The sequence below is a fragment of the Polyodon spathula genome, chromosome 13 (genome assembly GCF_017654505.1).
Source record: "Polyodon spathula isolate WHYD16114869_AA chromosome 13, ASM1765450v1, whole genome shotgun sequence".
In the NCBI taxonomy this organism is placed as follows: Eukaryota; Metazoa; Chordata; class Actinopteri; order Acipenseriformes; family Polyodontidae; genus Polyodon; species Polyodon spathula.
The window spans coordinates 11,302,490-11,446,668 of record NC_054546.1 but is presented as its reverse complement, the minus strand read 5'-3'; the positions used below and the strand labels follow the sequence as shown (position 1 = coordinate 11,446,668).

Sequence of the window (144,179 nt, the reverse complement as noted above, 5' to 3'; positions counted from 1 at the left end):
TCTTCCAAACCCTTCGTGCTGTGTACAAAGAAAATAAACATTACAGAATTGTTTAATTCTGGATGCTCCAATTATAACACCACATCTCACTTTGACAATTTTATAGGTAAGGGAATGAATGCTGGTCAAATGAGTGAATTGATTAGTATAACTACTCAACACTAGAATTGCAGCGGGATTAACAAGATTTAAAATGTAAATTAATCTACATAGTGTCAATGCAATGCGGTTGTCCATTTAAAAAAAAAGCAACAACAAAAAAAAGAAAAAAAGAAAAGGACAACTGAATTGCATTTACAGACCAGATTTATTTACATTTTAAATCCAAACACGTTAAAATGACTACCGTGGCGGTTCTAGTGTTACTATTTGGTCTGAATTCAATAATAAAGTGTTCTGGTTTCCAATTCTTTACTGTCAACCCTTGGACACTTAGATTTACAAATGGGTGCCACACAACAGAGTTTTGTTCATTCCTAGTTACACCCTTAAAATTACGCTACTTAAAATTAGAAATATATGGCCACTCAGGTTGTGAATTTGAAAATAAAAGATTTGTCTTTCAAAGCAATTTTTCAGAATGTTATGGCATTTACCTGGGGATACATAGTACATAACTAATGTTTATAGAACAAATGTTCAGAGCGCTAGCATTGAAAATCTTGTATGCATAGCTACAGAGAAAAAAAATAGTTTTACTGGATCTCAATTTGGAATGCACTTTGCTTGATATAAGGAAAAGGGTTAAATAAAAAAATTTAAAAAAAAAACATGCATTATTTCAGATCATCATCAATACAGTATACTTATTGCCTAATGAAGAGAAGAAAATGCTATGATGGCAATCCTTGTTTGGCTGACAGTTTTTAGTCAGGACTATAAACTTTGTGTGAAGCTTAATCCATCTGTTAGATTATCACATATGCACGTTTTAATCACAGTTTTACTGTATTTCTGTCCAATTCCCCTCAGTTACTTTATGGTCTCCTTTCACGTTAAAAGAAAACTAAATTAGCAATACATAACTTTGCATTTAGATGTATTAGTAAATAAATGACAGCTAAAAGCAATATTCTTACCCTGTGCGTGTCCACCAAGATCAAACGTGGTGAAAGTCATTCCAGCAATTGTCAACTCCTCTGACGCTGCCAAACAGAAAGTTTAAAAGCGTACAATTTAGACCACCTTCACCTGGGTAATCAAGTTTTTTTTTTTTTTTTTTTTTTTTTTTAATTGGAGCTGTGTTATTAGATTGGTATAATAAATAAATAGAAAGCTTTAACATTGTAATCTATTGCAGCCAACAGCACATAATACTGTAAGATTCAACTGAATTTTCATTATGCTCAGACAAACTTGTATTTGATCTACTTGTATTTAGGTTAGTATCAATTCCAATGGAGAAACAAATGAGATAAACAGCTGAATTGTTAATTCTAAGTCTTTTTAACACGCTGTTCAGCTATATGACCAGTGAAACACTGCAATTCTGCTAGGTGTAAAAAGGTCAAATATCCCTGCTTCTCATTTTTCTTATTTGGAAGTAACTGCTGATACATGTAGTGTTGTTTTCTCCTACAAAAGACAATTTAATTAACCCAATGAGACTGGGTGGCTTAGCCCTCTAGGGCACTTTGAATTAAGAATGTGTTGAGTTTCTGGATCTCAATCAAAATTGGTTGGAAAGGCTCACTAATGTGGTGGTCTTTTATTTATTTATTTTTAAACACAAAGTAGGAAGTTGTACTATAGAAAATCAAGTTACTTACTCGGATGTAGTGTGGGAACATGTTGCCCCAATCTGTCATCTTTTAGCATATGTAGCAACGTTGTCTTGCCAGCATTATCTAAACCAAGGAAAACTAATTTTCCAGATTTCTTGTACAAACCTGCAAGACCCAAGAACATTCTGTTAATTAGGCTAAGAAAATTCTTTAATACAAAAAGGATCCATTCAATTAATGTCATTGTTGAAAATGCATTGCAATTCAAAGACTGGGCTGAAAGTCATTGTCATGAACAATGAAGACTACCATATTACAATAGCACATGCTTAATAGGGCAGACAGATTCATTTCTCAGAAAAAGTGAACAAAAGACAAAGCATTCCATAAACAGTACAAAAGTACAGTTTCTTACCATTTTTCAAGATTGTATATTGCCATCATTAATATTTTAACCATTTTACATGAAGCAGGGTAGCAAGTAGGTTGTGCTAGATTCCTTGTGTAAGACTTTGTTTGTTTGTGTGGTTTTTAATGACATTACCTAAAAGTTGGAGCACACTGCTGAAACCTTTATAGATCCAGTCAAATATAAAAGACATTGCTGTCACTTGGTTACCTTAAACAAAAGCATAAGACATTATCAAGGTTAAGACAAGTATACATTTACATATTACATCATAATGGCATGTGTCCAAAAAACCCCCCAAAAAACACATTAGCACATTCTACGAAGGACTAAAAAAAAAAAGAAACAAAAGCATACGTCTTTCAATAAGTAATATTTCCGTGTTTAATAAGTTATACAAATACACATTATTCCACTAGCATATATAGCTAGAATTGTTGTAAAGTAACCTTTAACAGTTCTGCAAAAAAATATTCCTATTGGATTACATATCTATTGTTTTAGACTTAGTATTACCACAAAATATGGTAATAAAAACACGATACACTATATATCATTACACCAGTTGGCAAAAACATGCCTGTATAGAGGTTTTAAAAAACCGGCACTACTTCTAATGGTACCGAGAATGTGGTTCTCTTTTTGCCGGCTTCAATCTTGAGTGTTATTTTCAGTTTGTCCTATTCTATCCAAAACCTAAAACTACATACTCGGATTTTTAAATACTGTAAGCGCCAAGAAAATATATGTGAAATAAATTACACACATTTAGATGTAACTTCCATTAGTAAAAAGAACTATTTACCTCGTCAAAAATAACACTCTACACTTGCCCCTTGACACTTACAGTGATTAAGTACTGACACGTATAGTATGGTTTCACAGTGACATTATTTTAGGTTACACCTGTTTAAATTAAGCCTTGCCCAAACTCAGGAGTGCGTGTCGCAAGGACAGCTGGTTAGCCCTATGTGAAAACACTTATAATACGAAGTTGTGCCCTAGCTAAGCACGGACCTCCTTGTGTCCCCTTCTATTTTGAGACTTAATGGGTCAGACCCTTCGTATTGGACCCGAACTGGTTTGCTCTGCTGTGATTATAGGCCTACCGGCTGGGCACAGTGTCAGGAGAGACGTACGTGTCATTTAAGAACTCAGGTTTAACAATCAACCAACCAAAACTCGTGATGCTCACCTCACCCTGCCGTTTCTTTGAACCAGTCACCGTCCAAAACCGAATCGCTTCTCTCTCACCCTCTGGTCCGAAACTCTCAATCTCTGACACAACACCGGAACCGCGTCGCAACTCAATATGTTTCTGGTCCAAATAAACGAAAGTTGACTTCCGGTCCTTAACAAGGATCACGTGACGGGGGATAAAATACTTCACGTGTTCTGTGAATGGTGTCCGCACAGCAAAGACAACTGATCTCAGAAATATAATGCCTGACTTTTTTTTTTTTTTTTTTTTAAATATTAAGACAATTGTTTCATATATTTCTTGATCCATATTTTAGTTGGCGCCCTGTGTTTAACTTGTATTTTTAGTTAACTAATTTTAATAGAACAGTCTGAATGATACTGTCGCAGCTTATACAAATCCGGCCATATGCAGTTCATAGTACCGATTGTTACATTTGAAATGGTTATATATTTCCTGTTAGAAAAATCTGGCCTAGCTTCCCAGGTAAGTATGTTCCTTGTGCATGGATAGAAACTAGATCTCCCAGGTCCCAGGATCTCCTTAAACACAGGATTTTACACTAAGCAGATGAAAGGGAACAGCAAAGGATTTATGCTGTTGTATAAATTGCTCCCCAGCAGCTAATGTTTATATAAAAAAAAAAAAAAAAAAAAAAAAAAAAAAACATTTAGCAAGGTAAGAATTAACACACTGAAGAGTTGCTTTCTATAATTTATATATATATATATATATATATATATATATATATATATATATATATATATATATATATATATATATATATATACACACACACACACACACACACACACACACACACACACAGAAGCACTCCTACAAAGTGATGTCTATTATAAGCATACAGTATTAAGCGACAGTCTAGTCCAGGGGTGTCCAATCCTGGTCCTGGTGGCTGTCCCTCCGGGACCAAGATTGGACACCCCTGCTCTAGTCTCTAGGTCCTAGTTTAACAGTGCAAAAAGGCCATCAGAGTTGGAGCATACCCACCAAATAACCACTAGAGGTCACTAAAAGACTGCACTCTGTTAAATAGGTGGTAGGCGTACCATACAGTGTCATTAATTACTATTAAAAAATCCTAAAACTATGGACTGTTCATTTGTGCTTATTTGCATTTAAAATGCATTCTTCCTCTCATATTTTACAACGGCCCGTTTATCACATCACACCGGTTTTACTTTTTGGCATTGAACCCAGCTATTCCCTTGTGTATGGGCTGAAAGATTGTATGCCAAATAACTAGAAAACAGAAAATGAAATGTATAACTTTCAGATAACTATCTGCCCAATCTTTTTGTTAAGAGCAATGGTCTCTTAAACAGCCTGAAAAGTATTGATTTACACACACACACATTATAATATATATATATAATATATATATATATATATATATATATATAGACACACACACACACACACACTCGTCCATAAAACCAAATCATTTTGAATGTTTGTTCTCCTTGCAATCGCCTTTGATGTTATGTAAGAAAGCAACAATATATGACAGGGTGTTTTAATGTCCAATATCCACACGCCTAGGGGTGCTTCGCCTTGTGATGGTAAACAGCCTAGGCATGCGGATTCAGGACCATATTTGAACAACCTGAAGTGTATTATTGCGTTTATGAAAACGGCACTCCCACCCCTCCCAAACTGGACTGGTTTTAAATGGTGCATACTGTTGGCACTGGCATTGTAAACAAAGGTTATAAATGCAGGTTCAAAGCATCTAACAGTAACAGACATATAAATAAACGGAGTCCCTGGCCTGGGGAACATTGCGTTTTCAGGTGCCAAGGTCATTATACCATTGGGATATCCATCTTAAAATTACCATTTATTTTCATCTAAAACATAGGAAAATGCATTTGGTTCAATTCACTTACAAGATCATACCCACACCATTCTTACAATTTATAAAGCTATACATTTCCAGTTTTTTTTTTTTTTTTTTAAAATACTTCACAGTACAGTAATTTAAGAACAAAATGTTGTAAAACATAATGCCACTTTTCATATCTATGTAATCAATATAGGGATATGACAAATAAGAGAAACTAGATTTACAGAGAAAATGTTTTATTAAAGCAAGTTTTTCATACAAAGCCAACTCGGTACAACTTTGTCTACATGAGCAGCTTGTTTGTTTATTAATAATACCTGAGTTTTATTTAAGTTTAATTGGCGGTCAATTTGTGTAACGATACAGCACTATGTTTAATTTAAAGCGTTGATAGTAAATAAATTAACTATTCTTACTGATCCTGTTATTCCCATACTTGGATTTCACAGGGATGTATACATGCTTTGTTCTGTACCACTTCCTTTAGAACGGTTTTAAAAAATAACATTTTAGTTACACAGTTTTCAAGTACACTTCCTAGGTTGATGAATGTGGGTCCTTTTAGCAATTATCCTCTTGTTTTATTTCCTCTAATAATAGTATATTTTGTCCACTGTAGAAGAAAGAAAAAAAAATTAGGAGGGTCTCTAATGTTTGCTACCCATCTAATATTAGTGTACAGAATAGTCAGCATAAGGTCAAATATAATCTTGATTATTTAAAATATATATATTATATTATCTATATATATATATATATCGCTCTAATCTCGTTCGCAATGCAATCATGTTGTCTTTATAATATATCTATATGTAGGTTAGCAATTAGACATAGTGTAGAAAACTACTTTAATATGTATGTTCGTTTTACAACCAGAAACTGTTGGAATTTGAGTGAATTCACATTTTTCACGTTAACAAGAACTTTTTACAAAGATGTAATCTAAGGTTTGCTATTGTGTAAAGCGTTAATTTTGGTAAGAATTCAATTAAAAAAACAGCGTTTCTAATAAGATTTAAAAAAAAAAAAACACAACAGTACAGTATACTGTATGGGTGGTTTAAAGAGAATATTAAAAATAGCAGAAACTACAAAAGCAAAAGGTAAGATGCATACCATCTGTTGGAACCGGATCTGCATTTCCACATGGCAATGTCTGCAACACAGTCAAATTGGGGGCAACATTGAGATGTTTGGTTAAAACACATTATTGTATACAATATAACCATCAGCCTAAAGAGAGGTAGCATTTTTGTAATACACAGAGACAGAGGACAATATTACAATAAAAGTAATTTAATATATATTAAAGAATTATTCAAAACTAACATCTATGCTCTGTATTGAGTATTATTTTGGTCTGTAGGTTCAGTCCAACTTTCCTTCCATTGCTTCTTACAGTAAAATTGGATGAAACTTGAATTTGTGAAATGACTAAAATGCAAAGTTAGGTACTATAATTAGTGCTTTTAGTTTTCAGGTTTTATTTTTGATCAGGGAGAGAGATGGAAAATAAAAAAAAAAAAAAAACTAAAACTAGAAGCCCTAATTAGTGTACTTGGATGTCAGACTAACACATTCCAAAACATTCCTAAAAATTAAGTGAATTAAATAGATTTTACATATTTGAAAATCATTAGGATGATTTAGGTCCCAGAAGCTTTACAGCACTAGACACTGTTTAAATCATACCATTATTCCTGTATCAAATAACAATTTTTATCATACCATTATTCCAGATCAAAGTTAATCGAAACAAAATAGTGAAACTTGTAATTAAATGAAACATACAGTACATAAACCAAAATGTTAGTGTCCATATATCGGAATTACATTCAATAGAAGAATACCAGTCAAGAAAAATGATTTAAAAAACAAAACTTGATAGACCTACCGCATCAACAACTGCTTGTGCAGCTTCTTTAGTGCACAAGAAAGGACTGTGAGAGACACACGTGTTTGTGCTGCACAAAAACAAAACAGGAATTTTACAGATTGGCTTTGGCTGTCAAACAGTATTATATTGTTAATTTAAAAAAGGATTACTTTCCTTTGCTGAAATGTTCTTCACCAACAGCACCACAAGACATATTCACATGATCACATTTTTCACAGATTTACAGTAGGTTTTCCTCATTTGTCTCAATAAGTCAAACACCTGTAGAAGATTATCCTCAGCACAGCTATTTTCTGCTCCCAATATCCCCTAAAGGGCACCTTAGAGATCCATGGGTTATAATCTAATAACCACAGCAGATACTTTAATGGTATTAATTTGGATAATGTCAACACTTAGTTCCACCAGCAGTCTTAATTCTTCACAATTTTTTTTAACTTTTCTGCTAATCTGTGCAGGTAAGAAAGGTTTTGGTGGTTTTGAATTAACACTCCATATAAATGAACATGAGGTATTTTTTGCAAACCAATGTAATATTACTCCTGTTGTAAACCATGCCATGCAAACAATGCTGCTACTCACCAGTTGAGTTCCCCTCCACTATTCTTAGACACAAGAGCCTTCCAATAATCATTGGTGCTCTTTATAATACTGATGGCGAAGTCCTGCAAAAAAAGAGTAAAACATTTCCATTGTTAAATACTTACACATAAGTAAATGTCAGTTTCAAATTGTCTAAATCATAGCCATGCAGGAGAATTCTGTGGTACTGTGATATTCATAATGCAGCTACAAAATCATCTAGAATGACTAGCAGCAATCAGCCATGTTTTCTGAGGGAATCCTCTTAATTCAGATTTTCTGGTGGATTTACAAAATACCTTTTAGGATTGCATGAACAGTACCTCTAATTAAGCAGCTATGCCCCAGTTACAGTATAATCGAGGAGCATTTAAGTATCGATTGTACTTACCCTGAACACCCTAATCACACAAAATCTGAGAAATTGTAATGTTAAAAACATTGTTTTTACTTCATCGGAAATTGTATTTTACTATGGGTACTGCAAAAGAGATATTTTCTTTTTATGAAGCTGCATACCTTATCTTTAAACTCTCCGTTGAATGCAAACTTGTTTTCCGGTTTACCATCTGGTACCTTGTACCTTCGGAACCAGTCTACTGTAGCTTCCAGGTAACCTGGCTTCAGCCGTCTAACATCGTCAATATCTGAAAGTAAAATGCAGTGTTACATAAAAAGGCACTAGTTACAAGAACTATTCTATTTTTTTTCTTTAAAGGGGAAACTTAAATGAGCTGCCAGATTACCATCCTAGGATAAATGTTTTGAAATCTTTATCTGGAGTATCAGTGAGAAATCTAAATGAGATCAGCATCAGTATCCTGCCTTACACAGGTTCTGATTAGCAAAACACTAGATGCTGTTGGCAATGCCCTTTAGCGAAAAAAAAAAAAATCTTAACTGAATCCCAACTTCTGAAATTCAATTTAAACTTACTGTTAAAAGCATTTGCCTCTGGATCTTCAACATTGATTGCAATGACTTTCCAATCAGTTTCTCCTTCATCAATCATAGCCAGAGTACCTAAAATCTTAACTTTAATGACCTCTCCTGTGGAGCAAACCTTAAACACAAGGAAGGAAAAAAAAAAAAAATCTTTCAATCTCCCCCACCAGCAAATTAGTCTTTTGACTGCACCTGAATTCCAGTTTTTGTACAAATTGATTGTTTTTCTGACTTCTGTAACTATTTACAAAATGTACTTTTACAACCAAGGGCATTGTTTCTGGGGGAAAAAAAAGAGGCAGGGACAGAAACCAGCTTTAAAGAAGAGACTATGATGACTTAAGAGTCTTTTCAGAAATGGAGAGAGGGGTTGGTTTTTTTTTTTTCTGGAATAGCAAGTAGTGACGTGCAGGATCAGAACTAGGTGCTGTTGGTCAAAAAATATTAGTTTTGGGACCATCCATCTATGGATCCTGCACACCTGTATTAGTATTCCTGGTAAATAATGGTTGCAAACAAGAATGCTGAATGCCACATAAAATAAAAAATTAAACAGGTTAGGCCAAATATAAAAAATGTGACAAAAAATAGGGTAGGTAGGTTTTTCTTCCCCCCTGAATAAGCAGTGTGAGCATGGTAAAAGTGGCAAATGATAGTTTAGTTTACACTGTCATCTTGCTTCATTCTTCCCTATTTATGCTATAGGATACAAACAAGTCGCAATCTGTTAAAATTTGGTTTGCTGTTTTCAGTAACTTAGTTAGGGGTTTGATACATACACACATGCATACATATGCATGAGGTTTAATTACGATTAAATAACATATCCAGGATAACCACATTTTATGTGTTGGCATTTACTATAAAGGTAGTGTATTTAAATAACATTGCCAGCACACACTCACATAAGCCTCTTGGCATTGGGTATTCAGTGGCCCAGCACTATCAGCAGCAGTGCCGATGTTACAGACCAATTCTCACCCCAGGCGAGTTCCGTCCTAGGCTAATCCTCACTCTGTCAGGCCAATTCTCACCCCATTACTCTTCCGGGAGGGTGAATATTAGCCCGGGCCAATTCTCACCCCAGTACTGTGTACATAGCATAATCGTTTTCGTTGCACGACAACTAATCTAAGCTAATCAGCAGTAGGACATATTTGTGAATGTACTGTAAAAGATACAGGAAAAAACAAAAACTGCTGTTTATTGAACAATAATAGTGAGAACAATAGAGCAAAAATGTTTCATTAACTAGATTGTTAGGGAACTTTGAAATAAATTACCGACCTGCTTAACTTTTTTCATGGAACAGTATTTGAAAGGTATTGGCTGTAAAGTTTGATGTTCAAGTTTTCGTTTACGGTTCACACACAAGTACATTTAAGAGCTTTCAATCCAGGAAAATTATCTATGGCAACCGTGAAGAAGTTATTCAGCTGATCTGAACATTTTGTTAATTTTGGCAATCCATAATTTTCTGGTTTGCGGTCGCATTTTTCAAACATCTATTTTGAAAAACTACCAGCACTTGGCAATACTCGGACGCCGGCAATTGATATCATACTGAAGATCTTGTTTGCGAGAGGTTTCTGGAAAATCGCATTAGCAAAAACGAGGCAGCACACAGTGATCAATTTTTCAAATTGATATTGAAAAATATAACCAGTTATAGGAAAAAAGATATTTAGGGTCTGGTAACCGGAACCAAACATTTTTATTTGGCCTTAGAATGGCAATATTTTGGTAATGGTGTAAAGAATTATTTTAACTCAACATAAAATGAATAAATAAAATTACCTTGTTGCCGATTTCACACACATCAATTGGATCGTTGTCACCACAACAACCAGTGTCTGTATCTTTGTGTCCTGGGTCTTCCCATGTCTAGGGTAGAATTAATTGGATTAAAAGCATTCCTTGATTGTGCAGTGTTCTCATTCAAAAAATTAAGTAATTTATTTATAACAGTGTAACCTTTTCGCATGACTTCACTATTCCATCCACTTTTATTGTCGTGTGCTATTATTTTTTGGAAAATAGCTAAGAAACCTTAATAAAAAGTGCTACCATTTTAAGGCAGCATCTACAGCTATAGTCACTATTATGGCTTCCAGCAGACACTTGCGATATCATTTTGTAGTTTCTTTGATTAAATGATGTTAAATAAAACATCTAAATTATGTGTTTTTTTTGTTTGTTTTTTAATTCCTCAAACCTAAAATTCTAGGTGATGCAAAACATTTGGACATAACTACATTATGAAATTTGCAATTAAAGGGACTTTTGTGGATTATTCTGCCTCAAACCAACCAAAGTGCAGTGATCATACAGAAACATAACATTTAGATCAGCAATATCCAAGATTATTGCACTGGACAAGTATATTAATGGAGTTCAAGTATGCCAAAATTGTCAGGTCACACCGCTTTGCACACAAAATCAAGTTTTGGAATACCTGCAGTTTGTTGTTTGTAAAAGTGAAGAGAAATAGAAAGCATATAATTAAACTAAGCTTGTATCAAACTGTGCTATATCATGTGGAAAACTCAAACATCTTATTACAAATATGGCTGCTATATTGTAACGGACACCTTTATCATGCAGATGTTTACATAACTTTACAAATATGAAGTCAGTGATATAAATATGATAAATGTACCCATATGCTAGCTTGACCATACTGTTGTGTCCTAAATGTGAAGCGTTTCATCTACATCATCCAGAAACCAAAAAGACACATGACATCAAGATGGCAGCTATATTAGATCATTAAGGTTATAAATTAAGGTTGGGAGTTGGCAAGGAGGGGGTTAAATTCCTCCCTGCCAGAAAACACATGGGAATGTGGCTGGGGCTATAACTGAATCATTAACGGTTAATAAGGCTCCAGCCACGGGTGTGTAAAAAGGGTAATCACGGATGTTCGTAGAATTAATGTTGGTGAAGGTGTGTTTTGCTGTGCTGTTTGAAAAAACTTTTGTTTTGGCCCCTGTGCCTATTTGTTTTGTTTGTTGGTATTTTGTTTGTCTAGTTTTTGTAATGAAACGTGCGCAAAAGAGTTTAACCTGCAGCTTCTCGTGTCTGAGTCTCTCTCCCTGACGGGACAGCCTTGCCAGTGATGCTATCCTATCACACAACTCCATAAACAATTAACTGTTTTGGTCAGAGACGATTGCATGCATTTAGTAGAGAAAAATACATACTGGAGAATAGTAATGTTGTAAAGAAACCTACAGGCAGCAGATAAAATTCAAACAATGTGTAATGTATTAAAAGGCCCTGCAATATTGTATTATGCATTTCATAGCCTCCCGTCACTTATGCTAGGATTACAGGTATAGTCACGCTTTAAAACTTTGTCCTCCTTAAAATCAAAGGCAAGATTACTTTTGTGAAAAGCAGCTGGCCATTAAACCTCCTACTGGGGAATGGCAGCTTTTGACCTATTCACAGACTGTCACCAGTTTCTCAAAATAACAGATGGTTCTGCAATTGGGAAAAAAAAGGACGTCTATCTGATGCAAGCAAAACGTGCCTGTGGGATTGCTCCATAGTTCCAGATATAGCCTTTGTGAGGAAACACATTAGCAACATATCGCAGTTTGCCTTTCTTAACATCTTGTTTTATCGGGTTTAGCACATCCTTGGTGGCAATCTGAAAAAGAAAGGTGTACAGTAAGTAGAAACCATTTCAGAGTTATCCAGATTTTTAGGTCAATTTAATAGGCCCATTTCCTGTTTTGAAATACAGCCATATTTAATAGAAATATTTTTATTCACCATCATTTTAAAAACAGACTCAAAGACATTCAAGTTGAAACCAATAGGGATGCGACTGCAACGTGACATCCTGGGATTCCATACCATCTGGGCTATGGCAAAATAGTAAAAAGATTCAATAGCTCAGAAGTTCTGTGAAACATAACACATAAAAAATAGTTTTATACTGACGCTATCTAACTATTCATCCTCTTATTGACTTTACCACTATTAATAATATAAACTATGGCACACTAGTAGGAAAATCATTCAAAATCTTGGGGGTAATAGTTTTTCCAGAGACAATACTGCAACTGTGTAGCAATATGCCCTCCAATAATAAAACTAAATTTTGTAAGCCAGAACATTTATAATCCCGTAAACCAGAACATTTATAATCCCCTCTACAAAGAAATTAAAACGTCAGGTGTATTTGAAATCCAACTTACGACAAAATCTGTCAAAATACAGCCTCTTCAAACATGTGCTAGAGGGCACCTTTGACAGTGAGGTGTATGCTTTTTTTTCTTTTTTTAGGTGTTTGTATTTAAAGATATTCATGCTTAGCAGACTTGCACCTACTGTCACACCAGCTTTGAGCTATTGTAAGTCTGAATACGAAAAGTGTATGAAGTACGGGTGTTCATCTTGATATTTTCTATTGAGCAATTGATCATCCAATCTACACAGTCGTAATCACATCTGTTTGCTAGTGATATTAAATTATATTAAAAGACACGCAATACAAAGTATTTCCATAATGCCATTTACTGCACATATTTAATAATGCCATCTAATTTTTAATATACATATTTATTTACTTACATGCAATTTGAGAGTTTGAAAATATTTGCTTGCATGTAATTGAAAGTTAAACAAAGTGAGTAATTTCAAACATGGACTTGTTTTTAATTGCTGTTTTTAGTACACCGTAAAAGGTAGCAAAGGTAACTTGCTGAATGCTATTTTATTTAGGTTAGCTGAAGAAAAACTACAATACAGCTGTTCATTTTTCATACCAATTGAAAGGAAATTAGTTTTTGATATGCTATATATATAGATATATATATATATAAATTATATATATATATATATATATATATCTATATATATATATATTATATATATATTATATAATAAATGGGGTAATTAAACGCTAGTACCAAACCTTATTGATCTGTTTGTAAAGATCTACACAACAAAATGGCATATGGCCATGAAAAAACACATGCTTACGTTAAATTAATCAATGTTCAGGTAACTAATTTAAATTGCAGCTACTAAACAATCTCCTTTCATTTAATCAGTAAGCTGTACAAAGTTTAAAAAAAAAAATTAATAATTACCTCCATTTTGGCATTTGTCCATCTTGGTACCTCAACAACCATGTTGAAGATATTCTGAAAGATAAAAAGGCAGACATTAGCTTGAGCCTTAATTTTTTTGGTCAAGTTCAAGTTCACATTTAAAACCCAAACAAAATGTACTGTTACAGAAGAACAGATTTATTTGTGAGAAAACTGAATCCTGCATTTATTTTCTTGCTGGTAGGATGTACAGTAAAGCCACATTTAATTGTATAAAATATTTACAGTATCCATTTAACATTAAAGTATTTGAATTGATGAAAATATAAATGTATAACTGACTTAAGAAAAACAAAAAAATGTAACCTTAATGTCACAGATGTGGGATTTTTATTTTACTTTGCAAAAGATTTTGAAACACTGTATTCCTTGCTCTGACCATTGTGTACCAGACTTGTAACAAAATGTTGCAACTTCTGATGCTACTAATGTGCTATTTTGTAAGCAACTCCAACTGTCACAACTTCAGCAATAGTTTGCTGGGTGTTGATTAATAACAGTCCTTTCCACATTAGCGGAAGGGACAGTCATAGAACTTTTCTTAATCCTTATTCCAATTATATTTATTAAATCTCTTCTATGTATAGGCCTGAACTGTTAATTTCACTAAATACGACAAACAGAAACACAAACTTACTGAAGTCCAATTTCTTTTATTATCTAGGATGCATGTCATACAACATATCACTTCAGAATTTAACAGCTAGAGAACCACTTATTTAATTGTCATGAAACTTGAAAAGGATCATTCAACATCAAATGGACCAAGGGTCCCCACCTCATGGTCTCAGATTATTTTGATATTGCATATGGATGTACCTGGAGGGGTTTTAGAAAGAACCCCAAAACATTAGTCCTCAGCTCATTATTGTTTAAGGTATGGGCCTATAATAAGTGGATACCCATACCAAATAATAAAAAGCACTGAAAAAAGGGTGATGTTTGAGACGTCAGATCTTTCAGTATTCAAAATACCTTTTATGCTCACTGCACACACAGAACATCTCTTCTAGTTTAATACTGCCTCAACATATTACCTATTTATTGGTGGCCATGGGTGTTAATGTGAGTGTCCCAATAAACATGCAATATTGTACGTGTGAAGACTCCTACACCACTGTAGTTATCGTCATCACTATAATTTCTCCAGGTTACCATAGGGACAAGTCTCTGTGGCAAAGTGGTATATTGTGTACAGATGCAGAGGTGACGCAGTGCAGGAATAAACAGACAGATATTATACTCCGGTATGGAAAAGTGATCCCTTTATTTTTATAATCCAGGTCTGGTGACCAAAACAATGATCCCAGGGGTAAATAATAATGGGTTTGCAGTCTCAAACAATAAACACAGGTATCTCTCCCACAACACACAAACACATTCACCAGTCCTGGGTACGTGCTGTAGTGCTCATGGTGGGCGATACAGTTTAATGCGCGACAAGAGTGTAGTGCTGTTCTGGGTTTTATACTGGCCCTTAGCGACAGTTCCGGAAAGCGTTCGTTGTCTATGAAAACACAAATAACAATTATAGACAAGACAAACAAACACTCACAATACCTCACAATTACTGCACAGTCCCTCTGGGTTACATTTCATAACCAAAGTGAAGGAACAGATTACGATTCTCCATTCCCTTTACATGCTGTCACACATGACCCCTCGGTCAACAAACGCAACTGCCTTTACAATCTGCGGCTGCTACATCGTTTCCCTTCCTGGTCAATACGTTCTTGCAATATATAGAGGGGTGCGTGTGGGGGTGGGTGTGGTTTCCTATAAAACCTCAATGACATTTATTCAAATAAAAAAATTTTTAAAAAAATTAGCGTTTTAAGTAATTAATACAAACTGCTGTCAGGAGCAAAATACAGCACAATGCTCAATTAGGCCTAATCTAAGACAGATTCCTCAGTACTTCATTTCACATTTACTGTGTATTTTAAGAAGAATCCAATTTCTAACCAAACAAACTCATTGCCAAGGATAAAAAAAATAAATTGTTTTGATTTTATTCTTGATAGGATTGATAAAGCTTCTGTTTTAGCAGCCAGTTACTATGTACACAAATATATAACAAAACGAGATGATAAAAGTGCAGAATCACAAAACTAAAAGTCAGAATATAATTATATTTGTTAGCCAGGAAAGAAAATACATTTAATAGTGGGGGGTGGGGGGAGCAGGGCTGGTAGGCGACGTAATCACATACAAAGACAATGCACGAGTTTAAGATGCATCTCATTTACATTTAGAAGAACACAAAACAATTTCTACACAAACAAATTAGAATTTGTTTCTCACTTCTGGACTCCTAAATACTACAACAATAATGACTTCCTCAGGCTAGATATTGCGAGTCATATTCATGCATTGAAGCCCTACTGTATGCCTTTACTGAAAACGGCCCCATAGGGCCTATATGATGCACAAAGCGACTTGGTTATTCCAAGTCAGATATACCCAATTTAAGGAAATTAAATTAAAACTGTTACAGAACACATACTAAGCGGATTAGGCAAAGCATACTGTACAGTACTGATGTATAACGCTTTGAACAGGACAGGCACAAAAATCCTTTCATTTCCCACGCTCTGCTCATTTAAACTGAAAGTAAAACTACTCTCACTCACTGTCATTACAGCCTGCCACTTATCATTAGGTGCCCGGTATGATTCTATTTAAAAGCGGCTTGTATTGTTTACTCAAAAGATGGTCGTTAGTATAAAAGACTACATAAGAGGGAAAAAAAGAACACGTTTCTTAGATAAAGCAGGTTAAAGACAACAGACCTACTCATAGCTGCATGTCGTATTGGCTTTTATTTGAAAGTAATACGTGTACAAGACCAACATTGTATTACTTTACCTGTGCCTCGTCTGCATACATTGGTATATCATGAAATGGAGAAATGTACACTCCTTCAGAGTTTTCTAGAAGAAATAAAATAAATAAATAAATAAATAAAAGAAAGCAATTTAAATACACAAAACATACAGTGAAATACAATACACCTTAAACCTGTCCGAAAGATTTCTCATTTTCATATTGTGAAACTATACACGTGTCAGATAATTGCAGCTAGGAGAGTAATAATTATGTTTTATTAGCACAAGCTCTACGGCTTTGACGTAATTTGGTTCTAATAATCACAAAATACAGATACACAGGATTATTTTTCTTTGCTTGTAAGAATGACAACGAGTATTTTAAAAAGCAATATTAAAATATTGCGTCTCCTTTTAACTTGTGCGAGAAGCGCCGGCCGGCCGGCCTGCTACCTTAAAGAACGCTATCTTACTTTATTTCATCAGCTATGGCGCCGATAGCACGCACGCTTCGGCTTTTAATACTGAACCCGTACTCACTGAAAAACACCCTGTAACTCAGAGTGTTGGGGTTTCCTCTTTCTTCGGTAGTGTAGCTCATTTTCATGTGCCTTACTGCGTTCCGTAGCTTTGCAAAACCAGGCGCTGTGTTGGCCAAGCACTGACTGAACACAATCTGCGAGTCTGTGCTATATTGTCTGAGTGCTCTGAATGGAAATCAGACATGCGCAATAGAGACCAGTTACAACCAATGACCTCGCCACGTACATTTTCTTTTTATTTGCGATTACTGCAACACAGTTGCAGCATTGCCAATGAATATGTACACCCCCTGCACACACCCATTACTTGTCATTGCACAATTACAAAGTAAAACTAATGTAACATGTGTATTGTTTTTAACACAACCATGCGTTATTGCAATAATAATACAGTTAAATACTGGAAACTGCAAGGATGATACAGAATAAGGAAGAATTGTTTACAATGATTTACCATTTGCATCCAGAACTCAAAGCACCAAATCAAAAGATATTTAGTATAACTAAAAAATAAAGTTAGGTACCATAACTTAGTTTCATTTAGTTTAATTTTCTTTCATCATTTCCTAGTTTGCAGTTCTTTATAAATGTGTAATCCGTTGTAAAACATTGCATTACATCATCTGTTTCTCTACCAGAGCGAATAAAAGAAAATTACTTTAACTTTGTAGCAGCTTATTATAGAAATGCCAGTAATTGGCATCTGGTTAACAAGACTGATAAAACCTGAGAACACCTGATGCCCATTTATTTTCTCCTCTGCTTTAAATAGACCAGATTAGTTAAAGCTGCAGTTTCCCCCAGTCGTGTTCAATTGAAGACTAAAATGAGATTTGCTGGTGGGTGTTGTTGGTAGTCAAGTAGTTTTAACTGCAGGTACACACGCTTCCTCCCTTGAGACTTGTGCCACTCCTGACCCTATAAATATGTAAGAAGGATGTCTGAGGAGTGTTATCTGTGATCTGCACCATAGCAACGCAAAGGTGTGTTTGTGTAGTTGTTTTGTTATTCTGATAGTAAAATGTACTTATTTTAAAATAATATGGGACACTACACATTTTATCCTTGTACATTAACATAGTACATGGTCTCACATACTTTAAAAAATTCGGATTGCTACAAAGAGAGCTTTGCCTGTTCTACAGTGGAGACCAAGGGGCTGCAAGCTGGCAATAGTTGTGTATCCTCCTGAATATATGAGATAGATCAAAAGTATAAATCAATACCGTACAGAACAAAAATAAACAGTTTGATTTGGTATAAAAATAGGTTAACATAGTCCATTGTGTAGACTAATACATGTATATAAGTCAAGTTTAATTGAAACTGTCATGGTCTCATTTGGGTTTGTCATTACCAGGTGCTAACATCTTTTTGCTCTTTTTTTTTTACCGTGTTCATTCTCTTACAGAAGTTTACGTTGGACAAAGCTCAGGGATTTGCCTGATGCTTAGCATCAAAACTCTAGCCACGGATTTTAGGCTAAAACAGATGGGAGTGCCTTGAGTTAGCTATAACCCAATTAACCAGGATTAGATGTCATCCACTCACCCTGACTTTTTGCTATGGATTTTCACCATCTCTAGGGGATTGATTATTTTTTCTTTTAGGCAAATCAGGAGTGTCAGGCAGAAAGTTTTATAACACAAATACATTGAAATTAACAACATTATTTTTACCTTGAGTGTTTAGAGTAGTACAATGTAAAATAATTTAAAAGGGTGCTGGGATTTTCATTCATAAATCTTGCATGATATATTTAGGAAGTTGTAACTTAATTGGATTATGGTTCCTAACACCAACAAAGCTATCCTGCACAATATAATAAGACATACATTAAAATGGATACAGAAACTGAAGGCATATAGACAACTCTAAGGTATCTAATAAGTAGGGCTGTATTAGGAGAAATCAGTGTATAAAAAATATGTAATTTTCTAAACAAAAGAAGCATTACAAAGAAGAAAATAGACTTAACTCAATAATATAAAGTGTATCAGCTACTGTAAAGACATTTATTTTGAAGTGTGCACTGTACAGAATCTAACACGTAACAGGTGTACAATAAAATCACATTCATTTGACATCAATAACCTTTTGCAATAGGAATATTATATTGATAGTACTCTTAGTCATATGACTAAGCAATGGCTCACTGGTTGTCTCATACCAAAATAAATAAATAAATAACATTAGAAATCTAAAGCCATATTCAGAGATATTTTACATGACCTACACTTTTGTAAAAACATATTTCTCACCTGTTTCATACCCTATTGTGTGGTCTGTATGATGGATAAAATGGTTCTGAAAAGATTCCTCATTGTGGAAGGCATATCAATGTTACACAGGCTCCAGAGCAGGATGTCTAATATTTGTGTATCAGTGCACAGCACAATGCTAATGTTCTTTACCATTTCAATTCTAATATACGTAAATAACATTAAGAAATTGCACATAAGCATTTGTAATTGCAGTGTTGATGCAGATCTGGCAGATGTGCAAGCATTCACCTGCTTCAACAGACTTTATTCTCATTATTCTCATTGCTGTGTTCCCAGTTCACCAGCAGTCACTGGGAGTTTGAACAGGATGTACATTATTCAGAGGAACCCATTGTTAAAACATTCTTACACAACATTTCCATGTTATTTTATAATATTTAAAAATATATTTACAACGTAATTTAGCAGTTTAATATATATTTTACCATGCTTTACTATATTTTGATTATCTGTGCTTTTTTTTCTTATCTTTATTATACTTATTTTTGTGAAACTTAATTTACCTTTCCAATGATTGCTACCGGCAGGAAAACTGAAACTGAATCAGACAATCCTTGGATGAGTCCACTCGTTTTACACATGATGTTACTAAAAGACCAACCTATAAAAACATAATGAAGGAAGCCAGTAAAATAGCATACTTTCCTGAGGAGTCTTGAATTTGTTAAATTCTTCAATAATTCTGTCACTCCACTAGCAAAAAAACATTTATACTAATAGCTTTTTTTTTCCTTCAGATTCAACATGAACTTCGATAAGCAGCTCTTGCATTGTTTCCTTATTGGTTGGTTAAAACAAACACAACCTGAAAGCAGCCCAATTACTAAACAATCTTCCTTAAACTACTTTTTTTTTTTTTTTTTTTTTTTTTTTTTTTTTAAGGGGGACATTTTCTAAATATAACAAAGCAGTTGATAAAACTGGACATAAGCTAATAAATTGTTAAAGGGGAAAATTACTCATTCCTACAAACTTTCAAAGAATCACAGAATACAGCTGTGTACCAAATCAATATCTCAAAGCTCTCGGTCTGTATCAAACAGAAAGGAAAAAGTAATACAGGCAGCCATCTTAGGTTAAAATGAAAAGTGTCATTAGATTTTAGGTGAGGACTTTCCATAACCCTAAAATTCTGAAGCTGTAAGCAAACTGCATGAGATATTAACAGTTGTAGGTGCATTGGGTTACTACTTCATAGAAAGTTCCATTAAGGGTAACCTTAATTATAATGTTGTCATTTGAGACAACATGTTCTGTTATCTTGCTATTTATTATTGACAAAGTTGAAATGCACCGTTTATAACCAAATATAGCACTAAGGAATTCAAAATGCCAATTGTGACATTCATAGAAAAGGAATGCATTTGAATAATGTTATTTGGTAATGAACCATTAGATAGTTTTGATTAATGTTTGGAACATTTTGTTTTGTTTAGCAGAGGGACATTGACAGGCAAGGGACATTACTTTTTTCTAGTGAGGTAATTAAGCTTTTATGCCAGACATATACAGCTAATAAGAATTGGCACTGGCATTTCAGAAAATCAGTCATTTGGATGCCTGAATGTGTTACTAGTTAATTCATATTTTTCACTTTCTCTAGATAATGGTTAAGTGCTAAAAATACACCCTCGGCCAAAAGTACTTATTGCAGCTGTTTTCAGAAGAGACAATAAGCAACAGAACAGTTACATAACTCATAAGCTTTTCATAGAAAACACTCTAACAAGAAAAGCAGTATGTACACCGCATACACAGCTTGTGTACATAATAGTAAAGAAACAGTTTAGGACAGTAATTTATTTAAGAAGCTGGGCTGGATTCAATTGCTGCTGTTGGCCCTTGAAATTGTGTTCAGAATTATAAATGGGCTGCGGAACACATGAGTGCTGCAATCCAAGCTTACCTGTAATCAAGTTGTTCATGAGGTTCGTCGGCATGCGGACAATCCTCACGAGCAGGTCACTGATCGCCAGGTTCAGGATGAACATGTTCATGACAGTCGTCATTTGTTTGTTCTTCAGCACGATGAATCATGCACAGCAAGAATATGAATATGTAATTAAAGATGAATATATCTGCCATTGGGAGAGTGCTGGTAGCGTGAGGAGAAGTTGTAATTGTCCCATTTGCTCAGAGATTCGTTGTCGGGGAAAGGGCTGCTATTGACATATTGGAAACAGTGAATCCTAAAAGGCTACAGTATCTTATAATATGTAACAGAACCTGTCATATCTGTTTCTGTAAGATACGATACCCTCTAGGAACCGGTGGACCTGCTACCAACTGAACGATACTGATGGAAACTGATCAATTTATTATGGGTCTAAATCAGTAAAATCAGCTCTTAGCAAGACAGAATGGATTGCGTTGCAGGTATATAAAAAAAAAAAAAAAATTAAAAAAAGATGGTGCGTTTGGGAATTCAGTTTTTTACATGCTGTCACTTCATGTAACTGCCCAGTAAACTATGTTTAATAAAAGAAAACAAGGGCTTAATGTAATCACTGTACTATTAAAAAGCCACTTTGTGTGTTGTGGAATGTTGTTTTTTAAATGGCCAATTATTGTATTATAGTACTTTGTTTTGCAATCATGTTCACTCGTTTTCTTTGTATAGTATACATGCAGTACCATACTTTAGTGTTTTAGACACACGTATATCCTGACTTTGTTCATTTATAATGCCCTGATCTTAATAAAGGAACTATAGTGTAGTCTAACAACCCCCTCTGAGATAGGATATTTTACATATCCAATGGGCACCTGGAACAAATTAAACTGGATACGACAAATTCTACTGTTCTATAATATATGAGATAAACAGAAGTGCTTTTAGATTTGACAACGCTAGGGTTGTTTGACCAAGGCTCTTCCAACAGATCTCTTTCAATTGCTTATACTTAAAAAGCAAGTATCTTTCACGGTTGTCTTTTTCCTTTCCCTTCCCTTTTCCTAGTTTTCATCAGACCTGTATCACAGTTTTGACTGTTTTGAAAGGCCCAGCAATTTAAGAAAGCTGCCTGACTTCTAATTTCTCTTGCACATCTGAGGGATACTGGAAGTTCAATAAACTTTGGTAAGTTCTTCAGCTGAACAACATATTGTATTGTCTTTGTTTGACATAATGATATAACCCCAGTAAATTTCTGTGAGTTGGGATGTTTTGAGTTTGTATCAGGGAGAGCAATGGCGTTATTGTGTCACTTTTGAGTAAACACTGAGAGCTGATTGAATTGCTTCCTACTGATGGAAACAGTGGTGGATTTAACTACGATCACACACTGAGATCAAGGTGACAGGCTGACAGCACGGGATTCCTTTCAGAACTTGCCAGTACTGAAAAGTATCATATCATTATTATTTTTTTAAATGCAATTGTAATATCTGCTGCACAGAATAACTGAATCATCGAATTCAAAGAGAAAAAAAAATTGCAGGATCTGACTGGTTATCAAATTTGTTATGCAATTTGTGAGCTATTTTTACTGCAGTGTGTTTTATTAATTGCCTTCTAGGTCTGAAGGTCATCCTTTGCACAACCACTTATCACTTATTTTCAATTGCTTAATTACAATTTGAAGTAACTACACCATTTACTTGCATAGCAATAAATGACTGACTCATCAAGCAAACATGTCTTTCATGTTTAATTAACATACAATTTCCTTCATAAGTAATTCATTAAAAAAAAACACTTTCTATTGGTAAAGACAGACACCCTTATTTTAATTTTTTTGCATTTAAGGTTGGTATGTTCAATATTTTTTATATAGTTTATAATAATAATAATAATAATAATAATAATAATAATAATAATAATAAGAAGAAGAATAATAAGAATAATAATAATAAGAATAATAAATCACATTATATGTACCCCTCTGATCTGTGGTTTATTTAAAATTCTTTGTCAATGTCTTCATGGTGTTTGAGTGCTTGACTTTAAAGCCGGAAGTAGCTCAAAACAGACATTGGAATTGCTTGGAATTCAGGCGCGCGTGACGATTTAAGCAGATCTTCATAAATATGTATAAGGTTGACAAAGTTGAGAAATGCTCTTGCACCTCAACAAAGTATATTTAAAAACCATCCTTTTAAACTAAGATGGTTTATTTCACAATATACAAAACACAAGAAGTCCCTTTCAAAGTAAGATCTTCTTTTCAAACCCTGCCATATACAATCTCCGACTTCAGCTTTCCGGGGTGGTGCAGAAGATTAGAGTAGGGTGTGGCAAGGAGCCCCCCCTTAAGGACAATTTGCCATAGCAATGTGTTAGTTATGTATAACAGAAATACAAGAGGTCACATAGTGGGAATAACTGTCTATCTTAATGAACAACAGTTTAGTTGTCAGGTGTTTGTCTTCTGATGCAAATGACAAAAACTTTTTCATAAATAGGCGTTTTGCCTTGTTCATGGGGCAAATGGCCCAGGTGTAGGCGTTTTGCCCCAGTCTTTGCTTTAATGTTAAGTCTGAATATTCCATTTATTTTTCATATCTAAAGGAGTTATTTTGTATTCACACACAAGTACAAACAATAACACACACACATATATATAAACTTATATGAATACATTTTTTTATTGAGTGCTAAAACACTAAGAGCAATAAGCAAAAATATAGAAATAAGTGATGCCTAATTATGCTAAATTAATCCTCATCTGATGACAAATCTGCTCTTCAGACTCTCTGCTTGTTTTCTTTGCTTTTGCTACTTTCTTTCCCTTGCCTCTTAGGTTGTTTACACCCTTTTTGGCCCTTTGATTTTTTTTCGTGGGAAGCTGTTTTACCTTTGGTTTGTTTGTTTTCTTTTTTCTCACACTTGCCAATTGCTTTTTCCCCCTTTCTTGAGTTTCTTTCTGTTCAGTATTTTTTGTATGGTGAAGATGTCAACAGGGATGCAGACTCTGACTTTCTTTTTCTTGCGCATGCAGCAGACAGTTTGGCATGGCAATGAGGTTCTTACTAGATGGGTCCTGGCTTGATTGGTCTGCTGCAGGTGAGTTAACAGCAGCTGGATCCTGAGCATGATAATCTCCATCAGGTGACACTTCAGCAGATGAGACTTCAATGAGGTCTGTTTCTAAATGGGACTTCAGGTTGAGAGTTCACAGCAGGTGGAGCTTGAGTACATACTTGAACAGTATTCTGGCTGGGTACGTCCATGATTGGTGTGTTGACAGCAGGTGAGTCTGCAGCAGGTAGTACTTTAGTAGTCTGGTGTGGATCTTCATGGGGTTGATCTTCCTCTGTGACGGATGCTGGTGCAAAATCTTCATCAGTGAAAATACTTGCACCATATGGTCACAACCCACAGGTCTGAAAACCGTTAACTACTTTTTCTGGTGCAGCTGACTGTAGGGAAGCCTTGGAAAACATGGCAGCTACATTATAAAGGGTAACACGTCTCCCTGGATTTTACACCATCCAGTTGTCAGTAGCTGCATTGTAGTACTGCAAAGACTTGAAGTACTTACGATCCAGTGGTTTAATAACACTATGTAACAAAATTTTTGTTCCTGGGTAGTAAGTGTTATTTCCTAATTGCTTATGCCTCAAAAGTATAGAAAATGGCTATTATTCCCCACAAACTTTGCTTTTGTGACCAGGACAGTGATATTTAAAAATATCACTATTTCCAATGGGAAAACGGGCAAATGTGTGTCTTTTCGTTCACATAAAGTCAGAAAAAAACAACACATGAATCCAAGTTAACATGTATTTATACTAAAGTAATACAAAAATGACTACAAAAGATTTAGAAGTGAGTAGTTTTTTGAGATTTACGATTATACTGTATATACACAATCCATAGAAGCATTTTACATCCAGTAAAATACAACACATCCAAGTCTTATACTCTACATATCCATTACTCTCCAGTGGACTGTACAAAATTCTTGTTTATGTATAATATATCTAACACTTTCATGTGAAACATTCTCAATACATTTAACTCTGACTGGGCATAAGCTTTTTTTTTTCATGATATTCGTGTTCATATAGTTCTTTCCTCCTGTGTTTTGTTTGATTTTTGTAATTGCAAGTAAAACCATGTACATTGAATTACGTATAGCACTGATCCCTCATACAAATTGATGATACAGTAGGAAGTACTCACTGGACTCATCATAATCAGGTAAGGTGAATTTTCTTCAAACAGTTCAAAAGACAATATGAAGCAAGTAGTGGTTTTGTCAGCATATTCAGGTACTCTGGTAACCTGGAAAATTCCTGTAACTACAAAACCTATGTCTAATAAGTATATTACAGTAAAAAATAAGTCAGAACTCATGCGATACACTAAGAAATGTTGTAAAATGTTTTTTTTTTTTTTTTTTTTACAGTAAATGTATTTAAATGTACCCCTATATATATATACATTTTCAAATCAATACACCATTGGAAGTCTAGTGAAGAACAGACAGCTCAGGTAAGAGGATGTGATTTTTAATTTTTGACAAAAGCAGATTGTAGGCTACATATTTCCAAAGAATTTACTCTAGTCAATAATGCTATCTTATTTTTGTAATCCTGTTTATAGTCCAAAATGAGAAATAAAACAGCTTGTTTTAAGAAACGAGCTATATTAATTCCAGTTTTCATTATGAATTAGTGCAATACAGACAGATAGCTCGCTCATGCATTTTGCAGCAAACACAATGGAGATCTTTTACGCAAACACATTACATTTTTAGGGACATTTCAATGGTCTTTGAATAGTTAGAATGCTGCATGTAGAAAACACAAACTCCCACTGAGGCACTCCGTGAAAGACTGGCAAGTTGGTGTTTCTTAAATGTATCTTACAAATTGGCAGAGAAGACTTTCAGCTGTAAACCACAAGGCACAGGCAAACTGGATTTAAAGCATTGATTAGCAAACTCTTACTGAATCATTTGCACTTTTCCTAATCTACGTGTATGACGGTTATAACCCATTCCTCTTAAATTGCACAGGTGTTTACTTTTTTGCTTTGGTGGAGGAGGCCTTATAGGGTACTCCTTCCTTTTACAAAGCATCACTATCAGTGTCACTTCAACTTTTTGAGTCATCCATTTCGCATAAACAAAGAAAACACTGAAATTAAAATAGTCTACAAATTGTATTTTGTTTGCTATCACCAAAGCAAATCAGTGTCAGGCTGTTGGGGTACATGTAATGTGAGTGTAAAAAGTCACATGATAGTGGGATTATATAGTTTTATGATTTAGATGGTCTATCATTGTCTATGTGTCAATCATTCTAGGGACTGTGTGAGGCACTGCAAAATGATGCAGCAGGGCTTTGCTCCAAACAGAAATGCTATGGTTTGACTGTGGTGTTAAACTGTAAGATTGCACTGTATATTGGAATCCAGGACAAATTCCACCCAGGAGGCATTTAGTCCAGGATCAGGACTTGCTTTTTACATTTAGGGACTGTCCTGTCCAATTAGGGATGGGTGGTCACTCTATTTGCAGTATCTGCTTACAGTTTTGCTGGAACAGTAAGTAAGCACAGCTAAGCAGAAATAGCAATAAAAAAATATAGAATCCTCCTAATGCTGGAAAAACACTAATACAGTACGGGTACTGGGATTCTATTGGTATATTACAGGTTTTATTGTAAAAACAGTATACAGTAGCATAGTTTTAGAATGCATTTCAAAGCAGCAATGCAGTGCCGATATAGCCTAAACTCTGGGTTGGATTAACGCAGGAGCTTTCTGGGTTGCAGCCAGGGCCCCTTGGATTCTGAGGGGCCCTCAAAAATATATATAATTTAGAATACAATACACTAAATAAATGAGTAGTGTGTGACTGCATGGATTGGAACAACAAGGCTGTTTTACCAATCCTTATTCAGTTGGAGCAGTTTAGAACAGGTGAAAATGTGCAGAGTCGCTTACAAGAGGACCATGGTTTTACGTCTCATGTGAAGGATGGAGCACACACTGAGTCTGAGGCTGAGCTGGAACTGAACCAGGAACTTCCTGGTAACAAGCCCATTTCTTTAACCACTGGACCACCAAGCCTCCATTTATACACATTACAAAATAAAACGATGCATTTGTATAACAAAATTACCTGATGTGAATTTACACAAACCCCACTTGGGTACTATTAATAAGAAAAAAATAACTTAGTTTTAGTAGCAAAACTATTGAATGTAATTACAAAACCTACTGTTCACATAGTATAATAAGGTTTCTGTAATTAATTCATTTAAACAACATTGTCTTCTGGAGTTGTCAGCAGCTCAAATGTAATTGGAAGTGTGGAGGCAGTCAACTTTTCTTTCTTTATTGGATTTGACTTCATATTGAGAAACTGAAGAGATGGCATAGCTGCCAGCTTATCCATAGGCACTTCTGTGTAAAAAAAAAAAAAAAAAAAAGATACAATGAAACAAATGAAACATGTTTTTTCCTCCACTTCAATAAATTAACAGTCTTCTAGCTAAATTATTCAAGGTTACAAAAGGTATTTAAGTACTGGTCCTGAGATATTATTCTATTTCACAAATAACAGGTGCTGCAGGTGCAATTAATCCTATTCTTTTGTAAGGCTTAACTGAAACCAGGTGTCATTGCACACTGTAGCCTTTTCTTTATATGAATTTAAAAACAATGAAATAACCTTTGTAAATAAAATGCATTTCAACTAAAAGTATTTCTCAATGACTAATGTCTGAATGTAACATAAAACAAATTTTTATTTAAAAAACTTGTATATTTCTTATTTTACATTATAGACCATGTAATTGTCACACGATTGTAGAGATGATTGTCCAAAATGGCTAAAATTGTAGTTTGCACAGGTAGTAACAAGTGGATGATTTAGAGCAGTGGTGCACAACTCGGTCCTGGAGGGCTGGTGTCCTTGCAGGTTTGTATTCCAACTGCACCCTGAAGTACTTTGTTGGACCTTATTAGAAGCTTAATTGGTCCAATTAACTAATTTAGGTTATGGTTAGAACAAAAACCAGGAGGAACACTGGCCCTCCATGACCTGAGTTGTGCACCACTGATTTAGATGCTGTGAAAAGTGAGTGTTATAGATCGCTACACATGGCATCAACAGCAAAATAAAAAAATCCATTAAAACAATTGCAAATATAAGAGAGATCAAAACAGATTAACAGAAAAATGTTCTCCACATGACATTTTGCAACACAACTATGGGATGCATATTTTTATTTATAGAAGACATACAGATGTTATATGCAAATGTTATTTGCAATGTAAGCAATAACACACAACAGGGTGTGCAGTCATTATGTAATATACCACACCGCTGGTGTGTGGTAAGACACGAGGCAAAGCCAAGGTAGGGGTTTTGCAGGTAGGGCATTTGGAAATTTCAGTTTTTGTTTGGTACAGTAGGGGGGGTCTCTGTTGTTGGAGTTTGCATATTTCCTCTTGCATATTGCACACTAAGCATACTTTGTAGACAAGGAACACGACTGAGAAAAGATGAACAAAAACGTTACTGCCCTGTCTCGAATAATACAATAGTACATGCTTATCCATGGCCACAGCCTCCGGCACTTTATCGCTAATTAAAATACACTCACTTTCATCATCAGAGCGCATTAAGCTGCTGACAAATCTTATATTTTATTCTGATGCGCTGTTGAGTAAATTTCTTTGTCTGTATTTTGCTAATTGATCATGTTTTGAAAGTAGTAAATAGATTTTTGATTGACAATTGAAAGTTTAGCATGTCGGAAATGAATAATATCCATAGTAAATGGAACATGGGAATAGTTTCTCTGTACTAATGGGTTTCTTATGTTTTCTCTTCCAATATCCAGTCAGGTTCGACAACACTGTGTTTGATGTACAGTACTGGAAAAGGTTACGTCTGAACATAGTACTTGTCATCACAGTACCAGTGTATAACAATAATGGGGACCTTATTGTGTCAGTATTTCTATTGCTTTTTGTAAGGGAATGGGTTAGCTTGTACCAACGTATTGCGTGTTTAAACAAGCCTTCAAACAAACAATTGTTTGTGATCTATTAGATAATTCAGTACAATGCACACACAAATAACATTATCTTTTTTCAAATATTTAAACCATACTTGATGGTGAAAAAAATAAATAAATAAATCTAAAGTTTTAAGATGCAATACAATCATATTGCACTAGATATGTTTAGGATAAAAACCTAATAGTTATTATTTTTCTATATTGCTACTACTACTACTACTACTAATAATAATAATAATAATAATAATAATAATAATAATAATAATAATAATAATACTTTTTTTTTTTTTAAATCCATCAGACCAATGCATCTTGTTAACAGCAACAATTAACTTAAACAGGTGATGCACAGGTGATGAAAAGAGATTATTAAAAGGTGTAAAGTGCCCCTGACTCTGTCTTTGAATAGGCATGGTGTATTGGTCTTAACTTTAAAAGTAAGTTCCAATGCTGTAATAATAATAAAAAAAACAGAATCAAGGCAAAATTTGAAGTAAAATATGACTAAGGACACATGGATAACAGAGTTACTAAAATGGCTCACGCTTTATTTTAAGGACCGTTTATTAACTGTTAATTTTTAGGTAAGGGTTAGGGTTAATAAAAACCTGATTTAATTTGCTAAACATTACTACAGTAACAATATAAACCGATCTCAAACATATGATCGACTATTGATCCTCCATAGGGCTCTATTGTTTGACTGATCATCCACAGGGCTCTGGTATTTGCAGTTTTAGCTGGCCTATTATATATTAACTAACAGTTAACAGAAAATAAATAATGTACATTAACATGTTTGTTAGCTGTTTGTTAAGTTAATAAACTAAAAAAATGCCCTTAAAATAAAGCATGACCTTAAAATGACCTATCATTTAAACACAAAACTTGTAACTATAAAATTATATGAAACAACTTTACACAGATCACGAGTGCTTTACGTTCCATTTTATTACCTAAATATTTCATTTGTTTTTATTTCTTAAGGATCAATAAGGCTAAAATATAACTATATTCTTTAGATATGTTAAGGGCGAAACCTGGTGGTCTGACGAGTCTAGTTTTGCCCAGGCCAATCTAGTTTCGCCAAGGGTTTCTTGGCGAACCCCAAAGTCACCACTTTTTTTCGGCAGTCGCCCGCGTCCAATCGGTCAAACCTAGATTGGTCCAGAACTTGAAAAAGATGACTGGGCGGAACACTGTTTTTTCAAGAGTTTTCACTGAACTTCGGGTCTAGACCGGGCGAGTCTAGTTTCGCCCAACGCTTCAAAATCAATGTTGGGTAAATCTGGTTCACTCATGCCATTAATTTGCGTGTGTCTAGTTTCATCCAAAGCTTCAACATCGATGCTGGGCCAATCTAGTTTTGCCTATGCCAATTATTTGCCTATGCCAATTATTTAAGTCTAGTTTTGCATTTCTACACTCCCCTGCCAGCTTCCAAGTGCATGCCTTCACAGCCAAACCCCTCAATTTAAGAAAACTTGATGTTTAAAATCACCTTATTATTTTCTGGGTTTTAGTCACCACCCCCTTGTGACTTATTAAAACTTACAAGTTAAAAGCACCTCAGTGGCATCTATGGAGCAGTGAGACATATCTTTCTCAAAGTACAGTTGGCACACTTGCAAATAAACTGTAACATATGCCTGCAAATTAACCTAACTGTATGTAAAAGGGGCCTCAATTATAGTGGCGCTGTAGAGTTGAAGTTTGCATTAACACAACATTTTAGATATTAATAACTCTGGTTTAAAGCAGTTAGAAGCATGACATTCAGTAAAGGTGGAGTTATCCAGATTGTGTTCTTTGAAAAGGGATGCCTACAAATGTGTTAAACTCCTATGTTTCAGACCTAATACAAGAACCTAGATATTTTACTGAATCCTCGACTGCAATTCCATTAAATGTTGACTCAGATCAATAACGCACAGATAAAACCAGTCCATACTTTGAGTCAACAGTTTTTTGAGTAAAAGTGAGTTCAGAGGCTTTAGCAAAAAGATCAATACTCTTTAATGCTTCAGATACCTGTCGCTTATATTTCTTAAGAAAAAAGTTGTGTCATCTTGCGTGTTAGCCTCAATGTCTCTACAATGTGTAATGTATAAAGCCAATAATTCTACAGCCAAAATCATTTTAAAAAGGGATTACTGGGCAGCCTTGTCGAATGCCTCTGTTTATCAAATCTAAGGGAAATCACAACTGGCAGAGAAACACAACTATTAATTTGATTATATAAAGTATTGCTAATTTGTATACATTTCTCTCCAAAGCCAAAGTGAGCCCTGTAGAAATCCTGATTGGGTACTTGAGATTACCTAATTTAAGCAGGGTTTTATCCATTGGAATACACCAAAGCCATTGTTTGAGCAAAATTACAGGGTGTCAATCTAATTATCATTGAACCAGACAGACTGCCATGCTCTATAAATTCCTTTAAGGTCTCAAATATCAAACTTTTGATACTTTCCCAGAACACTTAATAAACTTCAAACAGCAACCCACCTGGACTAGGTGACTTACTCTTGGGAAGTTTAATAACCTGATCCAACTCTTCAGATGAAAGGGACTGATCACAAAATATTTTAGCTTGCTTATTAGTTTTGGGAATAAAGGAAGATACCTTTTGAATGAAAGTATCATTTGCCACTTCATTAAAAACAGAAGAGTAAAGGTTTTGATAACATGTCTGTTTGTCTGAAAAATGTAAGTGATTTAACTACAGTGTATTTAGTTATTGTTTGCTGTTCCATAGAATTATAAAAAGTGCGTTTTTAAGCTGTTATATTAGATCTTCTGAAAAAACTATATGCCATTAATACCTAGAACTTCACGACTGATTAACCACTTCAAAATAAATTAAATAAATAAATAATAATAACCTTAAAAAAATTGCTTTATGTAAATAACTTGATCCACAGGTAAAGTAGTAGATAAAAGGTTCTACATTAATGGTGAGGCAATACCAACAGTGTCTGAGAAACCAGTGAAAAGTCTATGGAGATAGTATGATGGGGATCTAAAGGACAAAGTTCGTGTGGGAGAAGTTAGACAACAAGCAGTGGAAGGGTTGAAGTGCATAGACAGCAGCGCTTTACCAGGCAAACTGAAACTCTGGTGCTTTCAGTTTGGTCTACTGCCAAGACTGCTGTGGCCACTGACTGTGTACGAGGTTTCCTTGACAACAGTTGAGAGGCTGGAAGCTCAATCGAGACGGTTGTCATGTTGATGCACTGGGGAGACCGCACTGGGTTGATCCCCGGAGCCAGCAACGCAGCCGTTGTGTGTGCTGATGCGCTGGGGAGGCAAAATGAGCTGATCCCTGGAGCCAGCATTACACTTCAGCAATCAGCACCAGACAGAAGGATATCTACATCATCAGATGGAAAGAAACACAAATGGATGGAGATGCAGATGGATCACATAAGTTTATTGCAAAGCTACGTCTTAGTTGGTGCTTATCCTGGCGAGAGCGAAGTTCAAATCAGCATGAAGTTTAACATCTACTCTCAAGTAATGGAAATAATTTTATAAACAGATGTGTCAATGGAGGGGAGGACTATTTAAAAATTGTAAAAACTACAACAGTAGTTATACAGTAATGATAACAATAACCATTCCATCTGTTTTGCAGCTTCCATATTCAACAGTCTGAACTCAATGACCCGGATGGGAAATTATTCAATAAACACCCTGTGGCGGAGTGTCCCGCCCCTTTGTGTTTATTAGTGTTTTATGTTGTATGTAGCATGTTAATGTTGGTGTTTATGTATAAAATACACAGGATATAAATATGGGTTATGAGCACGAGTGTTATAAAGTGTAATTTGTATTTAGGCACAAGGATTGCACAGCACTTCACGTGCAGGTAAAATGTAATAATATGTGAGAGGAATTGCACTTTATTGCATTGCATTAATTCACATGCAGTTGTACAGAGACTCCACTTGAAAGACTGATTAGCAATCGAGTCTCGGGACAACTGCATAAAAGCAGCATGTTTTTACTCACTCGAGGTTGTGTGTTTGTGAGTGGAGAGTGGGTGGAGTTAGAAGGCGATTTAAAAATATAACAAATGCTACTCATGCGAGAGGACTAGCACGACACTTGTTTGGTTCGTCCACGTGTCTTGTGTGTGTCTGTTTGTTTGTTTGGCCAACGCGCCTCTTTGTTTGTGTTTTGTTTGTTAAATCTTTTATTTTCTATTATTATTATTTAATAAAACGCTGGACGCCGTAGCGTCTCAGGTTCACTGCCATCATGTGTTTTGGTTTCTGTGTTCTTCCGGGCCTGACGTCACCACTACCATCATCCTGGTCACACACCCTTGCACCTGAAAGTAACTGTGTGATTTGTATCCGCTCTCCACTGCCCTCGCCACTTTGCCACATCTACCTATTACTTTTATCCACCTTTTACACAGTTTTTATGACAAAAAAATACATCTGCTGCTGTTTGGTTAAATGAAGAACTGACATGTTTTATCAAAGCGAAGTGCAACAAAGATTTTTTTTTTTCTCAGAGGGAGTATTTCACAACGCCTTTGTACTCACCGGTAATCTCATTTCCCTCCAGATTAATCCTTTCCAGAGTCTTGATGTCAGTCAGCTTCTCAGGGAAGGCAGTGAATTTATTCCAAGCCAGGTTGATAGTTGTTAAGTGCAACATTGTACCAATCACATCTGGAAGCTTGGTCAGGTTGTTTCCTTCCAAATTCAACTCTAAAAAGAAAAGCATTACTCTTTATTACTTGTGTTTTGGTGACACGCATACTTTGTCATTCTGTAGTGCATTAACACACTGCTGCTCCAATAAACTTGGCTCAAAATGGATTTACAATTAAACAATACTAGAATTGTAATGGTTAATAAGTATAAGGCATTTAGTAATGAAAATTGGTTACACTGTTCTCTTTAAACTTGTTCCTATGTGTGTATTCCTTTATATGTATATAAATTGTTCAGTTGCTTCAACTGAACAATTCTCTTGGGGGGTTTTTGTCCTTAAAGGAGCTCATTAATTGAAGTGGACACCTAAAATTAGTAGCCAGGTGCATGGGGTTACAAATAAGTCTCATTACAATTTCTTACCAAGCTAAGTTGTCTAATACCAACCAGGGTTATTTGTCATTTTATAAAAAGGAATAGGTACAGCCCATATTCCTAAAGCAGCCACACAGCATCAGCTACCCCTTAATAAATTAGAGCAAAAACAAGCAGCTTAGTTAAAAAAACTTCATTAAGAGCTTTAGCATCACTGGCTAAAAATAATTTCCAAAAAATAGCACTGCTTTCTGTTTAAATAATACATCTAACAGCAACGACCATCTGATATTCTATATTATGCCATCTACCATAATACGTAAGCAATAAGGCACAACAGGGTGTGGGATATACTGTAATATCCACAAGCCCTGGGTGTGTTGATATGAACTAAGCCCCTCATTGCGCTTATAAAATGGGTCAACTAATTAAATAATAATAAATAAATAAATAAAAGTAAAAACATGTTTTATATAGCGCCTTCCATAGTGGACCACCACCACAAAGTGCTTTACAAGATACGAGACTAGGGTATGTGAACTATGCATCAGTTGCAGAGTCACTTACAACAACGTCTCACCCTCAAGGAGGTTAAGTGACTTGCTCAGGGTCACACAATGAGTCAGTGGCTGAGCTGGGATTTGAACCGGGGACCTCCTGGTTACAAGCCTGTTTCTTAAACCGCTGGACTACATACACGCATTCATATACCATGAATATGCCTGCAGCAAACAAAACCAATACAATTCACAACTATTGTTCCTATTGTTGTTTTACAGCCTTATTCATAAGAAACATATAAAAAATAAAAACTGCTTATAAAAATAAAAAATAAAAAAACACAGTAACTAATTATTTGATGTACTGCTGTCATGCTATTACTACGAAACCAACGACTGCTGACTGACCTGAAATGAATTGCAGTTGTCATAGAAACTGCACAGCTTTTCAGTTGCTGAAATGTATCCTGTTTGCTGAACCCTTAAGTTGTCTGGAAAGCAATTTGTAGTTATTTGTGGCACTTAGTTTACAGGTAACAGGTGGGGGAGTATGTGAGCAAAAAAATTATTCTTGCATACAAACCACGTTCTCATAAATGAAAGAAATAAAGACGTGAAATAATTGTAAACAACGTGAGAGAAAAGGAGATGTTAAAAAAAATAGCGGATTTGGTAAAAAAAAAAAAAAAAAAAAAAAAACACACAACACAACATAACGCAAACAGCAAATAATCTTGTGGATATAAAACCCCTATTCATATACTGTCACTACTTTAAACAGTTTGTATAAATGACAGGATTATAGGTCTCTGTTCAAAGAGAGATTGTAAAATCTCTTCCCTGTTTCACGCATACAGGGAGAGATACAAAAAAGTACCCCATGGCAAGTAGATAAGCTAAAGTGTGTCTGTCATAATAAACATTTCTGGAAAGCGTTACTAGAAAAAGCAAAGGTTAGACTGGCAGTAGGGAAAGTGAGAAGACCCATGCTGGCCTACCTCTTAGTTGACTGAAGTTAGTTATGAACTTGCTGGTCAATGACTTAAACTCGTTATTAGCCAAAGTAATAACATGTATCTTCTCTGTTACACTCCTCAGGACTTTGTAGACTGCGTCTGGGAAGTTAATCAGTTTGCACTTTGACAAATCTAAGAAAAGCACACAAACAAAATGTAATTGTACATATCTTTCTTGTGCAGGATTTTACAATATATAGGAGTTTCTACAGTTTCACATTTTGTAAAGAAATTAACATGTTACATATTGGAGTGTATTACATAAAGAATGACAGAATCCTGTCAAGAGCAAGCAATGGGGTAAATCGTTACTTTTTTCTTTCTTTTTTATTATATAATGTTGTGAGTTTACTAGTGAAGTGATAACCCTACACACTGCTAGGATAAGCCTCAGATGGATTTTTTTTTTTTTAGAACATTTTACAGTTCTGGGGAATCGCACCTCATCCATCATTATTAAAAAATAACAGCGCCTAAAAGAAGTTAAGACAGCTAAAATAATTAATGAATGTACTACTGCTCTCTGCATAAAAAATGCCTCCTGGGTACTGTTCTGAATTTAGGATTTCATAATCTTCAATTGATTACCTCCTTATCACTCTTTTTCCAAGACTGAAAAGACTATTTTAACCTGTACTCCCAGTTTATGCTAATAAGGGATTGGATTAACCTAGTTACAATTCGTTGTATATTGTCATGTGTATTTTTTGTAGTAAAAACAGTAGTGGGGTCTAACTAGAGCATTATAAAATCTTAGCATAACTTCCCTTTAATTCCACACCTTTGGCTAGTAAACCTTACAATTGCTTTTCTTTGTAATTGGCTCTCCACACTGGTAAGATTTTGTGTGGAGTTAACCATAGCCCTCTTCCTGCTCTATTTCCATTCCAATATTTTGTACTAAAATGCTTGCCACTATAAGCAATAATTTACATTTCTTGTTTGTTAAAACAAAAAAAAAAAACTTGGTTCTCCACTGCCCTACAAGATACAATTTTAAGAAATGCTAGTTTGATGATTCAGATAGACTGGATAGACAATACAGATACATTTGCCATGAATTTGGCAGAAAATCCACTTTGACTTGTTTTGTTTTTTTTGAATACCTGGATATGCCGAGTGCATGTTCTGAGGCGTTTCTTACGGAATACTTTCCTCTTGAACTAGAACTTATTTTCTGTGGAATCTGAAGGATGTGCAATTGATGGATTAGAAAGATACAGTTGGGATTTTACAATTGCAAAGGTACGTAAGGGTTTACAGATTTTCAAGATGTACTTAAATCCCAAATAGTTCAGGTGAAAGTCATCTATTGTAGACTTCTGTGCAGTTGCCTGCATTGTTCTTTCATGTCAGTTGGGATTAGGACACACTTTAAATACTAGCCCATATCAAAAGCAAGCAGTGGAAATGTAGCGTATAAACAAGCCGCTTCAAAATGCGTATCGAGCAGGCATTCATTTATTAAAAAATAAAATCTAAATCTAAATCTGTGCTGCAACCCGTCAAACCTGTTGTTGGGGGGGGGGGGGGGGGGGGGGGGGGCATTGACTTCTAATGCTTAAGTATGTAGTGGTTGATCTGGATGAAAATGTAAATGCAATGCAAGTATAATACTGGCCTTATGATGAGTGGATCCAAAATATTAGCACAGCCCCTGATGGCTGCATGGTTAGTCTAAGATATCAGCACAAATCTGCATTACCAATGTACAGTACACCAATGCTACTAGTAACAAATCAGCCATATTACTGATCGTGCAGCCCACTCAACTGAAAAGTTAAACATAATTGGGAAAACGTAAAGAAATAAATCAAAACAAAAAAGAAAAATCAAATGGATCCCCAGACAATTATACTAAGTCACTATAAATCAAAGTCTCTATAAACATTATATATCTTGACCTAAAATGAAAGAGTGCATACTTTAAAATTAGCCTATCAATAATGCTGTCTTAAGACAAAAAAAGAAGAATGATGCCATCTGCTGTTGTAATTTTGTATTTCATATAAATACAAAACTTAAAAAGTAAACACTTGCCCCCCTCAGTTACAATGGAAGTAGCAGAGATGAAAATTGTATATTAATTGAAGTGTATTCATCGTTTAAGTACCATCTGGCCGACTATGGTTCATTCTGTTTAATGAAGATTCATGCAGACACTTCTAAGCAGCGGTAAAATATACAGGTCTGTCAAAGAAAGGATGAAATAAAAATATGTTGAGAACACTTACCAAGAGTGTCTTTCTCCTCTTCCACAGTTGCATTGATCCTCCTTGCAACATTAGCTACAGCTTCCCCCATCCTCTTCTACAATTAGCAATACTGAAGACAGCTAGAGAATAACAAAAGCACGGAACATAACCTCCTACATTCTGCTAGCAGAATCATACACATAGCATTACAAAATACAGCGAATGCCTTAAATCAACAGTCTGTTTGGTCCAGGGATAAGACAAGTGTTATGTTAAGGGTCTTAATAACAGTCGCATTCAAGGGTAAATCTGGACATTGTACCACAAGGCAGCAAAAACTAGCAAACACATTCATTTGCTTTTGCTTTGCTTTCCTCTGCTATGTCAGGTTGATTGACAAGCACTGACATTGCCAGAAAGGCATATGTTCTCAGCAAAGAAAGGTTTAGGGTTAGGTCTAGTACTAACTAAACTAAAAAAAAACATTACAAATATTTTGTTTGGCATGGCAGCAAATAAAGCGACAGTATCCAAGCAGCCATTTTACATTACAATATTATGGTATATGATTAATTTGTTTTTCCCCCACAGTAATTCCTTCTTTGCACTTCTTTATAAGAAAGGAGATAGTCCAGTATATTTATACTGTCTGTAACCTTCTAGCTCTGTCACAGCTGAGGAAGCACAATTGTATTCATGTTACCATCTCCCTTGTAAGTGTACTCTGTTTCAAATACCTGTGCAATCTGTGTTCCTGATGCTTCCTTTATCTTCCCTGGCCTGGGCCCAATCAATAGTCTCACTAAGGAGGCTTACTTCCCTTCAGAAATAAACATTAAAAGAGCCACTTTGAGTACATATGCTATCTCTCTAGGGTTTCTATTTCTTTGTCCAGTCTTGTATAATAAACAGTCAGCGTGATTTTCAAAAGGGGCATAATAACTAGGTCGCAAAATGATTTTAAAAGCCTGATTAATGTAACCACATCACTTGATTTATTTTTTAAAGGGAATGCATGTCTCGTTTCATCTAAACCATTTGAAAGCCATACGTAGTGACCCAAATCAAGTTTTAGAAATCACTTGGCGACCTCGTTCTTATTTTGCCTTTTTAAAATCATGTTGTGTTTATTCTTTAACTTAAAAAAAATGGTTTACTGAAAAGTACATGTATTGTACAATATTTGATTCATTTTAATTACACGTTACACAATAATGTATATGCAGATAATATATTTGCATTCTGTAATCTGCCTAAATTGCTGTCTGCAGCCTCCCATAGACTGTGACTCAGCAACTGCTGCTATTTTGGGGAGTCTAGCAAGAAGCAGAACTCTCCTTATCTAGAAGTGCTGGGGAGACTTCGTTAAAATACAGCACAATAACGTTCCACTGCGTTTAGTCTTTGATTGATTTTTGCATAACTGATCAACAAAATAATAAGAGAATAGGTTACTATTATTTTTGTCACTTGGTAAATACGACTTCAGTTTGAAATGTCACGTTTGATTTTTAGTTAACATGCAGGTTCAACTTAATGTTCATTTCCATAATTCTTACTGTGGCTTCCTTGCAATCTGTATTTTCTGCCATCAATATGCTTGGTATATTGTTACTGGTCGTGCCGTTTGCATCAAAAGGGACAAATACAGTAACTGGCATGTAAAGCACAAAGACATGCAGTTAATTAGTTTGTTTAAAATTATTGCGACCCTAGTTTTCTAATTTGATTTCCCGTGCTCGTGCACAGTACCATTTATTTTTCCCATTGCAGTAAATAGCAGTTTATTCACAAACATCTTACCTCTATCCTGTGCTTTCATTTGCTGTACTTTGAAGAACAGCGGCAGCTGCGCTTCCTCGTACAGTCCGACCAATCACAGTTAATTGTGTTGCACCATAAATGGACCTTTTGGAAACGACTCGCGTTCTGCTCAGTCTGCGCTGTTTACGTATCTGGTTTATATATATATACACACACACACACCATTGGAGGGAAATTGAACTAAAAAACATGACGTAATTTGGTACCAGGAACTTCATCAACCAGTAGTCAAAAAATAAACGAATTTTATCAACACAGTTAGAACTCCAATGAGTATAAAGTAAACACGCAGACCATTCCTGGTTTGTTTATCTTGTATACTATTAAAAACAGGTTTTACAGCTGTGCCCCAATTCAAAAAGTGATAAATATACCGGGTACATTACATGTTGTACAGGTCACTGACAACAGCTATTTTACAAACGATAGTGAACATAGTGACTTGTTTTTCACATGACTGAAAGCTTACTGGCTGTCCAAGTAAGGTTATCTTCGACTCGGGTAGTGAAAGCACAGCCACCTGTGCACGAATTCCAGTTCCCAAGAACCTTGTCTTTTTGGTATTATTACAAATCTCGATTTTCAACGATGTGTCAACGACATAAATATTATTTCAGACACAAAATTTGTAAGCACACATAGAATTGATATTTATAATTTATTATAGTATTATTATTACTAATATTTTATTCACACACCACACACTATTACCCCGCTATTGTTGTTCTTGATCCTCGAAAGTGTTAAACCTAAACGCACGCTGTATTGTGACCTCATTTCCTTTTATGCTGTTTCCTGGCTGGTCGTGGGAGTGGAACGTGCTGACGGCTGGAGGACAGAGAGAGCGAGAGAGGAAGAAAGCTTTTGCTAAGACTGAAAAAAAAGAAAGAAAGATCTAGCGCGGGATAAGCCGTCCTTCAGCACCACCGCCTTTTTAGCTAATAAATCGCTGTTTCAGGTGACATGTCAGCGGGTCGTCAGCACAGTGATAGCAGGTCCATTCCGACCAGGACGGTGCTGATCAGCGACACAACGCAGCTACCTCATGATTACTGCACAACACCTGGGGGCACTTTATTCTCCACCACTCCAGGAGGTAACACGGCCTAATAAATCATTTTGAACGTATAATAATGCTGAACCCGTTGTACGATTCGTCCAACAGCGTATGCGTACAAACACGAAGTTAACTGTATTGCTAGTGCTGTTAAACCCAAGCAAACAAAGCACACCACCTATGCAGTTTGTAGCCTACGCAGGGATCTCGAACTTGATTGTAAATAAATAATTTGTGGGCACAATTTTGTATTGCAAGTATTGCATTTTGTGCTGAAATATGTTACTTACTGATAGTATACAGTTTACAGAGGTAGATTTTTTTTTTTTTTTTTTTTTTTTTTCCTCCCAGCCTGGGTATGATTTTGCTCAGCTTTTGCCATTTTTTGGTCACTTCCCCTTCTGTTACGTAATGTACATAAAGTAAAAAAAAAAAATTAAATAATAGTGGTGTTATGAAAGAAGAATTATACTCTCCGACCCAATGATCGAATTTGAGTAACTTGTAAGCCAAATATCATAACAAAAAGCTAATGTTTATTTGACATACTGTATACCATCTGTTCTCGTACTGTGAAAGTTCAGCTGTCTATCGCACTTGGCTTTAAAGCTATACGTATATATATATATATATAAATATATATATATATATATATATATATATATATATATATTATAGTGTGTGTGTGTGTGTTTTAGTCCTTGTCACACTACAATTTAAAATTGTAGTCTGTGAGAGGACTCTGGGCAATAAGAGAGATTTGAACTTCATAAATACGTTCATGTATACTTCAGCGTGGTGTTTGTTAAGTCAAAGTAAAAGTTTGAAGAGACACAAATAGAAGTGTACTATAAGACAGTCACCCTGGCTTCTAAAGTCGGTGTCAGCATACAGAATGGTAGTCAGTTTTGTGAATACATTGTTGGGGCTGTGGTCAGATCAAGTGCAGGTAAATGTTTTAACCTATATGGCACTTTGTCTAGGTACCCGGATTATCTATGATCGCAAATTTCTGTTGGATCGCCGCAATTCCCCTCTTGCTCAGACTCCACCTGCTCACCTCCCTGTCATCCCTGGAGTGACCAGTCCCAAAACCAGCATTGAAAATAAAAAAGAAGAAACTAAAAATATGAATAAGCACGAGAGGAAGACCGCAGCAGGTCGGTTCTATTGTTATTTCAATCTGCTTCAGTTGCTTTGTGTACCTTTTCTACAACTGTTACAGATGTGCTATATTACTTCAATATTTTATGCAAACGTCTCCTGTCGGCATTGCTTCATTTGTTTTGAAACACGATCACAAATGTTTTGACTTAAGATGGCTGCCAAACTGTAGTCATGTTACTTTTTGCTCTCTGGATGATAGACCTCTCACTTTCTTATGTAAGCGATAACGCACAAGTTGGTGTGGCCATATCTTTTTCTCAAACCATTTTTCATGTCAGCAAACTATTCTGTGAAAGATGACAATCCACACGTGTTTTTGTAAAAAAAAAAAAAAAAAAAAACGTTTGGTAAATTTGCAACAAACTAAAAGTTACGTGCTAACTGGATATGACCCTGTGGTTGGTACAGAGGACTAATGGAAGACTGCAGGGTAGTTTCAATTGCAACTAATGAAGCGCTTCTGGATACACTGCAGGTTAGGTTTTAAGATGTTTTCAATTACAACGAACACAGTGTAATGTCTTTTGCCCCCAAGAGGATTTTACAACAAGTTATTAAATTAATCCAGTGATTCTTTCCAATAAGAGCTGTACTAACTTAATTATATGAATAGCACCATCTGATGTGTATTTTCAACCTACTAAACAAAGCAGTTTTTTTTTTTTTTTTTTTTTTTTTTTTAATTAATAACGCATCGAGTTAAAGTGCATTCATATTTATTTGCACACTGTTCAGGTACTGAATATCTTCAATTTGATTGTTATAGAAATGTAATGCATCTCACTCGCCAATGCTAAAAGGTTAACTTAATATAATTTTTTTAAATGTTTTATTTAAAAAACGTACTGTAGAATGCACCTATTAATTTTCACATAAAGAGTATTATTATAATTGTATAATAGAGCTTTAAAACTCTATTACCCTGTCCCCACCCCACTCGCTGCCATTTTCCCATACACCAAGTAGATGTGGGCAGTTTAACCTTCGGGTCTGTACTAAAGTTGGGGATCAGCTGTTCCCGAACAATGTTCCTTGTGGGTTTTTTTGCAATTTTGTTGCAATTGGTAGGATGATACAGAGCTGGAGATGATCCGCTGATAGTACCGTACTAGCTAGTACGTTGAGAGACAGAGCCAAGGACTACATTTTTAAAGTTTGTTACAATTGACCAAAAGTTTTTACTTTTATTTGTAAAGTTTTTAACAAGTTGAAGAGTACGGTCTTGAAGAATCAACAAACAATATGCTGAATGTCTTACAACTACCTACTGATTTCAGCTCTCAAATCTGTGTCTAAATATCTTGTGTATTAGTAAGCACTGTGTTTTTCTTTTTTCACTTTAAGGAGATGACTCTCAGTTCGAGATGGACATCTAGCCTGGAAGACCCACAGTGGAATACTTGGCATCACCTGGTACCTGTGTGCCAGTGGCTTGGCTTGTAAAATGCTGTGAGTCATCACAGCCATCTCATTTAACAGCCCCCTGAAGTGCAGAAAAGGAAGTTTAGTAATGTGGCAGAACTCCCCTTAGGTTCAGTTTATTGGTGATAAAACTTTACCTATTGTATCATATAGGGCTGTGCCAACTGGTTATTGTTTCAAAACCACTTGTTGCATTTTTTTTTTTAAACATGTTACCTCCTCTAATGTGATAGATATGAAAAACATCTGCCTGTATTATGCATATAGATAGTAAATCCCCTTAGTATATATTTTGTTTGTTTTAATAATTGAGCAGAAAGTGGAAAAATCTGTAATCATCTGACAGAAAAGCAATACATTTGTTTGCTACATACCTTTATCTTTCCAAGTCAAACGAAATACAGACTGCTATTGCTGAAATTCAAATAAAACCTTCTTGACAGGTCCACAACAAATGCGTATGTCAGTCTCAAAAATAAGGGCCAATTTAAGATCCACATGTCTTTAAAGCCAGGCTTTTAGCTTTCCATTGGCTATGCTTGAAACTAGTTGTTTATTGGCTGGGAGTAAAAACCTTTTTGTATCTTTCGCAGTGATTGTGTTTGTTCTGGAATTGTCTGGTCTTCTAGGTTTAGTTATTTCGTAGCAGCAGTATTTTCATTTGATTAGATTTTTTTTAAGCAAATGTTGGCAGTACTGAATTATATTAAACACATTTCCAATTCATAGGGGTACCAACCATTGTCATTAAAATGGGAACAGTGTGTCATTTCAAGCACTGGATTTCTGGAAAGTACCAAATGCAAGCATTATGGATTCTGCTTTTAGTTCTGAGTAGTAAAGGTAGTGTTGTCTGGGTAATGCTGCTACTGTCAACTGGGTTAATGGTTCAGCATAGAGAGAACTAGATGTAAGTTACATTTTAACATTTTAATGTATTGTTTTGTTTGCAGTGGATAATTTGATTTGCTGGCACAGCCCTGCAAAATATGTGTTTTTTGTTTTGTTTTTTTTGTTTTGTAATAAGGCCTTTTTTATCAAGGGGCTTGCTTGTTAAAGATTTAGCTCAGATGAAAACCTTGAAAGGGATTTTTTTAATTTAATTTTTTTTAACCAAATAACCAATAAACAGTAGTCCTGGTAAATTTAGTAAAAAATCCTGAAAAAAAAACAAAACAAAACTAAATATATATAGAAGTGCCCATTTTCTAGAAAAACAAACATTTGTTTGGAAGACATATGAAACAAAATGGGGTTTGTATTACCATTCTGGCCAGGTGCATCTCTGACACTGCCACATTAGAATTATTAGACTGTTTTTTTGCAAACACTCACTAGTTTTCTATGGGTGTATTTTATTTATGAAGTCTAAACATCACTATAAAAGGCAGTTCATTCAGAAGGTCAGGTCATGTTTGGACTGTCTGTACAATTTTTTAAGGACACTTGCATCTTTGTGAAAGGAGGTCCTGGTGTTTGAGACTGAATAACAACGTTTGACTTGAATAATAAAATACTTTGTTTATAGTTTTGAGAAAGCAATGAGCTCAAGATGCACTATGTAAGTGTGACTATGTACATACAGTATGCAGCATGCTGCTAGCATATTAGAAAGTCATTCTAAACAAGCATTCAGACATGGAAACATGTTTCAAATCAAAGCAAAACGAAAATCTCTGCTCACACTGGTTTAAGCCATGTTTCGTAAGTATTTTGTAAACGCAAACATCTGATTACATTTTCAGATACATCTTGGAGAAGAAGATTTCTCAAAAGAACTAAACAATGAATCAGTCATGTGGCTTTGATTTAGAACTCTGGTTTCACTTCCAGAATAGAATTCAAACTAACACCTGCATTCTTACTGCTCCAGTGTATGGTCAAAAAAGTTATTGTTGTAGGTGCATTTTGTTTTGTTTATCATCAGAAATTCATAATTCGCCAATGTTAACGTTTCAGAAAATACCCAAGAGAACTAAAATGTTATTGGCGAGATACTGAGTTGGGAAGATCATTTCTGGGAGATGAGAAATGAAGGAGAGGAAGTAGGCAAAAGAAGTACCCTTCTTACCCCACTACAGTGGAACATTGTGTGGCCTTACCTTATTTGTTTTTTGCTTCCTATCTCTGCTGATTTTCCACATCTGGTTCCCTAAAGCTCGAAATAAACACTCAATCTGGATTGGGCTAAAATTAAATGGTTATGCTCCTTTTCTTAAGCAGTTAAAGGAAAGGTGCAGTTATTTTATTAACAGGTGTTTGTTATCATTATTGAAGACATTATAAATACTCCTCTGCAGCATTAAAAACACACGTTTGTACCTTTTGTTTTGATAGACCTAAATAATTAATATAACTCATACTGTTATAAAGTCATGTAGAGACCAATTTAGAGGTTTCTGTTTAGGGTAAAATGTATATTTTTATTTCACAGCATGGAGGCTAGATGCAAAAATGTGCTAGTCTTTCATGTTTGTCTATTTTTTGTTTTTAAAGGACATGGAATCAAAATCAGCATATTTGTAACACTGCAATGTAAATGCTGGAATCAATTGGTTTTATTCTCTGGCTAATGATCTGTGTCATGTGAAAAAGCATACTTTGTGTTAAAGCATTTTTGTCTTTTTTTCTGAGCACATCTTTTGAAATTGAAAACCAATTGAAAACCAGCTGTTGTTGGCCTAATTTGGCTGTAATTTTGTACATTATGGAGCAAACCAGAAGAAAAAAGCTCTGTGTGACTTTTTTTGTTTCTGTTTCAAACTATTTTTAACAAAAGTGTATTTTCAAATTAAATCACGCCAATGCCAGTGGACACTGTTACAATGAGATCAATAAAATTCCTTAGTAATAAGGATCTCATAATAATGCATTTGTTGGCTTTAATTTTGTTCACCCATCATAATGTGCCATGTTAGAAAATGCAAGCCAAAGGCAAGTCTGACCTCTTGCCTCCCCCCCCCCCCCCCCCCCCCCCACACACACACACACACAACACACACTCACACTGAAATATTGGCTGATTACACTAAGTTAATTCTGGGTTTAGTATGTGGGGCTGAAATTCTTGAAAGAAGAGGTGTGTGTGATTGCAGTCCTTTGCAAGGTGTTTTCGGATTAAACTCTGAAAATACATATCCCAGTTTACCACAGCAATAGCTATTCACATGACAAATCAGTTGTATTTGCTGGTTTTTCAAAAGGTTATGAAACAGAGGTCTAGCAGATGATATGTTTGCCTAGGATCTATACAGAGACAACCAGGCTGCTCTTATTAGGACATAGATAACCCTGTACCTATGGACCTTTATCATTGAGTATGGGTTTCTGCTGCACTGATTTAAGGACAACACAGAGCAATTTGTATGTGAACAGATTTATTTCCTTGTTTGGCAGAGTAGTAAAATAATAGCTTATCTAAATATATAACTTTAATTAATACAATATTTACAATAATATAAAAGCTTAAAATAGCCTTTTTTACATCACTGGCTGCAGTCTCCATCTGACATATCAGAGTGCTTAATTGGTCTTTTGATCCATTCAGTGTCAGTATAAAGACAGCAGTGGAGAGGTCAGTGGTCTGTGTTATTAGTAAAGACACCCATTTTAAACTACAATCGTATTATCTATCTTCAATGTTTAGCATATTCTTTACAGACCATTCTTCCCATGGGCTTATAACCACCACCTCTCCCCCAGATCTTGCACTACTTTGCTAATCATACTAATCTTTGATGCTTAGATGCAAAACCATTATAATTTTCATTTGACCTCTGCATTGTATAACCCAGCCATTCAATAAAGATAGAAGTAACATAAACCCTGAAAAACACCAGTTGTATCGTCATGGCACCGAACAGTAAAGTTAAAGTGTATCAGTTTGTACTGACAACCATGCACAAGCAATGTGGTTCTGTAATAAGGTTACAGTATTCAGTGTTTTAATTCTCTTTGCAATGCATGCAGGTGTTTTGCTAATCTTTCATGCACTTTCCTCAAGCTCCTCAGGCATTAACCGGGCTCCAGCTGTTTGGATGTTTCCATTGCTTCTGTTTGTAGACAGTAGCGCTCCTGCTCCTGTGATTCCAGTAGAAGAGGTAGATATCAATTCATATCTTCGCTGTTGTTTTCTTCAGTGGCAGCCACATTCTTCCACAATCATTTCCTCGTGGTGGCGGAGCACCACCTCCCCGCTCTCATGATAGAGCATGCTCAGTGAGCTCATTTTTGTCGGAACACAGCATGGAGAGGGAACCCGGTCAGGATGGTAATGCTTCAGCAGGCTCTAAGGAAGAGAATACAATCAATTTGCTATTGGTTAGTCACAATATTATATAAATATACCGGTATCATGTCACCTATCCCTGAGGAGCTCCAAGTATACCCGTATATACACCAAGTCCATTACACTGTGTGTCACTTTTACAAAGCATTTTGATACTCTTTTTAGCCAATAAGTTACAGTGTGCATTGTTGTGAAATGATGCACTGTTAGGTGTGTTATTAGGCAAGAAACAACCACCTACCGTGCTGCAATTTCACAGTACAGCTCACCTTGAAGAGTCTGACTGATAATAAAAATGGACCGTTCCATAAAGAAACCAGGACAACGATTATCCAACCATCATGACTCTGAATTTTCACCCAACCAGCATGCACTGTTTTTTTTAATGTTGCCGTTTTCTTTAAAAACGTCAGTACCTATGATAAGGCACATTTTCAGATAATAAGATAAAATAACGTTAACTGGACATACATGGAAAGGAAAAAAAAAAAAAAAACCTCTAAACTGAGAATACTTTTACTGTTCCTCCTTGAAACTAAGTTTTTATCAAGTTTACTCTGCCTTTATTAAACAGTACCTTATATTTGGGGATTTTAACAACGTAAACAACGTAAATATCAATGATTTTTATCAATTGATGATGAAAACGAAGTTTAAAATTATATTGTTGTTGACTTGTTCACATACCTCGAAACGTTTCATGGAATAGTCTGTGGCTATTTTATCATGATAGTGCAGAATCACAAAGCAGTAGCCTAATGTCGTTAAAACAAAATAAAACCGACCCTACCTGCATGTACGCATGATTCGTGGGCTTGAAATCCTCTTCAACAGGGGCAGGGCACTCACCTTCGCAACGGTATGCATTGTACCGCTTGGGGAAGACAATCCATGAGCCCCAGCCAATTCGATTGAAATCTATGTGTAAATCTACTCTGCGACATAAGGGTTTTCTACTGACCGACCCGTGTTCCGGTGAGGATTTTATAGGCCAGTTTCTCTGTTTTCTGTTGCGTTTGTGTCTTTTTTGCCGTTTATCTTCACCCTCTCTGTCACTAACCACAAATTTGGATTCTTCAGCTGTACGGAGCAGGCTGACCGGGGGTCCCCCTTCTGCTTTCAAGTGGGAAAAGACAACCAGTAAGACCCTATCGTTGACAGCATGCTGATCTTGTGGGCTTTCCGTGGAAGGCAGGATGATTCCATGGCCCCGTGGGTTCACCCTGACTGGTTTGAATTTCTTTGTTGTCTTAATTCTCAACTTGTTTGAATACATGTTTGTGTTAAACCAGCCAGTTAATAGTTCTGTTACATTGTAGACTTTCCAGTTGGTGGATGAGTTCGTCACCGATGACGTAGAGAATACACCAATTTGTTGATGTTCGAGGCAAATTCCATTCTTACAGGGGTATTCATGTGTATGGTGGATTTCCAATGAGGAATCGACAGAAATCAAAAATCTGGGGAGCCTGATTCTGAGCTCAGCCACCTGAAGTTCTTCGTCTGTGAGCAGAGAAGAAAAATCAAAAGTGGCGATCCATCGATTTCCAATTCGTTCAAAACCTTTAAAAACAAAAAAACAACAAAAAAAAAAAAAAAACAACTTTATAATATTTTAATATTTGATCAACATGCACATGTATACCATCATATCATCTTCAAGACTGTCCCATCTGTACTTCTTTGTTAATGGCAATAGGGTCAGCACTTAGTTTTATTTTATTTTAAAATATTATTCCACAAAAATGAACTAGGATTTCTTTGCAAATGTATCCCAATGTTTATTTTTCACACCTTGTGGCGCGTAGACAAGGGGTGATGCCTTGTTAACTTCTGTCCTAAGTCTAATGGTTTGTGCAAAAAAGGTGAGAAATGGTTTTTAATTAGCGATTGAGGACTGTAATGAATGATAAAGACTTCTAATGACATGAAAGCCCTAGTTTACAGAACGGAATAAAACAGCATTAATCAATAGGATCACTTACCTATCTGCCATTTAGCTAATTGTTCGTCTTTTGTTAGACGCCGACAGCTAAAGATCTGACTAAATCTGAAACATATCCAATAATAATAATAATAATAATAATAATAATAATAATAATAATAATAATAATAATAATAATAATAGGCCTAATCTATTCAGGTAGCAATCCAATGAATATATATTAAAAAATAAATAAAAATAAAATAAAAACAACTCCAAATTTTAAGATGTAAAGTAAACACAATGTTTTTTGTTTTTTTTTTTAAGCAGTAATAAGGAAATCCAAAATATTATTTAATACGGAAAGTGTTTGAAGATTGTTGAATGTATTCTTCCTCTTAACTGTTGTATGAATTTATGACTAAACTGAAAAAAGTTAAACATGAGATCATAAATATGATTAACTGAAACGTAATCATATTTCTGTAAGAAATAGAAATTAAATACATATTAACTCAATCCTATAGGACCCCCCAAAAAAAGTATTTTTCAAAGCCCCACTCACTTCCCTTGCTTGGTTCTCGTTTTTATGTGCGGTGTTGTTACATACTGCCCTAACGGCCATGAAGGGAACAGGACACTAAAGTAACAGCAGATTAAGGAACAGACGGGTTGGAAGACGGGCTAGATAATCTAATCAAGACAAGTGTGAAAAAAAACTGTGGCAAGATATTGATTCGGGTTTCAATTGATTTGTATAGTGCTGTCTGGCAAGAGCCTCAATCCACATCACCTAGTTAAGGAAACGGGGTCTGCCTTGAAAATTACACTGAAAAGAGGCTCACACACTGATCCCTGGTGATGCTTATTCACCCGGGGAGAGGAATGTGTATTGAGCGTTTCTGAGCTGTCTGGGACAGAGATTTGACAACCAGGGTTACTAAAACACCAGAGAGACAATCCGAACAATAGAGAGGGACCGAACCGAGGGGTGTTCAACTTTAAAGCTAAATAGTGACTGGCATGGTGCATTATTAACGAATGACAAGTTCAGGATTTTCTGTAACATATACAATTAAGAGTAGAAATAATAATAATAATAATAATAATAATAATAATAATAATAATAATAATAATAATAATAATAATAATAATAATAATAATAATAGGTTTATGAATTGGTAAATATTATATATTAAAACATATATATCGGTGTGTATATATATATGCATAACACACACACATATATATTTATATATATATATATATATATATATATATATATATATATATATATATATATATATATATATAAAACTCCTACTTTTCGCAATTACACTTCTGACAGTGTCGGTCTCTTTCATCACCGCTTTTTGCTCATCGCTTTTCGAAGCTCCAGACTGATTTGCAGACTTCAAACTTCTATAAAGATGCATCATATAAGGAGGAAAGTGATATCCAGAAGAACGCTTGGTTACAGAGGTCCCTGGTACTGAATCCAAAGAGCCATATCCAGCCTTGTTGGTCTCTTGTGTTAAAAGCAGAGACGAATGGATAAGAACACTAAAAATTCTGAGAAGATTCATGCTGGCCCAGCTTTGGTGAATCAATGACAGTTTAGTCTTGCATTGGGTAGGTCCGGTTAGCTTTTATATACCCACCCCTTGATGCATAATTAACAAGCACTATTGGACATTAAAGAAACATGACATGCGTTCTTTATGGTCTCTGACATGTCAAAGGCCATTATGTTGGTAATGAAGCTCTTTTCATTGCTTACCTCAGTCGATTTACAAGCTCAGACACTTGTTTAAATGGGTTCTGTTCGTTATACCCCACAAGTTACAACCTTACACTCAACACCAGCTTCTCATTCGTAACATCTTATATAGATGTGTTTATTTTATTTTTTTTTAAATGTAACTCCCTTATAAATTATTTGATCTAAATGCTGCGATATTTTTGAAAGTTCTCAAAGCTTTTGTTTTAATGAATTGCAGAAAAATCCACGATTTCGCTTTTTACTGTTCTTGTACAACATAGATTAAATAAAGTGTGTTTGAGGGAAACCCATCTTTTTCACTCTTAATTGGTTCCAGAGCTATCTATACAGATTTTTCAATGTTGATTAGTTATTTGTTTATTGAGAGTGTTGTGTGCTGTTTAAATACACAGCTGCTGTTTTTTTTTTTATACTTATTACGTTTAAGTTTGTTTCTTTTCTCTAAAAAAAAATTCAAAATTACAAAATATACACTGCAATAAAATAAACATAAACATAAACGCACAACCTAACTAAGTAGAACAAGATTACATTTTAGCAATCGACCAGAGACAGCAGAACGAACATTTACATTATTAAAAATAAAATAACAAAAAAAATCATCAGGAAGGGATTTTATGTTATACTGTAAATTACAATGACCATTCATTCGGGTACATGCATATTTTAAACAAACAGAAACATTTCACCTGAGCAAAAACTAAAACCTACATTATTTTATCTTTTACATGCCACAACATAAACCAGCTGTTTTAGCTACTGTCCTCATTTTCTAAAGGATATTCCTAAATTTGAGTATATCACCATGCTACTACTGCAATTAAATAAAGCTTACATGATTATATACAAGAACAAGCACTGGTTGTGTTTATAATAATAATAATAAATTAGTATCATATAATTTAAGGTTTTTTTTTTTTTTTTTTTTTTGTATATGCTATTGAATTTAGGGTCAAACCCACAGCCTAAAAACTGTATATAGCCTAACTGTCATTTGTGTTTTTTCAGCACAAAGTGTATTTTCGTTGATTCCTGTAGGAGGCAGCAAACTGTAGATTTCAGAGAATGTGCAATCTGAGATCATCGTTTCTCAGTGTTTATTATAACACAAATTATATTTGAATATCATTAGCTATATACGATATGTTGCATTAATATTTGCCCTATCATGATACGAGTCATACTGATTATCCACAATTATTATTATTATTATTATTATTATTATTATTATTATTATTATTATTATTATTATTATTTTGATGTGACATTAAAGTTTTCAGCTTCAAATGAACTTGCAACGATTGGCATTAGTTGCTTGAATGGGATTGAACATACCACAACTATTGTACAGTGTGCACAAATAAAGTAACACTTATGTGCCAATTAAAATACTCATTTGATTTTATAGCATTGTTTTCGCTTCTTTATGCCAAAAGCACGTGAGTATTGAAATATCAAAATTAATCTTGAAATCAGTAAATATAGATACATTTCCATAAATATTGTTAGATCAATGCAAATAAATGTCATGTTTATGCAAAACAGAAATAAATCAAATGTATGCCGCAGGAGCCAAGATCCCTGCCCCCAGTGTGCGCATGCTCGTTTGTGATACTTTTGTGGTTACAGTCTGACTGAATGAATGTGTTTTTGCGTGAGTCCAAAACTAAAGAAAGCTAACGGATAAGGGACGAGACACAATTTATTAGCTTGCAGATTGCCAGTCAACACGATTTTACGAAGCTTTTAGATTCTCTGTGTCGGTAGAGCAACGATATACGGCGCACACAAAAGTAATCGAGTTTTCAAAGTGGAAGTTCATTGGTGAGTAAAGTTAGGAATTCACTTAAAGTTTTGCCTGCCTGAACGTTGTATACAACCGCAGCAATTGTTTACTAAATTGTGGGTATATCTTAATGATGATCGTTGATCTATATATAAGTTCAAGAATACTTCGTTATGTGTGTTATTTAAACACCGAGTAAAAAATGCATCAAGCGAGTAAATGTAATGTTTTACAGGAGACTAGCGCTTCTGTTTAAGTTGTTAAAGCTGTAGCGCCCTGTTTCTACTTTCTAAAAGAGTTTTCGAAACTGGCATCTGGCAGTGTAACCAGTATGAAGCATACAAGTGGTACACACGTTGTTTAATCAATGCTATAATCTTCATACTTTTAAATATCACACAGCACAAAGCGTGTCTTATTTTGTTTAAATGATAGGCAGGTCCCTAATGTCAGAACTACATTATGACGTTTATGGCACAACATTTATTTACTGCTGCACCCTACAGATTCTAGATGGCTTGAAGAGTGTAGTAAAGGAGATAGTTACACGATTTAAATCGATCTTAATAGCATTAAAAAAAAAAAAAAAAAAAAAAAAAAAAAGTATATGAAAAATTATAGCACAGTGCAATAGGGGAATAGTTTGTGTATCTGAAACACATATTATATATATATATATATATATATATATAATTATATATATCTATATAATATATATAAGAGAAACATCTGTCCAGGATAGAAAGGATTTTAGCTTTCCTAAAGATGACCGATATAGACCAGTGATTCTCTATGTGTGGCTCTTCTTGAGTCCAGAACTATTCCAGTTCAGGTTTTTCCAAAAAGAAGACATTTAGTGGTGTTACAATATTATGCGACGACTAATTATTATATATTATAATATTATATTAATAATAGCTTTCCTTGCTTTTGTTAATCAATGGAAAGGGATTGGAGCATGACGCCCTGATGGTAGCAAATTCAGCCGATAATCAGCATAAAAGTGGTAAGTTTGTTACACAAAACTTGATTGATTAATGGAACCACTTCATCAGCATCAAACCTTAACAACACATTTAAGTTAATCTTCATCTAAAGCAAATCACTTATCATCTTAATGAAAAATCAAAAAGCAGCAGCTATCACAACCTTGTATCAAAGACTGTTTTGCCCATTGTGACTGACTTGCAACAGGGAGATGCAGTTTTTAAGTACTACAGACAATATGGTGGGGACATTTGCATGTCTAATTAATCATCTATGTAGGGATAGCCCATTCACACAAGAGTATGTGCTACTCCTTCGTTTGAAGCAGATAATAATAATGCAGTGTCAGAAAAACAGTAATTGTTTTAAGGAGCTGAAATGCCCTGCACTGTATACTTTTAAATCTGGTAGGTATTGTAGCAATCAGTATTCAAAGTCAGCATTCAAAATTGCAGAATATAGTGCTTGATAGGGCCTTAATGTACACTTGCAGTTCACTTGCAAATGAAAATGCACAAAAGCAACCAAAGAGCACAGATTAAAAAAAAAAAAAAAAAAAAAAAAAAAAAAACATGGGCTGTGACGTGGATATTCAAATAAATTGTAACACTGAAGAGGTGGGATTCGTATCAGAAAACTGGTTGCCACTGTTTTCTTTAAAAAAAAAAAACTAAAAAAAAAAAAAAAACTTAAAACCTAGATTTACCTTGATCTTGTACTGATTCATCAGGTACCTTTCCTCTGAGTAAAGATGTTCTAAGAAAAGTCCTGAACTTTTTTAAAATATAAAACAATTATGACATGCATATACAGAGAAAAACAATGACTTTATTTAGCAAATTGCTTATTATTTTTTATTAACTTGTTAGTTTTAAACCCCTATTCATAATCTGGACATTTCCTGAGAAATGAACAGAGCAATTGCTAAACAGTCCCTGTAGATGGAGTCTGAACTGCTTGTTATTGGTGCGTTATTTGAGCTGACATGGAGTGAATTGGTGGATAGTGAGAGGAACAGGATTCACTTGATTGGTTTGTTTTCTTTGGAGGATCCAGCTGAGGATAGTATTGTAGACCAGTTGTTTTTTTCCTGAACGTTTGCTGACTAGCAGCTACAAATTGAGCTTTCATTATGGCGTCCTGTTACAGACATGGCCTGTCTTGTCTCCAGACCAGCATCAGATAGAAACTGAACATCTGTTGCTCTCGCAACTGACTCTCTTTTTTCCTTGCTTAACTGACCGTATTTTGCCATTTTCTGCTCCCTTACATTCAGGAATGACAAACTTGTGCCTGTGCTACCTATATTTATAGTAATCATGGACCCTCGCATGTTAACAATAATTGGTGACAAAAGGTTAATTAGGTAACATGCTAGTTAACTCAGAGAACATCTAACAAAGACACTTTTATACTTAGGCCAGTGTTCTGACACCGTGTTATACACATTTCAGATTTTTAACTGACTTGGGCTTCAGACTGAAATCCCCTTGCTTTGGGTGACCATTTCATTGAAATTGACAAGATTTACATTTTCATTTAAACATTACATTTTTTAATGCATTTCATTTATGATTATCAGCTTGTATAAGTACACATATCATATAATGAAATAAAGTGTTTATAGACACGTTTATACAGTTAAAAGCATAGATAATCATGAAAAACCTGGTTTCAAGCAGGTGTACTCAAACTTTTGACTGGTACTGTATGTAACAGCTGAGGTTGACCAAGATTTGAGAGGAAATATGACTAATTTACCTTGGGGGTCAAACTGTTATTCCTTAGCTGAGTTGCTAATTAAAGCCAGGGCCTTATAGCTTAGCTAAGCTACACTGCCCCCTGAAGGTTTTTTCCCCTGAGGTTTGTTATTTTATAAATGAATATATGTTGCGTGTAAAGCTCAAAATCCCACATTCTAAACTATAATTCTCGCTGCTGTGTTTTAACTGCGTACACAGCTGTAATCTTGATCGGCCGAATGGCCTTTTCTCATTCCCAAACTTTTATTTTCTTAATTTACATCATAGGTAATTGTGCATTAAAAGAAGACAACTCTGTGACTCCTGTGGGAAAGAGTTAAAGGGAGTGCCCCTGTTATGAATCATCCGAGCTAGAGGGCTTGCGAAGTGCAGCTCTACATGTTATGAAACGTCAATTCAAATGAATAAGCTGGCTGTGGCAGCTGTAAAAAAAAATATTTTCGAGTACAACTGGCAGAAAGGTTTGGCCTAACTAACCGCTGGCAGCGTTAATAAATATATCATATGTCAAGAAATGATGTAGGGTATTGAGGCTTTGCCAGCTGTTTGTGACATTGACGATCCCTCTTGTTTTTCCATGAATTGCTGTCTTAAAGGCATGTGTCTACCTCATTATCACAACAGCTTTCTCATAAGCACGCTAGAATTTCGCAGTTTTAATAGACTTTGACTCAAGTCAGCTCATCTGCAGCAATAATAAGTTAACTTCCTGTCTAGCAGGTATTCGGGTCCCAGTGAGGGGTCCAGTTAGAATTTTATTCCTCCTACTGATGGCTCCCGATTTCTAAGCAACTGCTGATAAGGTAATGCAAATGCAACTAACAAGAAACCACTCAATAACTGAACTATAATTTAAATGGTAATTCCTGCAACTAAGTTGTTTCTTACTAGTTTTATACTATTTTGCCCTTGCACTTTTCTATAATCTTGACTTATTGTTTCATAAAAGCGCCTTCCAAAATACTTTGGTAAATACTATCTGTAGTGGACTCTCATTCACTATGTACAGTAGGTCTCAGATTGTCCAGTTTTTAAATAAACATTTTTATATCACAAAAAGGTATTTCCATTTTAATAAAAAGATAAAAGGAAGTTATTGGTTTGTTTGCCTTGCCTGCCAAGAAATATGTTACACTTGCACTTTTTAGGTAATTTCACCTCAAAATTGTCTTTGGGGTCAAGCATCTTACTGGCTGAAAAACATGTCAGTCCTTGGGGAAAGAAGCTGATTGGTTACTTACAGAAAAGAAGGCCCTAAAAGGGGTGGGAACAAATCCAATCTGCAGGTGAAATGACCATGAAAGTGCAAAACTATCTGAAAGCAATGACTGCAAACAGGGGTTTCTTTAACCTAGTGTCTTTCTAGACGTGTTTTAAAATGAAAATTCATGTTTGCTAAAGCATACAGTATTTATTTCAAGCCTACACATTTCAGACCTACAGAATGAATGGGAGTGCATGGTTTGGGGCGGGGGTGGGGGGTCATTATGACTATTCTCGACTTTAGTGGTCAATAGAAATTGGTGAATAGAAATTGCATTCAGAGCAAGGTACCGCTATAGGTGTTGTAGATATTATACTGCCAGTTATTATTTTGTTTCAACTAGTTCTCACTACTCTTTTGATGCTTCCATGTTTTAGATATAAGTTCAGTTCACCCCTGTGAACCAGAATGAGATTGACACGTCTATAATTCGTAGAATAGGAGATCATAGCACATGTTGATGTGCCCATGTGTAGTTTCATTAAATCCTTTACCAGTCTATGCAGCAATGTGAGAAAGTAAATCTCTGTGAGCTACAGTGTGCTAAATATCCAGTTTTTATCTCAGTTTTTGCTTGTGAATTGAGTAGTTGTAGCAGTTGTACCTGGCTCCAGTTGATCTTGAAAACTGCTTAAATATTAACTACCACTGTCAGCCTGCTTTGCAATTTCCACTACTGCCACCAGGTGGCACTTATGTAGATTAAGAAGCAGAAACAATGTGGAATATTGGAAATAAGAGAATTCTGAAGAAAAATGCATGTACTGTAGCATGCATGTTGAATGAGTAATTAGAATTGGCACAGAGCATACGACAGCACAAATTGTTGACCTGAGTGGTTTTCTTGCATAGTTCTAATATCAATTCCTGATTACCATTCATTTGACTGGTTAATTTGTCCAGTGCACAGAATAAGATCTGCCCTTGAGTAGCAGTTGCATGTTTTAGTACAGTGTTGCTCTGTCTGCATTTGCGCTTTACGCTGTTGAACCACACAGGAAATATGTTTGATTGAGATTTTTTGATGTGCTAGTCAATGCATAAGGACGCAGCAGGTTGCTTGCAAGATTTCAGCAAAGCGGAGAACTACAGCTTTGCTTTCAGTGGCACTTTAACTAATGATTACAATGGAATGAAAGTATTGCAGATCCAGTATGAATGCACACATCACAGGGTGTTTGTTAATCATAAGCTATATGAAATAAAATTATTTGGAATGTAAAGATTGTGGTGGAGGAAATACAAGTTCAATCTATGAAGAATGTGATATTACAGTTTTTTGACTTTGATTAGGTTGTGGCTATGTTTTAGGCTCCAACTAGGAAATTCATTCCCTAGGTAAGTTTTCCAATAAAGATGGGTTTCAACAACAAAAAACCACCGCTCAGTCTGGAATCACATGTTTCATACATGCCATATTCACAAAATAAATAAGCAGAATATTCAATTACTAGAACTGATACCAGTGAATCAGGGCTTATTCTTGTTGTTGAGTGCTTTTAACATGCTATCGTCAATACTTAATTTATACATCCCATAAAGGTGTACTTAAAACAGATTCCTAATATTGAAATTAAAACATGTTTTATGTACTATTAAGTGTGCTCTATGTGATTATCTGTTGTTTTATGTTTAGAAATATTTTTTGCTGGAATAGTAAGCATGGGAAATAATAAAACAGAAACAACATAGTGACTCACACAGAAAACGCATATGATATTAAACAGGTAATGCATTAAATAATTGGAAATGTATGTGATACAATATATCCCCTTTTAATCCAGGTTTTCAAGCAGAAAGCAACAGAAGCAGTTAAAATGGTGATGGAATGACTGGGTGTTCTCCAGCACTGTAACTGAGTTTTAACAGAAATATTTGTAATGCTGGTATAGAGCAGCTCTAAGCAGTTATTAGTGATTACTATGACAACTGTTCTCCCTTTTCATGTAAGACAAGAGATCAAGCCTGAAGATAGTCGATACAATGCTGCTGTGTACAAACCATTAACAGCAAAGCAATTAAACATGTCAGTTGGAGGCACAGAATGAAGGGCAACTACGACCACCGCCAAGGACCCTGAAGCTGATGCCTACAGTGTTGTTGCATGAACAGCTGAATAGGTTCTATCGTCTTGACATTACATAGGAGAATGCAACATCCTCACTGTGATCTTTATCTAGTGACCTAGTGGCCAATTGATGGGAAACACTCAATATGAGTGTGACTTTACCCATGCCTGTAAAAGCTGTACACATGTCAAATGTGCATGACAGAATTGATCATCTAATGCCAACTATATTAATATGTGTAAATTAATGAAATACATACTTACAATTTTGTCCCTACATATGGCTATAATTAATTCTTAACCTTTTGAGTCCCAAATGTTGATGAGAGTTCTGGAGAAGTATTTAAAACAAATGGTTTGAATATGTATCTTATTTTGCCTTTGGAAGTTATGGAAGCGTTTTTTCATATGGGCCTGTGGCGTAGTGGCGGGTGGTCAAGGCTGTTCAGCGGCAGAAATAGCAAACCCCCAACACAGAACTTTAGTTTAAAGCGCCTTGGCACACTTTTAATAACAACAAAATAAATCAAAACAGAAACAAACAAAAGGTTTAAACAAAAACTCTTCAAAACAAACAACATATAACGCCCACGCATCAGCTACCCTGATCTTCTCTGTTTAAGCTGGGCAACACATCTTCACTGAACTATCTCTAACACTCTCCAAACAAACACTCACCTGTTCCTGTTATACCATGTGGCCAGTGGCTTGATTGATTCCACTCAATGAAACAATCAAACAATTCAACAATGACATGTGGCTCTGCAAGGGTGGCCATCTTGGTTCCAACTTCACCAAAATGTCCGCCAGTTGCCAAACAATCACACACCCCTGTGCACCCATGTGCAGAGCCTCTGCTCTGTCACAGTCCCAAATTAAGCATGGGAAAACGTGATAGACTTTCAAATACATTTTGCCTCAAGTTGTCACTAGATTATTTTCCTGGAACACCTCTCTGTGCATTTATCAAAGCAGACCAAGTGTCTGTGTATGGGGATGGTGTTGTTGCCTGGAAACTTCTGGCAACAAACTCTAGCCTGTTATAAAATGACAGAGAGTTTACCCAGAGGTTAGTGTTTTCTGAGAAATCATTGAAGGTGTGCATTTGATTGAAAATCTGTTTATGGATGTGTTCCTGAAAGTCAGTAACTTGATAATGTAGGTACCGTTGCTAAAGGAAGCAGTCCAGCTCCATAAAAGCAAAGGTGAAATCAAGCACTGTAGTCCTACAATTTTTAACCCAAGACAGATACTTTAGAACGTCTGTACAAACTACATCATGAAAGATTAACAGAGAAACTTTACAGATTAATTTAAAATACGGCACCATATTTTTTACTGCGCTTTTTTTTTTTTTTTACCTGTCATAGGTCTTGAAAAAAAAACTGAAAATCAAGATTTTACATGCTTAAATTCTTATTCCTCTTAATTTCTACTTAACATTAAAAATCAGATTTAAACTTAAGGGAGAAGGTCAGACAAAAGACACACAATGCAGAAAGCAGTACAATTTTCCCTAATTTTTTACCTATTTAAGGCATAAGTAATGAGACACTGAGGTAAATATATTAATTTCTTTTCCACAGGAAACTGCCAACACATCCTGAGGATTGTTTAGCTATTCCTACTGTCTGTTTCATTAAGCTATGCCATTGCAACACATTTGTTTGACTTTTATTTACATTCCTTCCTGTCTCTGACGTTCAAAGCAGTTCTACAGTTTGTCTGCCCTAAGAATATATTATCTACACCGTTGACAGTGTTTTGTGATGGTTAAGAGTGTTATATGAATGAAAAATACTGTTTTGGCAAGACTGTAGATATATATAATAGGACAGCAGTCAGGTTAAAACCTTGCTAGCTTTGACATGAATTTCCAAAAACAGTTCACAATGTTTGCTTCTTTTTTTTTTATCGTGCACACTCCACAGCCACGTTGGATAGTGTATCTCAAAAGTTGACTCTGGGGGAAAAACATCACAACTACATCACCCTGATTTCCACCATTCCATAACATAGCACAGCCTGTCGTCAAAATCGGAGCAGAAAGACCAAATGATACATTTTTTAAAATTTGAATCCAGGATCTTGAAGCAGTCCCAAGCAACTGATAAATAGCTATACCTACGGGCCCTGTCGAGTGTTGCATAGCTTCACTCTCTCTCAGATTGTATCCACTCTGAAGATTTCTCATACACTCTGCCTGCTGTAGGTGTTGCTTAACTATATTTCATATAATTGAATTCCTTTATTTGTGCATAACCTACCCAACCTTTCAGAACAATGGCACTATTGACATCCTGGCATTTTCTTTAAAAACAAACGGCAACCAAATTTACAGTTGCATTAGGAACAAACAATTTGAACTGAATAAAATACACTAATAATTGCACTTATTATTCAGCGTCTGAGCTCCCCCTCCTCCTTCAGCACAACTGGACTCGGAGTCACTGGAAAGCAAGGCAGAGGGGCCTGCTTCGTCCTGCCGCGGAGATTTCAGCTGTCGCTCAGGGTATTGTGCACAATATTCATTTTTTTTTTTTTTTTTTTTGCGCCCTGTTTTCAAATCAAACTAGTAATTGTCACTGTATACCTAAAGCAAAAGCTTAACTACACCTTAACCCAATATTTTCAAAGTAGAAGCTTTGAATGACAGGTGCTGTAGTTGGCAAATGAAACTTCACAGTCAGTGCAGGTCTTCATGTTTGACAGTCATTTAAACAAATGAGAGCATTCCAGCACTGCTTCAGTCAACAAGATCTGTCAGAACAGGGTGAAACTACAGTACTAATGCACCACTGAGATGACTGACAGCGGCCCCCAGCCATTCAGAGTGGAAGGGATACTAGCCAGATAGCAAGTATAAAAACTACACGAGCTAGAGTGGATTTCTAAATGATTATTTTTGTTAAGAAAATTAAAAAACGCAAGTGGTTTTACCGAAGTGTGTCGTATATAAATTTATTTCAGTTGACGTTTAACAAACTTTACCTATTTAATATTTAAAAGTAGCAAGCCTATTTATACTGTATGGCCGACATTCTGGTGCATGACTACAGACAATGGTCTGATAACCCTATATTGCTGTACATTCTGGGGAACTTAGCTGATTGGTATTCTATCAGAAGAAAGGGTGAGTCACACCTTCCAGTTCTCTAGGAAGAAAGGAGCAAGTGTTACACAACATAATATGAAATCAAAAGGGATGTGTATTGGACAGAAATGTGAGAACAAGTCTTTCAGACAGTTTTAACCATGTGTGCAGAATCTGCTGTAAAAATTGAGCCTGCTTTTCAGAGGAGCTGTATTGAAGATGGTGGATTGTGTTTCATAACATCGTCTTGATATGCACAACAGCTGCCAGTTCAAGATGTCTGTTAGTTACACATATTAGTCATGCGATTTGGAAATGTTAAACTGATGACAGCACATTTTGAATTTTGGTCTAGTTTCTTAAAATGTAAAAAATAGCAATAAACTGAACTTTATTTCATTTCTTTATTTGATATAAAATTTGAGACCCAGTATTTCAAGCTGAACTGGATTCGATAAGCTCTGTCTGGGGGGAGTCTTCCTACCCAGCTATAGACAATACCAGCAAAGTCTGTTGCACCAATGAATAATGAGCATAGGCACAAAAACATGACAGAACAATCCTTCATTTATTGGATGTTAATTCACTCTGGGTTTTCTGGGCTATTCTTACCAGTTTGACAATATAAATGGTCCTGGCACCACTGGTTCCTTTCTTTGCCTGTGAATTGAAATTGTTGGTGTTTGGTTCCACTTCCATCTTGACACATGGCTTATGGAAGATTATGAGGTGGTGTTAGGGCTCTGTTTTCAGGGTTTATTTTTGAGGAGCACACAAAATACTATAATACAGCACTCAATGTTTAGAGTAATGTGTTTATTTTTTAGGTGTCTTGAGTTCTTAAGTGAAGCATCATTTAAAACCTGTTCATTGTTCAGTTGTGCAGAGGTATTTATACCTGGTCGATAACTTTCCATTGTTTTCACAGATTTCGCCCTGGCCACACTCAGGCAGGTTCAAGGGAAGTAACAAAGTTGTGAATCACATCTAACACTATAAAGACTTGAAACCTACTGTGCCCTTGGAAAATTGTTTCAAATACACTACTACATTAGGAAAACAAAATTATAGTGGGTGGATATGTTAATACTTTTCATAAGATAAACAGAAAGTGTAATCTGGAAAAACATATATAGACAATGGGAGATGAGTTGAATTGAAAACATATTTACTTTCCTATTGTTTATCTGGCTATATCTGCCCATATCTAGGTAAACATGATGTTCCCTTGATTAGCCCAGTCCGCTCAAAACAAATACAAGTTGAGTTTTTTGTGCTCTTGTCAAAAATAATGTTGAATTTAAGGCACAAAAGGAAAAGAGAAGTCGCGAGCTTCTTCTTTTGGCTTTCAGATAAGTATAGTTTATTGAAGATAAAAGTTACAACCAGACCTCTTAAAGGTTACATGGTGACAACAGTTTGCAGGTATCCTCTTTCCCAGCACGGATCAGAGCAATACAAAGAATATTCCAGTATTCTCAGTTTAAATGCAGTCTCTTAGTGACATCACGATTTTTCCTTAAACCAATCAGAAAGACACAAATCTCTTCTCACTTGATTAATTGCCCATTTGTCCTAACCCTAGCTTCAAAGCATCTGGTTCAATCCAGTTTATCTTTGAAGTAGCCAGTTTTTATAACCCTCATAAAATCAACTGTACTCCTAAGAAAACCTGTTTTATTTCTAGTTTGTGCTGTCTGGTAGGAATTTAACCAGAATCTGGCTTAATCTTTGTATTCTAAGACCAAAAATTCATTTATATCTAAATAAAATGTTCCAACAAATAAATATAAACTGAAAAAGATTATTGGGTATTGTGTACCTGATTTGTAGCAGCAAGCATGCATATTTAACTTAAGAGTCAGTACAATTCTTACTTCAACTGCTAGCCCAGCCAACTTTCTAATAGAAAATTAAAATATTATTCCTTGCCAAGACCAGTGGTGAAGATGGATTATTTCACTCTTCCCATTTGTGTGCTTGAACGTACATAGCTGATGTTTTTGCTTATGGAAAAGTCAGTGATCCCTCATAAGTTTTACAGAACCTTTTAATGTTGAACAGCTTCAGAACGAATTGCTGACTGTGTGCAGAAATAACGTTTTATCAGAATGACTTAATTTATTGCAAGCATTTTTACATGTCTGCAATTAGGGCACTGGCTTTTCGTTCCACCCTAAAACAGTCTGTTTATAATAATTCCCCTTAGAAATCTCTGCAACACGGGCTCTGATTTACACAGATGAGAAACAACATAGGGTTGTGAGATGTAAGATAACATAATTTAATCTTTTATTTGGTTACATTTTTTTTTCAGCATCATCAAAACTGTAAAAACTAAGTATAACACAGGCAGGATAATGGCTCAACAGAGAAAACTTTTCCCTAAGTTTAAGAAAATCCAAAGCTGAAAAATTAATGGTTAAAAAAAACAAAACCAAAAATAACCTTATGTGCTTAATTTGCTTATGTATCTAAGGCAGGTTGATTTTCATTGTCGATTTGCGAGTGCAACTGTTTTTCTTTAGCAGTTGTCTAACAGTTTTAAAGTATTAGAGTACCAAATGAAAGGAATAACATTTGTTTGCTCGTAGCATACTTCAAAGATATTCCTGATGAATTCAAGCTTCTGTGCTGCTCAGCTTTCTGTCCTCAAAACTCTAAGGATGAATTGCTTTGTCAGAGACAGAGAAACATGACAAAATGTTTGGCAAATGTTTTCTCCCTCAGAATGCTCTATTGTTTTCCTCTAAGAAGAGAGAATAAATTAGTTTGCTGCTGGCCGTGTCAGTCGATTTACAACCATCAATAACGTTATGTATGTTACAAACTTTAGAAGAATTATCTTTCCTAAATTGCCCTCAAAATACAGGCTAGTTTCCTGTTGGATGTTGAGAAAGATTTTGTTTGGGAAAAGTGGTAATGTATTGTTTTGTGTGTTGCTCTTCATGTTATTTTATCTTCCTATTTAAGGTGTCATTAAAAACAGTCAACTGTTATCAAATACATTTAGACCGGGACACCAATAAATGAAATGGGTCGGCAGCTGTAGAATAAGACTAATTGTGGCTCTATTAATGCTTGCAGTTTGAGCCTGAAAACACATATTGGATATTTAAATTGCGCAATAACATGCACATTTCCTGTACTTTTTTTAAACACCATAACCCCCTGTCCCATATGCAGAACTAATCACCTGCCTGCAAGATTAGCACACAGCACAGTCAGTGCAAAGAAATCAACACGGCCTTGATTCTTCTCAACCCTGTTACAGCTCAAGGGTGTTGAGAATTGTGCTACCTTTGTTAGAATTGTGGTTTGTATGCAGAGTTCTATTCGGTTAACTGTCCGTTTCCCTGCACCTACGTGCTAAAGGATTGTGTTCAGTTCTGCTTCCACAAGACCTTCTGTTTGGTAGGTAGGCTGTTGCCAGGAGCCCAGGCCTGTGATTGGACATTGCCTGGTTGATGAGTAAAGTCTGTATTAACACGCCCACATCCTCTTGCACATACAGAGCCAATGCTGAGATGTTAGGATCTGCCTCACTTACTAACTAGAGCTTCACTCACGCTAAATTTGCTCCAGTCATTAAACTGAAGCACACAATAATTTGACTTGCCTTCTCTATAAGGAACTCTTAATGATGCTAGCCTGCTTTGGCACCGTGGAATCGCAGGGTAGAGTGTCACCGAAAAGTCACCAGAAAGAAATCTTTTAGACTGAGATTTGGATTGTAGTGTGTATTGAATTTTCTTTCCATTATCAAATAATTGCAAACAACTGGATGTTTTGGGATACAGCAACTCAGGTACTGTTACAGTTTATGCATTTTTATGGCTGTTGGTTTGGTTTCTTGGTTGATCAATTTGTTTGCTTGTGTTATATACAGTGCTTATCATAACCATAAATACAATATTTTGCAGTGTGTGTCGAATCAGTGGAGGCTTCCAAAAAATGCTGAAATACTGATTGTTGTCATTTTCACAGGAAGTATTTTTCTTGTGTTTCAATGAATGGTCTCTTAATGTTTTTTTTTTTTTTTTTTTAGTTTAAGAGTAACATCAAATATAACTTTTTGAAGTGTCATTTTGTGAGTGTTAGGATTCGCTTCTAATTCTGGCGCTTCTATCCATTGTTTTAATGGTTTATATCCATGTGTAAGAGCCCTGGTACTTTCATTTTAGCACACTTTAACTCCACTGGGAGATGCAGTGGTCCAGAGTAGGATTTGTCTGACTGTGGAAGTCAGCACATAAAGATGCTTTGTGGTTAAAAAAACAAAACAAATTAAGGCCTATCCACTTTGTCACTATGATTCTGGGAACTTTACTAACCAGAACCACCCTTACAAGAGTCCGTCTCTGTCGAGTTGACATAGAGGAAGTTGTGTCATCTGGAGCAGGTAGACCACACTAAAGGCAATCATGCAGGACATACAAAAAGAAGCAAGGTATCCAGTATTAGTGAATATTATTGATTGCCTGAATGTATACATTTCTGGTACACTGGAAATGCAGTGTGCATTCACTAGCCCTTGCCTGTTTATTATAGTACTCACAGTACTAGTAGACTAAACAGTAAATACAAACAGAAGCTGAAAAGCTCTGTTCTTGTTGTGGGCACATAATTATTGGATGTGGCAAGTTGACATTTCTTTGAACTTTTAATTTGTTTTTTAAAACACCTGTTGGGAATTGTTTTAGTCCAATTTTTCTTTTGCAATTGGCTAAGGTTTCCATGTTGTCTGCAGCACAGCTTTCTGAATTTACAAACAGACAGTATGGTTTAGTTGCCTTTCTAGGAAAACATTATAAAAGGAAGCGTGCAAAACATCAAGGGGGAAAGGATTAACTGGCACAACTGAGTCAGAATACAGTGCTGTGAATATTAGTGCATCAGCAGTTTATAGAGGAACAGAAATGACAACAACTTTCAAGCATTACTTGGCAAATGAATTCCAGTATACACAGAAAATCATACTGAGCTTGACACGTAATGGGAAATCCTTTTGTTAAACATATTTTTTGCTGGACATATACATAATATGTATTGCCAGTGGCGTGGAGTCGGGGAGGGGTACCACTTATAAAAAAAACAAAAACAAAAACACGCACTTTAAAAAAATGTACGGTTTCTAGTCATGACGTCCCCGTTCAGCCCCCTTCACAACCCCCCTCCCTCACAACACCACGCAAGGAACATATTCAAAACAGATCTCATGCTGGGAAACTGAATTAATTGAGAAACCGTAACGTTTTCAACAATAACTTTGGAAGCCTATTCTAATGACTTAGATTTTGACCGCTTGCGCACACAGCCTTTTATGTTGCCTGACATTTTAAAAGAAGCAAGGGGAAAATGAAATTAAAAAGCATCCGATCCATCTCTTATGCAATGATCTCAAATTAAATTCGATGATATCTCAACTTTCTGTGAGAATGCTTTGTTTTGACTGGACTTCCGGCCCATTTCAAGATATCTCAAACGAGGCAGGAAGTCAATTCGAGATATCTCAAACTGGACAGAAAGTCATTTTGAAAAATCTCAAATTCAGTTCAAGATGTCTCAAACTGGACAGGAAGTCGGTTTGAGATATCTCAAATTCAATTCGAGATATCTCAAATTGAATTTGAGATTGCTTGAAACTGGGGTTGATTTGAGATATCTCAAAATGCATTTGCGATATCTCATTTAAAACTCCAATTACAGATATTTCAAAATGGAGCTTTAAATGAGATCCAAATTAATTTTGAGATATCTCAAATTTAAATCGAGATATCTCTAAATGAATTTTAGATATCTTGAAATCAAGTTTAGTTTGAGATATCTGCAATTCAATTTAAGATATCTTGAAATGCATTTCGAGATATCGCTAAATGATCATTTGGCTTGCCATAGTGCCACTGGCTAGAAGATTACTTCCAGTAGTTTACCAGCTGTTCCGGTTGTATTGCACAATACCGTTGACCACAGCACAGCAGAAAGGTGCTTTTCATCTCTTCGTTGCATAAAAAAATATTTACGATCTAAAATGACACAGAAGAGATTTAATGACTTGATGTGTGGGTATAGCCACAAGGAACCCCACACCTGACAGATAGAACCTCAGTTGCACCAGAATGTGCATGGAGAAATACAAACAGACAGGATTTCTTTGGAAAGTGTTTTTGCTTTCATTCTATTCAACTCCAAATATTACTTAAATTTCCAATTTAAAATACTTGTCATTATATTATATTAACTTTTCACTAGGTAAGTTATTTAAAATGTTATTTACCATATTTTTGGTTAAAAACAAATGTAATGAATTCAACATAAAGCAGCACAACATATTATTTCAAAGCATGAATTGTTAAAATAAACTAAAACCAGAATTTACCATCTAATAATGTAATCAAGCTGTACCACCTTAAATATGGTGATAGTAGGCTACTATATGAAAAAAATCTATGCCCCCCCCCCCCCCCCCCCCCCCCCCACTTCAAGTGCCTCTCCGCAGCCTTTGTCTATTACGTTATTTTGCTTACTCCAGCAATGTGGAAGTAGAATGTGGCTAAATGCAGAGCTTTCTCAGATTAAACCACATTACACACAGTTTTAAATCATAGGGGGAAAAAATAATCAGCTTCCCAAAATAAGCCGAAATTATAGACATGCGATTTTAAAATAGATTTAATTTTAATAGTGTTTCTGCTTCTATGACTTAGCCAGTTGCTAAGTAACATTTAAACAGGGGCCTTTTCAGAGTCACTGTATTTGTCCATAGTAGAAGTTCTCTTTCTAGGCAGTGAACTGAGAAAGGCTTCACAAATGTGTGTTCTTTAACAAATACCCTAAGGGAGTTACAAACTCTTTCATATTTTGGCAGTTAACTTCTGAATATCAAAAAGAAAAAGGTAATGCAGGTACACAAAAATGTGAATCATTGATAAAAAAAATATTATATCAGGATGTTTTGGACTACAAGTCCTTCTTCAGCTGGATGGAAAATGCAGTGTGTAAACAGCTTTTTTTTTTTTAAATAAAAAAATTCTGAATATACTGTAGATGCCCCAAAGGATTGTTTTCATCTTAGGATCTTGTACTGTACTAGACCATTATATGTAATAATCTGTTCACATAATATTCATTGTATGGGAGAATATAGTTATAAAATCTATTTTCTTGGACAAAAGGAAATTATGCAAAGGGTGCACCTTTGGGTTATTTCACACCAACTCAACCAGACACGCGACCATCTCAGATTTGTTTAAATTTCCCCTTCAAGCTGTGACCTCGTAAAGGTCAACCTGAAGTAAAAAAACGGACCCTGACCAGAAAAATCATCCTGGGCTCAACTTGGAGGCTACCATCATGTGTAGCACCTCGTTCCACTCATATTGAATAGGGCTTTTGAGTAAAAATAGTACCAGGAGCACCTAACTCACTTTTGGCAAGTTGCCAGACGAATGGTAAGTGAGTTTTATACGTGTCAGCACAACCCTTTAGCCTGTAGAGGATGAAGGTCTTAAAAGGTTAGTATTGCTGTAAGAACCTTAGGGACCACTCTTCCAAATTTTGTGAAACACTTTTGGTTTCAAGTCCCCCTATTGGTCATTAACCCTCTCCTGAAATTAGTTTTTTTTTATATTTCTACTAAGTTTAGGCCGAAGTAACTCATGGGGGGGGGGGCGGGGTGGTGGTGGTGGTGGTGTTCCAAGTTATGGAACTACCAAAATCTCAATGAATTACTACAAACTGATAGAAAACATAATTACCATGGTAAACTTAAGGAACTTGAGGGGTTAACAACTTCTGGCATTACTAGAATTTCACTTCTACTCCTACTGGAATCAAACATAACATCAAAGTTCTTATGACAACTATATAACTACACAAAAAATAAAGGATCTTAAACATTTTATAAGTTGCATGCAGAATGTGGTTGGTTAACGACTGCTATAGAAACCACACATCACAAAAGTTCAGTAATTATCAAATTTAAAGTTATTGCTGGCGTGAACTGGAACAGGGAGCGAGATTTTCTTCTCAATGTTCTTCCATTCATAGAACAGTCTGTCCTCAGGGAAGGGCCTCTTGAAGCTCCCTTGAAGTGTTCGGTCCGACAGGATGCATAACCTTCACTTGTGCTCCATCATCAGAGACGTTATCAACTTTTCCAGGGAACACCAACTTGTAGACGCAGCTGAGCTGGACCTTTCTGGACAACTGCATCTTTCAACACTGTCACCACACGGAATTCCATACTCGCCACACACCTGGAAGTCTTTGGAGTTAAGTCTTCAGTGGCAGTGAACCTCTACCTTGCCACAATAGGCCAAGTCCTATTCAGGATGTGCCACTTGCCAGTATGCATGGTGCCTGGACACTGGAGCGGCACACTGAGTAGTGTTCAAAACCACATGGAACAACGCTGCATTGTCAAGATGGCGGAAGGCATGCATATGGAAACAGCGGTGTAAACAGGGAAGTTTTTTTTTTTTTTTTTTGAAAAACTGAATTTTCCATAATTTTTTCAATACCAGACCTCACAGCCAAAGAAAATTTTGAGATTGGAAGCCGCATACGGTAAGCATGTCATAAAGATCACATTAACTTCTTAAGCACCTAAAGTTTGCCTAGATTATCTATTTTTTTGTGTTTTCTATCAGTTCATAGTTTTTAAAATGCATCTAAGTGAGGTTTTGGTAGTTTCAAATGTCACTCCAAGCTAGTGCCACTGAAAGCACACTCTGTCACTTGTTACTCTAGAGCTAACCCCAGACAGTGCAATATTGAAGAATAATGCCAGTTCGGTTAGGAATATGTGGTACTTTAGCCTAACCAAAGTGGCCATAGCAACGCTTGAATGCATTACAAATGCAACTTCAAAAATCCCAAATCTGCGGATACCAAAATGTTTTGCTTGATTCTTGTAGATTCTCTCAACATCTATCCAAAAATATCTTTGGGCGTTTTTTTGGAGCCCCTCCACGTGAGTTATTTTGGCCTACACTTGGTAGAAATACCAAAAATTCAGATTTCAGGAGGAGGTTAATAACCAGTGGGGGGACTTTGAAACAAAAAGTGTTTTACAACATTTGAAAGCGTGGTTCCTAAGGTTCTTACAGCAATACTAACATTTTAGGATCTGCATCCCCTACAGGGTAAAGGGTTGGGCTGAAGTTTGGATAAAACTTGTCACTTACTCCTCGTATGGCAACTTGCCAAAAGTGAGTTAGGTGCTGCTGGTATTTTTTTCCTTGTAAGCCTTAGTCATTATGAGTCGAACAAGGTACTACACATGAAAGTAACGTCTAAGTTGAGCCCAGGGTGATTTTTCTGGTCAGGGTCACTTTTTCACTGAAAGAGGGATCCATTGATGCAAGTCTGAAATGGTTATTCAGACCGTGTAAGTGATTAGTCCTGTATTTTATATTATACAAGTACATACTGAACACGCACATATTACAAATATTGGGACAACCTAAGGTAGTGTGTTTGACAGTAACTGGTCTGTGGCGTACATTTGATTTTATGTGTGCCCTGGCAAGTTTCATTAGATCATATGGAAAGTAATACAAATGGCTTTCAATTTATGGGTTTATTTTGTTTGAGTGGGTTCAATATGTTTCCAGTGCACAATGCTTTGATGTTTTGGGCTGTAGGGTTTGTTACGACGTCTGACTTGAAATGTCACCTCTGAAAGGGATAGAGAAAAATACATGAAAACAAGCATCTGTTCTGTAACTATGTGAATGTTAAGAGGTTCTGGTCTGCCAGCACTAGGCAACCATTAATAGCAGCAATGTCACTGAACAGATAAACAGATGGATTTGTAACATAAACTCTCAAACTGGGAAGTAGTTTACACTGGTAGCTTGTTTTTTTCCACAGAATGAATAGCATGATAAATTATATTTAATGTTACTATTAAAAGAATGCAATATATTGTGTTCTGCCGTACTGTCCGTACTGTGTGTTCTGTTTGTTCAGCAGAAGGTTTAGATTGCTGAAATCTACAGTACATCTCATTTCCAAGGAAGACATTTGGCCCTGGATGCAGTTTTTTATAGGGGTCAAAGAGAAGAGAAATATGTTTCGGGTGTTTCAGTATTTGTGTAAATGCACTCCCCCAGCTCTGAACTATTTTCTGTGTGTTGTAGTCTGAAGTCTCAAGCCTCTGCCTTTCGTCTCTCTATTTTTTGGTATCTGTTCATTTAGCACCGGTAATGAAACATTGGCATCAGGATGCTCATGTGGGAGACTCCTTCAATTCAACACGTAGAGGTCATATTTTTTACTTCATTGTACTAGTTATATAATAATAATAACTGAATGAAAAATTTTATTGGAATACTGTCTTGGGTGGGCAATGATTTTAAACTATGAGTTTCCTTAATAATACAATAGGATGCATATCAATCATGAGAGGAATATAGTGGAGGTGGCTGGCAGTTTGCAGATGGTACTCTCTAAAGAGATACATATATTCAAAGAACTTCTTATCCTATAGTGATGAAACCTGATAATGTAATTTTAAACAGATGTTACAGAGACAACCGGTGTATATGTGGTGGCAGGTTGGTCAAGTATTCAGGGGAATAGGCAATAAAGCAATCATTTAGTTACTTCTCATAACTCGCACAGCACCAGGAAAGAACATTTAATGATTTGATTTAATCTGGAGGTTGGTTTGTGAATGATAATTTAGAAAACAAGTTTACAAAACTGTTTTGCAGTTATAAACTGTACATATACAGTGAAGGCTTTTTGAATCTCCACATGTATGAATCCTGTTTCATAAAGTATGTAAGAGGCAATTTATATCAAACATAAAATAAGACGGTCTCATAATTTGACTCGCTCAAGAACCTGTAACTATTTGGCATAGAAACCACACCAGCCCTACACTAGTTTATTCAGTGGAAGACAGGTTCTTGTTTTAATATTCACCAGTCCCAGTCACAGTGCCCAATTTTAGCTTCTAACCACCATCAGTGCAGAAATTGAGAACAAAACTAGTGGCAAGTACCTTTTGGGTTTATAAGTAGGGTTGGTTTTGGGGAAGGTATCTTTTACCTCTATGGTTGTAGTAGTGTGCGATATGAGTCACTGTCTATATTGTAGTTTATAATTTTATTGTCTACTGAAGAATTGATTTAGTTGTGGCTAACTGGAGTATTAATGCAATTACTATTTGTAAACAAAAGGCCTAGCTCAGTGACCTACATTCTCTTACTGAACTAGTCTTAAGTTATCATGTGCTGTGATTTTATTAAAATGGATACTTTACACAAATGCATGCAGCAGTTTTATTAGGCATTTTGGTGTGCTGTATATATTTAAACATGTGATTTTAGTGAGCGTGGTTGGAATTTCTGTGGGCCCCAAATTTAAATATTTAAATTCTAGAAAAGTTAGTCTGATACAGTCTCTGCTTCCTCAGATATTGAAAGCTAAATGAGACCACAAGAAGGGCAGGACCTTCCTCCGCTGCCTTTTTATATAACTCAAAAAGGATAAGACAACACCCTGTTGAAACGTCTCGCATATGTGACAAATGAAAATTGTGGTTGTTTTTGTTTGTTTTTCTTCTGTATTAGTAACTGTACTGTCTGCAAACCTGATGTAGTAATCTGCATTTGATAAGCATCTTGTGATTGACTTGATTTCAGATGGTTTTATTGCACAACATAAATCAAGATTGTTTAATGAAACAGAGTAATCATAAGGATGTGAGGAGGAAATGCAGTACAATCTCTGTGTCTATGAAGTAATTTCCTTGCTCAGAGTTCCTTTGCTCATTCTCCCATACCGTCCTCTACAGTAACAGACAAACACACACTTCTCATTTCAGTGCTCTTGAGACCTAGCTGTGTGTAGATGTATGTTTCAATGGGCTTGGAGCCCTCCCTGCTAGGATGTACTGCTGAGCATCTGATAACCCACTTCCTGTTGAGGTGTGCTAGCTCTTCCTGTTTTGTAGTGTTATGAATTAACGGCCTGAAGAGTCTGCATCCTGTGATAAAAGACTGTGCACCAAGGATGCTGGGCGCTTCTGTGTTCACTTTTTGGAGATGAAACACGAACAATAGTAAACTGGCTTATAATATTTTCCCATTGCTTTCGCTTCCATATCATTAGACCACAACAAACGGCACTGCTGTGCAATATCTGCTACAGTAGACAGGACAGGAAGTAACTATTAGTGAATTCCTATTTTTAGCATCCAGTGACAACTACAACTGTACATATGCCGCTATTAAAACATGTACAATATGCTTCATGCATAAAAGCAAATTATCATTGGCAAGCTTGTGATAATGCTCAATTCTCCATTACAAACTTTTTCTTGGTTAAATTGAAATAGTGCCTGCTTTTTGTTCTGTTTGCACCAGTGCAAAGTTAGAGAAAGACTGAGGAGCTTCCTTCACATGAGTTAAAGTAACTACAGTACATACTGCTATAAGTCCTTTGATTTTGTACACCCTACTGTCATCCATTGGGAATTTCAGAAGGTATTTATATATGCACATTGTGGTGACCTTTAATACCCTTGTACAATTTGCTGTTGCGTTTTTATGTTTTTTCTATGTATCTTTAGGTTTTACAGTAGTTATTCAGCTTTTCATCTCTCCTGCCTTTTATTAGAATGAAAATATGGTTGTGTAAAATGGTTAGCTCATAACGTCTCTGAAAATAAGGAGCATTTGCATCCTTCCTCTTATTTGTAAATGTGCAGCCAGATGCATCCTGCAGCTGCATAACCCTTCCCTCTAGTAGACATTGCATAGATTTAGATCTTTTGTTGACATCTTGTTGAGTAAAGTTAGTACTCTTCCAGAATTTAAATGTGCAGCATGTGAAAGAGACATTGCTAACTGATGCACGATTTGGGGGTCTTTTATATGTACAGGTCAATTTTCCATGTACAACTTTATAAACAAGCTCATTGAATTGAACTTTTGCATTGATGTGTGATTAAAAATTGAATGAAATTCTTATGAGAAACAGGAAACCATTACTGTTGCAATGGAATATATCTGCTAGCCCCATTATCTTGAGTTTCACCCTACACTTCAATAATAAAAATGTGCCAAAATTGGTTGAAGAACTGAACATTTAGTAACAAGAGATGAAAGTGGAAAAAACATAACTCTATTAATCTTTTTCATTTAATAAAAGTCAATATATATAAGTATAATATATATATCTATATATATATATATATATCTATATATATATATATATATATATATATATATATTATTATATATATATATAGATAAGATAATATACGTTACGTATATACACGTACGGTCATCATTATACGAAAAAGTCGATGTCTAAAGAAGTCTTCCACTATCTTTGTTATTAATTCCACACGTCCACCCTTCGGGCCGGTCATATTTATCCCACAAACCGTCACCGTTGGATGGGATTAAATATATCCCTGCCAACAATCACAGGTGTGGCAGTTCCATAATTGGGTAATTGCTACACCTGTGATTGTTGGCAGGGGTATATTTAACCCCATCCCTGGGAAACTTACACTCACACACTTATTTACACTGGCAGGGCGGCATATGGTTATTCAAGGCTTTGTCATTACAACTCTTCTTCCTCCGCCCCCTGCCTCCACCTTGCAGCATGCCTTGTCCAGGGGGAAGGTGGCCCAGAGTGCCACTTGTCCTGCCCTCTGGCAATAATTATTATTTTTATTATTATCCAATGGACAAGGCCATGGACCGTTTCATTACGGACATGGTCATTTGTCAAATAAGAGTCGTTCATTTTGCTGTTTGGAAAAAATTCTAAACCCCTCATTTTGTTGTTGTTGTTGCAACACATGGTATAGCCACACTGTACGTCTGTCTTTTTAGCTGGGGTATTGACATTCACTACTGTTTGGAAATGCTACTTCTAGGACAAACAATATACCTAAAACACTGGCCAACAAATCAGAAAAATCAATATAATCACCTGCTTTTGTGCAAGAAGGTTGCATGGTAAAAATGGTGGACTGCTTGCAAGCAAAGCATTTTAAAATACTGTTTACACTTACGAGGCAACATGGAATTTATTAAAATGAAAGCAAAATGTATTAATTACTTTGAGAGGTTGTTATAAAAAGTAAGTGATGTCTGATGGAACAAACAAAAGCGAATTAAGCAGACAATCCACCTGTTTACTTGCCTTTGTGCTACAAAGGCAGCCATTGGCAGACTACCCGGAATAAACCGCACACTGTACTGGGTAACACAGCTTGATTCAGTCTTAAGAGGATGTTTATGAGTGCAGCAATTTCCAGAGAGACCAGCTAAAACAGCACCTCTAGCAGTCACTAAGCAGTTAGCTAAGAAGTGACATTTTAACTAATTTTACACTTTGAGAGAACCTGGAGCAATACCACTGTGACCTAAAGCAACATTAAAAAATAGGCAATTCTGGGTTCTGTTGCACAGAAATAGTTTTATTTTTATGACAAAAACATGATGCATTTTCACAGTGTGAAAGTGCATTGCCAGTGCTAGGTCTTTCTACTGCAGAGTTGAACAGCAGACTAAAACTAAGAAAAATAGTGAGAGAAATAATGAACTCATCACTGGAGAAAGGTTCTGCCAATGAACAGCAGCATACAGTAAGGCTGGAATAAGGAACTTTGTGGAATTAAGGGATAGAGAGATAAGAAAGACAAGTAAAGTGAAGGACAGCCTCTGACCTTGGCCTGAGGTTCTGAAAGCACTGTATTTTGTTTCTGTTTGAATAAAAACACTGATACCAAAGAAGAGGATTGTATTATTTATGAAGCTAGCACCCAATTACATTGTATCAAATGTAAACATTTATGGCCAAAAGTTTTGCATCACCTAGAATTTTAGGTTTGAGACATAGGGAAAAAAAAAACAACTCTGAACATAATTTAATGTAATGAAATAAACTACAAACTTATATTGTAAGAGTCTATTAGAAGCCATAATAGTAGTACAGTATTTCATGCTAGGTTTTATAATGTCAAAAATGTTTGTCAGTTTTTTGTTATGTATATGGAAAACTACAAAGCGATATGTAATGTAATAACATAACATTATTTAGCAGGTTAATTCTAAAGGGTGGTGCAAAACATTTGGACATAGCTGTAGACGGGAGTATTTGTTGTATTCGGAGATATTTTAAATAAATATTTGTCTTGGAAAAAGACACACTTCTTTTTCAGCAGTGTTCTTGAATAACCTGGAACATTTCTTTCAAGTTCTTTGTTATCTACAGCAGGGCAAAGTGTGGTGTGGGTTTGTGTGATGGTGAAAACTGATTGGTACTCATACCAACCAGAGCTTCTGCAGCATAAACTTGTGATTTATTATTTTTTTTTTTTTGTAAAACAAGCTGCATAGAATTGCAGTCTTAAATCATAACAAACCAATATAATTAAGTGGAATTCCTTTACAAAGAGTTTATGGGATTGGAGAGCATCCTACAGGGGTATGCCCTGAATTCATGTTTATCCTTAGAAAGCCTTCCAGACTGAGTGCTAAGTTCAAATTAAGTTCAGAACACAAACCCATAAAATATAGTAACCTGAGGTATGTATCCTTGTAAGGTAAATTTGCAATGTAGAAAGTTTTTTAAGAGTTTGACAGAATTGTCAAACCACAGATTAAATTACCCTCCTACGGTAACTGTATAATGTGGTCTCACCATGTCATGGGTAACTAATACATTTGTTGTTTTAAAGTTTTAAAATGTTAATAGTATTCCATTGAGATGTAATTATCTGTATTTTATGCCTGTGCTGAGCAGAAGCAAACTGTTTACTGTCTTTAAATTCTAAATGTAAGTAGCCTGAATTAGACCACTTAAGGTAATTATTGACATAATTGCCTTTTTTCAGTGATTGGTAGCATTTCCCCACACGTCTAAATGAGCCAGAGGTGGAGTGAAGAAGCAAGATAGATATCTTGCATTACAATGTGCCCTATAGTATTTGACTAATGGAGTATTGCAACAAAAAATGTAAATTAAAATGTTTTTGCTATCCAAATCCTGCTTTCCATTTGGACAAAAAATGGATACACCTAAGAGTTGTAGCACACACCTTTTGGTAAATGGACTGTCCATCACATTACTGATTTAATGTGTTTTGACATATATTCTGTCTATATAAAATCTATCCCTGTATTGTAATTTAGCTTAAGTCACAATAGTAGATTTTGAGTTAGCTGGTACTTCTGTTTCCAAGTTATATCCATATGCTTCAGAAGGATCAGTCTTAAAGATGATGACTTGAATTTGCTGCAAATTTATCCCAACTTTCCTGAAGCAAAAACAGGTGTAAGCAATAATGAATGGCCATATATCAATCCAGAACACAACCAAATCATTATTTCACCAAAATCTTCTCCTGACATGGGAACAAGGCTTCTTTGTAAATGCCCATGCAAGCTCAAAATTCTGCCCTGCTTATCTTCATGAAATATAAAGTGATTCAGTAATTCATAAAGCAAATTAAAAAAAAAAAAAAAAAAAAAAAAAAAAAAAAAAAAGTAAAAAAAAAAAAAATTAATGCAGGTATGAATTTCTTTGAACTAAGAATGAATCCAATGGAGATATTAACAAATGGACAGGACACTGGAGGAGAGAGATAGCCTCATGACTCTTTTCTTCCATTTAGATTATTTTCTGTTAGAATAAAAGGCTTTTAGATTGAAAACGATTTAGAAGGTTTGCAATGTGTACTGCATACTAATTAAACATTAACAAGCCTCTACAACTAGCTTCATGAGCCTGCATGTAACGAGAAAAACTGATAACGTCTTTACAGACAAAATAGTTCAAAATGTTTCTATTTGGCATGTCATTAGAATGGGTTATAGATCAGGTTCTAATACCATTCCCCTATGCTGAAAAAACTTATTTGAAATTGGGTCAAATAAAAAAGCCTGGCATTTCTGTGTTTGAATTGATCGCCACTTTGCTAGCAGATTCTAAAAAACAAACAAACAAACAAAAAAACTGCCTAATTTGGACAACACAAATAAGGGCTCAAAGTAAAACATCTCTGTTTAGTGATCCAGTATAGTGTGTGGGTCATGGTGTCCAAACATTAAGGTACAGAAGGAAGGGTAAGTAGGCATTTTAGGGATCTTTATTTTCTTCTGACATGACTTAAATGATAAAATGATTTCCATTTATTGGAACTAAGGTACTTTGCGACAATGAAGTACCTAATTTATTAGATTTAAGGAAGCTGAGTTTTTGATACAAAAGATGACTGTAACATCTTTTCCACCCTCCCAGGAGAACCTTTTTGTCAGGACTTCTTGTATTGCCCTTTGATAACTTGTCCTTAAACTCCTAAGTGACAGAAGGGAACAATTTCCAAAGCAGTTTTGCATAGCAGATACCTCTTTCAGCAAGGCATAGATTTACTAAACCAGATGTACATTTGTCCTAAATATTTAAACCTATTAAATTAGAACTTAAGAGTAGCATGCAGCCCTCTGATTGGGCGCCCTCATTGACTCACCCAGTCTCAATACAAAGAGCTTCCAGATGAAGCAGCATTTGTTAAGCAGGTTATTTTACATGCCCTTACCTACAGCCAATCATACCAGGGCCTAGGTCACTATGACAGTATACAAAGTTGGTAGCAGAGACATTGAAAATCTTTTTTTAAAATAACAAAATATGGTTTAAAGCTTGTTTGATAGGTACATAAAAACCTAGAATTTCTTAGACACAGACTGACGCTGTGTGCTCAGATCTTGGTAGCATTGCAGTAGTTTTGCTGTCACTTTGTGACTATCTAGTGACCAGTGCAAAAATAATTTAAGATCCTAGTGGTATATTTTTTTAACCAAGTAGGTTGCAGGATAAACAACCATCCCTGCTTAAAACCTTTGCTTAGACTAAAGGTAAACTTTATTATCTGCCAATCAAATTGGAGACCCCTTTCCAACCACAACTGTTTTTAGAACAGTAATCAAACATTCAGTGACTACAGATTTCATGACTACAGTAATTTATTTCAGTTTTAATTTTGCAACTTTTCAATTTTACTTTAGTTTACTAAGCCAGGGAAAAAACAAAACAATGTTACTCATTTTTTCATGACTTGACATGCAGGGGCTTTTAAAAGTAAACAGACACTTGCTATACTTGCAGTGTGAGAGGTCCTTATGGCTTCTTACTGTGAGGGGAGATTATAATAAAGTTGATATTGCTTTACGTAGTATTGTTAAAAATGTGTTGTAAGGACTTTCCTTAACTAATAAATATAGATCCCGTATTTTGAAATTGAAATTGTATATTGTTGTCTAAATATTGTTGCTAGGTGACAACTTCATCAGCTAGTCCAAAAACAGTGTTTACCAACTCATTATTTCAGTACTAATCAGTGTCTCCATATAATGTTAATTAATAACAGTGGTTGATTGCCCAGTAAGAAAGAAAAAAATATTCTATGCACACTTTAGAAGTTAACTATATTGTTGGATTGCTAGTTTTTAAAGTCAACTGGGCAGGAATTGTAGTGTATTTGAGCCATTCTTAAGGTTAACCAATCTACTCCTGGGCCTGGGTCTTACAGAATCAATGAACAACTTTTGTATCAAAAAGAAGATTTGATGAGAATGATTGGGGTTTCTGCAGAATTATATTGGCTTTAAGCCCAGCAGTGTGTAATACACCATTTACTTTGTAAGGGTAACAGCTTTTTTGGAGGGCTAAGTGACTGATTTATTTATTTTTGTTCTTGCTAACTTGACAGTATTTGCTGTTTTATTTTTACTAGTAAATTAAGTCATTTAATTTATTCAATGCATATTAAAGAACATTTGAAGATTAAATGAAAACAATGATGACTCTATCAAACAGTAACTTCCTTAGAGTACCACTACTAGTTTTGGGCTACCCAGGGAACATCCCAGAACTGACATTGCTGTCTTTATTCAAAGTGTCCCTTTAAAACTCTTATTCAGCATTCCAGCCACCTGGCTGCCAGATGTATGTTATTGCTGTTGGCCTCTGCTGAAGAAGCTATCAGTATAGCGAGTTTCCATTCAGAGAGGGAACTCATAGCTCCAGACAGTGCCAGATTATTTAAGGTACAGGAAAAATGCAAAATTGGTGATTCAGGGCAAATTATGCAAAATATCCCCGGGCCTTCAAATATGGCCAAAAATAAGCAACAGAGATGCAGGGAAGAGAGGTGGACCTGTTCTACTCTGGCACAGTAAGCAGTTCAGTTATTTGTATGACACTTGCCCTGTTTTATTGAAATGCTTACCTAAATTTAATATGGCTTTAAAATGCAGTGCTGTTTTTGGAAGTTACAGTTCTTTAGGCAATATTATTTACTGGTAATTAACAATGTCAATATGAAAAGGCTGCTAGTCAGATTTTCCTCTTGAAGCCACTGATAGTATTCTCCAGCTCCATTTGAAGACATTGAGGAAGACCTCTAGTTAAACAGTTGGTCAGTTAAATGTAATTGCTATACTTCAATGCTAACATTAGCAGAATGTGCACATTGTTAATAAACCATTCCCTTTGATGCTCAATCCCAATAATAAACCATTCCCTTTGATGCTCAGTCCTAATGTTTTGTATTTAGACTGTAACTATAATAAAGTATGAACTTTGGCATTATTGGGCAAGGAGACAGCTAGGGAAGCACATCCTATCAGTCTTCCAGTAAAATCAGATACTATTATGGAGCCCGGAAGATGGGACACACTGAGATTCCTGTCCAGCTGCCTGGGAGGCACCTGGACACAAACAGGTTATCTACACCCAGCAATGTGTCTGGGGGTCTACAACTGTATCCAGTGCAGATCTAAAAAAAAAAGAAAAAAAAAAGGATGTATTTTGCTTCCTTCTATAGTAATCATGGCTTGGCCAGTTTTGCAATCAGCAGCATGTACTCTCTTCTGTACAGCACTTTGCCAAAAGATAAACCGTAGTAATATGTGTGTGCATTGTTTTCTGATAGCTGTACTTTTCGGTGATAACAGCAACTTTTAAAAATAGAGCTCAGTCTGAGCGAGTGGAATTTGCTGGTCATAAGCCAATTTGAAGCTGCTTAAGTCTGGTTTCAAAACAAATTTGTAAATCTGGAAAAGTTATAAATCTCTGATTTATACTAGAATGAATTCAGTCAACTTGTGGAAATATTTGTATTAATAGAGGAGGAGAAAAATTGTAGTAGTGTATGTAGATATAATAGTCTAAATGCTGGTAAATTCTGTATAGTTCACTGTGTGTGGCTTCCTTACAAGAGGCTAGAATTGTGTTCAATCCTAATTTTTGTAAATTTAAAAAATCATTCTTTCAGTTTCAAATTCACTGCTATTGGTAATGAGGAATTACTAATAACAATTATATTGTTAAGATTACCCAGTGTGCCAGAAGCAATGCCACCAGTTCTCACTTTGGGTGTTTTTATGTTATATTTTGGACTGGATTTAACTTTTGAGGACAACTACCGGTTCAGGAAGTTATAATTTCTATTAATGCAATCATGTGTTCTTCACAGCTGTTTGTAGATTATGGGTACAACTGCCAGTACAGCACAGCAGACAGTCTCCGTAGCACACCCATTTGAAAGTGTCCATGGCAATGAGATGGCAGACAACAGGCGGTCAATGAGCATTAACTCCTTTCAAACAGTCAACATTCACAACAACAAGGCCAAGTCCATTATTACCAATAAGGTGGCACCGGTAGTCATTACGTAAGTATTTCTTTAAAGTTGCTGGTAAATATTTAATTGCTACCATTATTATTCATAACTGCTGATAGGAATAAGGCTAAGCAGTGCAGCGCATCTCTATAGAACATGAGCATTGTTTTGGTTTACTTCTTGTTTTTTCATGTCCCCCATGAGATGCTCAAGTGCTGTAGATGTGACCTTGATTGTTGTGGTGTAGTAATGTTACGAATCATCTCCTACTTGTGTTTAACTTTAGGTATAACTGTAGAGAAGAGTTTCAGATTCACGATGATCTCCTTAAAACAAATTACACTGTCGGACGAATTTCAGACACCATGCCTGAACACTACCTCGTACAGGTAAGAACATTGGTTCGGGGTTTTTACTGGTGTTGTTACTTTACTTTTTATTAATCTTTGGAGAAATCAAATTAGTTATAATTAGTTGTATTAAAATGAGTGTCTGTGATTTTAAAATTTTAACTGATTTAAACATCCATAAAAACACCCAAGACCAACAACAAAAATGGTCAATTCACCTTTCAGAACAAATGAAAGCTCTGCTTACAGCACATTTTGGTCATATCTAAAAAGACATTGACTAAACACCTCAGAAAGGGGATACATAAGCACAGAAAAAAAGAAGTGTATCTGTAATATTGTTTGGCTACTTTGCAATGCTTCAGTACTGTTGACGCTACACTAGCAAAATTCAAGGCTGGCGTCTATCAAAAGGTGTTGTGTCCCTGATTTAAAAACTATGCGACTGTTTTTAATGTTGCCTCTTGAGACAGCTAGTATATAGTAAGCAATTAATACAATAACACATATCTAAAATTAGCATCTTTGTATTTGTTTCTTAAGCAGTTTGTTAGTTGAGAATGCATAACAAGAGATTTTTTTTCCTTTTAGGGCAAATATTTTATGGTGCAGGACGTGTACAGTAAAGCAGATGTCTTGAACACTATAGGCAGTTATGGTGCACCAAACTTCAGGCAGGCCAAGGGAAACTATCCTTTGTTTGGAATGGGGCAGCCTAGCCTTAGTGGCTTCAAGCAAGTCCTTCAGAGACTGCAGACACATGGTTACAAGGTGTGTAACCTCTTTTGACGAATGATCTGAATTTATATTGACATATCATTTGTCTGTCATTTTATTTATTTATTTATTTATTGTTTTAATATCAGGACGTGATCTTCTTCTGTGTGCGCGAGGAACCTGTTGTGTTTTTACATTTGGAAAATGATTTTATACCGTACACACCGAGGAGAAAAGAAAACCTCCATGAAAACCTCCATGGTTTGGGGAAAGATGTTAAAGTGGAAAACTTGGAATTGACAATCAGAAAGGAGGTGTGTATGCAATGTTCTTATGAAACAAATTTTGTTAGAAACACATCACTTTTATTGCTCTTTGCTCTTCTGCTTTGCAATGGAAAGATACTTCATTAGAAACGATCCCATAAATACAACCAGATACCAATTTTAAAATAATAATTTGAATTTCTTTTCCTAAACTTTTCTTTCTGCTGTGTCAAAAGAGGAGTATCAATAAAGGATTCCTATTTACGGCTAAAGTAGTATTTGTGCATACGATGCATGGCGATACCTGCTCTGTTGTACTTGCATTACAAGCTACTGGGCTGTGAGTTTGAGGTTGTGGGATTCCTTTAAAGTTTTCTTGAGACTTGAGTGAAAAAATGAATTCTAGCAACAAACTCCTAACCTTTACCAACATATCTAAAACCTAATCTAACACATATATGTAAAAAGTATTGCATTGGTTTTTAGAAAGAAACTTCAAGTCAACCAATTCAGTGTTTTTTTCACGATGAACCAAAGCTTCAAAAGGAACGTCACAAGCATCTTCTTAAAGTGAATATGCCGTTTTCGGTCTCTCTGCCTCTCCTCTCTTTTCATGTTCTTTTCTTTCTTGTTTTCTGATTTTCCTATGAAGGAAAAGGTATTGGAGAAGTTCATGGACACTGGCACCACCATTTTGTGCATCAGTTTTAGACATGAGTTTCACCGCATTGTCAAGTTTGTTAATCAAAAAGAAAAGCTTTGTGATTGATCAAATTAATGAGATGTTACGCAAAAAAGTAACTGGGGTCTATTCAGATGGTCTAAACAGTAGCCGATCTAAAGGAGCCCTGGGGTTTTCTATATTTTTATAGACTGAAATACACTGACTTGCATGCACTGTTAGATTTTCATAACCTTTGTTTTAATTTTGATCTTTTGCTGTTAGGATCAATTTAATATTCTAGGTGCCAAATCGATAATCTGTGTTGGATTGACAGTTAGGGATAAAGATTTTAATATGAGTCAGGCAATTAACAAAACTTTTGTACGTGCTGTTTTTGCTTTCCGTTTGCAGCTTTATGACTTTGCTCAACTCAATGAAAACGTGTACTATGTCTACAATGACATTGAACACTTCAAGAATGAACCTCAGCACATCACCATCAGCTGTGAAGAGGACATTCATGTCACTGAAGAAGTTTACAAGAGACCTGTCTTTACAATGCCTTCATATAGGTAACTCACATCTGTGTATTGCTGTATGTGTTACACTTTACACTTTTGCTGTGATAACGAGTGCTTTTAAATTAATCTATAGCCACTTCAGCTATATCAGTTAGCTCAAAGCCAGAGGTTTTGTTTGTCTTTATGGAAATGTATGTTTGTACTTTGGTACTCCCAATGCAATATTTAGGATCCCTTTACTTATCTCCACTCCTACTAGTCCGATAACTGGCAGCCAAAAGGAATGTTTCTAAATTGAAAGGAAAGCACCAAACATACTGGAATTAAGGGTTCAGAGCCCACATATACATTGCATGGACCTTTGAAACAGCAGATGAGTAGATCAGCAGAAGACTTTCCTTTTTTAAAAAAACAAATAGCAAATATAGTGCTCTATAGACCTATTTAATATTTTGTCAGAATGTCAGACTCAAAGGTTGGCATTAAAGTGAATTGAAAGCTGCGATGCATTGTCTGTTTCCAAGTGCATACATCAGCCTTGTCTTCATTCAGTTTGATCTTCTTATTTGTGTATAATAAATACTAGTAGTTTTTATGTAAAATTCATACCTGCAGGACAGAATATTTCTAACTAGTCCAGGGCTTTGGAGTGGTAACAGAATTGGGCCTTGGTGTTTGGGCCTTGGACAACACAACATGCCTGATGTTACATCAGCATACATGCATACAGCATTCAGCTCTGTTGCTTAAAACACTGCAGTCTCACATTGTTCCATGAAAGATGACGGAATTGGGTTTCAGTGCAATGTGTTTTCCAGGTATCATCGATTGCCATTGCCTACTGAAGGCGCACCACTGGAGGGGCAGTTTGATACCTTTGTTAATATACTCAGGGTAAGCATGGGAACTAACAAAGTACTGTTGTAAAACATTGTTTGCTCTTAGGTTACCTAATGTTTATTTGAATGTACTTTGTAATTGGGAGATACTATGCAAATTAAGCCTTTAACCTTCTTGAGCCCCAATTTGACAACCACTTAAGTTTACTCTTTTGTGCTGACCGAAGCGTAAAAAGAAGGTAAAAAAATAAATAAAAAACCTTTCAAGTTCAAGAATGAGAAATAAACACATTAACTTAAAATAATACAAGCTGTAGTAATTTTATTGTTTTGAAAATCAGTCAAAACTTTTAGATGTTATACTTTTAAAAAAATAAATTGTCGATAGCATGGTCCGAGTAGTGATATGACCTTAAAGGTGGCATTACCAGTGATGCGGTAGATGGACTCTCTTGATAAGGTAATCTCTGGCATTGTGTGGCATAGGCCTGTGTGAGAGATGTGTGTGAAACAGCCTTATCAGTTAGTGCTAGTCAAGTGTCCACAGAGATGGTGCTCTAGAGTATATGTTGATTAGGGAAATTGAGAGCTAGGATTGTAAATCCATTCTGCAGGAGTCAATGAGTATATTCCTATTGCATGAGTTAATTTAACATGATGAAATTCATACAACCACACGATGTTCATTTTTTTTATTTGTACTGTGCATTTACAGTAGTTTTTCAAGGCTTATTATATTTTGTTATAAAACAAAATCCTGTTTTTTTTTTTTTTTTTTTTTTTAATTCTGGACTGATTTGTTCTGATAACAGAGCGTAGTTTCCATCGCTCTTTTGTTTTACTTGCCGTCTCTCTCATTTGCCTATTTTGGAATGAGGTGTCAGACAGTAAAGCTCTTTGTCTTATTATTGTTATGCTCATGCAACATGACCATTTTGCCAAGTTATAAATTGTACATTTTCTTGGCTGGTAGGTAGGTATTAGTTATTAGGACTTTTGGCAATTGGTCTAAATTTACAACACTTTTAGTGTGAACTCACTTATAAACAGTGCTGAATAACTGTCTTGATAGTCAAGTAAGAGAAAATGGTCTGCAAATGGAAATTCCATACTGCCAAAACACGGTCAGTTTCTAATAACGGCAACAACAGTTAATTGAATTGTAAAACATATGGTTCAACTTTTTTTTTCTTTCTTTTTTTAATAAGGAGAGCCCAAATTTGCTGCTTTCTCGAGACACATCAAAACCTCTTCCTGCCCTCGTCTTCAGCTGCCAAGTCGGAGTGGGCAGGACAAACCTAGGCATGATTCTTGGTACCCTTGTGATGTATCACCAAAAAGGAGCTCCAGAGAAGCAAAAGTAAGGCTGCATTATGAAGTACATACTGCAAAGAACTGATGCCTCCATGTTCTGGGATATCTTCATGTTTCAGGGAGTTGGATTTTATGGTAGCATGACAATTTGTATGCATTATTTGATTCAGTTCAACTAACAATTTACAGACACTTGCTATTAAATGTGTATAATTTTTAATTAAGCTAACAAAAAGGACCACCTTGGGGAAAAAATATATAATTTTCAGAGCCGTCAGTGCAGATCCATTTTAGAGTCATAAGGATTTATAGCATGTAAAAAGTCAACAATGTGTGCAGTTGCCTGGCAACCTCCAAAGTGATTGAAATATGAGATGGATTATTTACAGTCATCACAAAGCAAAGATATAAAACATGCAGTTGACTTTTCAATTTTCCTTCCATTTTACACAGGTAGCTAGGATTATACATACAAATGCAACATATTATTTGCAATAGTCTATTTATATAAATTACCTAGAAAGGGAAATTACTTACCATATAACATTAGTATAGTCATTTGTATATTTGAATTTGTTAAGTTCAGATCAATTGCAGACTAAAAGTTTGCTCAAATTTTCATCATTGCATTGACTTTCTGTGTTAAAAAACAAACAAAAAAACTACACTAACATAAATCATTAGGTTGTTGAATACCGGTATTTTGAAAGTTCAGCAGCAATGTTGTTAAGAAATGCTGTGCCATTGCTTTTTCACAGACTCGCTGAGAATGCCAGCACACTGCCAAAGGCACATTTCCAGATTATCCAGAATTTTATCAACTTGGTGCCAAAAGGTCAGCAAATTCTTGAAGAGGTAAGAATCCCTCAGTGGTTGTTTTATTTTACTTCTAGATTGTAGGAGTGTATGTTAATACATTTTAAACAGTTTCCTATAACAGGTACTGTTTCTTTCCAAGCATGTCAAAATTATCTATATGATATTTAAAAATAAGTCCTGTTTGTTATATACTTTTGTTTTTCAATAGGCTGCATTCATTTAAATTCCTTTGACTATTTAACAGCCCCAATTAAAGCAAATATTTGCAGTAGTGAATGAACACCAGTATGAAAATGACTGAATGTCACTTTCCTCAATGCCAAGAGTACTGTCTGCTTACTAAAGTACTGTGGCTACGCCCTCTAGTGGCTCAGTGGGAGGAGTGGAGAATGCTTGACTCACTCCTGCTGGTTTACATCACTGTTAGGGACACTCAACAAATACATATAGGAAGGTTGGTAACAATTTTACAATCATACCAGAGTTAAATTACTTTTATGAAAGGAAGTACATTTTAGTTAAACAGCACAGTGAAAAATATATTGTCTAATATCTTCAATATTTTATTTTTCTAAAGACATTAAATGCATGCAGTTGGTATGTTTCACAGTTTTTTACCACTGTAGTATTGCAGGTAATGTACATAAACAAGAAGATCTGTTTCACCATTTCTTATAGAGCTTGCTGCAACTCCCTGGCTATTTACAGGTACACCATACAGATTGGTCAGAAGGTAGATGAAGGCTAGTGTAGTTAATGCTAGGTATCTTGTTCTATTTTAGGTGGACAGTGCTATAACGCTCTGCTCAGAGATGCATGACATTAAAGAAGCAATCTATGAGGAGAAGAAGAAGCTTGAGGGGATCGGGGAGGATTATCGGGTCCAGGTGAGCTTCAATTCCAGTGATTCTCTGTCTAAATGAGGAAGAATGTTCATTTATTATCTACAGAGGGGATGGGAATTAGAACTGGGAATGTAATACTATACACCTCATTAATGTGCACTGTTATAACTGACTGATCAGAACTGCAGAGAGAGATTATTAACCGATCCAACAAACCCTTTTTATTCTGTCATCGGTCAGTTAATTGTACTACACACAACCCCCAAAGGTTTATGTTAGCTTGATTCTGCAATAAATAATGTCAAATACGGTATTTGTTTAAAGCAAGAATGAGCTTTGTTTTGACACATATGGCATTATGCAGCAAGTGCACATAATATCTTGCTTTACTCATTAAAAGGTTGCTGTGTGAGGGGAAAATAGTATTTCATATATATATATAATGTACCATTTGTATATCAGTAATATGAGAGAATTGGTCAGGGGTCTGAATACTTTTGCAAGCCACTATATATATATATATATATATATATATATATATATATATATATATATATATATATATATGTATATATGTATATATATATATATATATATATATATATATATATATGTGTGTGTGTGTGTGTGTATATATATATATATATATATATATATATATATATATATATATATATATATATAGTGCCTTGCAAAAGTATTCAGACCCCTGACCAATTCTCTCATATTACTGATATACAAATGGTACATTGAAATTTCGTTCTGTTTGATATTTTATTTTAAAACACTGAAATTCAAAATCAATTATTGTAAGGTGACATTGGTTTTATGTTGGGAAATATTTTTAAGAAAAATAAAAAAACTGAAATGTCTTGCTTGCATAAGTATTCAACCCCAACACATTAATATTTGGTAGAGCCACCTTTTGCTGCAATAACAGCTTTAAGTCTTTTGGGGTAAGGATGTACCAGCTTTGCACACAGTGTCGGAGTGATTTTGGCCCATTCTTCTTGGCAGATTTGCTCCAGGTTGTTCAGGTTGGTTGGAAGACGCTTGTGGACCACAATTTTCAAATAGTGCCACAGATTCAGATCTGGGATTGAGATCAGGACTTTGACTGGGCCACTGTAGGACATTCACCTTTTTGTTCTTGAGCCACTCCGATGTTGCTTGGGATCATTGTCCTGCTGAAAGGTGAATTTCCTCCCAAGCTTCTGTTTTTTAGCAGACTAAAGCAGACTCTCTTGCAGTATTTTCCTGTATTTTGCTCCATCCATTCTTCCTTCAATTGTAACAAGATGCCCAGTCCCTGCTGATGAGAAGCATCCCCACAGCATGATGCTGCCACCACCATACTTCACTGTAGGGATGGTGTGTCTTGAGGCATGGGCAGTGTTAGGTTTGCGCCACACATAGCGCTTTGAGTTTTGGCCAAAAAGCTCAATCTTGGTCTCATCTGACCACAAAACCTTTTCCCACATCGCAGCTGGGTCACTCTCATGCTTTCTGGCAAACTCCAGACATACTTTCAGATGGTACTTTTTGAGTAACGGCTTCTTTCTTGCCACCCTCCCATACAGACGAATGTTATGCAGAGCTCTTGATATAGTTGACTGGTGCACCATTACTCCACTCCCAGCCACTGAACTCTGTAGCTCCTTCAAAGTGATTGTTGGCCTCTCTGTGGCTTCTCTCACAAGTCTCCTTCTTGTTTGAGCACTGAGTTTTGAGGGACGGTCTTTTCTTGGCAGTGCCTGGGTGGTGTGATGCAGCTTCCACTTCCTGATTATTGATCCAACTGTGCTCACTGGGATATCCAAACACTTGGATATTATTTTGTACCCTTTCCCTAATTTATGCATTTGTATTACTTTATCTCTAACTTCTGTAGAATACTCGTTGGTCTTTATTTTCCTTCAGATTCACAGCCTTACCAATGATCCTTCAACAGTGGAGTTTTTATCCAGAAAATGTGACAGCAACTTTAATGGTTCACAGGTGGAGGCCAATTGTAATGCAATTGTGTCCTCGTTAGGGCAATTTCTTTCATCGGTGCAAACTGGGAGCTTCTACAGCACAGGGGTTGAATACTTATGCAATGAATACTTACTTATGAATACTTTGCTGTAGTGTCCTGGAAAGAAGGATTAAAGCACTAATCAAGTTACAGATACCATGAGAAAATCCCCTTTTTGATCTGTACAGTATACAGCCTGATTGTGGGGACCCAATGGGAATAAGAAGTGTGCTTAAACACTGAGATTTGCTGTATGAGGCTAATGCAAAGTCTTTTAAGGGAGTGCGTTGAAGTCTTCTGTTTAAACAATAGTGTTTTTTCAAATATCATCAGTATTACTAGTGTAGAGCATGCACCAGAAGGGACACCATTGTGGTTAACCTAGATTGTACATTATTTTAATGTGTTGTTCAGTGAAGTATTGAATGTGTCATGGTGCCCTCCTTATTTCACACTCAAACTCGGGTTAATAGAAATGTTAATTTCCTAGGAATCTTTTATTATTTTAAAATTCTCTTTTTATTTTTTATTTATTTATTTATTTTTAACAGGGAAGCAGCACCAAAGAATATTTTCTCCAGAGAACATTGCAGAGCCTGGAGCGCTATTTTTACCTTATTGCTTTCAATTACTATCTTCATGAACAGGTATACTTCTCCTGTCATTTCAGAACTTGCTTTTATGTTGGTAGTTCTGTGGACAGTTAGCAGGGGAAAGGAGAACTGGTGGGGATTTAGCCTTTTAATTTACATGTAATCGGTTACATTATTTGTCAGGCTACTGAGTAAATACAGCCAGGACAGTTGGTGGCAGGGATATAAGTTGCTTATTCTACAGTATGTGTTTCTGTACATTTTCAAATAATATCCTTATTGCGTTAATATTAAGCATGTCAATCCTCTTTCACTGGCTGTGACATAATGCCTGTCCGTTGTCTTGCAGTATCCTCTGGCTTTTGCACTGAACTTCAGTAAATGGATGTGCAGTCACCCATGGATTTACAGGCTGCTTGCTAGCATGAATTTATCAGAGTTATCTGTGCCAGTGGATCTAGTAACCAAGGGAACAAGGGTGCTGGTGAGTGGTTTTTGACTCTGTTCTATGACAGGTTTAAACTGTGACCTAGTATAAACAGGATTTAAGTAAAGGTTTTGTGTTTCTTCAGTTTGGGAGTTCTTTGTAACTTGAGTCCATGCTGACCAGTTTTTAATGTACAGAAGTCTCAAAAATACTCAAATATTTGTGTAATTTCCAGGTATCTGATGAATACTTGGCTCCAGATGTTCTTAGTACAGTCAAAGAGATGAAGGTAGCCAATTTTAGAAGAGTCCCCAAAATGTCAGTCTATGGAATGGCACAGCCCAATTCTGAGGTAGGTCATCAAACTGTCATGTATGTTAATATCACACATACCCCTTTTAAGCTAATGCTTTTGTTATTATTCGATGTATACATTTCATGTCATATGTGACTTAGAATTACAGTTGCTCAGGTACAAACTACACTTGAATACTTTTTTTTTGTCTTAATTCAATTTACAATTTACAAAAGATACTTGTTATGTTTACTTGTTCTTAAAGTCACGTGTGTAGTGAATACACATTTTAAAGTTACATTATCATAACCTATCTGCATACTTTGATAGAACCCTGGACAACGCATATCAATCAGCTTCTATTCAATTGCTTCAACAAAGATTGTAAACCGGCCAAATTAACTCAAAATATCCACTAGGTGTCAGCACTTGTCTGAGACATTGTAAAAACGTAAGTCTATCAGACTAGTACCTTATTCACACTGCCAACTGTAAATAATGCATGATCATGGCATGTGGAAATTGTGTTTGTGAATGAAGAAAATGGCAATTGCATGGTTTATCACATCATTTTAGGTAGTGAGGATAGGGTATACATTTCTTTAGTTTTAATCTGCTTTCATCTTTCCAGTCTAACTTAAAAGCACTGAATGTGTTCCATGTAGGCGACTGGCTTTGTCGTGGGCTACTTGACAGATGAGAAGAGGAAGCACTCGCACATCTTGTGGGTGAATCTACAGGAGGAGGTGGTGTTGGAAGGCAATGGGCAGGTGTACACCCCCCGGGAGCCAGGCTGTTTGGAACAACAGATCATTGGGCCAGCCTCATCACAGGACCAGATTGAGGTAACAGGGGAACATTTCATTTGATTAACATTTTAAATTTCAATCAATCTTTATTTTATATAGCACCTTTTCATAGTGGACCACCATCACAAAGCGCTTTACAAGATACATTTAAAAAAAAAAAAAAAAAAAAAAAAAAAAAAAAAGCATTTTATACATTAAATACAGTAAAAAAACAATGCAAAGTAATGCATTAAATACAAGGCTAGCATGTGAAAATTCTAAATATTGTGGATGCGTATGTCATATAGAATCATAAGAAGATACAGTGAAAGATCAGAAGTAGCAGATACGCAACAGTAAGTGTATGTCATATAGAACCATGAGAATAAAATACAGTGAAAAATCAGAAGCAGAAGACACAACAGCTAATAACAGATAACAGGCTCAAAGAGCATGGAAAGCAAGCGAGAACAAGTGGGTCTTGCCAGTTGATTTAAAGCGAGAGATGGTGGGATCATCACGCAGAAAAAGCTGGACGGGAGTTCCAGAGAGTCGGAGTCATGAAGCTAAATGAGTGATCTCCTAGTGTGATGCTCTTTTGGCAGAGGGACATTCAGGGTTAAGTTTTAAGTAGAGCTGCGTGTCATCAGCATAGGAGTGAAACATGAGGCTATGTTGACGGATGAGGTGACCCAAGGGAAGCATGTAGATGTTGAAGAGAAGAGGCCCAAGAACAGACCCTTGAGGGACACCACAAGTGACTGGGTTTGCAACACCACTGCATCCAGCATAGAAACCAGATTGCATGCATCCAGATAAGTAAGAGGACATCCAGGAAAGACAGGTGCCAGAGATCCCACCATACTTCTGAAGGCGGTCAAGAAGAATGCTATGATCTGTGATGTCCTAGGCAACTGTTACGTCAAGGAGGACGAGCACAAAGGGAGCAGCAGCATCAACATTAAGCAGGGGATCATTTACAATCCGGAGCAGAGCAGTTTCAGTACTGTGATGTGGCCGGAAGTTAGACTACAGAGATTCAAGCAGAATGTTATCCATGAGATGTTTCATCAGCTGACCTGGCTACAGCCCTTTTGAGAGTTTTGGAGAACAAAGGGAGATTGGAGATTTAGATAAGACAGCCGGGTCAAGGGAGGGTTTTCTGAGTACCAGCGTAACTCAGGCAAGCTTGAGGGCAGCAGGAACTGAGCCTGAATCCAGGGACATGTTGAGAGTGTGCATAATGGAAGGAGCAAGTAAGAAGCACAGAGACAGACAAGATTAGTCGGCCAGGGGTCCAAGGGGCATGTGGCCGTAGTTGATTTCAACAGTAGGCCGGAGAGACCAGGAGGGGCAACCGGAGGCGAGTCAAGGTAGTCAAGTAGTAAACTGGGTTTGTGGCAGTAGGGCATAGAATAGATGACAGGTAAGAGAGGAGGATGAACTGGAGATGGATCTATCGATGGCTGGATGTATGATTTGGTCAATGGTCTTAAAGAGTACATTGGGTTTACTGTGTCCCATAGTTATGATTTCAGAGAAGTACTGGCAGCAGCGAGTGAAATTTAAATAAATAAAATAATCTCCTTTTAATAGAATCTTGTGATGTACCATACCATTAGCAAAACCGTTCCAGGGGCACTTTTAAATAGAGTGCTTTTTAATGTATGTGTATTTAAGTGATTTTGATGTAATGAGAGCAGTTACAGTCTAGACATACTTCTTCTTTATGTGTCAACTCCAACCAGCACATAACACCTTAAGCAGTATGACATACTTCCCTCCTCCCTAGTGTGGGTACTGTATTGATTTTTTTCCAGTGGCTGAATGAGTTGAGTAGTATTGAGATGTGCCTGTCTGCTCTGCTATTTGAGCCTCTCTTTCAGCACAGCAGACAGTGAATTGGTTGCTGAATATGGAGACTGGGCTCAATCCTTGTAAATTATGTTAAATTATGATGTGCCTTCCCTGCAATTCCTTATAATATGTAACCGGTACACACTCAGCCAAGGTGCCTTTTACAGTTTTTGAAATTTGCACGTCATGTTTTTCATAGTGTCATCATTTTTTTTTTTTTATGTGAATTATGCTGCCTTTTTCTTTTTCAGGAACTTGAAACTGCTACCAAAGAGGAAATCTTAAAATCCCAAAAATGGCTGGAAGTGAGTTTGGAGCAGGAAAAGCAGATGAAAATGTTTAAGACGTGCTTAACAGTGCAGGAGATCTTCAACCAGCACAAGACCTCCTGTCAGGGACTCGTATACCGACGCATCCCTGTTTCAGACTGCTGTGCTCCAAGGGAACAGGTAGCTAACACACCGTGATAACCCTGGTCACCATGGGGTCCCAATTGACAAGTGGATCTAAAGTCCTTCTCTAGTGGCTTGAATTGCATTATTTGATGTACTGTTGCCAGTGCTGACCCTATAATCACACATTTGCTTGTTGAAACTCACTGCAGCCCATATTGTATTTATCTTGTAGTGGAAAATGTTAGTGTCAGAAAAGGGGTTTTTGAATTATTTACTGTTTCAAGCCTGGTATGAAGATATTAAATAAAAAAAATTAAAAATCCACAGTCAGTCCTCGCAAGTATGTGTGGTAAACCCTTTTTTTCAAAAGAATTTTGAGAGTGCACGGAAATGTCACGCTTTGGTACTAAAAAAAGAAAACAATAATAATAATAATAATAATAATAATAATAATAATAATAATAATAATAATAATAATAATAATAATAATAATAAAAGCTTTGCTGGGAGTTCATTAGGATTTTGTGGAAACCACTTTCAGTGATATCCATGGCAAAAAAAAAAAGGAGACCATGCTATGCGCTTTTTGGCATTCTAAATGAAGAGGAGTGGAATGTCTCAGTAATCGTTTAACCTGATTAACAAAAAAAAATCTAAACCATCCAGTATCATAAAACTACTCACTCCCCTGGACTGGGCTGCTGATTTTAAGTTCAAGGCCTATCCTTCATTCACCCATTCTTAATATACATATACAAATAAAGAAAAAGTAATTGTAAGTAAGACATTACACATTACATAAAAAACATTCTGCTGTGCCTCTTTTGGACCTCAATAGGACTTTGACAGGCTGATGGAAGCCATGAAGGCGACCCTAGCAGAGGACTCTCGAGCTGCTTTTGTATTCAACTGTCACAACGGCAAAGGGAGGACCACAACAGCAATGGTCATTGCTGCTCTCACTCTGTGGCACTTTAATGTGGGTACCTTATAAGGTTATTTGTTTTGTGTGGCGATTTCAGCACTGCAGTAGTAGACTAGACAATAAATGTCTTCTGCTCTTCTTTCAGGGTTTCCCTGAGATGAATGATGACGAGATAGTGAGTGTTCCCTATGCCAAATACACAAAAGGAGAGTTTGAGGTAATTGCTTTCAGCGTGGAGCTGTTTTATTTATGAATGTATGTTTGTTGTATCTTAGTTTTCATTGGGATTTATCTGTTAAACTAACTGTCTAACTGTTCTCGTGGAACATAAAATAATGTGGTTTTTTTTTTGTTTTGTTTTGTTGTTGAGTCAGCATAATAAAAGCCAGTAACTGCCACATGTTATTTTAGTGTTTCCATTGCTTATAGCAGATATCTGTGTGGGTCACCACAACACTTTTTTTTTTGGACCACAACCTGGGGAATTAGTTTTTTTATTATTAAATCTGTTGAGGAAAAACACAGTCGTCCATTTCTAATGCTGACTAGTTCCCTATTATCGCCAGCGTGTACAGCATTGTCAAGGGCAACATTCTTCCTCTGTGTGTCAAGGGTATTTCTTCTGCATTCGGTATAGACTGTCTACAGGAACATCCCACACTAAGCACCTCATTTATTCCCTTTCTGTTGGCAATGAAAGTATTGTGGCAAAACACTGGGTCACAGCTCTCCAGGTTAGTCTTTTTTTTGGATATCTCACTGCGATTTGTTTTTTTATTAATAATAAATGCATTGCGTAATGTCATTATTTTTTATGTACGCTTTATGTATGTAATTTAGTTTAAACAAAAATAGTATTTATTTATCTGTTGATGTCTTGCAGTAATAGCTAGAACAGTTACGTTTAATGATGATTTCTCATGTCTAGTTGAAGATAGTTCGTATCTTCATATCTTGATAATATCAAGGTTAAACTTCCAAACAGATGCTAGAAAACTAGGATCAACAAAGAATCCTTAACACATCAGATCTAGTATAACTATTACCACCTTTACAAATCTTCTATCTTGTTTTTCTCTGTTTGTTGGTTTCGTTTGGTCTTCCATCATGTTTGTATACTTTGAAATGGAATTCTGTGCCATGAAGTTACTCTGTTGCTGTTCTTAAATATTAGGCCGGAAAACACAGCCTTGTGATTGGTTAAAATACTTGCAGCATGACACATTTAATAGAACACGCTGATTGGCACCAAAGCAATGGCATGAAGTGCTGTTACCACACTACTGTGTCAATAAGCTTCCTGGGCCAGATTTACGAAAGACGTGCGACCCTGGTCGTCCGCAGTTTGCTGATATGACCTCATTTGTTAGAACACAAAAGTGTCCCTGTGATTTACATACCCTTTTCATTCTGTGTAAAGAAAGCATTGCTCTTCTCTGCATTGTTCCACTTGGAGACTGTTTCAATGAGATCCACTGGGCACTTCACCAAGTCTCACAGTCCACCAAGACCTCTGATGCAGGCTGTTACTGCTGCCGGGGAAATATATTTTTTTTTTCAGGACTTTGTTTTCTTTCAGCATTCTTTTAGATTCTTTGTTGTTTTTATTTTCTTGATTTGTAATGTTAGTAGTTTGTATCCAGTTCTGTATAGGTCATTGAGTTTTGTTTTATTGCTATTTGTCTTCTCTTGCTTCAAGCACTTTGTGATAATCCTTTATGAAAGGCGCTATATAAAATAAAGATGATGATGATGATGATGATTATAAGACATACAGTTAGTTTCCATGTATTGCTACCAGAAACTCAATCATGCACTCAATCTACAGTTGAGCATATTTAAACAAACATGCAATTTGTTCTATATTATTTTTGTTATGCACTGTAGGAAAAAGTTTCTTTACCATATTTGCTATCCCTAGCTTTTAATGCATTATCCCAGATATATTGTCTGTCTGTTTGTTAAGCGAGCACTTAACATGTGATTGGGATGTTCTTTGCTAGAAGCATTTGTAGGAATCTTTGTATAGTGGAACATGTCCGTCTGTTCCTGCCCATCCAGCTGTAAGTCACTCTTTTGTTGGTAGATTTATATCATGGTGTTCTACACCTTTCATGATACATATCCCTACTTTGATGTTTACAACTGTGGCCGTGAGCGTTGCTCTCCCTGTCATTTTATTCAAGTTATACTTGTATTGAGAATAACATTAAATCACCAATAATTAATACTGTGCATGAGATTGAAGTGTGGTAGAGGACAGCTGGGGTTTATAACAAGAAACCTAAAGACCTTTCCAAGGAGTAGGTTACATGCATGACAGTTCCTCTGGACTCCAGACAGACAAGGCTTTCAGCTAAAGCAGCTTGCAGTGTAATACAGTTGAATCTGGTACAGTTTCCTTTGCTTGATAGCAGTTTGGCACATAACTTAAATGACAACATGTGGATGCTTTATTTCAGACTGCATGGACCCCCTTGAGCAAACTATGTGTAATCCAATCTCAGTCTGATGTCATTTCTATTTGCTGACATCCATTAGCGCTAACGAGGCTACTGTTACAGGCCTCCCTGTCAGCGAATATCAAGGACACTTCTTAGCTTAGGAAAACTGGCCTGAATTAGTAGACGTGGTAGAAATCTGACAGGTTCACTCACTGTTAATGTCACCAAATGTGTTGCAACAACTGTTTAAATAATGTACCTGTAATTTTTCTTTTCATTGTTAACATCCTCATGACTTTTTGCACCTATAACTTTAAAGATTGTTTTAAAGTTATTTTCAAAATGGCCGTTCTAGTACACTGGGGTTTGAGATAGCACATGCTTTTGTGGTCCTTTACAATACCATATGCTATTGCTGTGTTACCTGTTTGATAATGTGGGCAATAGTCCTTACACTATCAGTGCATTAGAGCAGGCATTTTGAAAAGAGCTTTGAAACAGACTTTAAAGTTATAAGTGTAAAAAGTGAGGATGTTAACAATGAAAAAAAAAAAAATCACAGATATGTTATTTAAACAGTTGTATTTTTCGGAACCCCACTACTTGCTCTCTAAGGTGTCTGTTACCTCACCAATTCGAATAATCAAACAAACTGGAGAGATCAGAGCCCACAAATATATTCATATGATATGAAACCAGCTGTACTAAATACATTGTTAACTACATTATAATTTTGTTTGAATGCTTTATACAATCAAATCCTCTTTTATAGATACAAAACATATTTGTAACTTTGAGGTGGTGCACATGGTGAATGTGTTTGTTCTCTTTAGGTTGTGATGCAGTTAGTTAGACTCCTGCCCGAGGGGCACAGAATGAAGAAGGAGGTAGACGCGGCCTTGGATGCTGTGAGCGAGACCATGACCCCCATGCATTATCACTTGAGAGAGATCATTATCTACACCTACAGACAGGTAAGTTACCACATGCATATATCTATAAAGAGCTGTTTATCTCAAAGAAAACTTCTGGGAGAGTTATGTTTTAAGAAACCATTCCTAATATTTTATTGAAACACATCAAGATTTATCTTGCTGCAACCCCCAAACCTCTGTATAAGGTGCTGAAGTTAGTTTTATTCAGATTGTATGATTGAGTTTTTAACCCTGTATGTTCTCATTTAAAGACTCAATCATGCTGAATTTAGAAATACTAAAAGAAGCATAATAAACCCAATGATTTTGTATGACTAGAAGTCTCTTTCAGTGTCTTCAGATATTTTTAAATGCTGGTTTCACAGCCCTGATCAGCACTAATTGGAGGTCAGTGTGAAATGAAGATAAAATATGTTCCGGTAAATATATTTATAATGAGTACCAAAATACGTTCTGGTACATATATTTATAATGACCCCCGTCAGAACTAGAACAAAACCAATAACCATTTTAGTCCAGGGACTACTATATTTTAATAGTCTTTCAGTTTGATCAATTACAGTATTTACTGAACCCATTCTGCTCAAAACCTAAATGATTCTGCAATACAGTGTATTGCACTGTATATCGAATTTCTGCAGACTAACATTGCTTCAGTAAATGCTTTTTTCAGAGTTCCATGGGTCTGGATTCAAGTTTTGCAATTTAAAAAAAAATGTTTTTACTTGTTTTTATTTGAAATCTGTTTTAAACATAAACAGATTACCAATTACTAAGAAAGAGTTGAAAAATATTTTGAAGTACAATGTCTAGTGCTATAGTAATACCAGTACACTAGTATTATAAAAAAATGTAATAAAAAATAAAACGCAATCAGTGTTGATTAATACATAAGGAACTTTGGACTTGACAGTATCTTAATCTTTGCTACAAAAACATCCAATTGACCACCTTGTACAGTAAAGCTCCTGAGGTTTTAGCTAATAGCCTTTTGTTATTTTCAGCATTTCTGGTGACTATGCAACCCCATGGACTGCAGTATTATTTTCTATTTATGCAGGCGCATTAATGCACGGTCCACTGTGTAAATCAATTACTTACAGCTGGGTGCAAGAATTGAAGGGTGTTTCTGAAGAAAAACAAGCTTTATTTATAGAGAACTGTCTGCAGTTTTCATACTTTATTACCTCTCAAAGTTAATTGCTAGTTGCTGAGTATAGTGTTACTGCCCCCATCATGTCATATTCAAATGGAGATTTATGACCAGAATAATACATTTCACACTTAAAGTGCTGCATCTACCAAAACTGACACCGAAAAGCAGTTGCTGAGCCTTCTCAAGTAACACAGCAGGGACTATAGGTTTGTGCAGTTAAACACATTTTGCTTGTAAATCTATTCAGTATTTATATCTCTGATAAATGACAGTGTTTTGCGAAGTATATAGAGTCATTTACATTGGGAACTAGATTTGCTGTTTTATTTGTCCATGACCTCTCTTTATTTTTATGTAAATCGATTGGTATGCATCCTTCTTGCATGCAGAGCTTTTTTGTTTGGATAATTCATCATGACTGATGCAATAATTTGACATTTAAGAATGCACTCTTAATAGAATCATGACTATTATGATTATGATAACATGATTATGTTCATACTCATATTCGTAACAGTGGATGCTGATTTTGGGCAGGTGACATCAGCATATAATTATGAGGCAATGAAATAAACAAATGCTATTTGGAGCATGTGAAAGTTGTCTGTCACATGAGTTGATGCATACCCAGTGAAAGGGATTATAATAGTACTGAAGTATTTTTATTTATAAGTTTGTAATCTCAGAAATGTTTGCTTTTTTGGTTCATGTTCTTAATAAAGCATCTACTCAATTAGTATCCTATATGGGTTCAGTCTTCTAGTCTCAATGTCATTACCATAATTTTATAGCCCTGTGAAGTTGATACATAGGTCTTGCTTGTGTCAAAAGCATTTCCTTGCCACATCACAGGATGTCTTGAATCTTATGGATGGCACTGTGATATTAGCTTATAGCAGTGACTCATGGCAATCTTCAGGATCCGATGGGAGCTATAAAGATCAAGTGTCCATGGTTTGTCCTTTTGAGAAGCTGGTGATTCAGTCTCCCAGTGAAGCCTTTTAATTTACAATAGTGGGATGTTCAATAACAGTCTTGGCTCTTTTACCTCTTCTTAATCAGACCTCTGGTATTTGGCTGTGATGAGTATTGCCCTACATCCTGAAATTAAGGACTTCAGGTTTTAAGATTCCTACATGGAGTAACCCACAGTAATGTGTTCTGGTTCTGGAGGGCCTCGTCTCTGCAGGTTATTGCTTCAATTAAATAATTTAGAACATGGACTAAAAAGCTGGACTGGATGGGCAAACTTTGCCAAACCCTGGCATACACTAACCGGTAATATACGTCCAATCTTTTACATTCCCAATACTAGCCTGAAGGTGGCAGGAGCAGTCTATATCGGGAGAGTTCAATAATGCTAATTCTTTTACGGCTGGCGTCATAATTAGTCAAGTTTTAAGATATTGAAGTTCCAGTCTGCTGCAATTTATATTTTATGATTAGATTGAGGTACACCTGGGGCTCATTAGGGTGTGTTGTCAAATGTGTTGATGTTTTCAATTTTAATGTTCCAAATAAATAGAAATGTGAAAGGTGCTGGTGTTTGTATTGGTCATATATATTGGAACTGTCATCACTTAAGTAACAGAATGATAAAATTCACCAGAATGCATTGAAAAACAGGTGTAGATACCACACAATATATGTCATCTGCTTATGATTGGTCTACAATGTAGTGAAATGACAGTGAAAAAATAAAACATCCATGGAAATAGTCATGGTCGCCTTCCATATTATGGGGCCTAAACAGCAATGCGCACTTGATTAGGATCATCGTTTTTTGTAACTTGGTCATAGACAACCGATACATAGCAAACTTTCTAGTTCTTTTTATACAGATGGAGTCAGCAGCAGACTAAGCCTGGACTTGAGCCCCCAGTAGGCTATTCTTACCATTACAACTTTCAGATAGCTGTTTTAGTTTACACCAGGGTTAAAGGTAATGTTAAGGAGACTTTTGTTTTCTTGTAGGAGACTGATGCTGCTGTTTTTCCTTAGCTATTCCTGTGGTGCACCTCTAACCCTTGCCACTGTAGAGAACCCTCTACAACATCCCCTTCAGATTCACACTCCCCAAAATCTAAGGCCTTTTGGCCTCTTTGAGACTGCTGGGGGAGGTGCTAAATAATGCCAGATGGACTTGAACTAGCAACAGGATGGTTTGAGAAAGACTTCATTTTAGGTCCACAACAGCATAAAGATGGCTGTGGACAGATGTTGTTTTAAAAATAAATAAATAAATAAATAAATAAATTACTTACATTTTATTATCTACAACCCAAGGTACAAACAAGATAAATGAGGTTCACAGACCCCGATTATCACTATTATGTGATTTATGTTCGTTTAGGTAAGAGCTTCCCAGACTAGTGCTAATCGGGGTCTGTGAAATCAACTGATACAATAATATAATCCTGTTTCTAAATTTAAATCGTCAAGCTTTATTTTGATATACATTTGTAAGAATTTAAGAGTACAGGCGCAGCTTACAGAGACAATACTAATTTAAAGAATGAAAATGTAACTGTTTTTGACAACCTTTAAATCCACCTTCTATACGACTTTTTACAAAATGGCTTGCTGTGTAACGGTGGGGCCTGTTATCGCTTACCTTCTGAGAAGCTTCTTAACAGCAGTCATTTCAAACTTTGACCCTCTTTCCTCGCAACAGTTTTCAGAAGGAAACTAAAAGTGGATTACAGGATAAGCAAATGTCATTAATATTATAGAAAAACAAACCCTATTTTTATGTCAGGGCTGCCAAACTGTCAGAATTATTTGTAGGTTAGCATCACTGTAAAGTGAAATATAGTCCATATGTATTGCAATGTTCCACACTATCCCTTTAGAAATAAACATACTGTTATTAATCAGCTAGCTTTCTTTGTGGTCCCTCATATTGGAGCCCTGTTTCTCTGGGGTGGCATAACATTTCAGCAGGCACCAGCCCAGCATTCCAGTCATATGTAGCCCCACAAGCCTGTTCAAGTGGCCAGTCTTTATAAGACAATAATGAGATTTTAGGAAACTATCAGCCTATTTTGCTCCCCACCACCTTCTCTCCCTGAATGTGGCAGTCTGTGATCTATGAGTAGGTATTTCTTTATTTAATCTGTTTGTATATACCTCGTTTACATCTCCAACAATTATTCATATAGTTAATGTAATTTGCTAATATCCAAATATATTTGATGTTCTCAACAAACTATTGTAAGTTCCTAAAAAACACATTTTGGTTCATTGGTATTACATGATAAATAGGATATAACATTTGTAGCAGCGACATGCTGCAATTGTTCCATCTTTCAGTTGTGTGTATATTTGTAGAAATGAGTAACTGTGCCTGGAGAAACAAGGTTCCATTTTCAGGCACCCTGAGAGGTAAATTGTAAAAGGTAATATAAACCAATTTCTTTCAAAAAGGTAGACTGGGTATGGCTGGACCAGAGAGAGTAATGGAAATAAATGATATCACGGATAACAGGGAAGACCTTTTTTGTGATGAAGGTAGTGGCAGTGGACGCCATCAGGAAGGGAGCGAGATAGAAGCTGAATTAATCAGGACAGGCTTAGTGGAGAAATGAAAATAGCTGGACCACAAGTCTGACAACTTTATGCCCCACAGACAACAAGAAATGGAGAGGAGAAGCCTTGATCCAGTAATGGGCTGAAATGAGGTTGATGAGTATGACGAAGAATGAAAAGGAAAGATAATATGGTTTCAGACACAGTAACTGTGGTAAACATATTTGACATAAGTAGGCCAGTTAGAACTGGGTTTAGGCTTGCTTGCCAAAAATAATATTTTGTAAATACACCATCCAGCCTCTGAAGCAAGTTCTTATATTTGAGGTGCAGGGCACTCTTCAGGTATATAAAGAGACTCTCAGCAATAACAGGGATGGTTATTTTAATGTCTAATTCCCAGTGTTTACAAGCCAGTGCCAAGGGAAATATTTGCAGTAGCTGGCTACAGAATAAAATATTTCACTTGAGTTGCAAGTCCTGGCTTTGAATTTAATCTGAGCAGGTGAATTTGGGAATATTTATACAGACATAAAAGTCACCTGATACACCAAGCGGCGTATTTTTGTTTGTTTATGTCTCAGCTGTGATGCTTCACATACAGTAGGAACCAATCATAATCCATCGCTATTGAATATTATTGCAGCTATACAGTAGATAATCAAAGATGATTTGAGCATGGACGATCTTCACTGTTTTCAATAGGGTCCATTCTTCTGTGGATCCGTGTAGACTGGCCAAATCCAAAGCACAGGGGCGTTGAATAGAGCCTTCCAGGAAAATCACTACAGCCTTGATTTAAAAGAGCCATTGAGTAGCACCACGACTGGTGTGTTATAACATTCATCTTGTTTATGTAAGAAACAACATCATTATGTCTACGCTGCCAAGAGGGGAGACATTCTGGGCCAAAGGGAAATTGGAAAAAGGGAAAAGGGGATTAAAATCTGTTTAACTGTGTAAAACTAGAAAGAGACTATTCAGAACCTTTTTGTAACTACTTCTATCTGCAACATAGTCATAATACATTGTGCATGTTAGTCTTTTTAAAATCTAAAAAACATTGCCTGTTTCAGAAACCTAGTCTATGAACTGGTATTCATTGTGCAGGATTCCACTGTGTAAGAAGGAAAGGGTTAAATGCCTTGCCTCACAGTTGGTGTCTAATGTTTCTAGACCTTTTGCCCTGACATGCTAGTAAGGGAAATTATATATGCCATTTCACTGACCCTATAGATGGCATTTGATTACCTTTTTGAGTTTAAAAAAAAAAAAAAAAAAAAAAAAAACACTTTTGAATATCTTTTAGAAGTTCTTTACTTTTCACTTTTTAAAAAATATTTGCATTGTCCAGAATTTCATGGAGAAACAAGTAAAAAACCTAAAGGTTCTGAACACAATACAAGGGGTACTAGTTATACTGTTAATAAAGCCAGTGTTTTTAAGACAATGTGGTTGGCACTCCTTTATCTCTCTTTAGTATATGATATTGTCAATGTAAGGCTGCTGTTCAGAGCTTATTGAAGGTGCCAATGTGTGGGTTGAAATTAAGATGCCAATTAAATGTATCCTGATAATAGGTGCCCCTTCAATGCATACAGTTTTTTAGGCAATGTGTAAATGACATGTTACTGCTATTGTGCTGTTTAATAGCTTTGAGAATTCATTTTATAGCATGTACTGTAATCCTGTGTATATAATATGCACTTGAATATAACATGCATGAATGTATGGCTTTCCTTATGGAAGATTTTATTTTCATATATAATTTGAATCTGCATCGGTCACATCAATCAAAAAATGCATGATTGATGCCTAAACTAGTCTATAGGATTTCTCTGTGTTCTGTCTATTATCCAAGAAGTGATGTCACCAAAATAAAGCCTGTTTCTTTTCGGACCGTGCTTTGATCTGCGCAAATCGTGATGGTTACAAAGTTTAGACCCTAAGTGGCAAGCTTGATTTTATTTTCAACAGTTATTTTCAGAACTAATCAATCGCTGTTAATTACTGAAGGCTGCTTCTGTATAGCATATTGTACGCAAGCATATGACCGCACCTTTCACTGCTGCAGGAGTGTGAGTGACCAATCTAGATCATGTGTGGAAGGGTTCTGTGTTCAGAAAACATATAGTTGTCCCTGGTTACTTTGCTGCCCACAGGGAGTTTTGCCATGCTAAATGTGGGTAGGTGCCAATGTCGGCAGTATTGTTATGCAAAATGCCTGTCAGGGTGTGTCTTGTTTTGAGGCTTGTTGCAGCCAGGAACCTCATGTAAAAGTAAACATGTTTGGTATCCCTGCAAACCTTAGAATCTGCAGTATGTGGAGATCTATATATAGCTTTTGTGACTCAACATACGGATTAAATATGCAGTTTTGAGATTTTTTTTTTTTTTGGCATATATTTTTTAGTATGGTTAACATCAATAATTGGCCCTTCAAAGCAAGTATAAAAAGTTCCAGTTTTTGTAAAGCACTTTTTGAAGCGTGCACAAAATTTTATTTCAACTTAGAATGTGCCTTATGAGTCTAGTACCATTGTAGTCCTCTCAAGCCACAGTTTCAGAATGTGTATAGTTTCCCAGCTTCCTTTTGATATAAATTGTGCAGAGGGGTCAAAAAATAGAGAACAAAGGCAAAAAAATAGGCACGTATATGTAAGGCAGTCACATGATGTATTTTTATTCCAAACAGAATAATGTCATATAGATTGAATTTTGTATTTATCTAGTTTTACAAAATATCTATCTTTTTATATGCCACAAAGTTCACACTGTGAAAAACATAAAGATCATTTGACCTAGCGATGTTCTATTTTTTTGTTTATTTTTAATAAAAATGTTTAAGCGGCTGTGACAGGAATATAACTGTCAGAAAAAATATTGTTTTTCTTCCTATATACTGTAGTCAACATATTGGCAATGTAATATATGTACAATTTGTTTTATTACCATGTTAAGAAATAACTTTTCCAGGGATTTAAAGTTACATAGAAAGTATATCTTTTTTTTTACATTTAACCTGCAATATCTGAACCAGTTGACCAGATATGCCCAAACATGGAACATCACTGAAAGGGTCAGATTGTGCTGAAAAAAACAATGTGTCATTTTCCTGTTTTCTTAGAGGCTTGTAAGAAATGATTCAGTCTCAAATTTAGGAAAACCCAGTAGCAGTGAAGTGGTAAACCCTTACTGAAGGATAAGATTAAACTGTATCACCTGGGACTGACATCAGCCGCCTAACATGAAGGGGACAGCTCTCTTCAGTTTGCATGCCAGGGGGCTGTTAATCCAACCAAGATTGCAGGCGGTATTAAACCTTGAATCTGTAATGGGAAAAATGGGGAGTAAACCCAGAAGGGCTCAATAAAACAATTTTCTACCCCTTTTAACCAGTAAAAGGTTTTCCAATTTATGAGCATTTCAATCATTACAGAAATATGATATGCTATTACTATCTTAGAAAACAAAAAGGCAGTCTAAATTGGAGTTTCACATGGGTTGATATTTTTTTCCACATCCAGTAACAAACCTGGTCATTAGGCTGGAAAGTCATGGCAGGTTTTGATCCTTTCACTTGTTGTTAATACAGGAACGAGACAAGGTTTATAGTATAAAGTAAAACAGCTATTGTGAATTATGTAAGTGGTTTAGCCAAATAGTAGTATCCAATTGCTTTTAAAATAGACAGCAAGGCTGGGAGTTTGCAGAAAACAATATGTGGCAATGGAGGAAAAGCCTTGATTCTCCAGCACTTAAATTGTATACCTTAATTAAATCTGCCTTCAAAATTGCAATCATATAGAGCCAACTGTGCCATTCACTTAAGTGTCAAAAACATTTGCTTAATTGCATGGATGAAATTACATAAAAATGCAATAATAACCAGCTATGTAGAGAAGAAGTCATTCAGGTTTTACTGACCTTGATGACCTAACAATACTAAACCTAGTATAAAATAGCTGTGAAAACCTGTCTTGATAAAACTATTGCTCCACATGCTGACAGAGCCTCAAAGGCAGGTCATCTGCACTTAGTTTAGTCTATTTTAATCTGTTCATTTGGCTTCAACACTGTGTTATTGTATTCTTGCAAACTTCTGTAGTAATGGCCATGGCTATATAACTGTTCACAGAACAACAATCATTTCCCTCCGGTCTAACATATCATTGCTGTGGCCTAGGAACCCAGAATGCTTTCAACCATATCCCTTTATCTGTGGTGCAAGCATCTAAAGGATGCAACAAAGTTGCCAAAATGCATTTTGCTACTATAACAACTAGGCTTCTCCTATTGGTTTGGATGAATTTTTATAGAAATAGCTCTGCAGTCGAACTGCCTGCTAACTTTAATGTCAACATTTTAGACCGCAGTCAGATCGCTAGGATTGTCTACTAGTTCAAATTGCATGGGAATGTAGTTTTAATGAATGCTGTTATTTGACATTCACATTTCTGCTCATAGTTTAGTTATTGAGTGCTGGCCAGACTAAATATTAAGTAAAGATAATCTATTCATAAAAAAAGGATTATAATTGGTCTAAGCATACATGTGTGTTACCAAAAGTTCAAACCACATATTTTTATTTAATTTTTTTCTAACTTGTATCTGCTTAACCAGAAACTAATTTACTCGAGACAAACTTGCTGTACCAGGCATCTTGCATAGACAAATACTGTACATGTTCTAGGCTAAATCCAGATAAAAAAAAACAACAACACATCTCCCTTAATGACTCTGTTGATATGGATATGCCATTACCCACTGCAGGCAGTGCTGTTTAATACACTGCCATTATGGTTTCTGACCCTGCCAGTTCCCACCCTGTTTTAAGAGTGTTCATCTTCTCACCTATCATTGTAGATTAAGATTTTGTCAATTTTGCTGAATATATGTTACTGTAAGCACTCAGTAAAGCTCTCTTTTCACTTTATTTTATTATTTAAGACTGTATTCGACAGGTGCAGTATGAATATTTGGTTTCATAAATGAGCATCAACAAAAGATTTGTTCATTTTTTATTGAAGTAATAGGCACTGTTTATTATTTGACATTGAGTAATTTTACCAAGTACTTTTGTGGTGAGGACAACACTGCAGTCCATTTATTAGCAGAAATGTCAGCTTGACCTGCTAGTGAAAGGCAGGTAACAAGAAAACAAATGCTACTATTTTGGTAAATAGCAGGTAGGAAATGGTTAAATGTATGTAAATTTCTGGAAACTAAATGTAACAGAAAACAGTCTTTCAAATGCTGATGGGACAAGACCTTTACAGTAAGTCATTAGGGAAGCTACAGAATGAATTCTGCCGTACCCTAAGTGAACTCCACTGACAAAATGACTTATCAATATGATTACAAGTCATGATTTACATTTTTTATTATTATTTTAGTTGATTAAAAAGCGGCATTTTAAAAAGCGTGATTTTATTTATCAATAATTTATGAATAATAATAATAATAATAATAATAATAATAATAATAATAATAATAAATAATAATAATAATAATAATAATAATAAAGTGTTAAATTATGGTCTTACATAAACATTTTGTAGCCATTGGTATTAATCAAAGAATGCTTTAAAGCTAATGTTACTTAAAAGAACATATCGACTGGCTTCAAAGTCAAACAGTACTGATGCAGCAGGGTAGTGTATTTCAACCTCTATGCTGATGAAACTCTGTGACACTGCTTTCTGTGTCTGGATAAAGTTAGGGCCTAGTGAATTGTTTCACACAAAACTTTGAGACGACTGAGGTTCTGAGCATGGCATTAGTAGCTCATAACTGTTTACTATGTATGTGGGTCAGTTGGTTCAGATGCATATTTAGTATATGTCTCCTACATCTATGTTACCACATTTATTTTGGCAATTTATAATGATTTGTCTTTTCTAATCCCTGCCTGTGGAACTTTGTGTAGTATTATGCTTGATTGATTAGCATCTGAAAGGTGCTTCTTGCTCAGATATGTACAGCATGCTTCCATGTAATTGTCAAAAGTTATTTTGTCACCCTAATAATTCATGTTACTTAATTACATGGTAACATTTAAAAAAAAAAAAAAAAGTGTTGAACCCTATTTCACAGATGAATCGAATTGGAAGTGGAATGTTCCATTGTCTGAAAGTCAAATGGCTTCAATGGACTATATAACATTAAGGAAAACCAGATGACGAAAGTATGCGTTTTGTGTAAAAGTTTTCTATAAATTTTACTGTAAAAGTGTTACATCACCATTTTCAAAAATGGTGGCAGTGGTTGTGCTTGAAATATCAATACTGGAGAATAGAATTGACACTGTAGACAACCACTTTAATCAAACTTAAGTTGCTTTGTCACTTTGCATTTGTTTGATTCGTGAAGAAAAGGTTGCTAATTGACAATTTGTTACCTAATATAACATTAGCAGTTGGACCATGTTGAATACTGTTCCACATACACAGCTTGATGAAAGTTACTCCATTCCTTAAGAATTCTGCAGATAGAAGTCATTTAATGCTTTGAATGCTTTAAAACCCTTGATTTATAACTGCTTGGCCAGTGAAGCAACTTGCATTTGCTTGTATTCACTTCCCTTCCCTCTGGCCTGTGTTGGAACAGAAGATATCCTGAACATCACAGAGTTCTGAAGGCAGGTCACAGACACGCCCATGACTTTAACCTATTACACAACCTGTCCCTCCTCTCGTACCACTCCATATAAAATGATCACCTTCTCAAACTGAGAGAGTGATGGGGTCAGATAACTCTTTCCTCTGGGTCAAGATTTAGGGTTAAGGCTGCAGGATGGACATTTTAATGGGTATTATATTTATTTTTAGTTGTTTGTTTATCAGCTTGCAATAACAGTGTAAAGCCAGAGGCACTAACTCAAGCATGCTGAAGTCCTGAAATGCCCCTGGAGGTTGTAGGAAAACAGCTGACAGTGAACAACTAGTATTCTGTGACAATGCACAGTAGAAATTTTGCAACAGTCCTGGAAGCTCATAAGAACAATACTTCTTGCTATGGACTGGGCACAAGAAAGCCAGCACAACTTACAAACTAAAAGGTGTATGAGGCTTTATTGGGTTCCTTGTGTCAGCTTGTAAAATGACAGGGTAGCATATTTCAAGGGGTATGTTCTGAAACTTCTTTGCTGCTGTTTGAATTTGGTAGGCAGTCCATATTTGCTGGCTTCATTCTGGACAACCTCAACTTTGAAGTATGGCACAGGTTGTGCTATGCAGGATAATGATATCTCCATTCAAAGAAACCCTCCACTTGAATAAAAATATGATGCCTCTGCAATTCTGCTTTCGTATTCTTTTATCCTTTTTGGCTCAGTATGTTGCTGTAAATGGGGTATAGGCAATAGGGTGAATAGTTTTTTTTTTTTTTTAATATCTGTAAAACTCGTTAGGACAAGACTCTTTCTTTTGCAAGTGTTCGCACCAGACCGAAAGAGCTCAAAAGTCTGTTGCAGACACCTCTGTGAAGGAAAAAAAAAAAAATTCCCATCTTGAGGCCAGATGATAGTTTTCTTAGCAGTGGCCTCACAGTCTGGAACACTTTGGCGATGAAGCTCAAGTAAAACAAACACGTTTTTGTAAAAAAAAATGCTTAAAGAAGGTTAATGAAAAGGTTTATTTTAGTGAATCTGTAGATTTCAGAATTGGTTCATTGCAATACCTCCTTTGATAGTGAAGTGTCTTTAATACACATAAGAGTTCTCTTTGTCTCCTATAATCTTCTGGCTCTGGATAAGTAAAACACATATACAGTGTTTATAGTTTCTTTTTTAACAATGGAAGTTTGTCTCCTATAATCTTCTGGCTCTGGATAAGTAAAACACATATACAGTGTTTATAGTTTCTTTTTTAACAATGGAAGTTTAATAGCACAATGGTTTTCTTGTTATGTGAGTTTATAAACAGCAATTTAACAGTATAGCTTTGCAGTGTCAAAATCAGAGCTCCACTACTAATGTACACTTGTAATGCCTGTTTATATTGATACTTCTGCATCAACAGGTGTTACAAAAACTTAATTCTATTGCCACAGAGTATATAAATGCCCTTTTAAAAGTCTAGAAAAAGTTTCTGTATCTATGAGCACATTGTGGTTAACTTGGAAACAGGATATTTTGGTGGGTGGGGGGTGCATGTGAACTTGCCAAATAAGAAACTTTATCCCTAAGCCAGTGCAATAATAAAGTGGCACAGTAGGGGTATGATATTTCATTACTTCTGGGGAGAAACAATTGAGGGTCTGATGGGCTCTGACTGGTAGATCTGACACACATATACACCACAGTCTGGACTGGAAAATGAGGGCTGTGCACTCAACCAGCTGGTAAAACATAGCCAGTATTGATTTTCAGAAACTTGAACTCTGCTCAGACCTGGGAAATGCACCAATGATAAGATATTGCACTATGCACATTTTCTGTATTGCACATAGTGATTAGAATAAAAAGAAAGTAGGCATACTTTTTATTTATCTGTGTAAGCTGATGTAACATTTATGCAAATGTCACTGTTTATTAAGAGTTAATTTTCTTTACACTTCTAGGTTATCCATTTTAATTTGAGATCTCACTAATTTAAAACTTTGTCAGACAAATAATTTTGCTATCAGTATACATTATGATTTGAGATTTTTATAGTAATTAATGATTTGTGATCTCTACATGTTTTCATTTTTCTTGGCCGATAAATTGGGTTTCAATTTTTTTCTGCATGATAGACAAACAATTTTAATATAGTAAGATTATAATATATATATAATATATTATATATACTATATATAGATATATATTATATATATATATTATATTATTATATATATCTATATATACATAAAAAAAAAAAAAAAAACATGTTAATTTATGACCTAACCCCATCTCTGGTCTGATGTCAAAAGCAGTTCCATGCAAGTCCTCCAAAACAGTTCTGTTTCCCAACATGTCGCTGAGTTCCAGCTGTAGTTTCATAGGTAGCTGCAGGTAGCGCTATGCTCTCTATTGGAACAATATCAGTTTGATAAGCCACAGCAGGGAAGTAAGCAGCCTAGAGAATCAGTTTGTATATCCTCCAATTCGCTGCCACTTTACAGATGTACAACACTACCTGTATAAGATGTCTGTAATTTATAACTGAACCTGTTTGCTTCAGCTCCTGTTAGTACATCAATGATTTCAAGGTGGGCAGATGAGATCATTATTTTTCCTTTCACAGTGGTGATTTAGGAGCCATAGCTAATTTTTACAGTTCTCCATTTTGCATTGTATAATAAGATTATTTATTAGCACTTTACATTGCAGGGTATGAAAAGGTGAATAAATACTATATAATAACTGGTTAATTTTTGTAACCTACACACTCACTCCACCAGCAGTTAACCAAGTAAAAGATTAAAAAGTAGACGGTTTCTCTTTTATAGCCATGCTAGTACATGGTTATGTATGCCTCTTTATCTAAAGTTCTCCCGATTTAATTTATAAATGTATTTTTAGAATGGTTCTAAGAATAGGATTATACTTTTAATGGTCTTATTTGACAGACAATGCTTCAGGATGTTGGAAACAAATGCTAGCATAAACTCCAGTTGGATTAGTTGATAATCATGCCGAAATTGTACCTACTGAAACTCAATTACCTGTGCCATTTAGTAAGTACTTAATGTTAAATATCAAGGTGTGTATGATTTGTACAACATATTTAGAACACATTTCATTGGGAATAACTGTATTTGAGAAAGAATGAATAGCCAGTTGTGCAGTCCCAAAAGACTTGGTAACCTTGTGGGAAGGGATGATATGGAAGAACTCTCATTGGCCTTTTTACCTCAGCAACCCCATAGACTGTAATTGACGACACATGTCCAACAGACAGAGGTTTGCACACTATACTTTAGGTCAATTTGCCTTACAAAAGCAAAGCCTTCTCTCGTCTTTTGGAAGACTAGTACCATTTAATATAAATGGCTAAATGAGTTTAACAACACTGCAGTCTTTGGATTCATCTCTGTGACATTGCCAAAAAAAGTCTGGACTTCTCATTTATAAAGAACTAGACTATACTATATATATATATATATATATAGTGTATGTATGTATGTGTATATATATATATATATATATATATATATATATATATATATATATATATATATAGCATTAAGGCCAAAGCACCAAGTTTACTCCGGCCTTAAAATTGCTTTGTATGTATAATGACACTTTTGGCAAGTTAAGGCCATGTTAGCACCGCCAAAATGCACTCTACCATGCACTGTTCTCCGCCGCTAATTAGCCATGCAATTTAAGGTGTGTCAAGCCTTAGTTTATATGCTTGGGTAAATTGTGGGTCTGGCTCATATGTAAATTAAGTCTGTGATAGGAAAGAGCAATATGACAGCAGTCATAATGTATTTCTTACGACAGAGTGTGCAGGCTCCTAACCTTCCTGAACAACCCAGGAACAGAGGGAGAGTACTGAGAAGAAGGGAGAGTATTTAGGGTCTGCATTACCCTTGTTGATCTCCCTGAGGATTAAATTATAGCTTGATACCGGCTATTTCATTATGTACAATTGTTTGTATTCGTCATTGTCACAAAGACGGCTGTAGTGGGGACGTCAGACCAGAAGAAACACACAGTACTGCGAGAGGAAATGATAAATGGATGTGCTGCTGCGCAGTTTATTACAAAATAAAACAGGACAAAAACAGGACACTGCACTGGCAGCCAAAACAAAGAGACAAACAAAACGGACTAACACTAAACAAAACACGGTGAGCAGATAGTGTATTTCTATTATTATGATCTCAATTATTACCTCCGTCTCCTATCCCGTTCTCCAATCACTGAATACCTAACCCCGAGTGGGTGAAAACATGCAGCTTTTATGCCGCTTTATTGAGACTCGATTGCTAATCAATCATTCAATTGGAGTCGCGGTACTGCTGCTTGTGAATTAATAAAGTGCAATTCCCTGTGCTCACATATTATTACTTTTTACTTGCACGTGAAGTGCTGTGCAATCCTCATGCCTAAACACAAATATACATTTTAAACACTTGTGGTACACAGACCCGTTTATATCCCGTGTACCAATGACTATACACCAACATTAACACACAACAGATAACATATAACAGAAAATACACACAGGGGCAGGCACTTTGTCACAGTCATATAATAAACTTGGTTCATTGTTATCCTTTTCATTATATATATATATATGGTTTTAGCTGTCATGTAGTAATATAAAGTCAAGACACTTAGTCAGCACAAGTAATTTCTGCCTCTCCAGTTGAGCAACCCTGGGTTAAAACATGTACATTTTATTTAAAACAGGCTAGCCCATTTTGAATCGTCATTTCTGCCTCTCCAAACGACTTACCTATTGTTCAATTAAGGAGGCCCATTTGGAGGGGAGGCGCTATTTTTCAGATTTGTCTGTTGTTCTATGCTACCGGTAGCCCATTTTGAGCACCGGCGTACCACATTTAAGCATGTAAATGTGCCAGCTTACGTCGTGCCTTATTAATTTTGGGCCAGTTAATACATTCGGGATGGGGTAAAATTTGTGCCACTGTAGAGTGCTACTTTACACTCGGCCAGTTGAATGCTGCGTCTGTCGATCTTAATACATGTTTCCCATAATGTTTTACTGTTGGTGACTGTCGTCTTTACTCTGCATATACGTATGGTACAACTTGTGCAGAATCATTTTGCACAATACTGTTATAAAGCAAATGAGTATACAGCAAAATCCGTCCTAAATGCGACTGACTGACTGGCTGGAAAGAATATGTTTATTTCAAGTGAATGTTAATACAGGTTTGCACAGGCAGGAGTCTTCCAAATGATCATCTGACAAAACATGAACCAACCTGCACTAATGTCATGAGCTCCAAGTAATGATAACATTAGTACAGAGTTCATCCGATTTGCATTGTGTCCATTGTATTACTGTATTCCTTTTTAGATTTCACTCAATATTTTACATGATGCAAAACCAAAAATTGTTTTCGTTAAATATTATTTACTAACCAGTATATATGTAATACTTTTTTTTTTTTTTTATTAATAACAAAATCAATAATTAACTTTATTTTTGATCAGCAGTGAGTCAGTGCCTATAACAGCAGCCAAGAAAGCATGGTGTCTCTAAATCAAGTAACCAATGCCAGCAGTTTCATTGTCATTGTAGTATTAGTATTACAATATCAGATTTATATTTCATATCAGAGAGGATATGGTGTTAATGCCAGAAGCTACCATATGGTTTTCACACAGACATGATCTGCCAGAAGTAAGGTTTTTAAATATAGTATACATTTATAGTCCTACCCAAGGACAAGCCACTAAAAAAAAAGACACATATTACTCTTCAAAGAGTCAGATCATGTTGAAAACACTAAAGGGCAAGTGAATGTTTACCAGGAATAGGTTTTGGCTTGCATGCCTTCAAGTTATTACTGTGGATACTGGAGCCTTTCTAAAACATTTATGCTGAGCAGAGAACAAGTCAATATATTAAAGCAAAGCAGAAAAGGTTTATTTTTTCCACTTTTTTTAAAGAAACAAATATCTCCCAGTGTTACCCTGTTCCTTATAGGAAATAAGCAGTACTGGGTAATATTGTGATTACAAATCCAGCTCTGTACTGCACCCTTTCTTAGAGATGTGACTGCCTGCCAAAGTCATTCACTATTAGTACCCTTGGTTTCAAAACACACCAGGTTGTGACATCAGAATGAGCTTTTTCTTATTGTCAATACTGCTATTAGAAATGCTTTTTTTATTTTATTTTTTTTTAGGTTTAAACCAGTAGTTAAAAGGAGAAATGATCCTGAAAAGCGAAATTGAAATTCAGTTGGCAGCCATTGCTTTAAATAAAGACCCTGTATTAAAACCATTATGTCAAATGAACTGCCAGCTTAATTAGTGGAGAACGGTTCCTTAAGGGCAGGGTAGAGGCATTAGGTCGAGTCGCAGTAAGAGACTTGGCTCTGTGTCCGACCGAGATTGTGCATAAATAAGAAGACTGTTTGCAGCGCCCCCACCACTTCACCTTTCACATGATCCATCTTTACCAACAAAACCTGCATAGAAAAAGGAGTGGGAAAGTATACATCTTTCCCACAGAACATATACTTATGTATGTCTTATACAGCCTATGGAAAACCATAAATGTTTTAACAGGTATAGATAATTGTCATTAAATAGGTTGACCTAACTGTATAATGTTTTAATAATTATTAATTTAGAATGTTATTCCACAGTACTCTTAACTTTTTAAGGCTGTATATTAAAACTGTCAAGTCAGGCTGGGTTCTGCAGTGCTGGAATGCTGTCTAGTTTTGGCAAAACACTATTTCACAGTGTGCGGCTGTTCCTGGAACATTTATCATTATGACTCAAAGGCTTGCTGAGTTATGGGTTTCACCTTTGACATTGAGCAAGGCCTGGGCACTAAAAGTTTAGCCCTGAAAGGCCCAAGAGTACAGTGGTTTGGTATATTTCTAAGCCTTTTACAGAGGTAGAACATGGTTTGTCTGTGAAGTGTAGCACTAGAATTATTATCTATACATCCCTTTTTTTTTTTTTTACTTATTTGTTTACTTTCCCCTGTCCTCTCGTCCTCCTTATATCCCGGCTAGCTAGGAAATCAGTGACACATGGAGATGAAGAGGCCATGCTCGATATATTGCTGCCGGCTCACGTATTTCATTTTGGACAGAGAACATTAATTTTGAAATTATACAAACACCATATGCTTCATCAAAAGTCTCTTATACATATTTTCTGACAAAACACAAGCCCTTTCTTTATTTTGGCAATGGATATGTAGCTTCCTGAAATGCATTTGACCCTACATGTCCTTTTCCTTCAGCTAATATGAGGTACAAAATATTTGGACCCTGTAGAAAATCTGTGTGTATTGTTTTATTTTTTCTTACACAGGTTGATCTTTTGTATTTGTGTATTGAAGTTACAGTATACATTAAAGATTATCAAGAAAGGAAAATCCTGTTAACAAAGACTAAAGTGTGACTTGATTATAAATCTTAAGATCTGAAATACAAAAATGGTGTTCGGCAATTTGTTTCTTGTTTTCTAGACATCAAGTTTGTCTGACTATTCAATTTATCTAAAATAATTGCTTTAGAGCAGCAGCGCAGTTACTATGAGAATTCAAAGGCAAACAAATGGATAACCCCTTACCGCACATAGCATGTTTTGAAACCAAGAACCAACAGTAGTGTTCAGTTCCACTGTTGGGATGTACTCTTGTCAGGCCCTTTTGTCAATATGTTCCATACAGCAGAGCCCAGCCAAACAATAACTCAAACTGAATAAAGTTTAAACTGTGCTAAGGAGTTCCGACCATTCTCACAAGTCCAGAATAAACATGGTGTTGTTAGCCAGGCTACTCGCTTTCCCTGGTTATTGCATTTGTCATTCATAAATTATTACATTGTAAGAGATCTGTAGAGAAGGGCTCACTAAAGGGATTCAAGTCTTCTTTAGGTTTCCAGGAGAATCCAATAGCAAACAGTTAGGGACTCTGGGTTCAGTCTCCATGAAGTATAGATTTTTGGTCTGTCCTGAAAGAAATTACATTTCCAATTAGAGTCTAAAGCATCTTTACATGCATTTTAAGTGTATAATGCAGTAGGTTCAAGCTGTAAATGAGCAAGGCTTACACAAAATGCACCAGCCCACCTGTTTACCAAAGTCACTATAAAGTACAGTATTTTAGTGTGTAAAAAAAAAAAAAAAAAGTGTCTTGCAATTTTTCCCACTGCTGGAAGTTGAGCTGCCTTGCATGCACGACCTCAGAAAGAAACATTCTAAGTTATAAAATGAAATATCCCAGTTTGATCCATTGCCACCATTCCCTTCATTGTTATGCAGACAGCATGCTGGCTACTTTTGCTCTGGCAGACTGCTGATGCTACACTAACTTTTTTTTTTTTTCTTTAAGACAAACCTTGCCATTAAAAACATTCTGGAGCATTTAAGACTGACTCCATGCCAGAGCACTCTAATACACTCTGAGCAATCAAGAGTATGCACAGATTGATTCCGGACACATGGTCCAGTATGAGCCTTGTCAGTGATGTTTTACTGTCATTGACCAGTAATTTTAAAATAAATGTCTGACCACAGCTATTCAGGAAGAAAACCACAAATATTTTTTATTATTGTAAAATTGAAATTCTGTTGTAGAGGGTTTTTTAAAAAAAAAATTTAAATAGATTTAAGGAGCACTCCCAACTAAAAGCTGAGAAAAAGGTAAGTTAAAACTGCAAGAAAAACTACTGCAGTAAAGGTCAATGTTTAATGTATCACAATACTGGTCTCGGTATATAGCACTGAAAGATTTTATTTCATGCTCTATGTAATGTGTTTTGCAAAAGAGAAGTCAAACACAGTAAATGAGCTTGAGCTTTTCATTATTGGTTCAATAATGTACCCGAAGCCATCCACAAGTAATATGTGATATTTTAGACTGAAAACAGACACATAGTTTATTGATAACTTAAATGGGAATATTTTTTTCAGGGAAAGGGGAATGGTTTGATTTTGAACACAGCTGGCAGGAGAGAGAGAGTGAGAGAGTGAGAATGAGAAATTTTGGAATACAGTTGGTATATTTAGAATATGATAGACCTCCAGGGATTCTTGATTTGTACTCATTTACACTGGTTATTGCCCCAACAAAGGCTCCTGTGCTGTATGTGAGTAGTTTTAAAAATATCTAGAGAACATGTTCCAATCTGGTACTCTCTTAAGTATTGATCTTCACCATTAAGTAATTCAATGGAATGGGCTGGGAGAGCCAAGGTTTCCTATACCTGATCTTTTAGAACCACTAACTCAACTGTGATATGACATTAGTTACGACATTCTTTACCAGTGGGTATCAGAAGCTTGACTTCTGTCAGGAATTGTAGATCACTGCACAGATTTCCTTAAAATTGGGCACATCAGGGATTTAGATTACATTGTGTATTTATCTTACATTGTTACAGGATCAGCATTACCCAGTTTGAAGCATGATCTCTGCTTTTTCCCTTTTCAGAAGCTGGGGTTTATTGTACTAGTATGTTAGCTCAATGACCCTCCACTTCCTAGGTTCACTGCCATCAGGGCTGGAACTTCTAATCACAGGAGAGATGTTGAGAATATCCTGTCTCCACACAGCCTCCAATGGGGGCTGTAATCCTGAGTTATTGTATGTGAGGGAGAGTGCCGATAATAGGCTTGACTCAAGGATATGAAAGAGAGAAAGTGACCCCAACGCCCAGTCCATGCCTTACTGTTGAAGCAGCAGGAATTCATAGCAGGTGCATGATGTAGGAAAACCAGCAGCTAATGCATCTCGCTGCTATTGTTAGTTTCTTTAGTTAATAGGCTAAATAAAGAAAATAGAGATGCTGAACATGTATATTGCAGCTACTTTAGCGGTAGGCACAATTTTAACCCCATCTCCTAAATATTATTCTGTAACGTCAGGGTCCTTAGTGGCCCATCTGGTAAAATCAGTACTGCATGGATAATTTTGCTGATTTGAATCCTTTGAGTCCTCAAGGATCACTTCCCAGCCTGGGCCTCAACTCCTGTGATTGGTAGATCACAGGTTCCTTTAGTGGTTACACGTTCTTCCATTGCCAAGCTATGCTCCAAAAAGTTTTGACTGCTCATCCCAGCCCGGAAAGATTGAAAAAAAAATTGTTCTGGATTTAGTTGGAACTTTGTTATTTACTTAGTATGATCTACTTAGGTCTCTCTTTGTATTAGCGCTTGCACTATTGAGTTGTACCTGTGCTGGCCCTGCGAGCACAAAGTGAATAAACATCAATTTAATTCTGAGGCGGTATCAATGAAATTGCTTATAAAACTGAAATGAAACACTCTACAGTAGCCCTGCTGGTTTATTTTACTGACGGATGTCAGAATAAATTGTTGGCTGTCATTCGTTTAGTGATGACTGGCTCTTCCATTGCCAAGCTATGCTCCAAAAAGTTTCCATGAGAAAATGCCAGATAATCTAATGTAATTGTCTCATTATGGTGCTGTGTATTATACACTCCGATCTCTTTATACAAATGCTATGTGATGGTCTAGAAATGCTAGTTTAGAGAACTAGGCTATACTTTGGTTTTAGAAAAAAAGGTTGATTTGTATTGGCTAGCCAGCTGTGCTCCATGTGTATCAATGTATGTAAATATGACTTGTTTTGAATGCAGAGGGTTACCACCAAAGTTGCTATCGCTTTGTAAAAAAGAAGCTTTCGTGATTTTTCCAAATGTATTTATAAACAAAAACACTTTATCAGCAAATCATTCTTCACAAAAATGAATAGACTCTTTTCTTTCTTTATATTATAGTACATCCTGTGTAGTCAGCTCTCTCACTTGTAGTATTGGTCCTTTTCCATACTAACCTGGTTCTTGTGCGCTCCAGTTTATAATGAGGAGTACAGCAATCCTGGGACTCAGGTATAATTTAACAATAATACATTCTCTTAAAATACCATAATGGTACCAGACCAGGCATTACAAAAAGCAGAGGGAACCCTACTTCGAATGTATTATAACTATGAAAAACAAAACAAAAGTAAGAGTAATACTGTAATTCATAAAAGTGTATGTATTCTCAATAGTGTAATTCATAAACGTGTATGAATGCATGTGTGTTCTCGTTATTGATTGATTTTCATTTGTGTCACATATCCGTGCACTTGTTGCTTGTCCACAAGCGTTTCCACTGCCCATCCCAGCCTAGCAGGACTGAAAATCCCATCTGTTCTGGATTTAGCTAGATCTTTGTTATTTACTGAGTATGGTCTATGTAGGTCTCTTTATATTAGTGCTTGCTCTATTGAGGAACAAAGTGAATAAACATCAATCAAGAGCAATAAGAAATAGCAGTGGCAGTTTTCTCAACAAACTATGTTTGTGCGTGTGTGTGTACAAAACAGTTATATACTGTATGGCTGTATCATTTAAATCTAGATCCTAGTTGTTTAAACGGGTTTAATCACTAGCTTTTCGTCACGTCTGGAGGCTCGGGTTCAGTCTGCAAAAAGTGAAATGGGTTTATTTTAGCCTGTAAGTGCTTCAATGCCCTTAAACATACATCTCTGAGAATTGGCTTAACCATCTCTAGATCAATCTCATAGATGACATTAAGTAAGCAGTAAGCCCCAACCATAAGATCCGACAGTTATGTAGACTGCAGCAGCCTTCCACTTAGGTTTTTTAAATCCCTGTTTGGATGTAATTTACAATGTGAGCTTTTTTTCCTATGCTGTAAGTATGCTTGAGTCTGCTTAGATGCACAATTTGATGTACAGTGGTTTGAAGAAGTATTCACCCTATTCAACACAGTTATGTGAGGAGAAGATTAAATGTCAGCAAAACTTACAACATGAAATTTACTGGTTGCATAAGTATTCAGCCCCTTACTCAGTACTTGGTAGAAGTACCTTTTGCAGCAATTACTGCTATGAGTCTTTTTGGATAGGTCTCTACTAGCTTTGCACAGTAGGTGAAATTTTTGCCTATTCTTCACAGGAAAATTGCTCCAGTTCTGATAAGTTTGTTGGGGATCATCGATGGACTGCAGTCTTCAAGAGTCACCATACATTTTCAATTGGATTCAAGTCAGGACTTTGACTGGGCCACTCAAGAACATTAATTGTCTTCTTGTTCAACCAATCCAGTGTGGCTTTGTACTTCAAGTCCTGCTGTCCTGTCCTGTCCTGCTGAAATGTGAATTTCCTTCCCAGTTTCAGTCTAGGCTGACTCAAACAGGTTTTCCTCAAGGATTCACCTGTACTTTGCACCATCCATTCTCCTCTCTGTCCTGACAAGTGTCCCAGTCCCTGCTGAAGAGAAGCATCCCACATGGTGCTGCCACCGCCATGCTTGACAGTTGGGATGGTGATGACTGGGTGATATGCAGTGTTGGGCTTGCGCCAGACGTAAAGCTTGGAATTTAGACCGAAAAGTTCATTTTTGGTCTTATCTGACCACAAAACCTTTTTCCACATGTCTGCAGTATCATCTACATGCTTTTTCACAAACTGTACGATGAGGCTTTTTGAGTAATGGCTTCTTTCTTACCACCCATCTATACAGGCAAGCTTTGTGTAGGGACTGGCTTATTGTTGATGTGTGAAAAGTGACTCTCAGACACTGAACTTTGCAGATCTCTCAAGGTCATTGTTCAGAGTGACATCCTGAACCAGTTTCCTGCTTGCCTGGCTGCTCAATTTAGGAGGGTGACCTGATCTGGATAGTGTCTGTGTGGTATGATGCATCTTCCACTTCTTAATGATGGACTTCACTGTGCAGAGAGGGATAATCAGCACCTTTTGAAATTTTCTTGTACCCTTCTCCTGCTCTGTGCCTCTCTATCGCTTTATCCCTGACTTGTTTCAAAAGCTCATTGGTCTTCATGGTTGCTTTGTTGGATCACTGTGTGAGTTGCAGCTTGAAAGTCTTGATATGCCTGAGGGAAATTACCTACAACTTAAACTACTTTGAGTACGCACAGGCTGAAACCACTTCACAGATTTTGTAACCTTTCAAACAAATCATTTGCACCTAAGCTGATTTAGGGCTGCAGTAGCAAAGGGACTGCTTACTTATGCAACTGAGATGAATCTGTTTTTCTCTGTAAATCTTACTTATTTATATTTTATATGCATTTTTTTTAACTTTATCAATGTGGAGTAGTATGTGTAGATTCTACATGTAAAGTGCCTAAAAAATGTGAAAACTTTGCAGGGGGTGAATACTTCTGCAAACCACTGTAATTATGTAAAGTAATGTAACACCTTTGCGTGTTTTTGGACACATTTCTTAAAGAAAAAACAAAACTAATAGTTTCCTGATGGCCACATCAAATAAATACAATTTGTTGGCACAAGTCAAGTCCAGGCATGTGTTTTGAGACGCTGCGGTGTTCTAAATGAGGATTACAATAGACTGGCTGACAATGACTTGGCACTGCAGGGAAGGCATCGGCTTAGACCGAAGCTGTTTCTTGTTTGGTTGGCAAGGATGTACAGTAATAATATTTGTTGTTCAAAGTGCAGCTGTTTGAGGTACTAAGGCTTTTTTTTACTAGTGTATCGCAATGGTATTTATATTATAATATATGTGTCATTTTTCCTCATTTGCATTTACTAAATTGTCACTGCATATAATATGACAATTGTTTTAAAGCTTTTTTTTTTATTTATTTTTTTTACTTATAGTTAAACTGCATTATATATAATATATATATAATGCTGACATTTCAAAGATGAGACTATAGCTGGAAAGTGTTTACTGCTTACTGGTACAGAATCACTTCATGGACTAGCTGCAGCCAGAACATGAGACCTACATAAACTGATCCACTTTAAGAGTTTCATTGCCCATTTTGAAGAGAAAAATGACAGATGTCAAACAGATGGTTGTAGTTTTTAGTGTAAAACTAATTAGCAAATCATGTTGTGTGTGGTTTTTTGGGGGTTTATTTTGGATAAATGACTTGATACTGAAAGTGACATTTTCCTTAATTTATACCACTTATCACAAACATTAATCACTAAGACCAGCCTTCCTAAGCAGAAAAGCCTCCCCTAAGAAAGCACAACAAATAAGATTGTCTAACTTGTTAGAAGATGTCAACAACAGGCTTTTAAAGATTAGTATGCAGCTGGTAATTTAAGAGTTATTATCAAACCAAGGAAGTTCACTTAAAATAATTAGAGCAAGATTACCATATTATTCCTGAGTACAGCAAACATAAAAAGTGAAATTGACAATTTACAAATGGCAATGAAGATTGCATATAGTAAATTTGTGATTTCCATACTCTTGGAAACTTAGTGAATGTCTCTTTAGAGTCTTAACAATCACTTAAACCAATTCCTGGTATCTAATCACTTTCTGTATGTTAGGTCATGTAACCTGATTGTATCTAGGTCATTGGATGAAATTGAGCTACAGCACAGGAAGTTATTCTGTACCGGGAAATAGCAGCCACTTTTACTTATATAGAAGTGTGTTTGAATTGGCTGCATATTATCATATAATGCAAAAAACCAAAAGATCTTCAGTGTTATTATTAATAATAATAATAATAATAATAATAGTAATAATAATAATAATAATAATAATAATAATAATAATAATAATTGCCAGGCAATATCATTCCTAGACATTTTAATAGCACCATCAGGATTATTTTTCTCCTGGTGTGTTGCCAAGTGCATAACTTTGAACGTGCAACTGACAAACCTTATTTACTGCCATTCAGTTTGCTTCCCCTTTTTACCAAGATACGGTTTTAGTGGACTGTATTGCAATTACAAACTGACTGCATTCAACCCTATCCAACTAAAATATGCAGTGCTTAATTTAGAATTGGAATTGTTGTTGGTATGTTTGTTTTAGTTTGCATGGCAGGAAGAGCTATGATTATATAAATCATCTGTTCTATATATAATGTTTAAACCAACCCTTTTGCTCTGGCTTAAACATTATTCTCTTGTGTAAAGTGTGTTTCTAAAGTCCCCAGGACAATGTGCGGTCAAACTCCTTATAGAAGGCGTATCAATACACAGTTTGTTAGCTGTTTTGGTTTTGCTGTTCACATGCTGAGAAAACCATTTTCCAGCTGCTGGGTGTCCTTTGGGGCTAGAATTGCCTTGAGCTGTAAACGCAGGCTAACTTAACCTTGTATGACCTTGCAAAAAGAAAGACAGACTTGCACTGGGGTCAGAGGCTAACCTTTAGTGGATATTTAATTTTAATTGAAGACAAGTGTAGATTACTCTGCTAACCAAAATACTTGCTATGGGATTGATTTTGAAATTATATTAAAAAATTCCTATGTACAATAAAACATGTGTTTAGGTTTCGGATTGATAGTGATGTTGCCATTTGAAAATAAATTTAAAAACTTTTTAAAGTCCCTTTGAAAAGATAATGATCACTGTGCTTGGAAACCTGATTAGCTGCGATTCCCTGACTTTTATAATTGTCTACTTTTGTATTAATTCTACTGAGAACACATGAAGAAGAAAAACAAGTCCTTACATTTAAGGTTCTCCCTTCTGTTCATTCACAATGGAGATAATACCCAAAGTGGACTCCTTAGAAGAATATTTCCTGATCCCAATCTCCCAAAGCAGGAACTGGAAATGTCTTTGTAATGAGGCGAGGGTTCTCCTTTCAGGAAAAGGGACATCAATGGAATGCCAAGTTGTTTCATGCATACTGCTAACCAGGATCTGTGGGCTGATCAGTCAGAGGAGTTAGGCAAGACTCCACTGGTCTATGCTCTGCTGTAGCAGTCTCCAAGGGTGAAATTGAAGAAGTAGAAAGTTTGTTTGTCATGACAGGCATTGTCTTAATTACTTAAAATACCTGTAACAAGAATATGTGCTTTTTTATAGTGAAATAGGTACACTTTGTGCACTAGCTGGAATGTGGTTTGTACTTTGTAAGGTGTTTTGATGCCATTTAAATTTAAAAAACGTTTTTTCTAACCATTGAAGCAAATATTTGCCGCTAACATTTTCAGCAAAGTTGCAAAGTTGCAATGGTCTACAGACCTGTTAATAGAAAATCCCCAAAACATACTGTAGTGTTGTGTGTAGCATTTGAAAAAGGCCCTGTAGTCAGCAACTACAGACCTGTTTGTTGTCTGACTAAAACTGAACTGCTTATTGACACATATGATGGTAAAACAGCTTTTACCAAGAAGTAAAACTTCTTTGATACAAGCTTGAAGCTGTTCCTGAACACGGCTCCTAATTGCATTTTTTTTTTTTTCTAGTTGGCAGGTTATTCATGAATTTTTTTGTCGTGTGGCGCATAAAAGTTTTATTTATTTATTTATTTACCTATAAACTACACAGTCAAACTGTATTTCAAGTAGAAATTGAGTAAATCTAAGTTTTTTTTTTTTTATTTATTTATTCAGTTCATTCCATATATCCAGTTCAGTATCTAGAATCTGTGTGTTTTGCCATTTTTGTGTCTACAGAGGTTTGTGTACAGTATGTGTCTTCTGTATAAATGTATGATATTTTAAATTTATCTATAGAACTGCTTATTCTCCAAATATCCCCTGAAGTATCGGAGTCTGTCTTTACACGTCACACTTATATATATTGAAAAACCAGTCAATGCTGCACATACATTTTTGCATGCACATACAATTATTTAAATTCTCGGTTGTAGTTTTGATTTCAAAGAGGAGTTTGTTTAGGCGTTTCACATACCATGCTTGTTTATAGGTGTGGTAGGACAAGCTTTTATGGTTCTAACAGTGTAATTATTGTAAAATGTGAGTTTAAACAAAAGTGAAATATTTCCCCATTTTTAGTTGTCTAATATAATTAGAATAGAGCTCATTAGAGATAAAATAAGGGCTTTTCATAAATTAAAAAAAAAAGAAAACAGATTCTAGTTGAGCTCAACAGTTATGAAAATTAAATTTTGAAAAAAAAAAAAAAAAGTGGCGATTGTTAATAAATGCTGACAAATGTGTTAAATCTACCAACACCAATTGTAGACATTTGGGTTCCAGTTTTCAAAGTTAAGTGTTCTGGTTGCCGTTTAGTCTGCCTGCACTCTTAAAATCTGCCACATGAAAGAAAGGACACTGTGATGAAATCATCTCATTCATATTTTTTCCTCTTCCCAACCACCCAGGGTGAAAAACGCTTGGCACAATGTTTGGAAAATCTTCACTGAATTTTCATAGTGCTGTTCTTTAGTGTTTGGTGTTTTCCATCCCAGTAATTTGCTATTGAGGTTTTACTGAGCTTCTGTAACTGTAAAGCTCTTAAGTGTGTAGAAGTTCATGTTTAAGTTTCACAGACATAAAACGTTTGATGAACAACCCTTCTATGATATTTTTTTGTAGCCCAGCTGTCACAGATACAAATCATTTCTGGCTTATATTGGCCATTAAACAGGAGTTGCACAAGAAGAGGGATTTTTAACTTTGGAATAGGCAACAGTGGAACTGGCTGTCCGGACTGGGTGTGAAGTTTTATTAATGTACATACAAGCCATGTAAAGAGCTGGCATGGCGACTGTTTGTCTCTAGACGTGTCAAAGCCATTTAGGTGGTTTTATTGGACAGGGGTTCTCCAGCTGAAGTATGGAGTGAAGCTGGCTCTTAATTTTGTAGTGCATAGAGGTTCCCAGGACATGGAGTGGTATTTGAGTCCTGGGTTAGGTTACATGAACATTAGGGGGTCAAATGTTAAGGATGTAAGGCTTCAATACACTGTTGTGTTTCTTTGTAAATTTGCTAAAGCAGATCTCTTGTTATCTCCATGGAAACTGAGGCCCGAGTTTGGCATTTTATGGCAGGATGCACATAAAATATTAAATACGGTTAAATTGTCTGAATAGATACATGACCCCCCTAAAGAGCATTATTTGACTTTCATTTGCTGAAAAGGTAAGACTAATCCCAAGGTGAATTCTAAATTAGTATTTTCAGCATTCTCTGTAATATTTTAATTATTTTTTTGTTAATTTCTCCCTGGTGTCTAGTACACTGATGAAGACATTAGCTAAAACATCTATTTTACTTTGTTTGATATAATAATTTTTTGGTGTTATTTTGAAGTTATGGGTTCATTTCTAACTGGCTTTAGAACCTTTAATTGGTAGCATTGAATCCTTGCTTATCACTTGATGCATCATTTGGTTTTTGCCTGCTGCGTCTTTTTTTCGCATTCTTTATTAAAGTTTCCATATGGTCTGAGTAGGTGGCAACAGCACTTGATTAGCTCTACACTTTTGGCTAAAAGTAATTAAGGATAATTATTGTAAGTGGTGGAGTGTATTTTCCCAGTTCTGGGACTGGTGAGTTGTGCGATTAAGACAAGGTCAGTGGAATGTTTTAAGTATAAATTCCCAGGGAGAGCTATATTAAATGTGATTTGAAATGCTTATTTCTTATGGAGTATTTTATAATAAAACGTATTTCAAAAGTGAACTGCTAGCCCCAAAAAAACTGATGATTAGAACATATATTGCCCACTCAGACTCCTTGTTTGATATCCCTATAAAGAAAACCTTTCTACTTCAGAAAAAGGCAAAATATTAAATGTACCCCAAATGTTCTTGATTTTGATGGCCTGGGTGAACAGAGCATTCCAAGTGACCGATTCCAAGGAGTGCGGTTATTCGTCACACTGGTTGAATCTTTTGTTATGCAGCATAAAGTAATGGAAGACGTCTTCTCAAGTCAATTACATGATGTTGAAATTGAAACATGTTTCTCTTGTAAATTGCAGATTAAAACTGCCAAGTGTGAGAAAGAAATGCAGCTGTTGCAGCTGCAAAGCCTGCAGTACCTGGAGCGCTATGTTTACCTCATCCTCTTCAACACTTACTTACATTTGGAGAAGAAAGACTCCTGGCAACGACCTTTCAGCATCTGGATGTATGAGGTGAGGAAACTCTAGGGGCTCAGACATCTGTTTGAAAGAAAACACTGGGATTGTTTTGGTTGATGAGGATCATGTGACATTGCATGGACATTTTTGAATAGATTATTCACCATAGTGTTTTCTCCTCAGAACAAGGTTTGATTTGCAGTGCTGACCACCAGAGGGTATGATCTTTACTAATTTCTTTACTAAGATGAGCAGACATCTATGAAGTTTGCCCGGGTCTGTCCCTGTAATTTGGTGCAGCTGGAACCATGGTAGTATACCCTTGTATTCCGAATCAAACTCAGTCATTTTCAAGTACTCGTATTTTGGTGTGATTTAGGGCAACAGCTGTCAAAAGTTAAGAGTTGGAAATTGTATTAGATTGCCTGTGGGTTTTGTTTGAACATCCTAGTTCCTCTGTGCTGTGATCCGTAACTGCATTTTCGATAAGATCTTTCTTGTGGAATTTACAAGCTTATTCTAGTTCTATTGTCGCTGGGTCCTTCACATATTGAACTTCAAAAAGTCTGGGACCTCCTGTGTTTTTTTTTTTTTTGAACATTAATTGTTTGGCATAGTTTGGTCAGCTGTACTCATACAGTAAAGGAAGGAATTTATGTGCATTCCTTACAAATTACTATTCATCTGCCATCCCTGTCTGGAGTTTTTGTCAGCATTAAACATTTTTATAAAGCTATGCCTCCATGAGTAATCTGATCAAAGAGAATTTCATGATGTGCTGTAAGGATGACACCATGTAGTTGATACTACTGCAGTGTTTTCCAGAAACAACCGTATTGTTGTGGATGTTATTATTTTTTTAAATATTGTACGGTCTTTGACATTATGGAGGCCTGGTTTGTAATCCAGCTCAGATCATGAATAGTTATCCTGCTCAGTTGTAAAGTTAATAAAATGCTAATAAGCCTTTTTTATGTTTCCTGGGTACAGCCTTTGTCTTTTTATATTTTATTTTCTTAAGTTAAAACATTGTGTGAGGTGTTTCTTACTATTGCAGAAATCATTTTGCACATGTTGGTCAGCTAGAACAGTTTTAGCAGCTCAGCTTTGCTTCCCAGTCCTCTCCCCCCAAAACTGCAAAAGATACACCCTACACACAACATATTATAGTATACCTGTTTTATAGGGAATTAGATGATTTTTTAAACAATGTCTATTGATGGCTTCAGAGTTTTACATGAATACTTATTTGCTCCTAAAATATCATGATTCTGAAACAGATCAGACCAATACTGGTCCTTGTTTAACCACAGAGTTCCTATTATATGTACAATTTTGCATTTGACCTTGAACCCTTTTTTTCTGGCCCTTCTAGGAAAATTTAGAAAATAATTCTGCTGTCTGAAATAGATACAGCGCATCAAAAGAAACTTATCACTAATATAACACATTTATTTTAAAAAAAGGTATATAAATGATGGACATTGACTAAATGTTTTTGGTTTCTTTTTAATCACTCAGTCATTCATCCCTGACCATGACACACTTGAGTGACTATGACTGAAGCATATGCACTTAATCACCTAATTAGTGGTATAGGAGTGATTTCAGCTGTTGAATTGCAAGCTTGAATAAAAGCAATAAAGAAAATCATGGAAAAAAAAAACAATATGCCACTTCTGTCAAAAGAGCAGCACCTTGGTGCAGTCGGCATGTTGGAGGCTAGACTAGGGCATCGTACTGTGGCTCACCGTCTTGGGTGCTCACAGCCAGCAATTTCAAACCTGGGGAGATAACCAGACACACTCTGCCAATGGCAGGCCATGAACTGGGAGACCAAGAGTCACCACACCTGCCCAAGATCGACAGATCATTTTGCAGTATCTTCATGATGTCAGTTGTTAATCAGCACAATGAAAAGTGTAGTGAATTTTATCCAAATATAAGTGGTTTCTTTTGATGCTCAGTATACATTCCTTGCTAAATTAAATAAATGATGCTATCCAAATTCTCTCATTGTGCAATGCATTTATCAAGTTGGCAAAGTTACGCTTAGACATTGAAACCACCTTATAGAAATAAACGATACTTTGTGAAGAAATATAACACCAAGTTAAATTATTTTATGAGAAGAATGTGCTAAAAAGGGAGTTTTTCAGTCTGCATAGTGAAATGTTTATTTTGATGTACAAGAGGAAAGAAAAATTATTGCGCACGAACAATCAAACAAAAACTACTACTGTTGAAATATGTCCTTTCCATTCTTGGTGTTTTGAACATTTGTGCATGGATAAGTAAGCTTCATCTCTGTTGATCAAAATAGACATGGTTGATCCCAAGCAGCTCACCTGGTAAAGGCAATCGGGGAAGTGCAGGTTTGCCATACTGGTTGTAACATACTGTCAATCTCGGCTGGGAATTTGTGTCCAATTTGCCCTCACGCTTCTGTGGTTTGAGGAGGTAAATCTGTAATCTTACCACTGGGCCAGCCTTTGTCCTCCAGGGGCTGGTAGCCTGCTGACAGAATATAATGCAGTGCATGAAGCAGCAGCAGCAAGCACTTGTAATGATCTTCCATTCAAGATGTTGTCAGAGTTTTGGAAATACTGTTTAGAGCACTTTAATATGCAGTGTTATTGTTTTTAACTTGTCCAATGACAATTCTAGGACAATAAACAGGGAAATTGTGACAGAGCATGGAGGACTTTATATGGTCTGAAAGTGCTTATCCACATATTTTTACTTATGTGTACACATATGAAAATAATACCAACATAATAATCTTACTTATTTGTATCGTTAGTTTAGAAACCTCTTTATTGTTCATTTGTAAATGTGGGACCCTCTGTATACAGTAGTATGTAAATAGTATGCTCAGATTGATAGAGAAATACATTAAATCATCTCAGACCAATCGCAACACTTACATTCTGTACTTTGTCCTCCAGCAAGATCATCACTAGTAGACTAAAAGTAGTTTTTCCATTAAATAATTTAAGGAGATTAAAGAAGACACTTCATCTGCAGAGTGCCCATACCCCATCTGTCTGATGACTGTGCATGTATTATGTATTTTGTATTGTATGGGAGTTTGTTGTGTGTGCTTGCTGGCCTCAGGATCCCTTGTTAACAAGATGATACATCACACAGGTTTTATCTTGGAAAGTGATAAAAGTTTAAATTAATCTCAGCAGCTCTTCGGTATGTGGGGAGTCTCTGATATGCTGTGGGAAAGATTCCAGTTCCATTGGAGCTGCTAATTTGTTTTGGCATCATTGATCTTTTCAATAGGAAATGAAAGAGACATCTCCCAACTTTACTTACAATCAGATGTGCTGGGTTCGAAGTACAGAGCGAAGTTCTGGGAACAGCTTATAAGCTGTGGCTAATTGACTGTACTTGACCAAGCCCTGTGCTGTTTTCAATTACTATATTCCGTTCCTACAAAGCACTGCTTACTGTAGATGGGAAAATTAGGTTTTTCAGCCTGGGGTTACATTATTTTGGTGTATTCCTTCATAATGTATTGCAAATTAGCTTCCCAAAATGGCCTGGTCATCTTGAGTATCAGAGAGCCAGTATCTTATATGTGATGAGTGAGTGACATTTCTTGAAGGTTATACATATGCTTCAGAATCCCCATTTATGTTCCTGCAGCCATATTTCAATATAGACACAGCTTATCAAAAGATATGTGCCATTGTGTTACACTTTGTGAAATCAAACACAGCTGTGTTGCCAGAGCTGGTTCACACTAAAGGAAGACACTTTTAAAAATGATTCTCCTGAGGGCTACTATTGGGTGGACATTAAACCCGTTCTGGTCTGAATGTATTAGCACATGATGCCTAAACCATCCAGATATGCATCAAAATGTTCTCCAACCAATGAAACCCAGACTCTCTCCCCTGCTGAAGATGTTGTCATGATAATGTCTAATTATTGTACTGGAGGCCATTTCACAAATTACTCTTGGATTTAGTAAAGCTGTTGATGGGGTTGAAACCCACTACCTGTGCTCCAGACCAGGGGTCTCCCACCTTTTTATACTTGCGGACACCTTGACACAAAGTCACCAAAACTAGGGACCCCCACTCAAAGGGGGTTAACGTCTGACCTAGAAAAGTATTCTTTCATGCACTCAGTTGCTTTCTTGGAACGCAATTCAGAACATTAAAAAAGTAAAGAAAGTAGCTGCTGTATATCATATAAAAATACATCTGTCAGGAATAAGAAAAACATATGCTTAAATTACTGTTACTATTACACAATATCCACAGCAATCCATATAATAAAAGTGAATCAACTTGCATTAATGTGATGCCTTAGCTTGATGTGATGAGCATAAATCCTCTGAGATATCGCTACGGAAAGACACGGTGTGAGGTCATGTTCAGGTTGAAGTCGAGGGCAGTATTTTGTTTTCAGAGCAGTCAAGGAAGAGAAGCAGGTTTCATACAGGTACATAGTTGTGAATGGTTAGAGAACTTTTAAGGCCTTTGCTGCAAGCTCTGGGGATTCATTTCCACTTCCAATCCAAAATCTAATAAGACACTCACTTGTGATATATTGATTCTAGTACACACTGTCACTGGAAAGCTCTATGGGTTAGTCCTCTTCCTTCTCTTTCAAAAGCAGAATTCTTCAGATATATCAGTACCCTCACAAATGCAAATAATTGGGCATCATTAACAACATTGGTCAATTCATCAACTTGCAAATGCTTCAGTGTTTCATAGTTAACTGATCTGCAAAGTCACATGGCATATCATTGAGCCTCCTCAAGATGGTATTGTCAGACAGGGCAATTACTTTCACTGTATTCCTGTATTCCTCCCCAAACATAGTATTGCAAGTATCTATTGCTCCAGGGAAAACAAGATTGAATGCTGTTTCTTGCACTTCACAATGTGAAGAGCTACTTGGTAGGACTCTTTCAGTGCATTTGAGCTAACAGTTGAAGCCTTTCTCATCAGTGTTATCTGCCTTGCCAAACCTTTCATGCAACTTTTAAAATACTCCACCGAGATGTCTAAGGATAGGATGTTTCATTCCTAGATTTCGGATTAATTTGGAAGGCTTCTACATTAAGTGGACAGCATGGCTAAACAAATAACACATTGAGGTATCTGTTCTCCTTCAGGGCCAACACGTTTTGCAAGGATAAAACCAAATTCTCAACTTTTTCTGATGCTTTAGCTCTGTATTCTTTTCCTGTTGCGCAAATTCACTTTTTTGCTTCAAAAACTGATCCATGGTAAATATCGAACTTTATATTTTTGCAAGTTTCCATGTTGCTGCCTAAACTGTGCACAGCACAAATGCTGTTTCCCCGCCAACAGCCCTTTGACCTTTAACCGTGATCTCTTCCTGAAACAACGGTGCATGGTATTTATGCTTAAATTGTTAACATATTGTTTTCTTTTTGTTTGTTAATTTGTATTATTATTTATTCTACTAAACAGAATATATACGCAACGTTTTGTTATCCATGGTCATTTTGCGGACCCCCAGTTGAAAAACTCTGGTCTAAACTACCAAACATCCTCCAGTGTAATTATGCTGCTAATTATAGATGTTTACCATCTGGAGTTGTCCCATCAGCTTCTAAATCAACCATGGTTAAACCACAAAATACTGCCAAAGACCCTGGTGTCTAAAGTAATTATAGACCAATTTCTAAACCACACAAACATTCTAAAGTGGGAGGTGGTAATTTAACTACATGTTGACATGGCTATGCTGGTGATCTAGAGGAAATAAGTGGTGCTCTAAAAACTCTTTACAAGCAAGTAACATTTCATAGTGACATGAAATTATTGTAGATCAATAGCTTTGTAACAGGAATTGTATGATTTCATGGTTGCTGTAATCACGGGGAGTAATTTAATCACATGATTTATAGTAAGCACAACAGTAACGGAATGGAGTTCGTAAGAACTATCTCCTGTAAACGTATGTTATATTAGGAAGCCTATCGGAAATATCACCAAAACAATTGTGCTACTCTGGTGTTAAAGTAGAAAAAAAGTTTTGCTCAATTTCACAATTAAAAAAAAAACAAACAAAAAAACAACAACAACAACTAAACATACAATTGGTGAGAAGCTGATGTTATAACCTGTTTCAATGTGGACATTGTTAAAGGTAATGCAAGGTTAGGAGGCTACACAAAAAATTTAATTTGTCCCACCTTCAAATAGTACTGTACAAAGCAAACACTGCTGATAAGAGGTTTGCAGCTGAATGAACGGCTTTGTTCTTCAAATTGATTCTGAACAATGGAATGCATTTTTGTAATTACTTTAGTATGTTAATACTTCTACATTGGATTGATACAGTGAGTATGTATATTGGTATGGTTGAACTTTCAATTACAATTTAACGCAGTAGTATTAGCTTAATTAATAATTTTTATTTTATATAGCGTCTTTCATAGTGGACCACCATCACAAAGCGCTTTGCAAGATACAGAACTAGGGTGTGTGAACTATGTATCAGCTGCAGAGTCACTTACAACAACGTCTCGCCCAAAAGACTGAGCACAAGGAGGTTAAGTGACTTGCTCAGGGTCACACAGTGAGTCAGTGGCCGAGCTGAGATTTGAACTGGGGACCTCTTGGTTATAAGCCTGTTTCTTTAACCACTGGACCATGCAGCCTCCTAGGTTAGGTCTGCGTCTGATTTCCAACAGGATTAAAACAGTCTGTCAACCACAGAGTTGTAAGTTTTAATAAAGGTTCACAATTTGGACCCAAGTCTCACCTACGGTGGCTTCTGTTAAACAAATCTTCTTAAACAACAGGCCTCTTGTGCACTCACTTGTAGGAGGTCATTTAATTGGAAGCCATGTTTGCTTTAAACATTTTTGATGTTTTAAGCATACCATAAATAAAAGTGACTTTTAAAAGAGAAAGAGGTGAGGGACGTATAAAAATGTGCACTCTTGGAATGACTTTGCTTAATTATTTTTGTAAGTGTGTTTCTTATGTTTGTATCTCGTAGGTGGCAACCAGAGCTGGGGTTTATGAGATTCTGAACGAGCTGGGGTTCTCGGAGTTTGAAAACCCAAAGGACACACAACCTGCCAGGCTGCGATACCGCTGGCAACAGCAGAACCTCCACACACTTCCTTTCCGAGGGGAGTTCATTTAAGAAAGGATCACTGTGAACTGCCAAAAATATCTCACTAATTGCATAGTCTGCCTTCATACATTTTTTTTTAACTCCTAAAACATTTTCTATCCCCAGCGCCCCCAAAACCACGAAACTGCCTTTTATACTGTTTTTTTTTGTTGTTTTTTTTAAACTGATGGTTAAAGAATTGTAATACAAAAAAACTCTATATTATGTGTTCAGTAACAGCGTTGGTTTATAACAGCAATAATGCTAAAGGTGAAAAGCTTGGTGTTTCAATATTTAGATTCAGCCAAGGCAAGGGTGCATCAATAGATACAGATACTGTGATAGAAGGAAGACACACCTCAAAGGTTTCAACCCTTGGATTACTCAAACGGGTACTGCAATGGAAGTCATATATCCATTCATGTAGATAGATGTTTATAATAATTATCGGAACACAACACATCAATTGTAAATCATGCAAGACTCAGCAGCCTTTGGTTCTATCCTTTATAGAAGGTCTGCTATATTACAGTAGAACGCCCTGCAATTATGATATTGGCCATTTTATTAAACACTGCTCTCTGTTCACCACACTCACGCTATATTTAAAGACTTTGATAAAGCCTGTTTTAGTGATTTGAAATTATTCTCAACTGTTTTTTTTTTTTTTTTAAGGAATTCAAAGACACTTTAAATCTTATAGACCATTAAATAAACACGTATATACTAATAAATAATCATTAAATAAAGCATGCTAAGGTTTTGTAAATCAGGACCCCTGTTTTAGACTGTTAACTGATAGTAGATTTGAGCTGTACTCTCCTAATAAGGCCATCACTTTCCAAATATAGCATATAGTAAGTAGTTCTCAGTTCTGGTTTAAAGTGAAACATCTTAAAGTGGTTGATAACAAAAACAAAACAATGAAAACAAAACAATGTCACAGAGTTCAAGACACACAATACACTTTCAATATGCATTAAGCTGTACAGAAAGCAGGCATAGCCAATTGAAAAAATGCTTCATCCTTGCTCCTAAAGGTAAAAAAAAAATATATTTTTTAATGAATCTGTAATATGAATTTGCCTATGCAAACTCTCAGTGTGAAATGCATTTTTAATTCTTTTCATGTACAATTTTTAATGTGGAATTTGTTAGATGAAAACGGTATATAGGTATGCTAACAGTAAGTTGTGGTTGACCTTAGAAGTCAGCCTATCGGTTCATTATAAGATTTTTTTTGTTTGTTTGTTTGTTTGTTTAGGGTTCCTGTATATCAGTTTGTAAGCTTTAAAGATAAAACTAATGTAATTATATATTTTAAAGCAAGCATGTTTAAATAATTCTTAGTATAGTTATTAAAAGTACAGGGTATTTAACAGCAGGTATTGAATGCCTTAACAACTCGAAATGTGTTTTCTTACTGGCAGTGCAATAAGCTTGTATGCATGAGAAATAATGATCTTGATAGTTTAATATGTGAATATTTTACAAACTTCCTATGTTCCATTGCCAGGTTAAATGTTTGCCAAATATAATTTGTGTTATTAAAAAAAGATCCGTATTTGGTTAATTAGTGGGGCTGTAGTTTCAAGAGAATAGCTTTAAAGCTTGGCCTTAATTACTGTATACTGTACATAAAAGATATGGTGTTTGGTATCATTGACTTTGCAACTGTCTTTCCACTGTGTGTATATACTGTACACAACTACTGTGCAGCAGTCCATCTAAAAATTGTGAGACATTGGACCCGTGGCAGATAGCAATCCTTTATTGACCTGTGCTATAAACCTCTATACTGTACTCTTGGTTCAAGATATTTCAAGGAGAACTCCTTTTAGGGTTCCTAACATCCACAATTCATCAACAATCTGAAGGGATTGATAAAGCATATTTTTCTTCCTATGAAGAAGTGTCTTCCATCTAGTAACCTGCATTTCTTTCTACTCATTCCATGAGCCTTTTGACTCCTTTGGAACTACCAACAACCATTTAGTATAGTGTCTATCTATTTGTGTATTTTGTCTTTACTATTCATACTCAAAACACTTATTATTTAACTTAGTACAATTATGCATATTCCTAAAAGTGTTGATTTTTTATTTATTTTTTTTAACATCATGTGAACAACCTCTTACACTGCTCAAAAAGGAAGCCATAGGTTTGTCATTCCCTTTCTTCTGGAATAACAGCATAACTGAAAACAATATTTGTATTATAATTTGACAAAAAGGTATGATTACGCATGTTAGTTTCCAGCAATATATACTTTTGTATTCAGGTTTTTTTTTTTTTTTTTTTTTTTTTTAATCAAATTGAACAGGTGTCAAAGTGTTGAACTCGTCTTCACTTTTAGTGGTCACACACTAGTACGAAATGCCTTTCGGAAAACTCACATTTAATGTTTCTTTCATTGTTGTTCCAGATGGCAGGTATTATTTTTTTTTTGCTATGATTAAATTATGATTGAACTGGCAAGTGCTTAGTCTAAGATGCACACAGTGAAATCTGTATATTCCAGTGGTGTTCATGGAATTCTGGTTAGCTACAGTCTAAAATGCTTGATGCCACTACAAATTTAACTAGAACCTAGCTGTTCATATCTTGCTCCTTGTTAGAATGATATATTTAAGTGTATTACAGAGGTGTTTTAATTATACTGAACCAAGCACTTATACATTTTAACAAAAGCCATATATTTTTGTCATGATGCTACAGTACATTGCTTGTACATTATGCTCCATTTTTTTTTATGAATGAAAGTAACAGCACAGTGTGAAGGTCTGATACTTGCTGTTTTCCTACCTTTTGGTCTACATGACATAGTGGTCGTGCTATGCAGTGTTAATAATAAGCTATTACTGATATAGCCTGCTTGAAATTGGATCACTGTATTGCCTCAAACAGTGCCTTATTTTTGCTATTGCTTAAGAGAACAATGTTTTTACTGTTTGAAGATAACGTGACATTTTTACGTGGCTTGTTTTTCCATTGTAATTTTTTTTTCTTAGTCACATTTCATTTTGTATGTATTAAATTGTTTAAAATGTATACAGTGATGTTACAGTTTGATATATTTTCAGACAGAGAGAGAGAGAGAGATCATGGTTTATAAAATGAACAGAGCATCCTAACAGCACACAGACACAGCCCTGTAAGCTGCACAACCTCAACCACTCTACAGATAGGCTCAAAACAGCACTATATTTAGAAAAGTAGCTGCACAATCGAAATTGAAAATAGTAAATCTGAAAAACAACAAAAACATAAATTCAAAGAAAAATGGTTTGATAAAGACTGGAAAAATATCAGGGACATTTTCTTCCCTAAATTCTGCAGTTCTGTCCCAGAATTCCCATACATGCCCAACACACAGAGGCTGTCAGTACTGCTGGGGAAGGACATACACACAGCCATTTTGGCTAACCACTATGTAGAGACCTTATCATAGCCTGAGGGACACACAGTGAACACGTCACACCACAGTCCAATCACAGGCCTACAACTGAATGTGAGGGAGAGGGAAGGATGGAGAGAGGGAAGAGGAAGGTAGAAGAGAGTGAGAAAGGGTTAGGGTAAAGGAAATTAGAGAGGGAAATGTTTTGGTAATGTTTTGTAATGTTTGTTACACTTTGGTTTGACAAAACTTGTTTATTCTTGTCATGCCAATAAAGCTTATTGAATTTAATTGAGATCTATATATCTGAATACAAGAATGTAGCACTATTGTTAACTGCTCTCCCATTTTAATTTCAAGCAGTCTTCACTTGTAGGTCACCGTATCAGTCAGATCTGAGCTTTCCTGTTTCCGATCATTAGCGGTTTCCTGATTCATCTTTGAAAATGGGAGCTTTTTATCAATGAATGTGTAAACCACGTCACAACTGTGAAAATATTTAAATCTGCCATTGCCTGCAATACAACCTTTTTTCTTTATCTCAAAAATCTGATAATGTTGGATGTTGGATGCTACAAGCTGTTTACTGTGCAAACCTAAAAGAATGTTATCGGTAGTCATCCTCTCAAATAATAAAGGTGATCGGAAACAAGCACTACAAGGTCAGGGTATTCGTGCTTTTGATATTCACATGAAAGTGAGAAATTTCATAAAGATGTTACAAACCAATTGTTTACATTAAAGAACGCCTGTCAAAATCACTTAAAGGAGTTCAGCATGGTCTGTGGGAGACCAGCTTAGGGTATCTTAAACCGCCTCTCTGCAGTGATGCCAAATCAAGACTAATAAATCGTGATTTCAGACAGACTCCAGCAGTCTCTTGCTTGTCAACACCATATCTATCTGTCACTCCTTTTTATATTTAAATGATTTACAGAGATTAAATGACACATTATGTTTTAAATACTGCGCCTGGAAGTTTTTCACTGGAAGCACAAAAACATTTTGGCAACGGCAGCAAGAAATAGTTGACTCCTGCTGTTGTATTTTACAGCTCAATTATGTTGGAATTCATATTAACCCAATCGAGGTACCTAATTCTTTCCTGTTGGGTTCTGTTTGTAACCAAGTAGGGCTGGACTTCTGAATATAAGAAGGTGTTGTAATAGGCTTGGAAACTAATGGGACCTAAAGAGCAATGGTGAAACACAACAGGCAATTTTAAAAGTTATGAAAGATCCAGATACAAGATACAATAATTTGTAATAAGATGGTGTAACGGTGACGTGTTACATGTGTGGGTAGTCACTGGAAAATACTGACAGACACAGAGCATTGGTGTTGATACGCCACTCAGGCGTGCAGATTTAATTTTAACACAGCGCTGACACTAGGGTACCAGCAATGGTAGACCTTGTGTCACATTCAATAAAGAAATATAGTATAAAAGTTTGCCACACAAAATGACGAGCACTAGTCCCCCTAAAAGGAACGTCCCACTCCAAGAACCTTACTACTCTACAGTAAACCCTCTCTATACTGTTTTGGGATCCACATCCCCTAAGCTGACCTACTTCTGTTGTGTTGCTTCTGAACTCCGACTCATTCCGACGGTTCTGGCTGGGCAATCACCTTCACAGGCCCCGTCTTGCAATTAAAGGGCTCCATGGTGGTAGTTCCCATAGAGTGGACATTTCCCTCCTGGATGTAACAAACTGTCACTCAGCGCGCATCTGTACAGCAATGGCCTTGCAGCAGCCCCGTGCTGTAGCGCAGCCTCTTTCTGAGTTCTGCGCAGCATCCTCAGGCACGCCCCCCCAGCCAATCTGGACCTCCCAATCATCTTAGCTCAGGGTGAGCCTGCCACTCAGCTGGTTGCTTAGCTACATGTCTCCGTTTGCTTGTCACAGCTGATTCCTCACAGGCACACTTGTGCGGGAACCAGTGACCTGGCTCCCTGTCACAAATGGAGTATATAAGAAATTACATTGGCCTGGATACACTTCCCCTTTATAAGTTTTGTTGAAAATGTACCATTGAATTTAAATATTCCAGTTTAAGGAACATGCCGCCCGGGCTTGGTTCCAAGACCCAAGCAAAAATAAAATATGAACCAGGTGTATCACAGAATCTGTGATTACTGCATTATTGTTTTTACAGTCTTGCTTTTAAATGACAGCACAGTTAAGGAAACTCTCCATTACGACACTAATGAAGGCTTTCGCTGAAACATTTGTCTACTTTCTTATAGCTTCAGCTCACCCATCTTTCACTGCAATAATTAAACTCTAAGTCATGCACTGAAATCACAAATAGATAGCTGTATAATTAAGGCAATCATGCAATCAATTTCTTAAATTATAAACAACTCTTTCATGTTCCCTATTGAACCTACAATGGCTCTTTTTAATTTATTAAAACAATGTTTTTTGTTTATTCAGTTTCTGGATGTTAAAGCAAAATACTTAGGCGTTTAATCCCCACTAAAGAAAATGAAAATGAATGGAAGATTAATCTTAGCTTAATGTGTAATTTAACTAAATATATAATACACAGTCATAAAAGTCAAGCATATCAGAGTACCAGTGTACTAGAGCTAGCAATCTTGACAAAGAAAGTGCCTGCTCAAGTTATAGTTGTTTAAAGGGAAAAGGTCATTGATAAGCAGTGGTCGGTTCTTGTTAAACACATGTATCAAAATGAAGGTCCTCTATGTACTTATATGTGTGCTTTCAACCCTTGAAGGATTGATATCCAAGATCACTTCCCTCTGCTTAAATGCATAAATGAAATGATCTTGGAGTGCGGAAGTTGTTTGGATTTTATCACACTGCAGGCTACCCTGGATTAATGAAAATGGAAACCAAGTGGTATAGATTAAAGGACCTTTGTAGTTTACACTAGCTGAAGGGGTTAGTCATGCCCAGCTGGTCCAAGTTTAGATAAGCAAAACCAAGTTCTGTAGCACACATTTTCCCAGCTCATTTATCCATTGTTTTGACATGATATGGCATCCACGCAGGAACGTCTGAACTGAACTCCAAGTCAAGATTTCATCATAGGCCCAAAGAACACAAACTTGTTCAAATTTACATGTCAAGTAGGGTCACGTTTTTAAAAATAAAATTGTATGGCTATATACAATATTTACAAGTTGTAGTTATATGACAGTATTCCTCACAAGTAGTTTAGTTTCTTGACACCTGCTCCCAAAAACAACAAAAAGTATTCATTGATTTTCAAGGCCTAAAATGATATGTCAGCTGTGCTTGTTGTATTTTAAAATAC

At 35.9% G+C, this 144,179-nt stretch overlaps 6 protein-coding genes across 11 annotated transcripts in view; 2 read left to right on the top strand and 4 right to left on the bottom strand.

Moving 5' to 3' along the window:
* LOC121325816 (GTP-binding protein SAR1a-like) overlaps positions 1-3,473 on the bottom strand; it is a 6,587-nt gene extending 3,114 nt beyond the window's left edge. The window contains exons 1-5 of one of the 2 annotated variants that reach the window (XM_041268890.1): positions 3,334-3,473; positions 2,269-2,343; positions 1,770-1,889; positions 1,080-1,145; positions 1-18 (exon numbers count right to left, since the gene is read on the bottom strand). The exon at positions 1-18 is cut by the window's left edge and continues 86 nt beyond it. In XM_041268890.1, coding sequence (XP_041124824.1) covers positions 1-18; positions 1,080-1,145; positions 1,770-1,889; positions 2,269-2,326 — 262 coding nt within the window. In that variant the 5' untranslated portion in view covers positions 2,327-2,343; positions 3,334-3,473. Of the gene's footprint in view, positions 19-1,079; positions 1,146-1,769; positions 1,890-2,268; positions 2,344-3,328 lie in introns of both variants that reach the window. The other variant, XM_041268891.1, reaches the window with a different exon arrangement.
* A 1,947-nt stretch (positions 3,474-5,420) lies between these two features.
* LOC121325951 (inorganic pyrophosphatase-like) lies at positions 5,421-17,299 on the bottom strand. Its single transcript, XM_041269038.1, has 11 exons — positions 17,120-17,299; positions 16,620-16,684; positions 13,731-13,784; positions 12,161-12,280; positions 10,423-10,509; positions 8,617-8,743; positions 8,200-8,327; positions 7,681-7,763; positions 7,096-7,165; positions 6,318-6,357; positions 5,421-5,814 (listed from the first exon to the last, which is right to left on the bottom strand). The coding sequence occupies exons 1-11, from the start codon at positions 17,184-17,186 to the stop codon at positions 5,792-5,794; spliced, it is 864 nt and encodes a 287-aa protein (XP_041124972.1). The 5' UTR covers positions 17,187-17,299; the 3' UTR covers positions 5,421-5,791.
* An 8,547-nt stretch (positions 17,300-25,846) lies between these two features.
* On the bottom strand, positions 25,847-40,117 carry LOC121325536 (leucine-rich repeat-containing protein 20-like). Of its 4 annotated transcripts, none has more exons than XM_041268167.1 (6): positions 39,950-40,116; positions 38,884-38,966; positions 38,186-38,286; positions 35,934-36,083; positions 33,947-34,114; positions 25,847-27,765 (listed from the first exon to the last, which is right to left on the bottom strand). In XM_041268167.1, the coding sequence occupies exons 3-6, from the start codon at positions 38,253-38,255 to the stop codon at positions 27,620-27,622; spliced, it is 534 nt and encodes a 177-aa protein (XP_041124101.1). In that variant the 5' UTR covers positions 38,256-38,286; positions 38,884-38,966; positions 39,950-40,116; the 3' UTR covers positions 25,847-27,619. The 4 variants fall into 4 exon arrangements, with proteins under 4 accessions (XP_041124101.1, XP_041124102.1, XP_041124103.1 ...); XM_041268171.1 differs by lacking the exon at positions 25,847-27,765 and adding an exon at positions 32,725-32,763 and having other exon boundaries at positions 39,950-40,117; XM_041268168.1 differs by lacking the exon at positions 38,884-38,966.
* Positions 40,118-40,764: 647 nt separating this feature from the next.
* LOC121325537 (eukaryotic translation initiation factor 4E-binding protein 2-like) lies at positions 40,765-46,484 on the top strand. Its single transcript, XM_041268172.1, has 3 exons — positions 40,765-41,066; positions 42,011-42,187; positions 43,539-46,484. The coding sequence occupies exons 1-3, from the start codon at positions 40,934-40,936 to the stop codon at positions 43,568-43,570; spliced, it is 342 nt and encodes a 113-aa protein (XP_041124106.1). The 5' UTR covers positions 40,765-40,933; the 3' UTR covers positions 43,571-46,484.
* A 1,267-nt stretch (positions 46,485-47,751) lies between these two features.
* LOC121325884 (nodal homolog) lies at positions 47,752-51,414 on the bottom strand. Its single transcript, XM_041268964.1, has 3 exons — positions 51,153-51,414; positions 48,695-49,467; positions 47,752-47,904 (listed from the first exon to the last, which is right to left on the bottom strand). The coding sequence occupies exons 1-3, from the start codon at positions 51,412-51,414 to the stop codon at positions 47,752-47,754; spliced, it is 1,188 nt and encodes a 395-aa protein (XP_041124898.1).
* Positions 51,415-53,241: 1,827 nt separating this feature from the next.
* Positions 53,242-141,799, top strand: LOC121325757 (paladin-like). Of its 2 annotated transcripts, none has more exons than XM_041268702.1 (20): positions 53,242-53,435; positions 83,092-83,289; positions 83,525-83,627; positions 84,180-84,359; positions 84,455-84,619; positions 85,647-85,807; positions 86,575-86,650; positions 87,804-87,955; positions 88,668-88,764; positions 89,511-89,615; positions 92,142-92,237; positions 92,533-92,667; positions 92,846-92,962; positions 93,571-93,750; positions 95,802-95,999; positions 96,784-96,924; positions 97,016-97,087; positions 100,148-100,288; positions 130,268-130,423; positions 137,375-141,799. In XM_041268702.1, the coding sequence occupies exons 2-20, from the start codon at positions 83,105-83,107 to the stop codon at positions 137,522-137,524; spliced, it is 2,610 nt and encodes an 869-aa protein (XP_041124636.1). In that variant the 5' UTR covers positions 53,242-53,435; positions 83,092-83,104; the 3' UTR covers positions 137,525-141,799. The 2 variants fall into 2 exon arrangements, with proteins under 2 accessions (XP_041124636.1, XP_041124635.1); XM_041268701.1 differs by lacking the exon at positions 53,242-53,435 and adding an exon at positions 66,109-66,381.
* Positions 141,800-144,179: the final 2,380 nt, after the last annotated feature.

Bases quoted from the DNA above. Each gene is read 5' to 3' on its own strand.
- LOC121325951 (XM_041269038.1), bottom strand. From the start codon at position 17,186: ATGAAAATGAGCTACACTACCGAAGAAAGAGGAAACCCCAACACTCTG. The intron at 6,358-7,095 runs GTAGGTCTATCA...ACTGTGTTGCAG, and splicing joins CACAAGCAGTTGTTGATGCG to ACATTGCCATGTGGAAATGC. The intron at 5,815-6,317 runs GTATGCATCTTA...TTTCTTCTACAG, and splicing joins AGATCCGGTTCCAACAGATG to TGGACAAAATATACTATTAT.
- LOC121325536 (XM_041268167.1), bottom strand. From the start codon at position 38,255: ATGGGGGAAGCTGTAGCTAATGTTGCAAGGAGGATCAATGCAACTGTG. The intron at 34,115-35,933 runs GTAGGCCAGCAT...TTTTCTTTTTAG, and splicing joins TAACTTCAGTCAACTAAGAG to AGTTGAATTTGGAAGGAAAC. The intron at 27,766-33,946 runs GTGAGTACAAAG...TTTTTTACACAG, and splicing joins GGAGGGAAATGAGATTACCG to AAGTGCCTATGGATAAGCTG.
- LOC121325537 (XM_041268172.1), top strand. From the start codon at position 40,934: ATGTCAGCGGGTCGTCAGCACAGTGATAGCAGGTCCATTCCGACCAGG. The intron at 41,067-42,010 runs GTAACACGGCCT...CACTTTGTCTAG, and splicing joins ATTCTCCACCACTCCAGGAG to GTACCCGGATTATCTATGAT. The intron at 42,188-43,538 runs GTCGGTTCTATT...TTTCACTTTAAG, and splicing joins CGAGAGGAAGACCGCAGCAG to GAGATGACTCTCAGTTCGAG.
- LOC121325884 (XM_041268964.1), bottom strand. From the start codon at position 51,414: ATGAATCTTCTCAGAATTTTTAGTGTTCTTATCCATTCGTCTCTGCTT. The intron at 49,468-51,152 runs GTAGGAGTTTTA...TTGTTTTTAAAG, and splicing joins CAGAAGTGTAATTGCGAAAA to GTTTTGAACGAATTGGAAAT. The intron at 47,905-48,694 runs GTAGGGTCGGTT...TCTCTTCCTTAG, and splicing joins CGAATCATGCGTACATGCAG to AGCCTGCTGAAGCATTACCA.
- LOC121325757 (XM_041268702.1), top strand. From the start codon at position 83,105: ATGGGTACAACTGCCAGTACAGCACAGCAGACAGTCTCCGTAGCACAC. The intron at 84,360-84,454 runs GTGTGTAACCTC...TTTTAATATCAG, and splicing joins TGCAGACACATGGTTACAAG to GACGTGATCTTCTTCTGTGT. The intron at 92,963-93,570 runs GTAGGTCATCAA...TGTTCCATGTAG, and splicing joins TGGCACAGCCCAATTCTGAG to GCGACTGGCTTTGTCGTGGG.